Consider the following 144179-nt stretch of genomic DNA (forward strand, 5'->3'; position numbering starts at 1 on the left):
TTTTACCAGGAAACCACTTCCTACCTAGAAGAGGATTGAAAAGAAGCCAATTGTTTGAGTAGCACGATGACATGGCCTCTCTCCCTCTCTCTGTCTATCTCTGCCTCTCTCTCTCACACACACCAGTACCTACTCAAGAACATCACTGTTTCATTACTTCAAGCTCAATGTCACGCAGGTTAAACACGATTACAAAACATCTCAGACTCCGTGATTATATTGATATATTGACTGACCAGATGTATAATGAGAACCATTCAATAGAGGGCTTGTGTGACATTATTGTTTCCACATCCACCCCCACAAGGATGGAAAGGACTTGTCCTAATAGGACAACACCATCTGTGTTGGGAAGCAGCCCACTCCAGAGCCAGGGAGAATGGTCAGCAAATCTCAGGGTCCTAAAAAGGGAACAAATTCTCAGCATTGGTTACTATTTATACTGAATCCATGCTACCTGGAGAAAGTGCACTGTGTTGAAAGGAAGAAAAGCCATGCCACCCTATGAGGACCTGTAAATCATTTGACCCACGGCCAAGAACATTCCTGGGAAGATGTCCAACTCTGTTCCTTAGGGAAATTATTCATTGTCTTCTAATTTTTTTTACTGAGGTGTAATTGATAATGATGCTGGTCAAAGGGCACGAAGTTTCAGTTCTAAGATGAATAAGTTCTGAGGATCTGAAGTCCAGTGGTGACTCGACTTAAAATGCTGTAATGTGTGCTTCAAAGTGGCCAGGAGTGGATGTTAAGGGTTCTCATAATTTTTCAATCTGGGAATAAATATGACTATTGAGAGGGCTGTGCAGTCTCCTGTCTGTGACTTGTCAAACTGTCCAGAAACTAATAAAACCTCAAGTTGTATTGGGCAGGATTTTGCTTTGTCAATATTGCAGTCATGGTAACAGCTACATAAAACTTATTTCAAATTACTCTTTCGATATGTATGTGTTTTTAAATTCCAATGTTAGTTAGCTAGGGGGGGAAAAAACAAATGATTTTTTAACAGCTTTGCTGAAATATAATTCACTCCAACTATTTCAACAAAACATCTTATGTGACCCGCATTACTCTGGAATCGGTTCACGGAGCCACAGCCGCTCTTACTAAATGTGAGGCATCTGGGTAGTTCCTATTTTCACTGTATGAAAGGAAACATGCTGGTCACCTCCCACAAAAGCTGATGTCACCTCCAGGACACCGAGGACTTACAAATCACCCCAAATGTGTCAGCCCGATTAGTAAGAGCACCCTCAGTGTGCTGCTTTGTGACCAGGGGGCCTGCAGCCTGAGCCTGTGGGAATACCCTCCGCCCTCCCTGCCCACCCTGGCCCTTGGGATCAGCCCAGCAGCCCCAGACAGTCTGAGAAGTGCAGGGCCCCGCTCACAGCCACCTCAGCTCACACCTCCTGCTCCAGGGCTTGGCCATACAAGGAAGTCTTCTCCAGCCAGGATGACTAAGCCCTGACCCACCCATGGAGGAGGGGAAAGGGAGCACTGCCTCGCTGTCAGCGCACACCGCGTTTGCTCTGGCATGTCCTTTGGTGACCACTGCCATTCCTCCTCCTGGAACCAATAAAGTGGGACCCAAGGTCTAGGAGAGGAGTGAGCTGTGAACTAATTTCAGCACCTACCCCTTGGCACTGAGGGGCTGAGTCCAGCTCTGTCCAGCCCCCCAGGGACTGCCCTGCCTCTACAGTGCCAAGACAGCCTCTCATCTCTAACTTAACCCTCCAGCTCCTGTAGACTCATACTGAGTCTAAACTTCAAATTCTCAGGGCCCCTCCTTACCCAGAGCCTGCCAGCTCCCTCCCCCTTCTCCCTCCCCCTACTCCCTCCCAGCTCTCTCTCCACCATCCTGCCTCTTCTCCCCCAAGCTCCCCTGACACCCTTCCTGGCTACTCCCCAGCACAGTGCCCACACAAACCTTCCTTTCACCGGGCACACATCCTTCTCTCTCAAGGCCTTTGCTCAGAACGTTTCAGCCCTTACCTGTCCCTCTGTTGACAGGTCACAGCCATTTCTAGAACTGGGCTTTAAACCCCAGGGGACTTAGGTGGATCCCTCCAACATTCTGCCACACTTTGTGTTCATCACCCCCAAGAGGAGAGAGCCTTGCAAACCCAGTGCTGGCCCGGGACCACCAGCAGAGAGACGGTGTCTCAAATGTACAACAGGGGAGTATGTGAGACAGAGGAGGCCAAGGCCCAGAATGGTGGGAGTCCCTGAAGAATGTGTCAGATCCTGGGACACAGGCTGGTCTGTGGCTGGGAGCCTCATGTTCCCTGAAGAAGATGCAGTCTGAGCTCCCACTGCTTGGCCTCACGAAAGCTGAGAATACAAACGAAGCTCATTTAATGTCCTACCTACAGTGTGTGTGCACATGCGTCTACACGTATATAGTAACGAAGAAGACAAGAGCGGTCAGAGAAGAGAGCTCACCCGAACGGGGTTCAGAATTCATAAGCACGATCTGAAATTAGCCATCTCTAGAAAGGATAACAGAAGCAGCAGAAGGAGGGCTCACAGAAAGAAATGGGGACCCATTTGCTAATAAAGTGAAACTATTTCATCAGGACACAGATAACAAGTTGGGAGGATAAACGTGAATCACAAGAGCCTCGTTTATAAAATGGATGTGAAGAATAGAAGCAGAACAGCCAGAGACAGTCACATTCTAGAAAAAGAGCCGCTGCCTTCCCTGTAGCAGAGTCTCCCCAAAATGATCAGGGAGACTCTGGGTGGTTGGCCAGGATCTCTGGGCAGAAGTGGTGAATCATTCCTCACTTTCTCTCTCTCCCTCTCCCTTTCCATCTCTCTCTCCTACTCTCCCTTACCTTCTCCCTCTCCCTCTCACTCTCCATTTCTCACTTTGGTAGAAAACTCCCTTAAGATAATCCAACAACATCCTCTGTGCTCCCTCCATGTATATCAAACTGACCTCTTATCTATGCATCGGTTTCCTATTATTCTGCCACCAGGAAAAGCCCACACTCCCCCTAACAGATCCTGTTGTGTTATTTCTATGATTCCAAATCACTTGAAGAAGAAAAAAAAACCTCTGCAAAACCCATTCACCAAAAAGTGGGAGAATCTTAGCATGTCCTTTGTGTGTGTGTGTGTGTGTGTGTGTGTGTGTGTGTGTGTGTTGGGTGCTAGGAAGCTCAGAGCGGAACCTGAGCTGCATGTAGAAGCCATGCTGACTGTTAGCATACGTGTATATGCTACTCACATTATACTCACATTATACTCACCTGACTTTGGATGTGTCCTTTAACTTTTTGTTTGTTTGACTTTAAAACAAATCTGAGAATAAGTCTATAAAGAAAGTTTCTGAACCCTCCACTGAGGTCAAAACGTTGGCTTGGAGGTGGAAGACCAGTAGCCAGGCAACCTGAGAAGAGAGGGGCGCCTCCTGCTCCAGAACCAGGCGCCAGGGACAAAGGTTTCTATGTGCCGCTCCACAGTCCGGAGCCTTGGAGAGCAGCGTGTTTTAGCCAAAGAGGCCGAGGTCAAGTGAGGGAATGACATAGAAAGGACTTCTTCCTCCCAGGCCTCTGGGCTGGCTGTGAGAGCCATGGGTCGGGTTGGGGAGTTGGAGCTGGAATCTTCCAGATTCTCTTCACGGGAGAATTCAACTGGGTACCCGCAGGGCCGACCCTCCTCCCCATGTCTGCGAGGACTGCGGCCCTTCTGCAGCTGGCTTATTTAATGTTGTTGACAGTATTGAATATTGGCATTTAACTGAATCCGCAATCATTCTCAGAGCTGGACAAATTATCTTCATGTTTCTAGTGACCGATTACATTGTTTCCAGAACAATTTAGCTTCCTTGCTAACAGTAATACTGCTTCAGTCTGTTGCCCGCCTCCTTACCACGTCTAAACTCACATATTTTTATATCAAATGTGAGAATTGATGGTAGAAGCAGAACAGGTAAGAAGTTATTGCTGTACCATCATCACAGAATAAAGAAAGTGGGGACCACAATACTAAGACACTAGAAAGCAGGACACACTTCGAGTGATATTCTAGCTGAAGTATTGGCTGGGGTTTTCCATCTTTGACCAGCAGAACTAGGTTCAAACTCAGGTCTCGACACCAAAATCTTAAGTTTTTTCCCTTACCCACCATTAATTTTGGTGGCGGGGGTGGGGGGTTGTTAACAAACATATATTTCATTTTTTACTACCGACAGACACTTTGCCAACTCAAAGATAAATGAGAACAGCTATCCATGAAGAAGAAAGGAAAAGCAGGCGGGCGTCACCAGTATGGAGAGAGAACACCTGTGAGAACTCTGGTGCTCCCACTGGGCGCTGGTGCCGCCGTCCTGTCTCTGCTCACTGCACAGGAGGCGTGGGTTGAAGGCAGCATTTTCTAGTTTAGCACATTTACTCTTGGATTTTCCTAAATCTAGGGGAGAAGGAGAGGGAGTGGGAGGAAAAGGGGGATGGAAATGTAGCTGGGGTTGCAGATTAGCTCAAAGTTAGCTCCTGATTGGAACCGAGGGAAAATGCCAAGAAGAGAGACAGAGTTTAAGCCTGCAGCCGGTGAAGGACCGAGGCCCTCTGTCCAGCAGCCTGGGGATGAATCCTGCCCACAGCATGAGTGCATGAGGTCCTTCCCTTCCCCTGATGAGTTTCAGACTGTGGGCAGACACTTGTGAGACCCTGAGCAGAGGGTCCAGTGAAGCCCACCTGAATTCCTGATCCCTGGAGTGATTGTTCCTGTGATATGTGTGGGCTGGCATAAGCCACACAAGTTTGCAGGAACTTGTGAGGCCACAATAGAGAATTAAGGTGCATCATGTCCTACTGAGGTGAGCTGCACAGTTAACCGGGCATGCAATTCTGCTCTCTGGTATCAGGGAGTTCTCTTCTAAGGCCAGAGTTAAGGTACCTCCAGTTGAACTATTAAAATGCATGTATTGCAAAAGAAGAAGGAAAGAGAGATGGCTCTGTCTTTCCATGTTAACTGAGATCTCTGTATGTTATTCCCTGAGCTTAGTCAGGGCAGAATGACACATTTCCTATCGGAACCACAACTCTGTGTAATTCGCTTTAAAAAAAATCCTTTGTAAAAACAGTCATAACTTTGGGGGTCTGACAATTCTAAACTTTATTGTTTTTATTTAACTGTAAAATTTTTATACCAAAACAATACTAGTTCATTGGAGGAAAAAACAATTCTTGTAATAAGCAAAAGAAAATAAAAATGTCTAGATTTATTTACACATATATACACACACATATGCATACAAACAGGCCTCCATTATTTCTAACCTTGCCTTTTATTAATGTTTCCTGAACATATCTTCAAGTCAATAGATATTTACCTTTATGACCGAAATAGCTATTGAAAACTGTGTGTATTTTTATCATAATTTGCATCATTTACTGTCATGTTTGAACACTACTTGAGTTCTATCATTTTCTAAATTACAGACAATCCGATGACAAATGACCAGTCCTCTAAATTATAAAAACATTATATTTTAAGAAGATAAAATTCAGTGTACACCAACTTTTCCAAGTGTAGTATGCTTTAGAAAGGGAGGGATGATTCTGGAGCACAAATTCTGGGCTGGGGGCACTGGAGCCCTCTGAGTGGAGGTGCTTAGAGCCTCCTGTCCTTGGAGAGTAAAGGCCACCTGTGTGCCATCATCAAAACACCCAGTGCCCCTTTCAGCATCACTGGCCCTGCTGGGCTCCACCCATCAGCCAGTTGCTCTCAGACTCTGCAATCATCAGAACAGCTGGGAGCTTGTTAAAAATACATATTCCCTGGCAGCACTCCAGGAAACTGGACTTCAGTGGTTCTGGTGGAGCCAGAAAAAAAAATAGGCCAGGTGATTTCCATAATCATAGGGGTACAGGATTCTCCATTAATCCTGGCCTACAGCAGAGATCAGACTTCCAGGCTTGTCCATGGCAGGCATTTATTTTTTCTCTTTTACAATAAAATTTTGATGCTCAGAGACATGAGTGGGAAGATGAGGTGGAGCGTATTTACACAAGCACGCAACCTAAGTCTGTGCACCCCACTCCCCTTCTGCCTGGAGAGGCCCTATAGCAAATAGCTTGATTGTGTTGTTATCACTGGGTTCTCTAGGTCAGTGGTTCTCAACCTTGGCTGCACATTAGAATCACCTGGGAATCTTTTTAAAATCCTGATTTCTGGGCCTCATCCTCCGGAAATTCTGTTTCTTTGTTACTAATGTTGTGTCTGCTCTAGGTGGACAGAAGGGCCTTTCCTAATCTCTTTCCGTCTTGTATCCATTCAACAAACATTTATTGCACACCTAGCAGGCTCAGGTGTTATGCCATCCCCACTGTGACCTGCAGATGAATGGGACCTCATATGAAACTCTTGGGGTCACTGCACCCCAGTACGGTGCCTCCTGAGGCCACGCCCCTGAGGGGTCCGTCTGAGTGTCAGCCGCAGGTAACTGGCAGGAGGTTAATCTCCGCAAAGTGTCAGCTTGTTCATCAATCCCCCTTCACACAAACACACTGGATGCAAGTATCTTAGGTTTGGAACTCCCAGCAGGGCTGAGCGCATCTGGCTGACAGTTCAGGAACTCGGTTTCCTTAGGTAGGAACTTAGGTCTATCTCCACAAGCAGCCTTTCCTCACCTCCTCCCACCCAAGCCGGGCGCTAAGGTCTCCTCTCCAGTCATGTTCCTTCTTGTCCCCCGTGCAGGTGGGCGAGGGTAGGGCGCGCCAGGGCCCTTGGGGGGACAGGGGTCAGGACTTTGTCATCGCCGGCAGCGACGTCTACGTTTGCTCACCAACTAGAGCATCCGTTCCGATTCCTTCCTCTCGACCTGAGGCTGGAGGGGGAAACTGGGGCAGCCGAGGAAACGCGAGGGTTCCCGCGGCTCCGAGCGCCATCTGGCGAGGAATTCTGCAGGAATCAGGGCTCGAGCCTCAACTGGAGTCCTTTCCCTTCCGGACGGTGCTCCCACCCACCAGCGGGGCTCCCCTCAATGAGGTGCTCCCCCCACCTGCAGCGGTCCACCCCAGCCCACCGCCTCCCACCTGCGGTGTTACCAACTCCCGCCCCCCGGAACCTGCGATGCCCCACCCGTCTCGTGATGTCCCTCCCACCGGCTGCGAAACTGTAATGTGCAGCTCTACCCACCTGCAAGGCTCCCACAATTGCAATGGTCCCGCCTACCTATGAGGCTCCTCCCATATGCGGTACGCCCCTTCTCGAAAGGTCCCCACTCACACACCTGGGCTCTTCCGCCTGCGAGGCTCCCGCACCTTCGAAGCCCGCCCACCAATGGCACGCCCCGCCCCGCCCCGCCCCGCCCCGCCCCGCCCCTGCATCTGCATAGCGCCCTGCCGAGCTGTACGCCCCTGCCCGCGGCGCCTCCTCCGCAGGCCCCGCCCGTGTGCCCGCCCCTAGATTCCGATTGGCGCGCGTGGAGTGGGCGGAGCGAGCGGTTCTGAGCGGTGGCACCGCGGGCGGGGTGCACTGGCTGCCTAGCACCCGGCCCAGCACGGTGTCCAGCCTGTTCGCCATGGACCACAACGGTGACCCCTCGGTCCCCAGAGCTTCCTTCCGAAAGTTCCTGGAGCAACTCTCCGGGGCCGGCAAAGCCATCGGCGTGCTGACCAGCGGCGGGGATGCCCAAGGTGCGCTACCACCTCCCCGGGCCGGGGCGGAGGGGGACATCGGGGAGAAGGGATGGAGGTACCAGGGGGAAAATGTGGAGACCCGGGCAAGCGACAGGGGTACGGGGAGAAGAGAGACGTGGGAGAGCAGCCCGGTGCCCGGGAGCCGCAGGGGTACCTTGCGGGGTTGGAGCGGGCCGGGCCGCCTCCAAGTCCCTGCGGGGGCGCGAAGGGAGGGGTATGGCAGCCCAAGCCGTCATCCGGAAGATGAATTAATTTTCCACCTCCACGTTATTTTAAAAATTGAGGCTGGCGACGGGGTCGTCTGGGCCGCCCTTGTAGGTCATCTAAATCCGACTCATAGGGTGGGTCCGGAGGCCCCTGAAGGTGGGTGACAGCGCGGCCACCTCCAATGCCAGGGCTCCCTCCCGCCCTGTGCTGCGGAGGAAACGGCGGTACCCGCAGCGCGGCCAGAGGACTCACGCCCCTATGCGGCGCGGGCGGGGTCCCCACTGTCGATTTCGGAACGCGTCCGGGGTTGCGGGGGTCCCCGGGCGGGGTGGCCAGGCGTCCGGCACACTGCACGTTTACACGGGGAGATTTAAACAAGGGGTTTCCGCCGCTCTAATCGCCTTTCCCCTTCCGGCTGTGACCAAACCGAAAACTAAAATGGGTCACTGGGCCTCCCCGCCAGCCTCTCTTTGGGGGAAGGATTAGGAAGCGGGGACTCCGGGACGTCACCAGCACCGAGCGCGGACTCCAGGCACCCCACCGCCAGCTTGGAGGCGGATTTCAGGGAGATGAGGACAGGAGTCCGAGGCCCGCGGACGCACCAAGAAAATATTTCCATATAATGGGGGAAGGAGTGACACGGCCACGCCCAGGCTGTCGCGCTGGGTGCACGTGGGGGCGCCGGGGTTCCCAGGGAGTGGGTTTTCCAGATCCAGGCAAATCCCTGGGTGGAGCGAGCCAACCGCTAGAAAGTGGATGGGCGTTTTCAGGCGGGTGCGGACCTGGAGCCTGAAGAACCATGCAGGCGGGGACGCGTCCGGTAGCCGGTGTGTGGTTTCTCCCCTCCTCCCCAGCCCCAGATTAAGTTAAAGACTCTGCGGCCTCATTTCCACCTGTTTGGAGGCCACACACAAGGTGGAGGGAGGCTTGGGTTAAGGTTCTGGAGTCCTAGCCGGTGCCCACCCTCCCCGCGACCTTCCCTTTGCCCTTGAGCGGGGCGTGGCTGGCTCGGGTGCTGCCGGTTGGCGCCCTTGGCGCGCGCGTACGTGATGCTTGGCCTGTCGCCGTCCGTGTGCCCTGCGCCCTGGGCCCTAGGCACCTGGCGCGCAGCATCCCCAGAGCGTCGGTGCTAGGCGAGACCCTCCCAGTCCTCTTGAACGTGTCTGTCGCAGCGTCAGTTATCGCCCCCGCCCCACGGGCCCACGCCTTTGCCTCCCAGGGAAGCAGGGCTGTTCTGATTTGATATCTTAGTAAAATGACTCAGGTTTTCAACATTCCAGAGAAAGAAAATGTTGTGATATAGCAGAGGCTGGGACTGAGGAAATGCGGAGCGAAATCAATGACATCGCCCACCTTGCTTAAATGAACAAACACCAGAAAATGTGCCAAGCCGGGTCGTGTGGGGCCCTGGTGGGGCTGAGAGTGGCTTCCCTGTCACAGGCTTCAAAAGCACGTGTGCCTGCAGATGCTAGCACAAATGAGGAAGCATCTTAAATGAATGGCATCCTGCCCCCTCCAAAGAGCATAAAACGTTGGCACAGGAAGGGGAACTGGCCTTAAGCCTCCAGGCTTCAAGGTCAGTGTTTCAAGGTTATTTTATAATTAAGGTGCTATGTCTGTTGAAAATATATATATATCATTCCTTTGAATCCTTGTCTAAAAATTTGCTTAACCACCTGGTAGTTGGCATACAGGCACTCAGGATAATGGTGCAATAGACAGAATCAGCATTTTCTCTGTTACTCATCCTGGCCCTGCCACTTGTGAGCAGCTATAAAAGAGTTCATTCATTCCGTTAGTCCACACCTCTTCTCAATGGAAAGTATACTTTGAAAACAAAAACTCTAAGAGAAGGTTGTTTGGTTGGTGTCCTGTCAGGTTACTAGGAGATGACAGTTCTCACCTCAGCAGGTAGCATCCTCTTTGATGTCCTGATGCTCCCACCTGGCACATTGGGGCTGCCCTACATTCCTGGCAACCCACCGTGGCCCTGCTTGTATGCCCTCCCTCCCCCTTCCAGGCAGAGCTGTGGCGGTTGACTGTTTTTTCTTGGACTTCATGCAAAACGCCAGATGTTCTATTTTGAGTCCATGTTGGATCTGCCTGAGCGTTTGGGAGCATTTCTTTCCGAGAGAGCTCACCGGAGACATGCTCAGAGAGTCTGGTCTTGGCAGCGGCAGATTTACAGACCCTTAGAGTAGGTTATTCCCAGAGATGCTTTGGGCTGCCCACCATTTCCCCACGTTCTCTTGATTCTAAGTTAGATCAGTGTTGGATTTCCTCTGAGATCCAACAGAAGAATTTTTACAGGTCTTATCTCCAGGCCTAATTACAGGGCTCGAAGACATGTGTGTCTTCATTTTGGAGGTGGGGACAAGGACCCACAGTGAGATAACTGACGTAGCTAAGGTTATGCGGCTTTTCAATGGCAGTGGCAGGATTTAAGGTAAGTTTTATGACATCTCAATCTAAATGCTTTCCAGGCCATGGTGCTCTGAAGGGACCTTTCTCAGAAAATGCCTTTCTACAGTGACAGCAACCACTTTAAAATACAGTGAGAGTGGCTGAAGTGAAGTAACACTTGATTCCAAAGTGATGAAATGCTTTTGATTCCCAATGGAATTTGCATTATATAATCTATTAAAGAACAACAACACCATAAATCCCCCATCTATATTCCTGACTCCCTAGCCCCACTCATTAGGGAAGAGTATTTCTAAAGCTAACTATTTTTTTTTTTTCATTACTTGGGTTTCTTCTGTTGTCACAAGGAATCTGCAGACTTAAACTGATTTTTATTTTAACCTAAAATAAGTTCCCATTGCCAAATGGACAGACATAATCATGACTCAGTACCCACCCTCAAGGAAGATTGTGCCACGCACCAAAGGTGACTCATCATCTTAGATAACCAACTGTGGGCTTCCGGAGGGGCTGGTAGGGCTGAGAGTTCTGAGCAATGGAGTGGACCCTAAGGGCAGAGTGAACACCAGGCTGAGTTTCTTTTTGCCTGTGGCAGAGTAAATAGCACTCACATAAATCTAGTCGATGTAAGTCTTCCCATTCATGGTAAGAATAGCTACCATTTAGTGACCATTGCTATGTGGCAGGTGCTAATGCTTCACGTTCTAACTCATCCTCATTTGACACATGAGCAAGGGAGCTGTGAGATGCACGGAGTGTACTTTGTACATCTCAGAAGTTTGAGGTGTCATCTGCTAAGCAGTAGGGCTGCAGTGGAAATGGGGGGGGGGGGCAGACACAGGTGCCATTCCCCAGTGCCTTTCTGGTGCCCAGCGCAAAGGTTGGCAGCTCACTAGGAAGTGTGGACCAATTCCTTCCTCTAGGCATTCCAGTTGTTTTCTTTTCACATGAAGTCATGTCAATTCACTAAATCCCTGCTAATCCAACGCACTCTTTCATCTCCTGAGCAATGTCTGGGGACAGTGAACGCCTGGAGATTTGCAGTCAGAAATGTGAGGTACTGTGGATGGGGCCCAGGCACCTAGTTGGCCTTCACTGACTTGGATTTCTTGAACATTGCTTTGGGGCCCTGCTTGGGGCGGGGGGCGAGGGAGGGGGGCGGGTTCCTTCTGTGCCGGCCCTGAACTGTGCGGGCATTAGAGCTCAGTAAGATGCAAAGGGCAGCTGAGAACAGTGGGCATCCCGCCTCACAGCTCCAGCCCCTTACAATCCTGGAATTCTGTACATTCTGTCCGGGAATCTTTTCTTTTTTTCTTTTTTTAATATATATTTTTATTGATATCAGAGAGGAAGGGAGAGGACAAGAGACATAGAAACATCAATGATGACAGAGAATCATTGATGGGCTGCCTATTGCATGACCCACCCTGGGGATAGAGCCCGCAGCCCAGGCATGCATATGGTCTGACAGGGAACCAAACCCATGACCTCCTGGCTCCTAGTCAACAATGCTCAACCACTGAGCCATGCCGGCCCGGCCTCGGGGGATCTTTTCTGTTTATAGTGTAATAACTTAACGAAAGTGATTGGGTCTAGGAGGCAGAGTGTTAAAATGCTAATGTTAACCTCATGTACACCGTGGGGAGTCGATGCAATTGCAAAGTTGTCTACAGAAGCAAACACAGTTGTGTGACATTTTGTCATCTTCAAAAAGCATGTTTTCCCCCTTGGTTCAAACTTTTATCAGGGAGAATTGGGGCCATTTGAATATGATGCACCCATCCACTGGGCTGTCAGAAGCAATTCTAATTAGAGACATGAAGGTAGGGCAATGCCATTCTAAAGGCAGACATCAGAACACAACATTGTCCATCCACTACGACTGTAATTGTGCTGAGAAGGTGTCTGGCTAAAGAACAGATGGCCATGTGTTAAGGAAGCAGTTGAGTCACTTTTCCAGTTACTCTTTTCACCCAGCTTCCTAGGCTGCTGTGTTTTTATGTGTTACCAAGTGTCTGCCAGCAGGCCCCTTTATCCCATGTGTCTTCCCCCTGATACTTAGCATGTTGGGGATTACAGTCCTTGTCAGGAGGGAAGAGGCGGCCAAGCTGCTGGGGAGCAGTGCCCGGAGCTTCTCTCTGCCAGCAGTGAGATGGGGTCTTCCATTTTTTCATTTGGAAAATGAAAGTGGAGTCACTCAGCTCTTATCTTCTTCCTCCCCTCCCCCTTCCTGTTCCCCTTCTCAGTGAAAGGCTGAAGGCCACAGGAAGACAGGAAGGCCAAGGAGAATGTGCAAAAGAGAAAGGCATGCCACTGCTCTGCCTCTGGCCCTGCTGCCCCGGGGTCCACACCTTCCTCTCTGTCCTTGCCACGGTACAGACTGTGATTTAGAAGGTCTAAGGGACATATGTACTACTATTTGTAATACCTTAAACGATAAAATTTTAAAAAGTAATGTTACCCTAATAAATGGAATAAAAAAAAAAGAAGGTCTAGGGGAGGCCTGAGAATCCACTCTAGTTGCTGGTCCCGCTGGTCAGCTGAGGACACGCTTCAGTCCTGGGTCCACGGGGCGTTTAGGAACCCAGGCAGCTCAGACCCCTCCAGCAGTTTTCTGCAAAAGGTTCTCTGACCTGGAGTTTTACTGGATTGTAATATAGGACCCTGTCTATAGAAAGGTGGAAACGAGTCATCAGTGGGGTCAGAAGTTTCTTTTGCTTAGATCAGGGGTGGGGAATCTTTTTTCCTGCCAAGGGCCATTTGGATATTTATAACATCATTCGTGGGCCATACAAATCATCTACTTAAAAATTAGCCTGCTGTATTTGGTCAAACATTTACTTAACTCACCCCTAATGCCTTGGCGGGGCCAGACCAAATGATTTCTCGGCCCTTATAGGGCCCGTGGGCCGGACATTCCCGACTCCTGGCTTAGATGATGGGGGGAAGGGTGCCCTGGGGTAACCCATGCCACCAATCCTCCCCATCTTTAAGCTCTGCTTTAACATCCCAGGTCTGTTTTCATTTAACTGTTCCACAAATTAGCAATGGCCTCGTAGGTGAGTGCAGACCTCGGCCCTCCTCTCGGGCAGTGGCTGTGTGACCTGGGGGCAGATGAACATGGGAAGGAGGCAGACCTGGGTGAAGCCCTGGTCCTTGGAGCGCCCAGGACAGCCCGTGTCAGGGACCCTCCATCTGACCTGGGCAGTGGCGGCAGAGGCAGCCTGGGGAGGCGGCAGGGGAAGCCTGCAGGGGCTTTCAAGGAAGAGGTCAGAGCCACATGGGCAAGGTTCCTGGGGAGAGGCAGGTGGGGAGGACTTTGGATTTAGCCTGTGTGACCTGGAAGCCACCTGGAGGCACTGGCTGCCTCTCATAGGGGTGTTTTTATGGAGGGGGGGGGCGGGGGGCGGGGGAGAAGAGGCCAAGTTTAGGATCTCAGGAGGAGCAGGATTGGGCCTTGGGTGGAGGGTTTCGGGGTGGGGCTGGGCACCTGGCAGGGCCCCCTCCGCTTGGAGGAGGGGACCAAGGGGCATGGGATGGGTTTGTAAATGGAGGGTCCGGCCTCTGATGGGGCTCCCTTTGCAGCAGGAAGCAATGCAGAGTAGGGGGTGAGCGGAGGTGGAGGCAGATAGGGTTGGTCAAAGGACATTCTTTACAGCAGTGCTTATCTGCTTACCAAGAGGGAACCAGCAAAAACCAGCGAGGAGACAGGCCACGCTGGGTACGTGCAGTGGAACGGTTGCCGCCTTTCAGGAGGCGCTCAGTGCTAATGCACGTGGCAGGACTGACACAGAACTTGCGGCTAAAGGGCAGGTCGGAGCCGCTGAGCAGTGGAAACGGGGCTTGGGCAGAGGCCCCTGTTCTATGTGTGACTCACCACATTAAACAAGATGCAGAAGAAGCAGGTGACGTTAATTTTAAATGAATATTTTAGTCAACCCAATAGTTCAATCCAGAGCCCATATAAAGAGCATTTAGATAGCTCACCTTATTTTTTCCCAGTGACATTCAGGCTCACTCCACAGCGAGGTTCTGGCACAATGTGCTCCTGTTTAGAGGGTCCCTATTGACTGTTTACGTTGGAATATCACGGAGGGGCTGCTGGCCGTGGCCTCACATCTGCAGCCGAGGCTGGGACACAGCGCGGCAGGCACGCTTCCCCCGCCGCTGGCCAGGCCTGGAGCCGCTTTTCCAGATGTCCGCTTGGCTGCCTCCCTCGCTTCTCTGATTCCCCGAAATAGCGCTTCTCCTGGAGGCCCGAGGCCAGCACTAGCTCCTGGCGGACAGTTGCAGCCCCTCTCTGCACCCCACACTCCAGCCCCCCAGCCCTGCTCTGCATTTTATTCTTCCCCTGACCCCCTTCCTCCCGGTGTCATGTGTTTATCCTGTTATTGTTAGCAGCCAGGACCAGCCCCACCAGGGCCAGGAGCTTCCCCTGAATTTCTCAATGACAGAGAGCAGTGCCTGGCCCAGAGAAGACACCCCTTGCATCTTGGGTGCATGGATGGATAGATGTATGTATGGATGGATGGATGGATGGATGGATGAAAACCCCCCAAGAATTTATCTAAGTTTTCTGCAGACTCTGAACACAAGACCCAGCAATTTGGATCGTCCATGATCAGAGACACTCCCAACTTCGTAACTTTGATTCGTGGGGGAGCTAACATCGTTATACAGTTCTCCTTAGGAATTGTTTTCCTGTCAATTACTAAATTATTAAAGGGGGAAATGTGATGGAGAACTCTAGTAGCAATTCAAGTTAAGGTGTGTTTTAAGTTTGTTTTCTAACATATCCCACACCTTTGCTTTGGTATAATGATGAAAGCCATGTGAATTCAGGAAGAAACCAGTAAGAGGGCTGAGCAACCTGACTTTATTTTTCAAAAAAGAGATTAAAGATCAAAATGAATTGGGAAAGGATTATAAGTACTGAGAAATGTGCAGGGAACATGGCTAAATGGGATCCGAAAGGAGATTTCTCATATTCTTCAGATCACATAGGAAATGACAGAATGAATCCCAGTTATTTTATCAGAATCAACATATTCCTTGTTTCTTACAAATTACTTAAAGTTTAAATTTCACCAGAACAGAATCTTAGGAAGCATTTGGAAACCTGGAGTCCACCCTACTCCCTGATTCAAGGAAGAAATCACTTAGTGACTAGCTTACCTACATGATGGTTTAGCAAGAAGCTGTTAATCGGTAATGTCAAGAATAACCAATGGACACAGACAGTAGGGGGCATGTGCGGGGGGCGGGAGTGGGTGGGGAGAATTCAATGGGGGGAAGAGGAGACATATGTAATATTTTCAACAATAATTTAAATTAAAAAAAGAAAACAATCTAACAATCTACTCTTTCTATTTTATCTAAAGTAATTACCACACACTTCCCACTTAACTCCTTCCTAATTTTTTTCAAACTTTATTTTTGGTTCCCATCACAGTATTGTACATCCCCCGAGGACTGGGGTTTAAATTTTTGCAAACGAGGAGGACATTACTTTCCAAATATGAAGATTCTTACTCAGTGACAGGATTGCACTGCCCCATGGAAATGATTGTGAAAGCTGTTTTAATTCCCAGGTCTGGCTACCAAAACCAAAACAAAAGCAGAGTGAATGGACCCGACTGTGTGGAGCTGTTACTGAAAAAGCAGTCTGAGTGCAGAGTGAAAGGCCCCGAACTGTGTGTTCTGAGTGGATGACGCTGAGCCCCAGGACAGTGCTCTGCAAAACAGTGAAACCAGAACCTGGCCCTGCTCACGCAGCAGACTGTCAGACACCAGTGCAGGGGCCGGTGTCGATCCCTGGCTTTTTCTGTGTTCCTCGGTGTTTGTCCTCCAGGGTGTTCCTCGGAAGGCAGCCACCTGGAGGGCCCAGCCCCTGCAGCAGTTTGGGTCCCAGCTGTGCACCCAGTTGAAAAGGAGAGCTGGTAACCGAATGGGCCCCGCACCAAACAACAAAACTGGAAAGGCAGTTTTTTCTTAAAGTTCCCTTTGGTGATTCTAACACAGCACAGCCGTTGCCCTAGGGCAGCGGTTAGGGCAGCGGTTCTCAACCTGTGGGTCGTGACCCCTTTGGCGGTCGAACGACCCTTTCATAGGAGTCGCCTAAGACCATCCTGCATATCAGATATTTACATTACGATTCATAACAGTAGCAACATTACAGTTATGAAGTAGCAACGAAAATAATTTTATGGTTGGGTCACAACATGAGGAAATGTATTTAAAGGGCCAGAAGGTTGAGAACCACTGCCCTAGGGAATTAGGTCATATTTTAAGGTAAAATAAAATGAAGACAAAGGTTTATAGACTAGCTTTGCTTCGCCGTTTATTAAGTTTGCTCATGTGGCTATCAGTTCATCTGCTCAGAGCCCAACCTCCCTGTCTCCCCAGGAGCACCCAGGCCCCTGAGGCTGCCTTGTGCATCAGCCCAGGTGCTGGGGCACTAAGCTCAGTTTTTCCTGCTCTGAGCAGAGGACGCCCCTCAGGTCCAATCAGGAGGCTGCTAGCTCCCAGCTGGGGGAAAGGCCGCTGGTTTTACTAAATCACACGACCTAGGAAGTGAATAAAGCCTGTGAGGCTGGGTGCTACTGCTCAGTGGCAGTTCACCTCCTGGGAGCTTGGTGAGAGGTCGGTGCTCAGGGTCCTCCCCTGCCTGGGAAACCCCTGGGGCCGCTGCAGGAGGAGGGGTGACAGGCCATTTTGCTGTGAGTACAGCTGCACCACAAGAGGCAGGGGCAGACTGAAGCCAAGGAGCTGACGTGAGGATTGTTCAGACCGTGTGGGACAGAGGTCAGCGTTGGGCAGGCTTTTATTGCACAGGGATCTCCCGGGCTCACCTCTGGATCATGTCCCCCTTGTCACAGTTTCACTCTTGCTGTTTCCTATCCACTTCTAAAACCCCCAACTTGTCTTTTATCCCCCTTTTATGAAGGTTTCCCTCCCCCTGCCCCGCCCCCTTGGGAACAAGGGCCTCAGGAAGGGGGTAGTGGGAGTATCAACCTTGCAAATCTCCCCGAGACAAAGCATTAGTGTGGTGTAGCGTTGGGTGGTTAATTTAGCAGTGACAGTGGCCACAGCAGAATACAGGCCTAGACTCAGGGAGCCTGTTGGGAGGGACCCTGAGGGCTTGTTTATCAGGTCAGGTCTAAGGGTTGAGGAGGCTCCATGCACACCTGACCCTGTGAGCAGGGAGATGAGGGCCTAAACCTACACAGGATTCCTTTTTCTCCGCATCCTCTCCAGCACTTGTCGTTTGTTGATTTGTTGATGGTGGCCAATCTGACAGGTGTGAGATGGTACCGCATTGTCGTTTTGATTTGCATCTCTCGGATGATTAGTGACTTTGAGCATGTTTTCATATGTCTCTTGGCCTTCCTTATGTCTTCTTTCGAAAAGTGTCTATTTAGGTCTGTTGCCCACTTTTTGATTGGGTTGTTTATCTTCCTTTAGTTAAGTTGTATAAGTTCCCTGTAAATGTTGGAGATTAAACCCTTATCGGTGATAACATTGGCAAATATGTTCTCCCATGCAGTGGGCCTTCTTGTTGTTTTGTTGATGGTTTCTTTCGCTGTGCAGAAGCTTTTTATTTTGATGTAGTCCCATTTGTTTATTTTCTCTTTAGTTTCCATTGTCCTAGGAGCTATATCGGTGAAGAAATTGCTTCAGCATATGTCTGAGATTTTGCTGGCTATGGATTCCTCTAGCATTTTTATGGTTTCCCATCTTATGTTTAAGTCCTTTATCCATTTTGAGTTTATTTTTGTGTACGGTGGTCTAGTTTCATTTTTTTGCATGTATCTGTTCAATTTTTCCAAAACCATTTATTGAAGAGACTATCTTGACTCCATTGTATGTTCTTGCCTCCTTTGTCAAATATTAATTGAGCATAGTGGTTTGGGTCGATTTCTGGGTTCTCTATTCTATTCCATTGATCTATATATCTGTTCTTGTGCCAGTACCAGGTAGTTTTGAGAACAGTGGCTTTGTAATACAGCTTGATATCTGGTATTGAGATCCCACCTACTTTGTTCTTCTTTCTCAGGATTGTTGCAGCTTTTCGGGGTCTTTTTTATTATAGATGAATTTTTGGAGAGCTTGTTCTAGGTCTTTGAAATATACCGTTGGTATTTTGATGGGGAGTGCATTGAATCTATAGATTGCTTTGGGAAGTATGGACATTTTGATGATGTTGATTCTACCAACCCATGAAGACGATATATTCTTCCATCTGTTTATGTCTTCCTCTATCGCTTTTTTCAGTGTCCTGTAGTTTTCAGAGTGCAGGTCTTTTACCTCCTTAGTTAAGTTTATTCCTAGGTATCTTAATTTTTTTGGTGCGATGGTAAATGGGATTTTTTTTTTAGTCTCTCTTTCTGGAAGTTCACTTTTGGTGTATAGAAATGCCATCGATTTCTTGGCATTAATTTTGTATCCTGCTACATTGCTGAATCCTTGTGCACTGCTGGTGGAAATGCAGACTGGTGCAGCCACTGTGGAGAACAGTATGGAGTTTCCTCAAAACTCCCATTTGACCTAGTGATCCCACTTCTAGGAATATATCCCAAGAAACTAGAAACATCCATCAGAAAGGATATATGCACTCCTATGTTCATAGCAGCACAATTCACCATAGCTAAGATTTGGAAGCTGCCTAAGTGCCCATCAGCAGATGAGTGGATTAAAAAACTGTAGTACATCTACACAAGGGAATACTACGCTGCGGTAAAAAAGAAGGAATCCTTACCATTTGCAACAGCATGGATGGAACTGGAGATTATTATGCTAATCGAAATAAGCCAGTCAGAGAAAGGTAAATATCACATGGTCTCACTCATTTATGGAAAATAATGAACAACATAAACTGATGAACAAAAACAGATCCAGAGACAGAAAAGCATCTTTCAGATGGTCAAACCTCAGAGGGAAGGTAGGGGAGGGTGGGGGTAAGGGGGAGAGATCAACCAAAGGACTTGTATGCGTACATATAAGCCTAACCAATGGACACAGACAACAGGAGGGTGAGGGCATGAGTGGGGGTGTTGGGAGGCAATGGGGAGATAAGGACACATATGTAATACCTTAATCAATAAAATAAAAATTAAATTAAAAAAAAGCATAAATAAATAAATAAATAAACCTACACAGGTGTGAGCAGGGGGCGGGGCATCTCTTTCCTGTCCCAGGTTTATCTTGATCAGGTGTTATTTACAAAATATTGGTTTAATATTTTTTTTCATAAAATGGCATGACTTGTTTTGTATTTAAGGCCACTGATGAAATTTTTTTTACGCTGGTGATGAAATTGTCTATTTTTCACCTCCTCCTCAAATCCCAGACTCCTGGTCCTTTTCAGTACTATTTTCTTTGAATTTAGCAAACTATAAATAAACACCTGCTCCTTCTGTTGTTTTGAACACAAGGAAGGAGTTGCCTGCAGGTTTGTAGGGAATCAAGGCAGCTGGTGGCTGAGCAGAGCTACTCTAATTGAACGTGTGCCAGGCGCTTCTCCAAGGACATAAGGAAGTTCACCTGTGGATGAGCTTGCACATGCCCAGCCCTCTGCCCTACATTTTCCCAAGATCCTGATGCTATCCTGGATACAGTGTGTCAGGCCCATCTTTCATCCAGGAACCTTCTGAGAGGTCACGATTCCCTGTGGTCGCGGCCAGGGCATGCCTGTCTCTTCTCTAACTGCTGTCCTGTCCTTGCCAGGTATGAATGCCGCTGTCCGTGCTGTCGTGCGCATGGGGATCTACACGGGGGCCAAGGTGTACTTCATCTATGAGGTCAGTGTCCCACGGCAGTCGTGCCTTCTCTGGCTCCCAGGTACCTGTGCCTTGCACTCCCCCGGAGCTCTCACACCTGCTGGGATGGGGCCCTGCTGACTGAAACCCAGGGCCAGCAGGGGAGCCCAGTCTAGAGCTGATGGCTGTGGTCAGAGCTTACCTGGGAGGATGTGCTCCCTGGTCCAGATGTGCCTCTATGAGATTTGTGTTGGGGAGCAAGGGGTGGAAGGCATGAAAGTCCATTTTGATGTCAACTGGTCTTGCAAGATTAAGGATCTCAAACTGGTCATATTTGTAGCTCTAATTCCTTATAGAAGTGATATATGTAGAGTCACTTAAAATGGGATTGAATTCAAATAAACATTAAGATAATTGGGATAAATTTTTATAAAATCGCATGACTTGTTTTGTATTTAAGGCCACTGATGAAATTTTTTTTACGCTGGTGATGAAATTGTCACCTCCTCCTTCACGACCGCTTTGATTTTTTCATCCTTAATGTAACGCCCAATTCCTACTGTTTATTTGTTTTCTTCAAACTGAGGCCTCTGAAATCCAGCAGCAGTCCTGGCGATCTAGGGATGGGTGGTGTTTGGGTAGAAGGTGCCAATATAGTTTGGAGCACAGGATTTATTTCAAAAATTACTAGGAAAATGATAATTTATGTTTAGATTTTAAATTTATAAAACATAATAAAGCTTATAAAAAGGAAAGAAGAGAATATATTTTTAAATAACAATTCCTTCAGTATCACTGCTAGTGTTTTATGCTGGTTCTTCCCAGTGTTATATATGGGAGAGACTGGGAGGAAATATGTACATTACTAAAATTACAGCAAAGGAATTTTATATAGTACATTTTCTACCTACCATTGCACTCTATATGCCATGTACATCCCACAACTATTGCTTTAAATGTCTATATAATATTCTATCATGTTGATGTCTCAACATTTACCTGGCCCTTTGTTTACTGGGTCGTTCCTTTGCCAACCACTGGACTATTTGGGCCCCTGCCCATTTCTCAACTATCATAGCAAGATCCATATTAATATGTGAGGCTCTTCTATGCTGTGTATTATTATTGTGATCCCAAGGCACTGAATGGGAAGACACGGCCCTCATGCTGGGTCCCATTGTGTCTCACCAGTAATTTCTGAAGCTTGTCCCAGCCCACTCTGCACCCCCATGCTACCTCCAAAAGTGGTACCAAACCCACTGGTTCTGTGTGTGTGGCCCTCCTCTGACTCACTGGAGTGACCCTTTACCAAAGTCATTTTCTCCTTTTGTGACGTGACTCCCATGGTCTCTGCTCATTGGTCTGAATAACCATTTATCGTTTGCTGCAAAGATGTTTCCTCCCACGCTTTGGTTTGCTGTTCTACATTGTGGTTCTGTGGGTTCGGGGTTGTGTTCAAACGGTGGGTGCCATCAAAGCAGTTCCAGACTATTGTTCTGTCATTTTCCATTTGAATGTGTTGAGGGTCAAATTGCCCTTGTGGATGTCCGTCCAGGCCCTGGCCCGGCAGCCGCTGTCTCCTGTTCACTGATGTGGAATGAGCACATGAGACAGGGCCACGGGCACCACTTTGCCGGCTCCCCTTTCTTTGATGTTTGGGTTTGCACTCAGATGACTGTTCTGCTTCTGCTGAGGAGCGTGCATGCATGGGCCCAGCTTCCTCTGCCCTTTTATTTCATTTTGGGGAGGAGAGGGCATTGCATTCTGCCTTTGAACTGGAGAGAAGACTCCACACCTCCCTGATGGCAATTCCTAACATGTGAACGTGGCTTTAAAAGTCTCTTGGGGGTCGGAGCACCCTCAGGTCAGCTTCTTGTTCTAATTAACAAAATGTTTCAGCTTTGCTGAAGACGAATTTACTTAGACTTGTGGTGTACAGCATGCTTCCCCGGAAACCTTTGATTGCACTGGCTGCTGCTCCTTCAGTGTCTGTGGCCCTCCCCGGTGATGCTGTGGCCGTGCTGAGCCGGAGATCCCTCCCCACAGGACGCACTTGGTCTTCATGATGACTTTGCAGTGTGTGCAGGGAAGGGAAGGAAGTCATTTCAGTTATTTTATGCTTAAAAGAACTGACTTATCCTCCTGGACAGTTTGCTGGGAAGAGAGCTCAAATTCCATATCAAACACCCCCCCAAAAATTTCTGGAGACTTTTTTAATGTTTTTATTGATTTCAAGAGGAAGGGAGAGGGAGACAGGGATAGAAACATTAATGATGAGAGTCATTGATTGGCTGCCTCCTGCATGCCCCCTACTAGGAACTGAGCCTGCAACCCTAGGCATGTGCCCTGACCAGGAATCAACCACTGAGCAACACCGGTCTGGCTGGAGACATTTTGATTGTCCCGTTACGAAGGGTGGAGGCCAGGGATGCTACACAACATCCCACAATGCACAGGACAACCCCAAGAAGGAATTATCTTGCCTAAATGTCAGTAATGCTGAGGTCCAGAAACCTGCATTAAACCAAAGGCCAAATCTGTATTGGTTGTTTTGAATGTTGGTAATTTGATGGGGCTAGAGCTGATGGCTGTGTGCCTGTCCAGTGTTTGAGTACTGGACCTGACAGTCAGATTTTAAGAGTTTTGTTGCGTGTGATTTATTTTTAATATTTTTTTCAATCATAATTGACAGAAAATATTATATTAGTTTCAGGTGTACGACACAGTGGTTAGACATTTATATAACTTGAAAATGATCACCCTGATAAACCTATTGCAAACTGACATGATACATAGTTATTACAATATTATTCCCGGTGCTGTACATGACATCTCTGTGACCATTTTTATAACTGGCAATTTGTACTTCTTAATTCCTTCATCTTTTTCACCCATCTCCCAGTCCTCCTCCTATCCCACAAAACAATCAAAATGTTCTCTGTATCTATGAGTTTGTTTTTTTTTAGCTTGTTCATTTATTTTGATTTTTAGATTCCACATATAAGTCAAATCATATGGTATTTGTCTTTCTCTGTCTGACTTATTTCACTCAGCATAATACCCTCTAGGTTCATCCATGTTGTCATAAATGACAAGATTACAGTCTTTTTTATGGTTGAGTAATATTCATTGTATATATTACAGATTTGTGCATGGGATTCCTCAGCCTGGCCTGTACCCTCTTGCAATCTGGGATCCCTTGGGGGATGTCAGACTGACAGTTTTAGGCGAAACCTGCAATCCGACATCCCCTGAGGGATATAGCAGTGCCGAAGCAGCAGGCAGCCGGGGAGGAGCCCTAGCTGGGGCCAGGCACTGCGCCGCTGCCACTCATCCTGGCCCCACTGTGCCTACCACTGCTGCTTGGTAGTGCTGCCGCAGAGGTGCGAGAGGCTCCTGCTGCCGCAGCTGCACTCACCAACAGTGAGCTGGCTTCTGACTGAGTAGCGCTCCTGCTGTGGGAGCTCACTGGCCACCAGGCCGCAGCTCTATTGAGCGCCTGCCCCCTGCTGGTCAGTGCACATCATAGCAACTGGTCGTTCTGGTTGTTCTGGCCATTCAGTCATAACGATTGCTTAGGCTTTTATATGCATAGATACCACATCTTTTTAATTTTATTTTTTATTGAATTTTGGGGTGACTGGTTACAATCCAGATGGGCAATTCTATAATACATCATCTGTGTAGTATATCTTGTGTTCCCCATCCCAACTCAATTTCCTTCCACCATCATTTTTCCCCCCTGTACCACATCTTTCTTATCCATTTCTCTATCAATAGGCACTTAGGTTCCTTCTATATCTTGGCTATTGTAAATAATGCTACAACTGAACATAGGGGTGCATATATCTTTTTGGGTTAGTGTTTTGGGTTTCTTCATCTAAGTACCCAGAAGTGGAATTGTTGGGTCATACGGTAGTTCTATATTTAACTTTTTGAGGAACCTCCATACTGTTTTCCATAGTGATTGCACCAATTTACATTCCCAATAGTGCACAAGGGTTCCCTTCTCTTCCAATCCTCATCAGCACTTACTGGTTTATTAGTGACTAGAGGTCCAATGCACGAAATTCATGCTAGAGTAGGCCTTCCTTCCCCCAGCTGCCGGCACTGGCTTCCTTCTGGCACCCAGGACCTTGGCTTCCCTCTGGCAGCTGGCAGGCACCTGGAACACAGCTTCCATCTGGCCACTGACAGGCACCTGGGACCCGGGCTTCCCTCGCAGCCCCAGCTTCATCCAGAAAGACATCTGGTCTAATTAGTATATGACACTTCTTTTATTATAGATAGCCATTCTGAAGGTGTTAGGTAGTATGTCATTATAGTTTTCATTTGCATTTTTCTGATGATTAGTGATGTTGAGCATCTTTTCATGGTTATTGGTCATCTGTATGTCCTCTTTGAAGAAGTATCTATTCAAGTCTTCTGCCCATTTCCTAATTGGATTGTTTGTGTTTTGGGTGTTACATTGTATGAATTCCTTATATATTTTTAATATTAGCCCCTTAACTGATGTATCACTGGTGAATATCTTCTTCCATTTAGTAGGTTATCTTTTCATTTTGTTGATGATTTCCTTTGCTCTGCAAAAATTTTGTGATCCCATTTATTTTTTTCTTTTGTTTTCTTTGCCTTGGGAGACATGTGCAAAAAATATTGCTAAGAGCAATGTCAAAGAGTTTACTGCCTTTGTTTTCATCTAGGACATTTTTGTCTAGGAGTTTTATGGTTTTGGGTCTTACATTTAAGTTAATACATTTTGATTTTATAACAATAAACATGACTATAATAGTGTAAGAAAGAAGCCTGTTTTATTTTTTGCATGTATTTGTCTAATTTTCCCAACATCACTTTGTTGTTGTTGGTTGTTAATCCTCATCTGAGGATATTTTTCTATTGATATTTTTAGAGAGAGTGGAAGGGAGGGGAAGAAACAGAGAGAGAGAGAAGCATGGATGTGAGAGAGACACATCAATTGGTTGCCTCCTGCATGTGACCCCACTGGGGTGAGGATAGAGCCTGCAACTGGGGTATGTGACCTTGACCAGAATTGAACCTGATACTCTGACCACTGAGTCAAACCAGCTAGGGCCCAACATCATTTATTGAAGAGACTGTCTTTACCTCATTGTGTAGACTTGCCTTCTTTGTCATGATTAATTGACCACATAGGTGTGGGTTTATTTCTGGGCTCTCTATTCTGCTCCTTTGAGCTACATGTCTGTTTTTATGCCAGTACCATGCTGTTTTCTTTCTTTTTTTTTCTTTACATTGTTTTTTTTATATAATTCTTTATTGCTGAAAGTATTACATATGTCCCCATTTTTCCCCCATTGGCCCTCTCCAGCCTATCCCCCTGCTCTAGGCCTTCAGCACCCTATGGTCTGTGTCCATTGGTTATCCATATATGCATACAAGGTCTTTGATTGATTATCCCCCAGCCACCTACCCTCCCCAACCTTCCCTCTGAGATTCCACACTCTTTCCATGCTTCCATGTCTCTGGATCCACTCTGTTCATCAGTTAATTTTGTTACTTAGATTCCACATAAGACTGTGATCATATGATGCTTGTCTTTCTCTGGCTTATTTCACTTAGCATGGTACTCGCCAGGTCCCATCATGCTTTCTCAAAGGGTAAGAGATTCTTCTTTTTTACTGCTACATAGTATTCCATGGTATAAATGTACTACAGCTTTTTTATCCATTCTTCTACTGATGTGCGTTTGGGCTGTTTCCAGATCTTAACTGTTATAAATTGTGCTGCTATGAACATAGGGTTGCATACATTCTTTCTGTTTGGTGATTCAGGTTTCTTAGGATATATTGCTAGAAGTGGGATCACTGGGTCAAATGGCAGTTTTATATTTAATTTTTTGAGGAAACTCCATACTGTCTTCCACAGTGGCTGCACCAGTCTGCATTCCCACCAGCAGTGTAGTAGGGTTCCCTTTTCTCCATATCTTCGCCAGCACTTGTCATTCCTTGATTTGTTGATGATAGCCACTCTGACAGGTGTGAGGTGATACCTCATTGTCATCCTAATTTGCATCTCTTTGATCATAAGTGACGTTGAGTATTTTTTTTTTCATATGTCTCTTGGCTATCTGTATATCCTCTTTGGAGAAGTGTCTATTTAGGTCCTTTGCCCATTTTTTATGGATTGTTTGTCTTCCTTTTGTTAAGTTGTATGGGTTCCTTATATATTTTGGATATTAACCCTTTATCAGATGTATCATTGCCAAATATGTTCTCCCATACAGTGGGCTCTCTCTTCATTTTGTTGGTGAGTACCATGCTATTTCAATGATTATAACCATGTATAGTTTGCTATCAGGTAGTATGACATGTCCAACTGTGTTTTTCTTTCTCAAGATTGCTCTGGCCATTCAGGGTATTTTGTGGTTCCATATAAATTTTAGGATTATTTCTTCCAGTTCTGTGAATAATGCCATTGGTGTTTTGAATCTGTGGACTGCTTTGGGTAATATGGACATTTTAACAATCTTAATTCTTATCAATGAGTACAGCATTTGCCTCCATTTATTTGTATCTTCTTCAGTTTTCTTCTTCAGTGTCTTATAGTTTAACTAGAGGCCCAGTGCATGAAATTTGTGCATGCGGGGGTCCCCTCAGCCCAGCCTGCACCCTTTCGCAATCCAGAACATCCCTCTCGCAATTCAGGACCCCTGGATCCTAACTGCTCACCTGCCTGCCTGCCTGATTGCCCCTAACCACCTGCCTGCCTGCCTGATCTCCCCTAACCACTTGCCTGCCTGCCTCATCACTCCTAACCCCTCTGCCTACCTGATGCCCCTAACTGCTTGCCTGCCTGTCTGATCGCCCCTAACCACTCTGGATTCCTGCCTGATTGCCCTTAACTGCCTCTGCCTCGGCCCCTGCCACTGCAGCTTTGTCCAGAAGGATGTCTGGAATGATGTCCAGAAGGTCATTCGACTGTCTGGTCTAATTAGCATATTAGGCTTTTATTATTATAGATGCTTGCTGTTGTTCCAGAGGTCCCATAAACTTTCATTACTTAAAAAATTTTTTGTTCTCTTTGTTCTGATTGGGTGTTTTCCGCTACCTTGTCTTCCAGACCTCTGATTTAGTCCTCTGTTTCATCTAATGTGCTGTAGATTCATTTCAGTATTGTATTCTTCATTTTTGGCTTCTTTATGTAAATTCTCACTGGGCTTATCTACTGCTAAGTTCATTGAGTATCCTTATAACTATGTTAAACTATAACTGGTAGATTGCTTTCCTCAATTTCATTTAGTTTTTTTCTGGAGTTGTGTCCTGTTCTTTCATTTGGGGGATGTTTCTTTGTCTCCTTATTTTGGCTGAGTCCCTGTGTTTGTTTCTTTGTATTAGGTAGAACTGCTACATCTCCCTGTCTTAGCAGAGTGCCCTTATTTAGTAGGTGTTCTGTGGGGCTCAATGGTGCAATCTGTCTGATCACCTGAGCCATGTGCTCCAGGGTGGCCCTTGTGTGGGTTTTGTGTGTAGTTGAGCCTTGATTGCTATGGGCATGTCTGTGTGGCATTGACTTCAGGCAGACTGGCTATTAGGGCTGCCCATGACTACAGTGGATGAGTTGTTGTGCAGGGCCTGACACCACGGAGTGGGAGTCACTTTATCAGGGCTCTCTGTGCTAGCCAAGTCCAACCCTTGTGTGTGTCATTTGTGGAGCTGGTTGGGTGGTGCTCTGATGTGGTCTGAAGCTGGCTACCAGGTGTGTTAGTCCTGGAGCTTCTTAAGAGAGGCTCCAGTGCAGGTTAAGGTCAGCCACCACTTGTACCTGGCTTGGGGCTCTCGGTTAGGAACTACAAAGTCATCTGCGTTTGGTTGTCACTTGTGCTGGGCTTGGAGATATTTGGGAGTTGCTATGCGGTCAACCAAGGCCAACTGACAGTAGTGCTACGATTGAGACTCTTTGGTGGACCTCGTGATATGAGTTGAGGCCAGCCACCAATTGTGCTTGTGGCCTCTTAGCTGAAGCTTTATTCCAGGCCAACACTGGCCACAGCTTATGCCAGGCTTGTTTAGACTGGTTGCCTCTTGTGCTGGGCTTAGAGCTGCTTAGCAAGAGGTACAAGGGCCCCCCTCGACCAGCCACTGCTTGGTTGGGGTTTGTGGACCTTTAAGAGATTTTAGGAAAGTCCATGGTCTGAGTCCAGGAAGGTTGCTTTTGTGGAAAGGCCACTGAAAGAGGTTTTGGTGAGTGTGCAAGGTGGGTGGGGTGCGGCCTCAGGGTGTCACCAGGGTGGGGCTAATGGTGTTAGCTAGGTTACTGAAGAGCTCAGATTTTGTGCCCACCTGCAGCTGAATGGCAGGAGGACTCAACAACACCGGAGAGAGCTGCCTCAACCCCTGCTCCTCCAGCCCTCATCCCGAAGCTAGTGAATTCAGTTCTTCCTGTATGTATCTGGTGTTCTTGGATCTGCTACCGTGCTGGAGCTCAGAGCGGGTGAATATGTGAGCCAGTGAATCTGTGCTCTGGCCCTTTAAGAGGAATGTTTGGGACTCCAGCAGCTCTCTGTCCCACTCAGCCACAATCTCAAATGGTTTTCACAGCCAGAAGTAATGGGACCTCTCTTCCCAGCACTGGAACCCTGGGGCTGGGTCCCCTCACTCCTCAGGGGCCACCTCTGCAGCTGAGATATCCCTCCGATTCTTAATCATACGTGGGTGTGAGACCAGCCTGTTCCGAATCTCCACCCCTCCTACCAGTCTCGACATGGCTTTTTTAAATCCTTAGTTAGAGGCCTTCTGGTAGCTAGACTTTAGGAGGTTATCAATGATGGTTTTTCTATAATTTGGTTGTATTTTGATATGGTCGTGGGAGGAGGTGAGCGCAGCATTTACCTACCCTGCCACCTTGACTGGAAATCTGTTTGTTTTTTATTGGTACTCTGGCTTGTGGTTGTCTGTTTGTGTTCTGGCGATATTTAGATGTTTCCTGACCCGTATCTACCAGACTCCCACATTTCAAAATAAAGGCATTGAGATGGAACACATCATCTGGGGTGCCCATGTCTACAAGCCTTTGAGCTCCTTTGGAGGAGTCGTGACATAGAAAAGCAGTTTGTTCTCTCCATTCTCAACTAGGACAGGAGGGCTGCAGGGTCCACTTCCCTCATAGGTAAAGGGATCTTCCTCCTATGACTTGTGGGGGCCGCATTCTTCAAGTCCTCTCTGCAGGAGGTGTCCTCTGCTTCCTGCCCCTTCCAGCAGGGGGCAGTGAGGAGGCCTGAGTCTGAACAGACCCACCTCCGCTAGGGAAATCCAGGACATTCTACAGTTACTCCATTGGGAAGTTGCCATGGTTCTAATTTTCATACTAACTGTTTTATTGGTAATTGGCACCTTTGATGGAGGGCGTCCCAGGGCGTCCCACTGATTGCAGCGAGTGTGACTTGGCCCTAGGAGTGATCAGGCCTTTGACGTCCTTGGATATGGAGGGGAAAGGGCACAGCTTGCAGATAGAAGCACTTGCACTGGAATCGCCTGTCTAGAGGTGATGCAATGCTTCTCATGACACCCCTCCCCCCACTCTTAGAGAGAGAGAAATTCTAGTGAGCGGAAGGGGTTTCAGTGTCCGCCCTCCCTGGTGGCTCACCCAGTCCCCCCCTCAGACCCACAGGACTTCGCACTGGGGGTCAGTATTATCTCATTGAATTGAAATCGTTTGGGTGTCATCATCTCTCCTTGAGAGATGTAATGAACCTGTATCTGCTATTCTAAAATATGTCTAAATCTGCCAGTTTTTCCCAAGTCATTTGGGCAGCAAACCCCAGTGGCGCTGCGTGCAATCCTTTCTTGCCCACCCTGTGACTGTCCCTCAAATGGGAGGAGGCGACTCCCCTCGAGACAGCGCCAGCCCACACATGCTACACTGTCTGTGGTGCTTAGGGTTCCAGTTCTGGCACATCTGCCACCCCACGAGTTTTGGGATGTGATTATGAACCTACATACACATCCCAGTGTCATGTCAGGGGATAAATTAAGTGAACCTTCTGGCCCTGTTTCCTCATCTGTCCAGTGGAAATCTTATTTACCTTCCTGCGCTTGGAAAGCATTGAGCACAAGCTGGGCAAAGGGGGTGTGGGGCTGCGGGGTGGGGTGTGATGTGTGTGCCTTTGACTCCGTTGGTTTCCTCTGGGCACAGAATCTGGAGGATGAGGGCTCTGATCTGCATTCACTTCTCTAAAATCCCTCTCAGAGCTGCAGCCGTGTCCACACGTTCTGCCGTCTGGGTCCTGCGCTAACGGACAGGGTGGCCTTCTACACCACACGCGCTATTGGCATTTGTAGGGGATGATGGGAGGGTGGGGGTGGGTGTCATGAAGGACAGGCTGCTTGCGCAGCAGTCGCCAACCTTTCGGGTCTCAGGGATCACCAGTGGTCGGCGGACCACCGGTTGGCAACTGCTGCTCCAAAGGTTTCCTTAAACCAGCGGTCGCCAACCTTTTGACCTCACGGACCACCTCACTGGTGGTCTGTGACCACTGGTTGGCGACCTCTGACTTAGAGCATCCCTGCCTCTGCCCTGAGGAGCCAGGACTACCCCCCCGCAACCCCAATCCCACAGTCAGGAATGTCTATAGACACACAGGTGTCCCTCCTGAGCCAACTCTTCCTCCTGGGGGCCACTGTCCAGATCTATTTGGGTTCAAATTTAGATGTTTTGTTTTATTTTTTAAAACATCATTCAGTAACTTATCCAACATATTTATCCATTTATAGTCCAATATTTTGTTTGTTTTGTGTTGTTGTTTTGTAATCCTCCCTTACCCAAGGATATGTTCATTGATTTTAGATAGAGGAAGAGAGAGAGAGAGAGAGAGAGAGAGAGAAAGAGAAAGAGAGAAACATCGATCTGTTGCCTCCCATACATGCCCCGACCAGGGATCGAACCCGCAACCTTTTTGTGTGCAGGACAATGCTCCAACCAACTGAGCCACCTGGGCAGGACCATTTATGGCCTAGTTTTTAAGTCTAGCTAGAGTTTTTAAAGTGACCCACACACCAAAACAATCAGCATTAATTATTGAAATGAAGGGGTTGGGGTTTTCTCCTTGAGCAGAAAATGTGTGGAAAGTGTATCAATCCAAAAACACGGGTGTTTCTGCTGAAGGTCTGGCACCGATTTGTTCTATCTGGCTGGGCGAGCGGTGAATCTGGGGCAGCACTACGTGTGCTGCCTGCCGAGCCCTTGGGCACCCTTCAGGGACCGGTGGGGTGGGGTGCAGTTAAGCCGATCTTTCCACTTACTGAGCCAGTTGTTAATTTTTTGTTTACCTTTGAGGCTAAGACATTTTCCCCTTAGAAACGTGCAAGTAAGTGCCTTTACCTAATTGGCAACAGCGAGGGCAAGCACATCACATGTCTTTGCAGAAGACTGCACTGGGGAGGCCTGCCCTGGGCTTGGGAGGACAGACAGACAAGGCGGGGGAGCCCTAAGTGACCTGCTGGCGCTGTCTTGTGATTTAGTGTAATACATGGGTTCAGAATTCCATTGGCTAATGGTGCTTCTGCAGACTTGGGAAATCATTATCATTGCAGCTCTTCAGATGTGACTCCCGGGAAAGCCTTCCCTCTGAAATACCTGGACAGCTGGGCGCTCAGGGAAGGCGCTGGTGAGTGTCAGAGGCCTCGCCTGCCCCTGTCCTCCCAAAATTGACGAGAGGTTGGGAACAGTGCCCATCACTGTCCTCAGCCGCTCCTCTTGGTGTTAAAAAGGAGGCGTTCTACCTGTGAGAGAGTCAGAATTCCCCATTGTTGAAGAAGAAGGGCATTGGGACAGCCTCAGGAGCCAGCCGTCTGGCTTTCCCAGGCTGGCTCAGGGTCCCACTCAGCGAGTGGCTTTCTTACTGGGGCTCTCTGCAGACTGGTTTTCTTTTTCTCCCCCTCCCTCTCCCCTCCCTCCTCCCTATCTCCTTCCCTCTCCCTCTCCCCTTCCCTTCCTCCCTCCCTTCCTTGCAAGCTTGAATAACCACATGTAATCCAAGCTGCACTGGGCTGGGACTCTGAGCTGGGACTCAGATACGATGGCCTGACTTACACACTAATAAATAAGTTTTAATTGTCAGTTACTAGATTGGCATCATTTCCCCCTTCCTAACAGAAACCCTCTCTCCGCCATGGGGCTCATTATTTCTCTTCGCAGATATGATGTGCCACCTGCTGTCAGTTTTTATTTTTATTTTTAATCCTCGCCCGAGAATATGTTTTTATTGATTTTAGAGAGAGAGGAAGGGAGAGGGAGAGAGAGAAAGATCCATGTGAGAGAGAAATATCTATTGGCTGCCTCCCATATGCACTCACAATCTGGATATGTGCCCTGACCGAGAACCAAACCCACGACCTTTCAGTGTACGGGATGATGCTCCAACCAACCTAGCCACACTGGCCAGGGCTTCAGTCCCAGTTTTTAAAGTGAGAAATGTTATGTTGTGTCCAAACAAAACAACAGCAACACGAAAATCCTCCACCTTTTCCTAGGAGGGCAGCGCAGGGAGACCTGTCGGCCACCCCTCCCCATGGGGGTTGGAGATCTGGTTCCACCTGTGCCTTGGACCCTGTGGGCAGGGATGGGTGCTTATGTTCCCCAAAGGGACCAAGAACCGGTTAGAATGTCAGGGTTGACGTCCTTTTCTCACCCCTCCTGTCACCACCACCTCTCCCAATGGTTCTCTGAAGGCCAACCAAGGGAGGTGACCAGAATCGCACGTCTCCTCTCCTGGAGGGCTTACACATAACTGTTTCTGCATTTTAACTTCCTTAAAGGGAAAGCTACTCACCCACGAAATGTCTGTCTAAAAATAGTCACAGAGATGCTCCACTGTCCAGTTCACTGTCTCTCTGGTAGCTGATGGGCGGATGTTCATGCTAAACTCCTCCCGTCCCCTGCCATGCAGGTGCATTCCAAGGTTGGTTGAGTTTCTTAAGCTAATGCATGAAAGGCAGGTGACCTCGGTCCCTGCACTACCTCCCTTTCCACGGGAACCTTGGCTGGTGCTGAGGAACAATGAGCAATAACGAGGACAGTGCTAGCTCCCAGCTAGATGCTTCCTGTGGGGCCTGTGACGTGGTCCTCACGCCATCAGCACGGTGCTCTTGACTTCAGACTATATCGAGTGACTGCCAACATTTAGTGTTCAAATCTCAGCGTGGTCATCTCCATGCCCCTCCCCCCCTACCCCCCACCTTGGCCCACCTACCCCGCTGCTATCACCATGGGCTGATTAAATGCTTGACTGTGAGGTGACAAGCTCTCTCTGCTCTAGAGACTGGGGACTGGCTCCGTCCTGCTGTGGCTTTCAGTTTGTGACTTGCTTGGAATTGTGCATGTTAGCTGTAGCTTCAAGAAATCCAGGAATGCTGGGAGGATCAATAAGTCGTGTCGGTTTATTCCCGGGATTCCACAAGCCCAGGGATCAGACTTACAATGACCCGTGGTGTTCTGACATGTTTGAAGATTTTTGAGTTGATTAATCTTGCCAAGGACAAATCCAAAGGCTACACAGGCATTTTCCCTGAAGTCATGAAATCAATGAGCGTAGTTCGCTGGACCAGAGCGTTCGTGCCTTAGAACCTGATGGGGTCCGCAGGCTCTGGATGGGGGGAGAGAAAATGCATGATCGGAGATTCTGCACATGAGTTTCCTGTGGCAAAGTGAACTCATAATCCCTAAACTTGGAAATCATTGACCTGGAGAACCTTGGCCACCTCGTTTTCAGGCACACCTCGTTGTGCGCAGTGGCATTTACTGCATCTGCCACTTGAGAATGGTTCAGAGCCCACCCCTCCAACTGCTTGCTCTCAAGTTCTGTAAGTGAAATGCTGCAATTTACTAAGGAATAAACCAGGGAAACCTTACCCTTAGAGGAAACAAAAATATGTGTTTCCTTGGAAGCAGCAAAACCCCTGGAGAAGTCTCTGAGTGCTGGTGAGGACAATATCTAGAAAATACTTGTGGTGGTTGGAGTGTTTGCCATTTAAACAGTGAGTTGTTGCCTGAAGGACGCAGGGAATCCAATATGTAGAAAGCACCACAGAGGTGACAAGATGTGGACACCTAGAACAGACGCATCCTGAAAGAAAAAGCCTACTGTGCATAGCACAAGGCTGCAGTTTCCCTTGGGTCTTCAATTTGAAAAACACACACAGATCTCTTATAAGAGAACTAACTAGAAGCCCAACTCAGCCCCGCCCACCGGCACGTGCCTCGATGTGCACGCAGCCGGTCTTTGGTCGTTATGGCATCACGACCATTGGGTTTTTATTATATAGATGCCACCCACAGATGGACTAGCTCTTACTGTTTTAGAATGGATTTGACAGATGTCTACAAACAAGTCAAATTGAACACAGTGTGGTCAAATGAGTCCACGTAAACCATTCTGTGTTACATCTGGCTAAGGGGCTCTTGGGTTCATCCTGTGAATGAGGACCAACAAGAAAAGTAGTGTTACTTTAGCTCAATATCTAAGCATGGCTTTAACATTTTTATGGTTTTGTTTTTCTTATGTGAGTCATAGAACTGGCTCTGAAGGCAGTTCTTCCACAGGAGAATTTTAGAAAATGCCTTAGGCTCTGGCAGTATTGGAGCCAGTAGTCAGCCTCTTGAGGAGGTCACTAGGAGAGACTTAACCTGGGCGTGTAAAGGGTGGCACATTTGTGTAAAATCAGTCTTCCTCACTTAATAACAGCTTCCTCCTAAAAGGCTGCCCCAAACCAAGGTTGGTGGCTGTTTTTCAAATGTTATGTGAGTTTAATTCTCTGCCACTTGAAGAATGAGTCATTCCCTACAACTTGGCCCATGTGTACAGGAAGGCGGGAGCTGGGAATGCAATCATCATGAAATCCTCCTAATTCTTCTGCATCGCTTGCTTTACCATATGTGTCTCTGCCACACGAAATAATCACTTATGTCTGGAGAAAATTTTACTTTCCAAAATACATGTTATGGTTTGTGAAACTGCTTTCCATGTTCCAACTCTGGAAACAAAGGATCTCTAAATGTTTTGATTGAGTCAGGATTTCCGTTCTGAGGCATTAGGGCACCTACTAAAGGGTCAGATCCTATGTGGTGTCTGACGGGGTATTGTAGGAATAATCTGGAAGATGAATCCATCAGCGACATCTGTGTCTTCCCTGTAGGCGATGCTGCAGCCGGACGGCTCCCTTGCCTTACCTGTTTAGTTACCTAATGCATGAACACACAGAAACTGCTGCCGCGGCCATTGGTGTGGGCTGGGAGGTCTCCACTCTCTTCCCTGTCAGAGCCTGTGATCAGTGCAGTCAGTTGGTTTTCCCTTCCTGCTCTGCCCAGGACGGTCTGGTTGAGGCCTGCTGTTCTGGCCTAACTAATGGTAGTGCTTTTTTTCCCTGCAGGTTTGGACGATAAAACATCATCTCTCTCTGTAGGGCTTGTTTCAGCACAGGGCTGAGCATCTGAAACTTGGCCCTGGGCCACAGGCCTGCTCACATGCACCTCCCTGCCTCTGGAGCTTCATAGCACTGAGACCAGATCTCAGCACTGCCCCCAAGGGCAGACTCTCCCTAATGGTCTCCAGCCTCAGAGTGGCATGCTGTGCAGTGTCTCAGTGACAGGCACTGTGTTTGGGAGTGCAGGGGTGCCAGAAACAAGTCAAATGGCAACCCTAAGACTAATCTCCCTTTCTCTCTTTCTCATCTATCTCACCTATTATCTACCTACTAGAGGCCTGGTGCATGGATTTGTGCACCGGTGGGGTCCCTTGGCCTGGCCTGTGGGGATCGGGCCAAAACTGGCTCTTTGACATCCCCCGAGGGGTGCTGGATTGTGAGAGGGTGGTTCTTGGGTGATGCACCCCGGAATAGGGCCCCCTCCTCTCTGGTTCCGAGTGTGTCACCCAAGAACTGCAGCTGCCAAGTCACTGCAGCTCAGCAGCTCCTGTGTCGAGCGTCTGCCCCCTGGTGGTCAGTGCACATCATAGTTAGCAGTTGGAGCGTCTGCCCCCTGGTGGTCAGTGCGCATCATAGCTACCGGTTGGACGGTCAAGCAGTTGGACAGTTGCTTAGGCTTTTATAGTATATACTAGAGGCCCGGTGCACAAAAATTTGTGCACTGGGGGGGGTGGTGAGGGAGGGGGGTCCCTCAGCCCGGCCTGTGCCCTCTCGCAGTCTGGGACCCCTCAGGAGATAACGACCTGCTGGCTTAGGCCTGCTCGCGGGTGGCACAGGGCACACCCAATCCCTAGATTCAGCCTCTGGTCAGGCTCAGAGCAGGGCCGATTCGGGAGTTGGGGCGCCGCCCCCTGTCATGCACAGAGCAGGGCGGATCGGGAGGTTGCGATGCCAACCTCAGTCACGCTTAGGGTAGGGCCGATTGGGGGGTTGGGGCACTGCCCCCTGTCACACTCAAGGCAGGGTCGATGGGGAGGTTGCGGCACCACCCCCTGTCACGCACAGAGCAGGGCCAATCAGGGGGTTGGGGTACTGCTCCCTGTCACTCACAGAGCAGGGCCGATCAGGGGGTTGGGGCGCTGCCTCCTGTCACTCACAGAGCAGGGCCCATCAGGGGGGTTGGGGCTCCGTACCCTGTCACACACAGAGCAGGGTCGATCAGGGGATTAGGGAGCTCCCCCCTGTCACGCACAGAGCAGGGCCGATCAGGGGGTTGAGGATCTCCCCCCTGTCACTCACAGAGCAGGACCGATAGGGGAGTTGGGGCACCGCCCCCTGTCACACACAGAGCAGGGCGGATCAGGAGGTTGGGGCGCTGCACCCTGTCACGCTCAGGGCAGGGCCAATGGGGAGGTTATGGCTCTCCCCCGTCACACACAGAGCAGGACCCGTGGGGGGGGGGGGGTTGGGGTGCCACACCCTGTCACACACAGAGCAGGGCCGATCAGGGGGTTGGGGTGCCGCACCCTGTCACACACAGAGCAGGGCCCGTGGGAGGGGTGGTGCTTGGGGCACCGCACCCTGTCACACACAGAGCAGGGCTGATCAGGGGGTTGGGGCGCCTTCCCCTGTCACACACAGAGCCGCAGGGCGATCAGGGGGTTTGGGCGCTGCCCCCTGTCATGCTGATCCCGGTGCCGGGAGGCATATATTACCCTTTTACTATATAGAATAGAGGCCTGATGCATGGGTGGGGGCCGGCTGGTTTGCCCTGAAGGGTGTCCTGGATCAGGGTGGGGGTCCCCACTGGGGTGCCTAGCCAGGCTGGCTGAGGGGCTGAGGGCCGTTTTCTGGTTGGCAGGTGACTAAAGCTCCCAACCGCTCCTTTTTTTCTTTTTTTTTTTTTTATTCTGGGCCAGCTTTAGCTCTGAGGCCTCACTGCTGAAAACATTGATACAATGTTGCGGTCCGGCTGGCTGAACCTGGCTGAATGAAAGCCGGTTTCTGGGGTTTTGTTTAGCTTCTTATTTGCAACATAGTACATAGTTGCTTAGAGTTGCAGCTGAGAGGCCGGCAAGTGAGGCGGGGAATGTTGGAGTCCGCAGTCACTGGAGCAAGCAAGCCTCGCTGCTGGCTTCAGTGCATGGCTGCTGGCCGCCATCTTGGCTGACAGTTAATTTGCATAAGGATATGCTGATTAGCCAATGGGAAGGGTAGCGGTTGTACGCTAATTACCATGTTTCTCTTTTATTAGTGTAGATATATAGATCACCACCTGTCATCTGTTTATTATCTATTCATCCATCATCTATCTGTCACCTGGCTATCTGTCCATCATCTATTCATCATTCATCTATCAACCATCTATTATCTACCTATCTACCTACCTACTTATCTATCCATCTATGTATCGATATATTCATCTGCTATCTATTGTTAATATCCTGTGAAATAAGATCCTTGGGGATAACTCAGGAGGAGGAGGGAGCTTGGTTTTGCCTATGATCCTGGAGCCGGGGGTGCTGTGGGCCTGGTGCAGCCTCTGTCCCTGAGGTCGCTCACACACCAGGGAGCAGATTAAATAGTGGCTTTGATAAGTGTTCCCCTCCCGGAGGGAGCCTGGATCCAGTCACTCTCTTGCTTATCACCCCGCTGTCCTCAGTGACAGCCACACTGGCTCCATACTTTAAATGGAATAGGCTAAAACTGCACGCTGTGAGGCTTACACAGCAGGGAGATGGGAACAGAGAGATGGAAGGGGTCCTTAAAGTGACTGAGGTGTGCTTGGAATAAATTACATGGCTTCCCCATGCAGACAGAGGGAGGTTGTGGCCACCTGAACCAGCTGTCCTGGAGGCTGAGGACAGCAGGGCAAGCAGAGGCCAGGGGCCAGGGCCTCAGTGACCACAACCTGCAGAGACACTCTAAGGTAGTGGTTCTCAACCTTCCTAATGCTGCGACCCTTTAATACAGTTTCTCATGTTGTGGTGACCCCCAATTTCATTGTTACAAATTGAACATAATTAAAGCATAGTGATTAATAAAAAAAACAATATGAAATTATATATGTGTTTTCCGATGGTCTTAGGCGACCCCTGTGAAAGGGTCGTTCAACCCCCAAAGGGGTGGCGACCCACAGGTTGAGAACCACTGCTCTAAGGCAAATCTGCTCTCCACTTCTCTTAGTTCTGTGTCATCTCATGTTGGGTTTCCCTCTCCTGTTTGTCTCATATGTGACTCAAACACTAGACTGTGCACATGTGTATTTACATATTAAAATATATTTATGTTATATAGGATATAATATATCATCTATACTAATAATAGCCTAGGTGGTTGTCACACCCTGATGCCATGAGGCCCTCACGCCATCACATGATGGCTGTGTGCGCAGAGGAGGCAGGGCCCAGCAGAGGGTCCCCGCCACCTTGCGCCACGGAGGCAGGTCCTGGCAGAGAGTCCCTGCCGCCTTGCATGGAGGAGGTGGGTCCCGGCGGCTGCTCTGCGCAGCTTCCGCCAGGGTTCCCATGGCCCTGCATGCTCTGCAGATGCGGGACCCCCAGCTCTGGCCTACCTCTTTAGGGCTATCCATTGAGGAGCCCTGGATGGGTATGTGGGGCCTACCTCTTTGGGGCAATCGATCATGGGGCTCCAGCACTGTGAGAGGGCACAGGCCAGGCTGGGGGTGCCCCCCCCAAGTGCACGAATTTCATGTACCCGGCCAATAGTTATCTAATAATATGTCATAATGCATAGTTATAATATACATTAATAATTATCTACTTATATAAAAACCCTGGGTGTAACATCACAGCCAGAAGCATGACCAACCAGAAGGAAGTCAGTCCTGCAGGGGTCGTCTTGGAAACGGCTACGCCCTCCCCCAGCTGTTTCCTGAAGGGTGAAGTTTCAGGCAGGAACCTGCCCTCAGGGCAAGGTTTCAGGCAGGAACCCAACCTCGGAGCAGAGCGTGGAAGTGAAATGATTTGTAATGGATCTATTATTGAAGCTACCTTTGGAAATACTATATCTATAGATCAGTGGCTCTCAACCTTGGCTGCACATTAGAATCACCTGGGAATCTTTTTAAAATCCTGATTTCTGGGTCTCATCCTCCGGAAATTCTACTTCATTGTTACTAATGTTGTGGCCCCACCCCATAACAAACAATTTCCGGAGGGTGAGGCCCAGGAATCCGGATTTTAAAAAGATTCCCAGGTGATTCTAATGTGCAGCCAAGGTTGAGAACCACTGCTATAGATAATATTAAAAATATATTTAAACGTGCAATTCTTTGTCCAAAAAATGAGCATGTTCAAAAATTAAATGAAGAAAATTTGGGCCATAACCAGTTTGGCTCAGTGGATAGAGCGTCGGCCTGCAGACTGAAGGGTCCCGGGTCAAGGGCATGTACCTTGGTTGCGGGCACATCTCCAGTGGGGAGTGTGCAGGAGGCAGCTGATCGATGTTTCTCTCTCATTGATGTTTCTAACTCTCTATCTCTCTCCCTTTCTCTCTGTAAAAAATCAATAAAATATATTTTTTTAAAAAAAAGAAAATTTGGATATACTCGATAGAGATTTTCACACATATTTGAGTGATGATTCCATTGATTCCACAGATGATGCTGAAAAGAAAAATTTTCCCATTGAATTTCTTAATAGTATTACTCCTTCGGGAATGCCGTGTCATAAATTCAAATAGAAAGTGGGTGCAATCATCATGCTATTGAGAAATCTCAATAGTAAATGGGGTCTTTGTAATGGTACCAGATTTGTTATCAAAAGATTATGACCTAACATTATCGAAGCTGAAGTATTAACAGGATCTGCAGAGGGAGAGGTTGTTCTGATTCCAAGAATTAATTTGTCCCCATCTGACACTGGCCTCCCATTTAAATTGATTCGATGACCATTTCCCGTGATGCCAGTATTTATGATGACTTTTAATAAATCACAACGACAAACCCTAGACAAAGTAGACATATTCCTACCTAAACCCGTTTTCGCACATGGTCAGTTATATGTTGCTTTCTCTTGAGTTTGAAGAGCATGTGACGTTACAGTTAAAGTTCTAAATACTTTATCACAAGGGAAATTAATCAAGCACTCTGAAAGTGTTTTCACTCTTAATGTGGTGTACAGGGAGATATTAGAATAAGTTTAATCACTTTATCAGTCATTGTTTGCATCACTGTTTTTATATCATGTTTTTGTTGTTTTCATATCATGTTTTTGTTGTTTTTATATCATGTTTTTGTCATTTTTATATCATGCCTCTGTTGTTATATCCTTTTGTTACTGTTTATTAATAAATCTATATATTATTTTCATATACATTTTACTAATTTCCTTTCATTTCTCACACTTCTATTATAGAGAAAGGGCAAATAGCAATATTAAAATATCTCCTCTAATTAATTCCCTTTTTTTAAAAAAAATATATTTTATTGATTTTTTACAGAGAGGAAGGGAGAGGGATAGAGAGTTAGAAACATCAATGAGAGAGAAACATCGATCAGCTGCCTCCTGCACACTCCCCACTGGGGATGTGCCCGCAACCAAGGTACACACCCTTGGCTGGAATTGAACCTGGGACCCTTGAGTCTGCAGGCCGATGCTCTAGCCACTGAGCCAAACCAGTTAGGGCAATTAATTCCCTTTTAATATGCACAAATTTCGTGCACCGGGCTACTAGTCCTCTATAATAAAAGCCCAGCAACCATAACAGTGGAACAACCAGAATGACCAGTCGACTAGTTGCTATGATGTGCACTGATCACCAGGGGCCAGAAGCTCAATGCAGGAGGAGGGGAGGGCTCAGTGAGGCCTGGAGGTGCACGCTATGGCCCAGGGATCCCAGGAACCGCAAACCCAGAGCTTGCTTTCCAATAAAAAAATAAATTGTAAAAAACAAAAAACAAACAAACTACTGACACCACCAACCACCCTGGGAAGAACAGCTCCAGGAGGGAAAGATCTCCCCAGGCCCCACCCAGCCTGGCTGGCACACTGCGAGCTGACAGGGACTCACTAGTGATGTGCAGGAAGCGCGGTCCCTCCCACTCCAAAGCCAGTCGCACCAACAGTTGCTCCCAGTCCAGCTCCATGGCAGATGCAGTGCTTCCAGGCAGCCTCAGCTCCAACTTCCTGCCCGCCCCTTCCTATACTACATGCACTTGGGGGCATGGCTTTGGCCTCCCTGGCCAATAACGCCGCATCACAGCCACCAGGGCTGGCTGGACATTGATTTGGCCACTGACTGACATCCATGTGCAGTTAGTTACACTGTGTTTACATTTGTAGGGAAGCAGGGCAGCCCACTCCTGCCGCCTGCCTCACCTTTTAGGCTAAGAAAGGCCCGTTGATCTCTGTGCTTCTCCTTCCATTCAGAATTGAAACTTCTTGGGGATGAATGATCCCAGCGATGGCCCTCAACACATGCTCAGTGTCACTGACACAGACATTCCGAGTCATTACAGCCTGTTCCTCAGCCTGCAGTGCCTTTCTCCACACACTGCCACTCCTCACCTGTCACCCTCTGAGGACCACCTTATGTTATCCTATCTAAAATGTGAGCAAGATGTCAAATGCCCCCCTGTCAATAGCTCCCTTGCCCCACCTTCCTTCCTCTAAAAACCTTGCATTTTAAAAATATATATTTGATTGATTTCAGAGAGGGAAATAGAGATAGAAACATCAATGATGATGGAGAATCATTGATTGGCTGCCTCCTGCATGTTCCAAACTGTGGATCTAAACCTCCCCTAGCCCCTCCTCCCTATCCCTCCCTGGCCAGCGGGTCCTGGTGGCAGTGTGGCACCAAGGGAAGGAGGAGGGGGGGAGGCGGGGAACTATGGGATGGCGGGGTGCCGAGGGTAGTGTTGGTGTCTGGCGTCTGTTCCTTCTGCACCTGGCCTGGTGACCATCATCTCCTGTCCCAACCCTGCTGGGGCCTTTGGGCTCCAATTGGCCTGGCCCTGATTGGCCCTGATCACCCACCAGGCCTAGGGACCCCATTATTCATGAATTTCGTGCACCCGGCCTCTAGTACATTATAATTACATTACATATGCATAATTAATAAACATAATTATATATTTTATACTGTATAACATATATATAAATACATATACATGCATGTGCATAATCTAGTGTTATAACATATAGTATTTCATCATATAAATATATGCTAATATGAAATGTTACATAATATATTCATTATATTATTTACAGATATTTTACATTTATAAGTATATAAATTAATCAGCAAGATGCCTTCACTATTGATTAATTTATGCACAAGGCTCTATACTCAATGGGCATTTCATTATTAAAAATCTTTATTCCTTTTTCATTTCCTCTTGGCCTTCACTAGGTAGGGGACCTGAATTCACAATGATAATCTATTATGATAAGCCCTACTAAAAGGTTAAGAACCAGTCCTTTTGAGGGTAAACGCCCTGGAAAGTGAGTCACCTAGACAAAGATGCAAATGAGCATTTCTACATTTCTTGATCTTATATATTCTCTGGGTAAAAGAGAGATGCGTTTAGAATTGAAAGGTGATTATTTTGGGGTTCCAGGCAAAAGTGAGCACTTATATGCTGATTTACTCACAGTCCCTACCGTGTAGTAAGATGTCACTAATGGGAAGGAAGAAGACTGAATTAAGCTGTGCTTATCAGTCGTATTTTATATATAGCAAAAGCAGCATGGGTGTGCCTGGGCAGGCGGGGGCCGTGACAGGAGTGTTTTCAGGAATGCCATGTGATTGACACCACGTTTGTGTTAAGTGACAAACAGTTTTGGTAAGTCCCTTTTCAATCTCTCAGACACCATTAGGCAACAGGCAAACCTCATATTCCCCACAGTGCCCTGGATGAGGCTGGACCGACATTCCTACTCTTAGAGATTAAATTCAAGGGGCTTTCCCACTACTGATGACCGTGAGTGACACTTGTATGGACGGTCTGCAAATGCTGGGCTCCTAGGCACTTACCTTCATTTTCACTGGTATTCACATTTCATGTAGTTTAGGATCAATTAATACTGCAACAATATTTACCCCATTTTTAAAAGGTTTCATTCTCTCCCCCAGGGCTACCAAGGCATGGTGGACGGAGGCAACAACATCGTGGAAGCGAACTGGGAGAGCGTCTCCAGCATCCTGCAAGTGGTAGGTGCAGGGTCCCATAGACTGCTTCTCTCTGTAAGGGAGTCCCTCCCTGAGTTTGGAGCCTTTGGTCCTTATACTCCTTTCAGACTTAAAACAGATCAGCGTGCTGCCTGGCGGCAGGGAAGAAGACACTCTTAATGTGTCACTTAAATTTTGTAAAAACACTTCCCATCATGCAAATGGAGGAAATATCCCTGCAATAAAAAATTTATGCACGGTAGCTAGCATTCCTCATGGTACTGGGAGCAGATTTGGGGTTTGTACACCAGATTCGTGTTGAGGCAGCTTTGATTTGTTGGTGCTGTGTGTTTAGTGGTGAATACCTGTGCCTGTTGGGTTTTCTCGATAAAACCCAACATCAGGGTATCACAGCCTGGGAGAGACCCCAGCCAGCAGCTCTGAGAGCCCTGGGTTTATTTATTTATTTATTTATTTTTAATTTTTATTGATTTCAGAGAGGAAAGGAGAGGGAAAGAGAGATAGAAATATCAGTGATGAGAGAGAATCATTGATGAGCTGCCTCCTGCATGCCCCACACTGAGGATCAAGCTCGCAACCCAGGCATCTGCCCTGACCATGAATCGAACCACGACCTCCTGGCTCATAGGTCAGTGCTCAGCCTCTGAGCCACCTGGGCCGGGTGGGCCATGAGTTTAGAGGGCAGGCGGCGCCCTGCCCTGGCCTGCTCCAGATGGAGTAGATTTCTTTGGTGTGCCCAAACATGAGGTCATCACCACTTCAGGCAAAGAAACAGCTGCTTACTTTTAATGTAAAAGGCGCCTGCCCAGCTATTTTATGCTTATACTTAATTATACCTAATACATTTCCAGAACACTGTGTAGCTTAGCAAAGGCCCCACACAGCTGAGAAATGGAGAGCCCACGTGGCGAGAATAAACTCATGAAGCACTACTGTGGGTTTACCTTTGTAGCATATGTATTCATCTGTGACTCCTGTTGAGTACTTTTTTAAAAGTATATTTTTATTAATTTCAGAGAGGAAGGAAGAGGGAGAGAGAGAGAGATAGAAACACCAATGATGAGAAGGAATCATTGATTGGCTGCCTCCTGCCTGCCCCCCAATGGGGATTGAGCCCACAACCCAGGCATGTGCCCTGACTGGGAATTAAACTGTGACCTCTTGGTTCATAGGTCAGTGCTCAACCACTGAGCCACACCAGCTGGGCCTGTTGAGTACTTTTATAATAGAAGGAATAAAATGCATATACTGCCTGTGAAGTTGCTAGCGCATGGATAAAATGGGTGAATGGGTGAATGGATAAAAAAATTATGGGAAAATATATGAATATTATTTAGTCATATAACAGAAGGAACTCCTGCAATATGGGACACAGTGGATGGATCTTGAGGGCATTATGTTAAATCAGTAAGACAGAGAAGGACAAATACTGTATCATCTCATTGATATGTAGAATCTAAACTCATAGAAGCAAAGAATAAATTGGTGTTTGTCAGGGGCTGGGGCACGGGGATATGGTAAGATGATGGCCAAAGGGTAGATGAATACGTTATAAGATGAATATGTGCTGGCATATCAGCACAGCATGGTGATTATCCTATATAATAATAGGCTAATATGAAAATAGACCCAACGGCAGAATGACCGGTTGCTATGACACACACTGATCACCAGGGGGCAGATGCTCAATGCAGGAGCTGCCCCCTGGTGGTAACGGCTGGTGAGTGCAGCAGTGGTGGTGGAAACCTCTTCCACCTCCACAGCAGTGCTAAGGATGTTCAACTGGGGATCAGGTCTAAGCCATCAGAGATCCCTGAAGGGCTCACAGACTTTGAGAGGGTGCAGGCCGGGCTGAGGCCCCCCTGCCAGTGCACAAATTTCGTGCACCGGGCCTCTAGTAGTTACTAATTCTGTATTGTATACTTGAAATTTGTTAAGACAATAGATCTTAAGTGTTCTTACAGCACACACACAAAAGGTTACTATATGAGGTGAGGGGTGTGTTAATTTATTTGATTGTGGTAGTTATTTCACAGTGTGTACATATATTAAATCATCATGTCACATACTTTAAACAAGTTCACAATGCTGTGTTATACACTTGAAAGTTGCTAAGAGAGTGAATCTTAAAAGTTCTCACCACAAAAAAGAAAGGCAGTTATGCAGACTGATAGATGTATACACCAGTCTTGTGGTAATCATTTCACAGTACATGCACATATCACCTCAGTACATTGTGCACCGTCAGCTGACATCATGTTTGGGATATGATAGCAGGGTGTACGTTTTAATACCCATCACAGAGCCATACGTCTGCACGTACACCTTTACCTGTTTCTCCTGGAAAGAGACAGGAGGAAAGTTTGGAACCCATCAACACTTAGGTCGAGTGATATTTGCAAAAAATCAGGACAGTGTTGTTTGAATTCCAGACAGTGAGCTGTGTGTGCAGGGAGCATTTCCTTTCTCCTGTTGTGATTGTGCAGAAGACAAGAGACACGGGGTGGCTGTGGGGTGTGTGTGTGTGTGTGTGTGCATGCTGGCTACTTCTCTGCATCTCAGCCAATCCTGGTTTCATCCCTGTGGCCCTGGCTGTATTATCTCCACACCGTCTATCAGCTGCTGACTTAACTTCCAGTTGTTAGAAATCACATGACCCTCTAATTGCTCTTGGTCAGATCAAAATTCAGAAAAGCAGCTTACCTTTGCTCTGTGCCCTGCACCTGCCACCCCGGCGCCCTGTGCTGTGCCAAGTCATAACGCCCGCCCGTCACACTGACGGTCACGCAGGACCACTGCTGAGGAGGGAGCTCTGTGAAGTGAGGGTGCACTTGAAGGTTTGCATGCAAATTCCAGTTTTATATGTGCTTCCCGGATACATGTCAGGGAGCCCTGCATTTTTCTAACTGCAGCTAGGAATTCTTCATTTATGAAGCCCCAAGTGGGAAAGCTCACAACTGATCTCTCTGGAAATGGGATGGCCCAGCTTCAGTGTTTGTTTGGTTTTGTGTGTGTGTGTGTGTGTGTGTGTGTGTGTGTGTGCGCTTTAATATTTAGCCTTTAAGAAGGGCTGAGGCTGGAGATGTAGTTGGAAATAACTCTCTTTGGTGCCCAGGTTGCTCTTTTGCCTGTGTGTATGGTGAGCTCTGAGTAATGGAGGGGAGCCTGTGGCCTGGGCCTCCGACTCAACGCTCTCTGACCGAGGCTGATGGCAGCGCTGGGCTGCCTTAGGCTCCGGGTGTTGGGGGAGCTCAGGGTCTGGCTGCCCCACTGCACAGCCTCCGGATGGCTGTCGTCACCTTGCAAACTCTTGTCTGCATGTTTAGCTGACATTGCTCCTTGTTTCCAGACCCTACTTGGCTCCCCCTGGGCATGGAGCCAATGTCTCTATCCACTGAATTCCAGAAGGAGCTAAAAATGGAGGAACGACAAACTCTCACAGCAGACCGCCTGTGGGAAGTCCTGTGTCTGCATCAGCACTCCCATGTGCCGATCTGCCCAGCTTTCTGCACAGTTGTTAGGAGACAGATTAAATTAACTGGGATTTCGTTTCTTTTTCAGGGCGGGACCATTATTGGTAGCGCCCGGTGCAAAGCCTTCCGTACCCGGGAAGGCCGTCTGAAAGCTGCCCACAACCTGGTGCAGCTGGGCATCACCAACCTGTGTGTAATCGGCGGGGACGGCAGCCTCACCGGGGCCAACATCTTCCGCGGGGAGTGGAGCACGCTGCTGGAGGAGCTGGCCCGAGATGGTGAGTCGCCGCGCTGCTCTCCGGGGTTTGCTGCCTGTTCCGTCCTCCCTGGCCTGCAGAGAGCTTTGCCTCATACCTGCTGCCTGTCTGACTGTCCCAGAGGTATTGGTGGTGTCAGACCTTAGTCACCGCCTCAGAATTCAAATTGGACCTCAAATAATAACCATAACTTATTCCCCTGTACTGTGGTAACAGTGTTGTTACATAATTGCAATTTAATACAAAATATGAGCAGGGAGTCTTATTGCTGGAGCCAGTAGCAGGGGCCTCCCCGCACCTCCTGTCCACCACACCTGGGCTGACGCAGGCTCGGGGTGATACGGAAGAGGAACAGCCACCCAGGTCCCTGCCTGAGCTGCCCCAGTTTCGATCACTCTGACTGGGTGTAGGCACATCTGCTCACTGTGTCGGAGCGCGAAGTAGACATGACCAACTGGTGGGCTAGCTCCCCAGGGGCCTCTAAGAAATCAATGTAATGGTTATATAATATCCTTCACCACTTAATTCTGTGATTGTGATATTTCCTTATAAAGAGCCATGCTGTTCCTGGCATTACCAGGCAGACGTCAGTTTACCCACTGACTGCAGCGTGCGACCCCTCCCTTCGAGTTTAGCAGCCCCATGCTCTCATCCGCAACAGCTCCCAGCTTGTCCGCGCCTCCCTGTTGTCTGGCATGGATTTCCGTGAGGGTATAGGATTAGGTCATGGAGAGTTTAAAAAAAAACCAATCAAACCAATAAATGGACAACGCATTTCGAGTCGTGGGTTTCTGTCCCCCTGGCCGACCTGTCTCCCAGTGATGGAGCATGTGGCTGTGTCCTTGCAGGCAAGATCAGCAAGGAGGATGTGCAGAAGCACGGGCACCTCAACATTGTGGGCATGGTGGGCTCCATCGACAATGACTTCTGCGGGACAGACATGACCATCGGCACTGACTCGGCTTTGCACCGCATCATTGAAGTCGTTGATGCCATCATGACAACAGCCCAGAGGTAGACAGAGGTGCCGGTGGGTGGGCAGGTGGCACCGGGCACGCCGCCGGGCCCTCGTGCTGGCTCTGGGAGGGTGCACAGAGGGTGTTCTGGTGCAGCTCTTGTCACTTGAGTGTTAGAAATGGTGCAAGAAAATTGTTCTCAGGTTCACTTTTTCAGTTCTATGACGTTACTTCCCTCCCTCCCCGATTATAGAAGAAAAGTATGTTCATTGGAGAGAATTTAGAAGACAAAAATCATCATTGTCTTAAGTCCTGCCGTGTTCTCAGGCAGGAATCGCGGGAAGTAAAAGTGTGGGTGCATGTCGCCCCAGTCCTTGTTAGAGACGTGGGGAGGCATCCCGTCCCCCATGTTCCTTTTCTAGCCTCACGCACCCAGGTGTGGATGAAGCTGTAAAATGTGGAACTGGAAAGGGGCTGCCCGAGCCCCTTTACTCACAAAAGTTTAAAAGACTCTTGCAGTAGCTTTTGCTTCTGTAGAAAACAGGTCCTGTTTTGGAGGCTGGGGCGCCTGCCATAGCTACAGAGCAGCCTTGCTGTGTGCGTGGCTGACAGCGCTTGTCTCCCTGTGTCCCAGCTCTTCCCAGCCGTGGTGAGTTCACGTCTCCTTTCTCTTTTCCAGCCACCAGAGGACCTTCGTTCTCGAGGTTATGGGGAGACACTGCGGGTACGTATGTGCAGACATGGTCCAGGTGGAAGGACCTCACACCCCTGGAGAGCCCTGCACCCCATGCCAATGCCCTGGGAGGGGTTCCCCAGGCTCGGCGCTCTGTCTGCCCTGGGCCCTGGACCCCCAAGCTCTGGGTGCCCAGTGGCAGCCTGACTGCATCCTGGTTATTTCCATGCAGGTACCTCGCCTTGGTGAGCGCCTTGGCCTGTGGGGCGGACTGGGTGTTCCTCCCGGAATCCCCGCCGGAAGAGGGTTGGCAGGAGACGATGTGCGTCAAGCTGTCAGAGGTAACTCGCTCTCTGCTTCCGGGCGCTGGCCGTGCCCTGTGAGCATCTTTAGGGTTTTCAGTTTGGGAGGGTTTAGACAGGTGGGAACAGTCGGATTCTAGGGTGAATCGAAGCTGGGTGCAGGGCAGCGGCAGGCAGTGGCTGTCCACAGGGGTCTGCATCCCAGGGCTGCAGAGTGAGGCGGTAGAGAAAAGCGACAACCATTCCGTTTTCCATGCAAAGCATCGGTTAGCTCTCACGGAGGAGGTGCTGTGAGGTAGCAGCTACTGAAAGGTACTGGCTTTGGGGGGAAACCTGTTTCCTGTTTGATCTCTACCGATCGATAGGAAGACCTGTGTTCTCACTCTGATCTGAATGTCCCTCCACACTGGCCTGGGCTACGATGCGTCTCTCAGCTGGTGTCCCCTCTGTGCGGGGCCTGGGGTGAGGTTGGCGCACCGCTCTGAAGCCGACACTATAGATCACTCCTGTAAGGCACATCTCCCCCTGAGGCACGTGAGGTCTCACGTAAAACACCAGCTTTCAGGACGGAAACCCCAGTGTGGGGAGTTGCCCACGCTCTGTTTTTACAACCCTTATTGCTGGTCTACAGGTAACGAATGTGAGCCGATGGCACAGGCTCAGTGCAGTTGTATACAGCAGGAACCTCAGCACTGCCCGCACTGAGGACACGTGCAACAACGTCGCTGTCACCTTCAGGGTGGCAGATTCAAAGACAGGAATTCACAGAAAATACCAAGTTAACTTTGCTGACCTAAAGCCCTGGGAGGAACTGTCAGCCACGCTGCACCTTGGCTTCGAAGAGCCGGGCCCCTGTATGAGGTTGGAGCTCTTAGCCGTGACTGCAGGGAGTGTTCAGAGTTCAAACACTAGCAAGGAAGTGACATATGAGCTCATCATTTCTGGGTCTGGTTGGTGGTGGTACTCTCCGCCAACCAGCTGGTGCTGGGGGCTACGCGGCTGGCTGCAGGAGAGGAGGGTGGCCCGCCCGGACGGGTACATCTGTGTGCCGCAGAGGGTACCCGTGTCATCACCACCGCACGGGACATTGCGGGCATCCTGTCTGGGGAGCACAGTCAAAGATCAACCAGAAAAGCCTCCAGCCTGGGGCCACCTGGGTGCCAGAAGCTCTGGTGGCATCACTAAATCTCAAGCCCCTGCCCCCTCCTGCACCTACTCACCCAGAGCACCTCTTCTGCCCTCCCCGTGTCCTTAGTGAACGGAGCGTGTGACATTAGCTGACTGTTTCTACCTCTTGGCCAGTTCAATCAGGGCAAACTGGCCCTGGTTTGGTTAAGAGCGTTTAGGCATTAGAGGGTTTTAATGTCTGTTTCCTTAGAACCGGGCCCGGAAGAAAAGGCTGAATATCATCATTGTGTCCGAAGGAGCAATCGACACCCAAAATAAACCGATTACCTCGGAGCAAATCAAGGAGGTGAGTGTGTCCGTCTCCCCACCGCTCCTCCTCCGCCCGCCTGCCTGCAAATGGGAGATGCTGGCACGCTGGCAGGGGGTCTGGCATGATGCATTATTATTCTGAAATGTTTTTTGTTTTTTTCTGATAGTAAAAACTATTTTCATAATGACTCAGAGCTTTAGTGGCATGAGGCTCACACAGCTCCGGCTTCTGCAGAGCCAGTGCTGCTGGATACTGTTGGGACTATCCCCCAGGGGCCAGAGCTCGCCCAGGAGAGGGGGCAGTGGAGAAGGTGAGCATGGAGGGTCCCGTTCTGGGCCCAGCCACTCAGAGAGCCAGGAGGGTCAGTTCCCAGCAGCACACCCTGTCTGTCCCCTTCTCTCTTTGGGAGCATCCGCTGAGCATGTTCTTAGAGAAAGCCGGATGGTGGACAGGAGTCACCGCCCCTCCCTGCCTGCAGAGGGGCTGACACTGCAGTGCTGCTGCCACAGGGCCCTGCCTCGGGTGCTGGCTCGTCAGGCCTGTGACCTGTGATGGGATGGGCCGGGCTCCCCGGTTATGGGGACAACTGGGCACGTTCTGGACATCCCAGGGGCACAGACAGGCTCTGGTTGAAGCTGCCCATCAGGGCAAAGGATATTGTCAACTTGGTTTCTCAGTTTTGCCTTCTCTATTCCGGTGCCAGCTGTGCACCTAAATCTTAAAATACTGAGAGTTGGCTGTGAAAAATATCAGCCAACATTTCTTAGTGTTAATGGCGAATGGCCCCCGATGTTAGACTTTGGTCTTTGAGTTTTGGCTAAGAAAGAATTCAGACAGAGAAAGACAAGTATGACATGTTCTCACTCATATGTGGAATCTAATGGACAAAATAGATCCAGAGACATGGAAGCATAGAACAGCCTGTCAAATCTCAGAGGGAAGGCGGGGGTGGGGGTGGGGGTGGGAGAGATTAACCAGGGAATTTAAATGCATATATTCATAATCCATGGACACAGACAATTGTGTGGTCAAGGCTTGGGGGTGGTGTGCAGGAGAGTTGGAGGGGGTCAATGGGAAAAAAATTACATCTATAATAATTTTTAAAATTAAAGATAAACTTGAAAGAAAGAATTTAGAGCCAAGACTCAAATATAAGCAAAAGTTTATTTAGAAAGTCACAGCAGTAGAAGAGGTGAGCCTGCTGGGCTGTGTGGGCTCAGGAAACAAGTTACAGAGGCAAAAGAAAGGCCTTGGAGCTTAGGAGAAAACAGGCAAAGAAGTCGCACAAGCTGAGGAAGAAGGGAGTGAGGAAAAGGTGCTCAGGCCGTGCTGCTTTCCCGGGCCTGGAGCTGAAGCGCAGCTGAGGCCCAGATGTCACCTCTGGTTTGACCCAAACTCTGTCTCTGTGGTCAGCAGACCCGAGGCTTTGTTCCTCAGATTAGTTGATGCGGGTCATTGTCCTGAGGCTTAGTGCTTTAGGAGTGGTTGTGCAAGGGCTTATCAGGATGTCCCATGAGTCTCTTCTCCCGCCCCTTGTGCCTCCTCTAAGAGGCTCTCCGACCAGCTCAGCGACCCTATGCTAGGGGAGGAAAGGTTGCCCTGGGGGCGAGGCCCATCCCATAGCTGCCTGCTGCTAGGCAGCCCTGGGTGACCTTCCTTACCTGGCTTGTCGTTCCTGCTCTGCTCATGCCTGTCTAACTGCATGCTATCACAGGAAGTCATCTGGAAAGTGAGAGCAAAGCCTTTGCTTTCCCACTTAATTGAAGTGGAGACTGAACCATGAAACTCACAGAGCGAGCCCAAGCCCGTTATGTTTACAGAGGAGTGCGTGAGGCCCAGCGGGTAGTGGCCTGTCCCTGCCTCTCAGATGTGTGCACAGGGGTCCCACCTGAGGGGACACCTCCACTTATTGGGTCGTGCTTTTCAAAGACACTGCAAATGTCGGGCGATTCAGGAAATGTTGACATTTCTACAAAGTATTAATCATGCTTTCAACACAAGCTGTAGAAACTTTATTTAAAAAAAAAAAAATCATGTTATTTATGTTTATTTGCAAGGTAGGAGAAATAAAAATTCTATTTAAAAAATTAAAGCATTATTTAGAAGCATTTTCAGCTAGCCATTAGCCTAAGCATTCCTTCAAGAACCAAACTTTAGGAATTAGAACATTTCTCCAGTAGATGTGAAGAAAGAACAGAAAATTACTTCCCAGCTCCGGCCCATCTTCTAGTGGGAGCCCATCTGCCCGCACCTGTTCTGTGTCCCCTGATGGAGATATTTCCTGCAGCTGGTGGTGAAGCAGCTGGGATACGACACCCGCGTGACCATCCTCGGACACGTGCAGAGAGGCGGGACGCCCTCGGCCTTTGACAGGATTTTGGTAAGTGAGGGTGGAAGCTGTCAGGCCTGTTCCCAAGGAAAGGGGCATTTCTGGGAGCACCAGAGACAGGTAGCTGCTCCCTGGCACCATCTGGTAAAAGCATCTGCCTGCAGCACGGGGCGACCTGTCTCCAAGACCCTCCAGGCCTTGTTGTCATTGGGAGACTCAGACCAGAACAGTTCCCAGGCCCCAGTCACCCAGAAGCTAGGAGACCCCACCCACATGGACAGTGGAGGGTGGGTGACAGGGACTCTAGGACCAAACCCAGGCTGTGGGAGGTGGCATTCACATGCAGGTTTCTAGAAACAGAACCAGGGACAGCAGATCCCAGAGTCCAGATCCTGGGTTGTTAATCTTCACTGTTCTTTACACCACAGACTCTCCCCTCCCCTCCCCTCCCCACCAGTTCTGAGTGGAGACTAAATCTCTCTGTTGGAAGAGGGTTAAGCAGGAAGGACTTGGGTACCTAACTACTCAGTCCCAGAGAACAGAAAGGCAGCTGAGGTGGATGTGTTTAGGACACAGTGGGGCTGTCTGAACCATAGGGGACAGGGGCCCATGGATGCCCCTGCCTGGAGCATCGAGGGGTCTCTGGTGAGAACGCTGCCTCGGCGGGTGGTGGGCCTTCTCTGACTCTCATGAATGTCACTTACAGGCCAGCCGCATGGGGGTGGAGGCCGTGGTCGCCCTCCTGCAAGCCACGCCAGAGACCCCGGCCTGCGTGGTGTCGCTGAACGGGAACCAGGCCGTGCGCCTGCCCCTGATGGAGTGCGTGCAGATGGTGAGCTGGGGAAGGGGCGTGCAGGCACAGCAGGCACCTTGTTCCTGGTCTGTGGCTGCCAAGTGCAGGGGAGTTAGATGACCTTCACCAGGACGTGCGGCGCTGCCCTGTGGGCGTGGCAGCCGGCTCCATATCACCCAGACTGGTTGCTTGTCTCGATTCTGCGCATTAGACTGCACTTATTTTAGGGGAGGTTACGCTGTCAGGAAGATTGTACTGGGAGGGCCCTTGAGAGTGTCTGGGAGGAATCTGGGGGTGGGGGGGGGCGGGGCTGCCCAGGGCCTCCTTAGCCCCTCAGATTTCGGCTGCTCCTTCCATCCTGTTCTCAAGGACGTTGAGTTTGTGGGGTGACCCTGGCCTGGCTAATTCAGGGGGCATTCCTCCAGGCCCAGGCTGTAATTCCCCACCTGAGTCCACGAGGGGAGGTGGCAGTGAGGTGCATTAGAAACTGTTCTTATCTTTCATTTCTCAAAGTCTGTTGATGACTGTCATCCTACCTGGTCTTTTCCAGCAGCTCTGAAGTACATGCATGTGATAACATACAGAGGGGTGATTATGTAATGCAGTCACGGGGCTTGTTGGAAGTTACCTTAGACATGTCATTTCAAAGCCTGTGGGAGGGAATTAAGCTGTGTGTCTATGTTTGTTATGTATGTATGTGTCCAAAGGTATTTTTTGTTTAAGCATATGTATGTCTATATGTGTTTGCATGCATGTCTCTGTGTGTGCATGCATATGTATTTTTGTCTTAAGCATGTGTGTCTGGATATGTTTGTGTGTGAGTGTGTTCATATGTATACATGAGTGCGTGAGCATGTGTGTTTGTATGTGAGGGTGTTCGTGTGTGTGTACATGTATTTGCGTGCATGTCTGTGAGAGAGTGAGATAATGCTTCTGTCCCTTCAGAGATAAACATGTAGGTACAATCTGGCTTGTCCTCCAAATGACCCTACATTACGGTAAACTAGCCAGATGGCTCACAAAAGCCACAGTGAGCCCTTCATTGGCACCTGCTATGTGCCAGGTGTTTTCTTAAGAGCCTGGTGTGTTTTATAAAATGATTTTTTAAATTGATTTTCAGAGAGAGAGAGAAACATGAATGTGAGAGAGAAATATGGATCCAATCCGTTGCCTCCCGCACATGACCTGCCTGGGGATCGAACCCACACCTTTGGGTGTATGGGAGGAGGCTCCAACTGAGCCACAGCGGCCAGGGCAAATCTGGCATGTTCTATAGCCACAGATGACACTAGAGGTAGCGGGTGTTCTCCTTATTGTACAGATGGGGAAACCAAATAAATAACTTACCCGAGATCCTCGGGTTGAAGGTCCTCCTTGGGTGTGTCGTCTGCACGCCTTTCCCTTTGCCTGCGGAGACCCCATCCGGGTCCCCAGCTCCCAGGTCCTGTTGACTTTTTCCTTCCCAGAATCCACCTGCGAATTTGTCAGGACCTTGTGTGAGAGATGTATTTCCTTCTGCCTCTGCTCTCGTAGAGTGAAATCCCGAAGATCTCAGGACCTCTGCCTGGGGTGGCCGGCAGTGCCCACTCCTCCTCCTCAATGACGTGGCCTGAGCTAGTGGCCCCGGTGTCTCCCTCACAGCCGGGCGGTGCCAGGCCAGCTGGGCCCACTGTGGATCCGCCCCAGGCTGCTGGTCCTCGGAGGCGGGACGTGAGGGGGACGAGGTGGAGGCACCGAGCTGGGCAACAGGCTGCACCGAGTCCTGACCCTGCTCTCTTCCTCTTTCGTCTCTTTCAAGACCCAGGGCGTCCAGAAGGCGATGGATGAGAGGAGATTCAGCAATGCCGTGCAGCTCCGAGGAAGGTGACTCTGAGGGGACTCTGTCCTGGAACATGTGCTGTTGGCCTGGCCCTTCCTTAGGCTGGGAAGTTACCCGCTCAGAAGGCCTGTGGATTATTCATTCAGAAGGCCCCGCGAGGTGTGCTTGTCTGGTCCCACTGTGAGAAGGCAGGATGAAGATGGCGAGCAGGCGCCATTGCTATTCACCCAGGTTGAGGGCCTGGGCGAATAGTTAGAGGGGGAAGGTTTATTTCGTTGTTTATTTTGGGCAGGGGGTCATCCGAATGTAATGAGATTCAGATAGGAAGTAGCAAGTGGGTAGAGTGTTGGCAAAGAAACCTGAGAAGCACTGGACGCCTTTGTCCCTTAGCCCAGTTACACGATGTATATGCCCCACATACCGTGTCCGTCCCCCCACCAAGGGCAGCAGGACCCAGGTACCCCCAAGGGACAGGACAGCATTTGCAGACTGCCTGCTCCCTGCACCACTGTTCTCTGCGCCCTCCTTCCCTGCACCTTCTAAAGTTGTTTCAACAGAGTCATTCTCTTCTAGGAGCTTTGAGGGCAACCTCAACATCTACAAGCAGCTCGCCATCAAGAAGCCAGACTCCCAGATCACCAAGGTGGGTGATGACTGCCTGCCGGCTCCCAGGGGCGTTCCTGATGGTTCCCGCTGACCCGGGGCCCCTGCCACCTCCCTGCACTTGGCCGGCCACTCCTGGCACCTGGTGCTTGGCAGGGCCCCCTCCCAGGGGTGCATGGAGCAGTGACACAGCTGTGACGGGTGCCACATGCCCCCTGTCTTACAGAGTGGCTTCAACGTGGCCGTCATCAACGTGGGTGCGCCGGCTGCCGGGATGAATGCGGCCGTGCGCTCGGCTGTGCGGGTTGGCATCTCAGAAGGACACAAGATGTTTGCCGTCTACGATGGCTTCGAGGGCTTTGCCAGAGGCCAGGTGGGTCCCTCCGGAGGTGCCCAGTGGAGGAATGTCTTCGATGGGAAAGTCATGGGCAAGTGGGGGACCTCGGGCCCCACCAGGAACACAGCAACTGTGTGTGTGTGTTTAAATATGATTTTATTGACTTTAGAGAGAGAGGAAGGGAGAGGGAGAGAGAGACAGGTGCCTCCCGCACCTGTCCTGACCAGGGGTCAAACCCACAACCTTTCGGTGCACAGGATGGCACTCAAACAACTGAGCCACAGCAGCCAGGGCACAGTACCTGCTTTTTTAAGGAGAACTTCTGCTCTAGGGTCTCATCCTAAGGAAGGGTCTTTCTACTCCTGTGAGACTGACATGTGCTCGCCGGTGTAGGTCTCACAGTAAATCTGAGATATTGTCCCCATTTTCCTTGTGAGAAAACTGGACAGAGACAGTACCTTGACTGCAGTTGCACTCTCAGCTCGGTGCATCCTGTCCACAGGGTTAGTTCACCTGGTCACTTGGTGACTATTTACTGAGTTCTCATGCTGTGGAATTAAGTTTGTGAAGAAAGCAGACAAAACCACTGCTTCCGTGGAGCTTTCATCTTAGGGAGGGAGGTGAAGGTAAGTGAAAATAGACTGTGCAAGTGTAGAGCAGGTGAGGAAGTGCTAGAGGGGCCACACAGAGGGGCTGGGTGAGCCCTGGGGCAGGGGTGGGCATGTCTGCAGCTGGGAGGGGTCTCAGATGAAGGGCTGAGCAGGTGCTGTCCCAGGCAGGCAGGACAGTGCAAAGGCCTGAGGGGCTCAGAGGTGGGAGGGGCTAGTGGGATGCAGCAGGAGAGCAGGTTGGGGTGAGGTGGGGAGGAGACGGGCCAGGTCCTTCATATGGCTTTTATTCTGAGAAGACAGGTTTTGAGCAGGAGCCTGGCACATACAGACTGTGGGGCAGAAGTGGGAAGTGGGAGACTAGTTGTGAGGCTTCCACTGTAACCCAGGCAGGAGGTGTGGGGGGCGTGGTCCAGTCCGGCCACAGTGGTGTCCATGAGACTCTTCTAGGGTCTTGGGTGCATTTTGAAGGCAGAGCCAGTAGAATTTGGTCCCTAAATATGCACAGGGGTGAAAAAGGAGGTGAGAATGAACCTGTTTCTCGCCTGAGTTGCAGCTGATGGACGCGAGGAAATGTAAGAGGCGCTGAGATGTTCAGTGTGTGTCTGGTGGGCATCCCTGGGAGGTGGCCAGTGAGCAGACAGAGGTCATGGTCCAGGTCTTCAAGAAGCTCGGGCTAAAGATGCGTGTTGGGGACACTGGAATACAGGTGGTGCTTAAAGTAATGTCATGGAGAGGGTGTGAGAGGAAAGGGTTTTGCTGTTGAGAGGAGAGAGGAGAGACCTAGCCCAGGAGATGGGCGTGGGGAGGGAGGGTGCACACACCCAGCTGGCATCATCTATCCTTCTGGTTTTTTAAAATTTTTCATTAAATAATTTTTTTAAAAATTTATGTCAATTAAAAAACACAATCCTGTTCATTTTTCCTTTAATTCCCAATGGTAGAATTTGGCCAACTAAAGTGTCAATCTATTCTATTGGTGGAAACGAAGCTGCGGGATGTCCCGTGGGCAGGAGGGCTGCCGCAGCCGATGGCTCTGTGTGACTCCCTCGGCATCACGATGGACGCCTACAGACAGGCAGCTCGCCCGGAGGTGCCGACCTCTGAGGTGTTTGTAAAACTTGTAATCCCCTTCCTTTCTCACTTGAGCCATCTCATTCCCTGTTTGCATCTTAGATCAAAGAAATCGGCTGGTCGGATGTTGGAGGCTGGACCGGACAAGGCGGCTCCATTCTTGGGACAAAACGGTAATTTCCCTCCTTGATTTGGACCTGCTTTTAGGAGGAAGAAAGGGCCCCGTTCTAGAGGAGGAGCTGGGGCCCGTGCTGGGAAGGCTCCGCAGCCTGGCCCCGCCCAGGAGGCCCCAGCGGTTAGGGCTGGGGCTGGGACCCACCCTCGAGAAGAGACCCTGTGCTCCCAAGTCTCTCCTGGGCCCGGGGAGAGGAAGCCGGTGGCCGGCAGGGATCCACCTCAGTGGAGGTGATGATGATGAGGGACATCACTGAGGTGCAGGGACCGTGTGTGTAAACCACGGTCAGAGCAGGTGGACAGTGGCTTAGTGCCTGGGCACAGAGCTGAGTGGCACCCACACTGGAGGCCAGTCCCAACATGTTTCTGAATCAGTAAGCCTCTGTTTCATAGCTGCTGGGAGAATATGCATTTTAACCAGGCACCGTTTGCTTCATGTGCCGTCCCGGCAAAGCTCTGGGTGAGCTGGCAGCCCCTCCTGACGATGCTTCGAGAGCTTTATCTTAGATGCTGGGAGGACCCTTGCCGTGACACGCGCCTGCTGGGTGCCCTGACTGCCCAGGCCTGGAAGTGTTTGCCATGCAGCTTCTTCTTAGTCTACCTACAGCACCGGCACGGTGTCCTCCGGGCTGCAAAATGGAATGGCTGGGCCGGTGTTGGGGGGCTCTTGGGAAGAGTCTATCATTTGTCTGACTTGGTTGTGTGTGAAACAAGTGATAAACAGGAGCGCAAATATGAGTGGGTGTGACTTTAAAGGAGATGAGGTTGAACAAAGTATAAAACTGGAAGTTTCCCTTTAAATGAAATTTGTTGTGAATATTTGCAAATTATTAGGGTTTGTTTTGTTTTTTTTCTCATGAGGCTGCAGAATTCTTTTGAGGTGAAATACCTGGAAAGCTGGGAAGCTTCTCCCTGTTTTCTTTTGAAAATACACTCCTTAGGGACTTGCTCCCTGGCCACCCCTGCCATGGGTTGCTCCCCCAAGAGGTTGCCCCCCAGCCACAGGGAGGAGGGAGCCGGCTCCCACTGCAGGTGTCTCCCAGCGCTACCCGGAGCCGGGGCAGGCGGCCCTCAGGGTGCTGGCGGTGCTTGGTCCACCCTGTGAGCCTGTCTGGCCTCATCTCTCCTGATCTGTTTTCAGGATCCTCCCCGGAAAGTACTTGGAAGACATTGCTGCACAGATGCGCACCCACAGCATCAACGCGCTGCTCATCATCGGTGGGTTTGAGGTACGTCACTGGCTCCATTCCCGGTTGGCTCTTCCACCCGTAGGCTTGAGTGGTGGCCCATGCCGGCTCCACCAAGCTCCCCACCAACCGGGACCTTAGCGCCCCAGGCCCAACTGCCACTGGACAACTGTGAGGCAGCGCATAGCAGGTGGTGGGACTCACCCAGTGGGAGGCGACCCTGGCTCTTCCACCCGTAGGCTTGAGTGGTGGCCCATGCCGGCTCCACCAAGCTCCCCACCAACCGGGACCTTAGCGCCCCAGGCCCAACTGCCACTGGACAACTGTGAGGCAGCGCATAGCAGGTGGTGGGACTCACCCAGTGGGAGGCGACCCTGACTCCATGATGGGCCCATCTGTCCTGTGAGTTCTGGTCCCTTCCAGGTCAACAGGAATGAGTCTCTCCCCTGAGTTTGCAGTCCATGGCCATTCAGAGAGGAAGGAGGTTATGTGGCCAGCTCATTTGTTTTATCCCATATTGGACTGTAGGCCTTAATTTTTTCTCCTTTTTAAAAAATAGATTTTCATTCATTTCAGAGAGGAAGGGAGATATGATAAGAGAGAATCATTGATCGGCTGCCTCCTGCACACCCCACCTGGGCATGTGCCCTGACCTGGAATTGAACGGTGACCTCCTGGTTCACAGGTCGACGCTCAACCACTGAGCCATGCCAGTCGGCATTTTTTTTTTTTCTATTCAACCAAGATCAGTCCCGTGATAACCTTATGGCTTCCTTTCAAGAAAATGCAAGAGTCTCAGCTACCGAGACACTTGCCAATGAGAGACTTGGTCTTACGTCTACATGACGACATCGCCTGGGCCCCTTGGTGCTTAAAGAACTGCTTGTCCCTGTCGTGACCTTCATGTGTTTCCACGTTGACTTGCTAGTGGTCCTATCGGTGCCCCACTTCTGCCCGCCCCCCAACTGTGCACTCTTGTCCCACAGGGCTACCTGGGGCTGCTGGAACTGTCAGCCGCCCGGGAGAAGCACGAGGAGTTCTGTGTCCCCATGGTCATGGTTCCCGCCACCGTGTCCAACAACGTGCCGGGGTCTGATTTCAGCATCGGTGCCGACACCGCTCTGAACACCATCACTGACGTAAGTCTGTGTGGCAGCAAAGCAGGTGCGTGGGCCCTCGCCGAGGGCACTGACCGAGGGTGCCTCGCCCGTTTTTATCTACCAGTGCACTAGAGACGCGAGCAGGGTCAGGGGCGTTGGTTTGTTTCCAGAAAAGTATTTTTTAAAAATCTGACCCTCTCTGATCCAGCTCCCAAAGATCTGTACCACGTCTTTCCCCTGTGCTGCGCCGGCACCGTGTCCCTGCGGGACAGCATGGCAGCTCCGGCAGTTGGCTGCAGTGCTTTGTGATTTGGACAATCATTCAAATTAGTTTTGTGGGGGTTTTTGGCTGAGCCCCATTTACTTCCAGCCTCTGTCACCTAGCTGTGATGAGTCTGGGTCCGATGGCCCTGCTTTGATGTTTGAGGACAGAACCTGAGCGAAATATTTTGTAATTTTATTCATTGACCTGAACCCCTCTTTGGTGTTCATTATACTTTTATCTGAGCCCGTCAGCATCATTCTCCACATCGTAGATTGGGGGTGTTAAGTTACATCTATAGAATATTGGTGCTATTTAAGGTTTTTGTTTTGTTTTGTTTTGTTTTGTTAAATGGCAATAACGTAGAAATGTATCCTTATTATTGTATTTGCAAGCCACACTTGGGAAATCCCATGTGAGTTTGCAGATCAGCATCTAACATAGAAAGCTTTTTAAAAAAAAAAAAAATTCAGTGCCTACGTTTTTTCAGTAAATTCTGAAGTTTAGTTTTCCTTCTGAGACCTAGGTCTTGTGAATGATTTTCTAAGATTTTTTTCCCCCTTAAACCCATGGCATCCGTTTTGTTTCTAGTGCTGGTAAATAAAAAGAAATGCTTTTAAAATAAAATTCACTGGTAAGTAATGCTTACTGCTTGTCTGAGAGCTTCCTAAACTTACTGCGATCTTTTTACTAAAAAGCCCCGCCGTGTGTCGCCGTGTCCCCGTGCTGGAGGCCCGCGCTGTGTGCGCCCCTAACTGCTTGCTGGCCCTGCTCCTGCTGCCTGTGACTCCCTGCTGCTTCCCCTGCTCCGACTAGTCCTCTCCTCACGGATCTCCCAGCTGTGAATCGCAAGGTCCTGTCTGTCCCCACGTGAACTCCACCGTTGCTTGTAGCGCTCTTTTCCCTGCCTCTGTTGGATTTTGAATCTGATTATGCTGAGCTTGTAGTTGAAGCAACTGGAATTAATTTTTCCTAACTGTTACCTAATCAGAACCCTGGTGGTCGGGGGTGGTGGGGTGTGGGGAGTGTGGGGTGTGGGGTGGGTGGGGTTTGACCAGCGTCTCTGCCGGTCCTGCCAAGCCTGGCCTCTGTTCCTTGTGGTATTTGATACCCACTTTAGGCACCCCCACAGGACTCTTCGGCTTCGTAATTCCAGGCTCCTTTGCTACAAAGAATCCCCCGCCACCGCCCCCCCCCCCCCGCCGCCCCAGATTATGAGGAAGTCTTACATGTATGTTGTTGAAAATGTGGAACCAGCCGTAGCCGGTTTGGCTCAGAGGATAGAGTGTCAGTCTGTGGACTGAAGGGTCCCGGTGTCAATTCCAATCATGGGCACATATCTAGGTTGTAGGCTCGATCCCCGGCCTTGGTGACGGGCCAGGCCGCCTTTGCCAGGTGAGCCAAGTGGTCTCGGTGGTGCCACGGTTCTGGTTCTGGTTAGTGATCTGGGACAATGGGAAGTCAGGATGCCCCCTCGTGGGCCCGCTCAGGGTACCCTGGGGCTGTACGGACCAAGGTATGGGCACAGTGTGTAGAAACTGCTGTTTCTTCCAGAGCGCTGTTTGTTAAAGCCAAAATGAGGTTGAATCCTTCTCAGGAGGTTTGGATTCAGGCCCAGAATGCCAAAGGTGCTCAAGGTGAGAAACCCAGAGGGCCTCAGGGTATCAGCTGTTGTGTCTCTGCATATTGAGTCATCGTCCTCACAGCCATTCTCTCTTGCCAGCACTTAGCTCACAGGTGCGCCGCGGGAACCTGCTCTCAGTGCACTTACCCATCAGAAAGGGGCCAAGTGTCCAGGCCAGAGCTGTGGCTTCGGGCTTTTCAATGGGTGCTGTCCACCCCCAGAGCCAGACACTGTTCAGCCAGAACCGAGTGCCGTGTGCTGAGCTCCGTGTAGCCCCTCAGGCCGCGGAGGCAGCACAGTCACAGCCCTGCTGACAGCCGGAATTGTGAGGGAAGAGATCCAGGCTTGTTTCCCTATAAATCCATCCAGTCTCTTTTCTCGGAGTAGACAGCTCCAGTGTCTGGGATCACTTCATCCCATTGTCACATGTCTCCCCCCGGACCCTGAGGCAACACAGGGAGGAGGGGGTGATGACAGAGGACCTGTCAGGCAGGTGAGTGACCCCCTCACCTTCCTCTTGGCTCCCTGGACTAAACCGCCGCAGGCCCACCATCCACTCACTCCCAGGCCACAGGTGACTCATTTCAGAGAACCATGGGACAGCAGGGTCCCGGCCTGCCTCCCACATGGCGTTCCTGCTGTGTGCACTGGCCGCACGAGGGGGATAAATAGCGACCATACAAGGGGCTGTTGGCCCACACATGTCCACCAAACGCTGGCTGTGTTGGAGCTCCGTGGACGCGGGGATGGTAGACAGTGGACCTATGTAGTAATGAACTGCTTTGTCTAACACAGGAGGCAGGTGATCCAAATCTGCATGTCCCCAAGAACAGCTGGCTTTTTCGACATCAGAGCCAAACACTTTCTCCTTGGGGTCCCAGAGTGACCTGGGGCTCGGGCTCCTCCATGCTGCTTGTGTAAGCACTGCAAAGGGCCATGCGGGGGCGGTCCCCCCTGCACAGAGCAGAGGACAGGACATGGCCATGTGGTGGCCACCTCACTGATGGGGGTCATTTGCAGAGTTCTAACGGGCAGGGCCTCGCCCCACTCCCTTCGGGAAGTCCCCAGACTGGCCAGGCCCTAATTGGTTTGCCTCCCCTTGGAGATGCCTAGAAAGGCCAGCTGTTCGCCCGCCACTAACCCCAACACCGCTTCAGCCCTGCTTTGCTGCCTCCTGCTTGCGTCTGTGCTGGGCAGTGAGCACCCTGCCAAGGCCAGCACCCCACACCCCCTGCACTGGTGGTCCCAGTGCCAAGGCCTGTGCCCGGCCCCGTCAGGTTGCCCTGCGCCTGCACAGCACTGGCCGCAGTTCTCTCCCCACTAACACGCACAAGGAGCTCACCCGCCTGCGCATGGCAGGTGAGGCGCCCGCCGCCTGCTGGCGCCCTCACTGCTGCTTCAGGCTTCCCAGAGCTCCATCACGTTCTCACAGGCACGGGGCAGTCACCAGGAGTTCTGCATCCCCATTTGCATCCTGCCTGCCACCATCAGCAACAGTGTCCCAGGCACAGACCTGAGCCTGGCCTGTGACACTGCCCTGGACTCGCTGGTGGAGGTAAGGACTCCGCTGGGGCTGCTTCCCGGATGCCCTCCTCCCCGGGAGCACTGCCGCCGGGATGAACTCAAGTGGAAACTGAGAGGGGAGACCTGGCCAGCTTCCCGAATGAAGGAGCCGCATTTATGGTCACTCCCTTTTGTTCCATTAGTGGGAGGTTATGTCACACTTTCCATGACAGGGCAGTTTTCCCACCTTCATCTCTGTAGATGCTCTGGCACCCCAGGTCCTTCCCTGGGATGATGCCCCTTCCCGAGCTCCAACACGCCCGGTGCCCACTCAGTGTCAGGCCCTGCTCACTGTCAGATGTGCGCGGCTGTGAGTGGGCACAAGGCCTCTGCTGTGGGCATGACCCCCCCGCCCCCCCCAAGGAGAGGAAAGCGGCCAAGCAGGGCCGTGACGGTGACCGCCTGGCAGTGGCACCGACACCTCCTCCAAACCATCACGTCTCGTGAAAGCCCTGACTCCATTTCAGGGCCCCGCTGAGTGGCACAGCCCCTCTGAGGCCGAATGAGGATGCGGGGAGAGGGCAGGAAGGGCTGGCATTAGGCCCACTCCCCGGAGTTTCTTGCTCTCGAACTGATGGGCACGTCTGAGCTTCTTGCTCCTTTTCTCACAAAGCTGTGGCGGGAGGTGGGCTTGCCCTCAGCCTCCAGCAGGGGGATGGCCTCGATCCCAAGCCAGAAGCTCCAATGGGCCTTGCAGTTGCTGCTTTCAGGTAAAATTCTCTCATAGACAGACCCTTAGAGCAGTCACTGGCCACCCTTGGAGAAGCCACTGGGTGCTGGTGGCTGCAGGTGCCCCCTTCACGCCTCTGCGGGCACCGTCAGCATCTCCCGCTGCCATCCCACTTCTGCCCTCAGCTGCACCTGCATGTCACCCAGCTTTGCCACTGGTGTGCGCTTTGCGGGGGGAACCCTCCTGGCCCTGGCCTGCCTGGTCTGGACCCCAAGTCCAGCCTACGCTCCTCCTCCTGGGAGCCCAAGTCATGGGAGGACACCTCCTAGCCCGTTAATGGGACAGGACTGACAAATCCACAGAGTCCTTTCTATCTTGCACCATTCCAAGTGCCACTTTATCCTTTCACATTCGACTTGCATTTTTATAAGTCCGGTGTGGCGCAATGTTAGCAGCATTGGACCTGTCACATGGGGTTTTTCCTCCAGTGGGACAGGACCCAAAGATTTCTCTCGGAGAATCGTCTGTCAGCCACTGGAGGGGGTCAAGGTTCAACAGAGGCTGGAGGGGCTGGTGGAGCTGGTGGGACGTCCGGGCCAGGCGGGGGCATCTGCCCTCCCTGATTTCTTCCTCTCACCCAGAGCCAGCCCCTCCCCACCACGTGCCACCCCCTCACTTGTCAGGACTGCTTTTAGTAACTGAATGAGACTGGCTGGAATACCGCACTATTTTTAGAAGAAAGGAATTTGGACCCTCAGACACAACCAGGGTGATGCAGAGGGAGGAGTTAGGAATGGCGTGCCTAAGTGGAGGGTGCTGGCCAGCGGCCACTGCTGACACCTGTGGCTCACAGACAGCGAGGTCTTGGCTCACGGCCCGGGCCACTAGGGTGCCTGACCTTTGCGGGGTTGGTGCAGAGATGCACATGTTCCTACTGGCCTCACAGGGGAGCCGCTTTGTGGGCATGTTCTTCTGCCAGTCAGTGGCTGTAACCTGCTCCCAGCATCGGTGACAAGGATCTCCGCCTTAGGAGGCCTGCAGGGACCCCGCAACTCTGCACCTGCGGGGGGTGGGGGCGGCGGGGAACCTGGGCATCTGCCCATGTGTGCAGCCCTGTTCCATCCCAGCCCCCAGGATTCTTCTGAGACAGACTGTGCAGGGCAGTGTAAGTGCTGGGTGCTGCCTCAGAGCCCAAGCGAGCACCGCGAGAGCACCCTCGGGTTCCGCCCTGGCCCTGGCCCTGGCCCTGGCCCTGGCCTTGCAGCAGGCGGGCCTTCAGGGGCCTGTCTGGTCCATCTCCCGCCTGCGTCAGACAAGAATTGCCCTCACTGGTGCTCTCTCCTCCTCCCATCGCAGCTCCTAGAGATAACAAAGCATGTGCTGCCTCTGGAATAATTAATTACTGTAATTAATTATTAGGGGAAGGTGAGGTTCCACCTAAGGAACTGACAGCCTAGTGAGGAGTGACAGCAACTGGCCCCGTGTGTGGAAATCAGAATGCTCTCACAGGTGACACAAAATACTCACGTGAAATGTCCGAGTCGATATACTTTTGTGTACAAACCTCCTCTTCTTGCCCCCAAAGATTCGTGACACCTGGTCTCAGGCCCACCACTCCCCAGCCCCCTGTGATTTCCCTGGAGATGCAGGATGGTTTAGTCCCAGGAGTCCGTGCCACAGCCTCCACTGGCTGATGGATGGGTGGGATGCTTTGATTCCAGTCACGGCCAGATATGGACGGAGCCCCAATTGTGTCCCAGGCAGATGAGCCCAGCCTGTGACCAGTGAGGGAGACAGCCCAGGTCAAATGATTATACGGAAGGTGCAGGAGGTGGGCTGAGGCGGCGTTTGTGAAGAAAGGCAGGAGTGTCGGGGAGCCTGCCTGGGAGCTGTCTCGTCCTGGCGGTCAGGCGGTTTTCCTGAGGGATGACACTCACGTCTGGGTCACATTGATAAGGCAGGAAGGGGCCGACGCCGGCTCCTTTGCTGCCAGATGACCGAGAGGATTTCACTGGGCTGAGGCCAAGGTGTTGGCAGGCGTGCACCCTCCGTCGGCTCTGGGAGAACCTGTTCTACTCTTCTGGCTCCTAGAGCTGCCCTTGTTGCGAGCGTGGCCTGTGATCCCTTCTCATTTGGGAGGCCTGCAGGCAGCATCTTGCTTCAGTGTGACCTGACCTGTCCCTGGTCAGCCCTCCCTCTGCGTACCTGGGGGCCATTATCCAGCCCACCACGGGCAGTGTGTGTGAGGGCCCCGGAGCAGGACAGCGCTGGAGTGGGCTGCCCCGGGGGGTCTGTAGGAAGGCTTTGAAATACTTGAGGAAGAAGGTGATGTGACTCAATGCTGGGGAAGGCAAGGGTTGCATCAGAGCGTTTCATAGATGAAACTGGTTAGTGGCTTGGTAGGTTTGAGAAGAGAGGACAGCAACCTGGTGGCAGCGTGTGGGTTTCTCTGTGTCCTGAAGAGGGTGATGGCTGACATTTCCTTAGGAGACCTGCCATCCATGTGTCTGGAAGATTCGTGGGGCCTTTGTCTAAGAGCCACCGTCTACCTCAGTAGAGGTGCCCTGGCATAGGTTGAGGGTGATCAAACCCAAAGGTAATGGGGGAGGGGGGCTTCTATTTCTTTATTTTAATTTTTTTATTGATTTTTAAAGAGAGAGGGAGAGAGAGGGACAGAGAGAGAAATATTGATGAGAGAGAAATATCATCGATCGGCTGCCTCCTGCACGCCCCCTATCGGGGATCAAGCCCGCAATCTGGGCACGTGCCCTGACTGGGAATTGAACCAGCGACCTTTTGGTTCATGGGTCGACCTCAACCACTGAACCACACCGGCCAGGCTTGGGGAGCCTTTTAGAAGAAAACCAAACAGAACTTCCTAGTGACTGAGGCCAAGACCGAGGCCGGCCGTGTCTGCCCCTGTGTGGCAGACACTCAGGACCTGCCGGGCTCTTGGCCGCTCCCGTCCCAGCACCGGCCGGCCACGTGCTGGAATGACCCGTCCTTCTCTGTGTCCAGACGTGCGACCGCATCAAGCAGTCCGCCAGCGGGACTAAGCGCCGCGTGTTCATCATCGAGACCATGGGAGGCTACTGCGGCTACCTGGCTAACATGGGGGCCCTGGCGGCCGGTGCGGACGCCGCCTACATCTTCGAAGAGCCCTTCGACATCCGAGACCTGCAGGTACGCGGTGTGCTTGTCTCCGAGTCCTTCAGTGCTGCCTTTTTTGTTGTTGTTGTTTTTATTTATTTATTTTTTTATTGATTTCAGAGAGGAAGGGAGAGGGAGAGAGAGATAGAAACATCAATGATGAGAGAGAATCATTGATCGGCTGCCTCCTGTACGCCCCACACTGGGTATCAAGCCCACAACCTAGGCATGTGCCTTGACCAAGAATCAATCCTTGACCAGGAATCAATTCTGGTTCACAGATTGATGCTCAACCACTGAGCCACTCCCCAACCCTGTTGTTTAGATGGTGCGATACACCAGGTCATAGGCACTTACAGCGACCTACCCCCACCCCGTCCCCCGACCCCTCGCCCCAATCCAGGTTGTGTGCAGATGCACTGACTCTGTGCTAGAGCTCTATGGGCAGTGACAGCATGAGCTCATGGGTCAGGCGGCTTCCACTCACCCAGGATTGCGCAGTTCCCTCCACTGAGCAGCCGCTGTTTCTGTAGCCATTTGACAAGGGCAGCTAGTGCTTCCCAGGATGAGCACTGGGCTCCCGAGGCTTCCGGTGCCTGTGGTCCAAGTGTGGGAAGGTCGCAGTGGTTAACCCCCTTCCTGGAGCCCAGTGGCCACAGGACAAGCAGCTCTGTCCACTAAAATGTGGGATTTAATGAAGGAACGCGTGGCGCCTCCTGCCCTGTGTGGGACACAGCAGTGGGCTCAATGCACTTGGTGGGCACTGCCAACTATAAACAAAATGGGAACCAGACTTACCTCCTGCCCTTCCCTGCAGCTCACTTCCTTGTTTTTTTCATTAACCGATTTTATTTTAGAGCAGTTTTCAGTTCACATTAGAGATTTCCCATATATACACAGGGCAGCCTGCTCACCCAGCACCCCTGCCAGAGTAGGACTGATGATGGAGTCGAGGGACCCACACTGACATGCCATCAGCACCCCACAGTCCCAATAGGGTTGTCATGAGGGCTCACTCGGGTGTCCCTGCTGCTTTTAAATGGTCACATCGCGATGGCTATTCTTCCAAATGGATAAGGGTCTCCCAGGGCTCCCAGCTTTTAGTGGAGGCTGGTGGGGCAAGCACAAGTTAGTTTGGTCGCTCAGCCCAGGCATGGTTGGAGGTCAGCCTGTTCAGGACAGGCATTGATCAGTAAACACAGCTGAAATACACAAAAGCACAAATAAAACAACTTTGTAAAAGCTATGATTTTGTTACTTTTGTACCGAATAAATCAAGTAGAGAGATACTTGATGTTTTTACTTATCTGTGATTTTTCTTAAATCTTGACCTATGAATTTCTCTTCAACATTGAATTAAACATTTATACTTCACACACCTGCCTAAAGATAGTGCCTCACCATCCCATGCCATCGCTCTAGGCACAAAGTAGGTGCTAACAAATGTAGTGATGAATGGGATTTGCTTGTATGTATATTATCTCATTTTTTGCATTTTTTTTTTTCTCTCAAGATACAGTATTCCTTTCCTTAGGGAATTTGTGCACAAGTTTGAGTCTAGAAAAATTTCTCTTGGCCTGGAAATGCTCGCTAGGCAACCATATGTATGAGATTCTATATAAAGTGAGGTGACAGATATTTTCCTCCAAGATAAAAAATATTGTCACGAAAATAGGTAAGAAGCAATAAAATAAATTTATAAGCTTAGGCAAGGACACAGAATATACGGATTAAGGTTTTAGGATGGAAACCTATTTTGGAAAGTGTTTCCCATGGAAGCTGAGCTCCACCCCCTACATATGCCCAATAACATGACCTTGTTTGTAATCTTCACCGCAGGGCTTGTCACTACCTGATGTATTTTCCGAGATCAGACGAGATCGGGCGTGTTCAGGGTGGTATGGCCGTAGACTACCTGATGTATTTTCTGTTGTGCTCGCCACCAAAATGTCAGCTCAGAGCAGCTGCTATGTTCAGCAGTTAGGGTTGCACGGTGCCTGGCACACAGTAGGTGCTTAGTAGGTTTCCCGTGTGACTAATGTAGCACTCTTTCCTAGTCCAATGTGGAGCACCTGACAGAGAAGATGAAGACCTGCATTCAGAGGGGCCTTGTGGTCAGGTAACAGATCTCAATTCTCATCTAAGACCTGGCTTCTCAGAAATCACCCACTTTGCCATCTGAAATGGGGGGGGCCCTGCTTCTCCACCACCATCCTGGGTCCTGCTGGGAGGACGCAGCGGAGATGCTGGGCTTGTGCGAAAAACTTGCATATACTCAAATGAGTGGAGGGTAATCTTTAAAAATTCATTTTTGCTTTGTAATTACTTGAACTACACCACTGATATTTATAAGAGAAGAAAATGTGTGCAGTCATGCACGGGATCAGGACTGAGGTGGCTGTAACGTCCTCTCAGTGCCCGCGGGGCAGGCGCCCCCCCAGCCCTGAGCCCCTGCTTCCCGTTTCAGAAACGAGAACTGCAACGAGAACTACACCACCGACTTCATCTACCAGCTCTACTCAGAGGAGGGCAAAGGGGTGTTCGACTGTAGGAAGAACGTGCTGGGCCACATGCAGCAGGTAGGGCCGGCACCCCATCCCTCACGAGTGGCCCCAGTCCCGCAAAACAGCAAGGGGAGCTGTTAGTCATGTGACTTCCTTTTAGATGGATGATTAAAAACATCTGAACCATGTTCCAGTTCCAGTTAGAAGTCATACCAGATATCACCAGCTTTAGGAATTCCGTTGTGAAATTTGGGTAGATGGTCATCTTAAGGAAATGGTCAACTTTCATATAGGAATATCAATTAACTGGAAAACCTTATTCAAAGTATCTCATTCAATATTGGGCAAAAATAAGCATCCAAATAGGAACATCAGACAAGTGATACTTATTTGAGATTTGCACGGAATCAGAGCGAGGTGGAAAGAACCCCGGACGCGCTCTGTAAGTGCTCCGGATGACAAGCAGGGTGGGTTGGAAGCACAGGCCCCGCCTCCTGACCGCACACCTGTCCTTGTCCCATCACCATTGACCCCTCCTGTGTCCTAGGAACTTCTAACTTTGGGCCCATTGTTCACATTCGTGGGTCCCTGAATCTCCTGAATCTATGACGCAATGCTAGGCAGGTGTGTATTTTGTGAAAGGAAACTGGGACCCCCTTCCGCATCCCAAAATAAGGTTAAGGAATCCTGAAAGAATATTTAAAATGATGCCGACCCGAAGGTGACGAGAGTGCTGTGGTACTTGCCTCACAGGCTCAGCCTCGTGGGCAGCAGTCATGGGCTTGCTTTTGTCTGGTCCCAACTATGCACAAGGAGGTAAAATTTAACAAAACAAACCTTCAAAGCCCATATTTACAAACGTGATGTGAACTTTGTTGAATAGTAATTTATTTCTACTTCATTTTTTAAAGTAAACAGCCAAGAAGGTGTGGTTGTTTAATTAACATGTAACTAACCACCCACAGGGAGGAGCGCCTTCCCCATTTGACAGAAACTTTGGAACCAAAATCTCCGCCCGGGCCATGCAGTGGATCACCGGGAAGCTGAAGGAGGCACAAGGAAAAGGTGCTGAGTGGCGGGGTGGCCTGTGCACATGACGCTTTCACTCTTACCAGACTCCATGGCTGCTAGATACGACATTCACGGTTATAATTAGGTGTAAATGTGATGGATACGAAATGCTTTACTCCCGCTGATTAGAGATGGGAGGCATCGGTCATCAGTGACACTCTTCTTAGTAAAATTGCTGTTCACATGTGGGCTCCTCTGCAAGACCCTCCGATGTGATCTCTCCTTGTTTTCTCCCTTTGCCACCTGGACCACTTTGGACTGGCCCTGAAGATACTTTCAGATTTTCTTCTTGACTCATTCACGACTCCTTTTTAGAGCAGGCAAGGAAGGAGCAGAGATATCCAGACTGTTTTCCCGTCCACCGAAGTGTGTGCCGCTCCCATACTCCACCCTCCCCGCCCCTCAGCATAACGTCGGATGTGTAACCATCCCGCCACTTCCTTCAGAGTTCACTGTCTGATCAAACCTTCCAGGGTGTTATTAGTCCCACTTTGAGTAGGGAATGCCTTCAATACTTTGGGACTACAAATTCTTAGTAACATTTAACTGAAGTCATTCATTCTTCCTGCTATTTATTGCTTGCTCTTGGATACTCTGTTCACTACATACTTTTCAATCATGAAAGGATCTTACACACTTTTTGCATCATATGGCATGGTCATTTAAGTCTTAAATGCATTTCCTAGTGTTAAGCCCACTTTGCCTTCCTGGGGAACAACCCCCCAGCCCCAGCTGGTCTGGGTTTTTGCTTTGGCCATTTCCTGGTCATCCTGTCCGTCAGGTGCTAGGTCAAGCTTGTCCTAACTTTCTCAGTCGGGGGGTTCCTCCCAGAAATAATTTGTAAGATGTTTTCATTTTTCAATGTTAATAAACTCCAGACACCTCCATCAAAGGTTCTGTAGCTTTCTCTGTAGGGCAGGGGAGGCTGACCTGCTCAATTTCTTTACTGTTTATATAGAATTATCTGTGTTTGTTTGCTCATTTTTGTCAATCTTTTTTTCATGTTTGTTTCTTGCATCCCTTTTGTAAGTTACGTCCTCTACGTACTTTTCAAGTTCATGTAAATTTTCAAAAACTTTGCCATGAAGATTTTCATCATGTCCTCTTTTGTTTTTGATGCTTTGTAGCCCTTCTGGTCCCATCACTGCAGGATTAGTTATTGTGCTGGTACCTGTAAGTCCCTCCCCTCCGTTTTCTTGACCAATCTTCCCAGATCTGTGTGTTTAAGTGTATTTCCAGTGTTTGACTTATGCAAACACAGAGATGTAAAGTTTCAAACTAAATTCAGTCTTCCAAGAACTGGCTTTGACTTTTTTTCTACTAATATTTTTTACATTAACTTCTACTTTTATATTTCATCCCATAAAAATAAACCTGGATTTATTTTCTTCTTTTCACTGTCATCTAAGGAAGCTTATCTCATCAATTCCCAGCTACTCACAGTACGTGCAGTCATGAGTGTACTTTCTTACTAGCATGGCCCTGAACCCCTGTTGCAGTTTAAGCCAATCTTCCCAGCCCAGTACTTGGTGAGCTATGCATTCACCCCTTACTCCCCATGGGGTGTCTCACTGCCAAGCACAGCGAACAGCTCCTCTCAGGGCTAATGTGGAGCGAGGGTGCCCCATCATCTCTGCCTCTTTCCCCGAATCTTGACTGGGACTCACAGGGTTTTCTCCGCCCACCTCGTCACAGCCCCAGGGATCCTGGGAGTCTGGCTTCTGCCCAGGGAGGATGTGAGAAGTCCCAATTCTTCAATCTCCTCACAGGATTCTGCTCCCTCCCGTCAGCAAACCTTCTCTGGCCACTTTGCTGGCCTCACAGGCCATTTCACCTGACCTTCCCACACAACCAAGCAGCCATTCTCAGGTCACTTTCTGTCCTTTATAGGAAGAAAGTTTGTAAACGATGATTCCGTCTGTGTGCTGGGAATATGCCAAAGAAACCTTCTTTTCCAGCCTGTGGCAGAGCTGAAGGAGAAGACAGACTTTGAGTAAGTAAACCTTACTGCAGGAGAAGGAATGGGGACAAGAGTCAAGGACAGAGGGACGCCACCGTCACAGTCCCTGTTCTCACCCCTGCCCCTCTCATCTGCAGGCACAGAATTCCCAAAGAGCAGTGGTGGCTGAAGCTGCGGCCCCTCATGAAGATCCTGGCCAAGTACAAGGCCAGCTATGAGGTCTCTGACATGAGCCAGTTGGAGCACGTTCACACCGGCCCCGAGGAGCCTGCAGCCATCTAGGCGCCACTGCCCGCCAGCGATTCCTCGGACTTCCTGTTTACCGCCCATTTTTGTAACACGTATGTTATTTATCAGCACTTTATGTGAGTACTGTGGACGTTAATCCCCAATCACACAGCACCGCCCTGTACCTTTCACATCCCCATTGGATCCTAAGCCTCCAGTGAGTTGTCTGCTGTGTCACACACCGTCTCCTGCTTTACCATATGCATTCCCAGTGGAATTAAACATTTGGCTAAAACTCAGACCACGGTACTAAGTGCCTTTGATTTTTTTTCAGTAGGTATTTAAACCTCAGGATCTGGGGGCAGCTACCAAAGGTTCACAGGCAGTTTCGTGGGCTGGTACTAGTCATGTATTTTTATAGGGATCAGTGAAGTAGGCTGCACAAAGCCGTCACAAAGGGAAAGGCAATGCTGTGACACACAGACCTGGGACATGGCAGGTGTGCAGAGAAGGCCCAGACCAGGACCCCAGGGGAGGTGACCAACTCCGGCCACACGGGCTCCTTTAAAACCACCACGAACACGTGCGTCGGGAAGAAGGTGAGCTTCCACACTCGACCTCAGTCCTAGCTGTGCACTGAGGAGGGTAAGACATGTCACCTAGTGTCTGGAGGGAAAAGCATTTCTGTCTCTTCTCCAGCCTCTGCTCTCGTCTGGGGTGAGAGGAACCAGCCTGTCCACCAGCCGTGTGGGAAGGAGTTGTGCACATCAGAGAAGGCAGCTGATAAGAAATACGGAAAGACCACGCAAAAGAGCCAGTGTCCTAATAAAGCGAGTCACACAAATTCTGGGCTCCCCAGTGCACATAAAAGTTATGTTTACACTACACTGTAGTCTACTAGGTGTGCGAGAGCAGTATGTCTAACTAAATGTGCAAACCTTAACTAAAAAATACTTGATTGCTTAAAAATGCTAAGGATCATCCAGGCCTGCTGGAAAGGGCGTGGACAGCCCTGCTGGGCGCAGTGGCCACTGAACTCGTCTGTGGAACGCGCAGCGCATCACCTGCGCAACACAGAAGGCGCTCTGCCGGTGGCCGAGTTTAGGACGTGAGGATTAAATGAGAAGTTCACTTTCTGTCTGAAAAAAGTAAAGTGAGCAACAGATGAGACAGAGCCCTTCAGTAAAGACAAAATGGGAACAAGTTAATGCTTATTAACACCAAACACACCAGCTCGCGAAAGGGATCCCATCAGGCTGCCTTGCTGAGGGTGTGTCTGTCCAGAATTTTCCCCAGGTCCTTGGTGTGACCACACTTTTTTATAAACGATGTTGGCATACCTTTGTTCACTTATTCATTTCACTCATTTTTTTTATTAGAGGTCCTAAGAGCTACTTAGCAAAATGTCATTTAAAATGACTAAAGCACAGGTAGGTCAGAGTTGCCTTTTATTTTAAGTATTTAAATAAATGTTCTATCATTATCAGAAAGTCTTACAACAGTTGTGCATCTGTTACACAACTTAATACATGATTATTACATGATTATTTCCATTCTTCATGATCACCCACTTTAAGATAGAAGAGTTTGGGGATGACCTGACAGGCAAGTACATACATACCTTTGGCAAAATTTTAAGATTAATAAATGAGGAAGATACTTGGGAAAAACCTTCCAAATTAAACTTGGCTCGGTTTGCTTCTCTGGGGCCTGTGAGCCACGTTAGCCGCGTCCCGAGCACAGCCGCAGCTCCTTGTCATCTGATGATCCAGGACGGGTCCTTGGCGATCTTCGTGTTCTCTGGTCCCAGCAGAGCCAGCCCGTGGGTGCTCCTCCCGACACCGAGGTACCTGAAAAGGCGGGGGTCAGGACTGTTTCCACATCAGCCGCCCGCAGGTTCACACTTCAGGACACGTGACCGTACTCACTTGTTGCTCACGTCAATGAGACCGTCGCGGTGGACGGCAAAGAGCTGTTCCCTGTGCGCTTGCTTCAGCTCATCTGAGAGGCCGTATAGGAAGTGGTCCAGCCCTGAAGGAACACAGGTGACTGGGGAAGCTGGCAGGGACAGCATGCGGCGGCTGACCGTTCCACAGACCCTGCTCCTAGGTGGCTGACCCTGACCCAGGCCCCTTTGGGGAAGAGGATGGAGATGAGTGAGGGCCGAGTCAGGATGGTCTCTGCCCCTGCCCAGGGCACTGGCAGTCACTGAAGCTCTGAGATGGTGAAATGCGACCCCTTTCAAGCAGCCAACCGAGATGCTCATTCTCAAGGTGGACACTGGCGTGTCACAAAGGAGGTGGCGGCGGGAGGTTAGGTGAGATGGGTACACATCTCGGGAACTCAGCCTGGAGTTGTCTGGTCGCACCATCCATCCAGGTGCTTGTGTTTTCTACTCCACGTACCTTTGTCCGAAGGAGCCACAGGAGCGTCCACAGCAGAGAACACGGAGAGCTTGGCCTCGTCAATGTCCTGCTGTGAGAACTTCCCAGACTTGGCCCAGTCCACAGCCTTCACAAAAGACTGGAGTGTTTCTGTGGAACGTGGATCCCTGGGAGACCCGAACAGTTAGTTACTCACGTTTACCACAAAAAAATAAGCAATAATCACATGCTGACTTCACAGCTTCAACACTTTATAGCTATTAACTTTATGCTTAGTCCAAAAATCAACACTCTGGAAATTTAAACCTGGCCACAGGCCATCTGACCCTCTCCCTGCCCTTAAAGATGGGGTTTGTTCACCCAGCCTCACACCAGGTTATTTAATGCACCCACTGCGACTTACTTGGGAGGAAACGTCAGACTGAATGAAAGACTCATGGAGAAACTCGAAGAAAGGTTAAATGAAAACGCTCCTTTCCAAAGGACGCACTCAGAATAGCTGAATAATCACCCAATCTGGGCCAATCCTGGAGCCCCGGCACCGTCTCAGTGGAAAGGGCTGCAGAGGCCTTTGCCCAATACTACGGACTACAGGGGCCAGGAGACGGGGGCCTTAGGTGGTGGTTTCTGTGCTGCAGCTCCCAGCCCGGCCACTAGGAAATGTTCAGAAGTTGCAGCAGTCAGGGGTAAAGAGTAGTGCCTCAGAGGCACAAAGAGTCCTTTCCCTAGAACATTAGGATGCGTGTCTTCAGGCAGAGAAAGTTAAATGGGCAAATGCAGTCAGTGGAGCCAGGAGCCCAGCCTCTACAATTCCATCAGCCAGAACACTGCTCAGGTCACCTTCTACTGAAATATGCTTGTCACCAAAGTGCCAGGATTCATTTAAGGCACAAAGTTTCCTGTTCCTTCCTGCTATCCCTAAAACCGAAAGGACAGTGCTGGGTGTGGTTAAGTGCCGAAGAGGTGGGGAAAGTGGGAACAATTGTTTCTAACGCTCACCCCACTGAGGTATGATACTGATGATTTTGAGCCAGTGACTGTCAGTGACATGACATTGTGTCCACATGTATGAGATGGTCAGAGAAAAGCTCACCTATATGAATAAAAGGTGAATATTCCATTATGACTGAGTTTAGCGCCTCCACCGTAGGCACCACCTTTTTCTCGAATTTCTGTGTGCAAGAATTTTGCAGTCATCAAACGTGCCAGGATCTTCAGACTGAAATAAATGATTAAGAATGCAAATTAAAAACATGGCTGGCAAGGAAGTAATTTTTAAAAATGTCAAGTGTATAATTAGGTGAAGACAAAAATAAAGCAGTGGCTTAAATGACGGGTGGCAGTGGACACACCTTCCCACACACTTCTAGCTCCCTCTTAACCTCTTCCCACCCACAGGGAGCATGTTAAAGCTGCAGCCACAACTTGGACCCCCACATCAGTGTTGAGTGTGTGCATGCGCACATGGAAGGCTCTTGACTAACTTTCAACAGGCATCTTCCCTAGGGTTTCCCTTGGTTGGAGTGTGCATTTTCTATGTTCCCACTAACTGCCAGTATGAATGCTAACAGCTGATGCCCTGGAAGGAAAAGGATGATCTGGAAAGCACCTTCCCAGGGCACAGTGAGCGGGGCCACACCGTGACTGCCATCCGCATGAGTCCAGGAGGCCCTGCTCTGTGTGAGCACTCGGCCCAGCAGGGGACACAGCCTGGTGAGAAGCTGAAGGGAGAAGCGTGTTCCTAAAGATGGGGCAGGATGGCTGTGCCGTCCTCACGGGCGGGCTCCACTCTGCCCACAGGGGTTTGCCCTCCACGTGTTTTTCTTTAGAAACTTCTATTACTTCTATGTTACCTAATGAACACACATTCACTATTGGAAAATTATAAAATACAAAAAGAGGCAAAAGAGATCAATAATCCCACTACCCACAGATACCTCTTGTAACATTTTCATGGTCTCACTACATCTTTCTAGTCATCGAAATGCACATTCCCACCCTGATGGCCTAGCATACAGAGCATGCCCCTTTCCTACAGATACGGAAATAAACGGACAGAAACGCTGAGCAATGTGACTCATTTTCTCTGTGCACTTCTGGAGCCTGGGCAGCCGCTTGTTTCTGAGTCTCTCGGACCCACCACGTTTCCCTCCCCGACTCTCCTCCTTGGAGTCATGATTTCCTTGCCCTCCTCGTTTGTACCTGGCATGGTCAGGGTGCGTGTAGGGGGCAGTTCTGACACATTCACCGACGTAGTTCACGGGGAACGGAAGCAGGAAGTGTGTCTTCATCTGGCAGGGCGTGAAAGTGGGCTCCTGCGGAGGGAAGGGAAGGCCCGGTCAGGCTGCGTCATGGGGAGTGGCCCATGGGTGCTTCCCGTACAGGTGCCACCTGGACTTCTGAATGTCCTACTTCCTGTGGGCATCACCAGCCACGGTCTCATCTGAGAGCAAGGCACTGACGATCACAACACGCCACACAGCCACAATGAAACAGCTCGTTCTACGTCATTTCTGTCGGTCACCGACTGTGCGAGCTTTCCTTTCCTTTCCATTTCTCTCCAGGAACAGTCAGTTGCCCTCTCTGTGATGAGCCAAACCCAATGCCCAGATCACCAAGCTGTGTGTGCGGGCAGGACACCACTGCCCAGTTGGTGAATTAACACTGACTCGGCAGTCAAGTTAAAATAGAGGCATGGTGATGAGACCATGTGGAGGCACAGAGGTCTTCATGGGCACCAGGACGAGAGACAGGAGTCCCTGGTCCTGCGTTCCAGCAGTGAGGGACTGACTGGCAACCTGGAATGGGCCGCCAGCCTATCCAGAGTCGAACTGGGCTGGCTGGTTCTGAAATGACAGGGCTGTGTTCACTTACTGTGATCATCTTTCTGACGACTTGGCATCCACTAACGTGTGCGCTTCCTCCACATCCGTTAGGCACAGCTTTCTGAAAGTGGTTCCAAGAGAAATGAGAAAAATCCTAAACTCACTTCAAATAGCTAAGATGATACATTCCAGAAAACTCATAGAGCTAATAACAAGTGTTAGGGCGCATTTGCTTTGGTGTTTTCAACAACGTTTTAACTACATAGATTTCTATGGATTTTCAGATGGTCTGGGAGCTGAGGCACCAAACCCCTTCAGCTGGGACTCTGAGAGGCAGGGGGGCAGGTCCATTGGGGGATGAGGATCACATGGACATAACCAAGGGGAAAGCGAAAGTTCATCCTCTGTAGAATGTGCATATTGTCAGCCTTGTGCGTGAGGAGTGAGGCTTCTCTGCTGACCCAGGTGAGCGAGATTAGAGCCACTCTGGAAGTTAATCACATGCCTAGCGCTTACTAGATGTGATTACCAGCAGGGGTTCTCAACCTGTGGGTCGAGACCCCTTTGGCGATAGAACTACACTTTCACAGGGGTCACCTAAGACCATCCTGCATATCAGATATTTACATTACGATTCATAACAGTAGCAACATTACAGTTATGAAGTAGCAACGAAAATAATTTTATGGTTGGGTCACAACATGAGGAACTGTATTTAAAGGGCCAGAAGGTTGAGAACCACTGACAGACGGCCTACAGTGCATTGCTGAGTCGGGGGAAAGCCTCTAGCTGCAGCCGGAACGGCCTCCTCAGGGCACCATTTTTGGCTGTTCTTACAAGAGCATATCTCAGAACCCAGTGTCCTGCCTCATCGGGAGAGTGTGCCCAAGCGCTCCAGAGACAATAGGAGCACAGGGCACAAGGCCAAATTAGAGGGTTTGAACTCACTTCTAACTGGGTCAGCCCTGGGCCGCACCCAACCTGGTCTCATCAGCAATGCGGACGCCAGCGCCCGCACACAGGACAGTCTGGCACCCGTCCTTCCCTGGGAGGGCTCTCACCTCCACCACGTGTGGGCGCACCGGCTTCCGCTCCTTCTTGCTTCGCCCCACGCTTCTGAGGAAGTCTCCCACTGCTCGTTCCGTCTGAGATAGCTGCTGCGGGGTCGCATTCACTGCACATCTGTTTAAAAAATCACGTATGAACAGGAAACCCTTACTACATCTAGTATAAATAACAATAAAAAGGAGATAATATATTGTTTTTGTATAAAACAATGCTCAAAAATATTAAAAAGAAACAGTAGCCAAATATGGAAATATCACAGTTTGATACTTCACCACAATGCTTTCAAGTAATCAGAAAGCCTGTCTTATCTTTCAATGGCTTACAGCTAATACCGTTGTCAAGATGAAAGACAGCGTTTCTGACTCTAAATATTGTTTCCCTGAAGCTGCCAACACCTTCACACTTACACTATCATAGACTGGAACTGCAATTCCTGTCTAGAAGGGAAGTCAACAGTTTGCAGGTGTAAACTGGTCATTAAACTAGGAAATTGTAAGTTGCCACCTATTCTCTCAAAAATGTATTTTTATATAATCCTTCCAAATTCTACAGAATCACAGATAATACTATGAGTTATTGGAACTATACAGTAAATTGACAGTGTATTTTTCTTTTTTTGGCCCTGAATCCTAAATTTATTTCAGTTAAATTACACACCATTATAGTAATTAACTATATTCCAGGCACTATACTGACTGCAATGCATTCTTTTCTTTTTTGCCATAAATCTTCAAAGTATTGTTTTATGGAGGAGGAAACAGAAGGTACAAGTGGTTAGCTGCCTAAGGCACTATGGGTACAAGCGTCCGTGCTGGCCCGAAACTGTCAGTCAGTTCTGCCCAGGGCAGGCCCCTCACCAAGCTTAGGCTCCCCTCCTGCCACCCAGATGGTCTGGGGAAACCTGCTGGCGAGTCCAAGAAACTGACGGGGAAGGTCCTGGGACTCCCCACGTAGAGCTACAATCTAACCTACATCCGTGTCACTGATAACACAACATGTCAATCATTTTTACATTCTGCTCACGCTCACAAACCTGTGGGCTTCGGGCCAACTGTATGTGGACGGCTCTGCTCCTAGGTGTTTTCCTAAACTATCGTGTCATAATTAATCTCACAAGAACTTTGCATTTTTACTCTGGTCTTGAGCAAGCTAACTGCACTGGGTCTCACGTACGGCTCATTTACAGAACACGTGCTGTTTACTTTTAGGAGCAATACGACTAAATATTTGCAGTAAATCCACCTCACAGTTCTAGGATGAAATTTTCCCATATGAAATTTCTTAATTAGAACACTGAAGTCTAGAATCAATTCTATAACCTACACCTTCACTTGAAGAGCATCTCCACGCTACACTCAATGAAACTGGATGCATCATTACTATCTTTGCTCAGGACAAACCACAAACCCCTACCTCATATTGTTGCAGTTTAATAAATGCTTCTTGATGCGCGGGAGCTTTCTCAGGATGGGGCTGATGTCTGTCATTTCTGCGATTCTCTTCATCAACCTCACCTAAGCCAAAGGAACCAGCACATAGAGCAGACACCCCGAGCAGAGCAGGGAGCTACTGGGGCAGAGCAGGAACCAGACACTCCTCCCTAGTCTGGAAACCAGACAGATGCCCCGATAGGGGAACCATGATGCTGTGACTGTGCCAGATGCACCTGCCTGCCTTGGGGAGGGGTGGGAATGGGGGGAAGAGAGAGGAGGGTAGTTTCTCCTGAAATTTGGTCAGTTAGAGAGTTAGCTTTTCTGAGATATAAATAATTTAGTACCAGGTAATTTTATTAACTCTGCAAGACCTGGCTAACCCGGAATACCCAATGGTCCCCTCTGCATATCACCTGGTCCATCCCATTGAAGGTCTCCTGCAGGTCCCCTGCGGGCGTCAGGGTCCTGCTGGCTCTGATGGATGCATAGAGGTGCCCCGAGTCTGGAACTCCATTGGACAGCTCTTGAGCAGTCATCTTAACCAACACTTTGAAGTGTTGTTCTTCCTCAAAGCACGGGCTATGGACAGGAAGAGTATGCTAAGTTTCTGGAGCCCCCTCAGTTCCCATTCAATAGCATGGAGAATGAGTAAGTTTTTAGACAATGTACATATCCTGAGAAATTTTACAAGTCCATAGGAATTACAAGTGGAATTAGGCTCTGAAATCAAGCCACCAGAGAGTAAAACCTCCCTTTAGCACACTTCAGACCAGCCCTGTGATATGGCCACAGCATTAACATATCTGCAAATCAAGTTACCTGTTAAATATTTCACTCCACAGGTGCATCATGTCTGGTAGGTTTCTCTCAAGGCAGAAAGATGAAAAAAATACACCCTAAATCAGGAAAGAAAATAAATTATTTAAAAGAAAAAAATAGACACCAGAGAAACCAACCTTTGAACACCCTGTGATGGAGAAACAAATGTTACCTGCTCGTAGGTGTCCAGGTGGGAGTCGTCGGGGAGCACGTGGGGAGACGCGGTCATCCCACCCGTCTTCAGCTCTATCTGCTGAGCCTGCTCCCTGTAGTCGAGGACTCCACAGCCCAGCCTGTGAACAGCAGGGAGTTCCCTAATCACCAATGTGATCTCGGCCCCATCACCTTGAATTATGAGCTCGGCTCAATCCAAGGTCCACGCCTGTACAAACTTCTTACACCTCAAATGTACACGCAGGCTGAGTCGTCACGGGCCCTCTCCCCAGGAGAAGCCGGGTCTCCTGTTCAGGGGGTCACTCAGCACTGTCCAGTCCACCAGACACCCGCTATCCAGCACTAACGTAAAATGCTGAGCTGCGCTCCCAGTGCTAGGCTTTCAAATGTTCACTGTGTCTTCCCTACTCTGTTCTTCCAAAACATCCAACAGACTATCTGTTCAAATACTTGGTAGTGTTGGGGGTGAAATTTAAAAACTAAGCCTTTTTGCATTTTTAAGAAAAGCTGAGGTCATCACTACACTGATGTTGCTTTTGGTAGAAACATTCTAACTGCTGTTCTTACTGAGAGAAGTAATTTAAGCCAAGCGACACTGTGAGGTTTTTCTAAAATGACCCCAGCCATAAAAGGACAAAGAGATGGAACCATATTTTTTAAAAGGGCAGGGAACTGTGCAGTCACTCTGCAGTGCATTTAGCTCCTGTGCATATAGGACACAGGGCCCAGCCATTTACTGCGGTGATTTCCCTTCGAAGCCTCTACGTACCTGGATTATAGGAAAGGAACCCAGCTGACAGCTCCCATCACCTCCCGCTCAGCCTGCCCCCTCAACCTCCGAGAGCCAGCAGAGGAACAGGGACACAGGACAGACATCACGCGCACACACACTGTGCACACCAGCCCATCAGAGGCCACGCGCACTGTGCACACCAGCCCATCAGAGGCCGCACCGCACTGTGCACACCAGCAGTGCTATGCCCATCTATGCTCTCAAATCTGCTCAGGCATCTGCTCACCCAGGATGACAGGACCACAAAACCAGCGCAGACAAGGGCATACGGCATGGCGGCTCAAGGACATCCCAGGCCCACATGTCAGACTTAATTACTTACATTTTCTGATGCAAAACCATCATTCTTTTCACAATCTTAAAGAGCTTAGTTGCTGAGGTAGATATTTTGAAAATTTCACTTATACTCAAGGCTTATAAATATTTAGTGTGCTATATTTTAGTAAGGAAATGTGATTTTCATAAGAAAAATCTCAACAAATATTGTACCCTTTATATACTGTAACAATGCTATGGATTATGAAAAACAAATGATTCACTAAAAAATAGATTATGAATGCATTGAAACAAAACGAACACAGAGAATATCCACCAATGAGATATACAAGCGTGTGCTGAGTGTGCAAACGTGTCTTACTTAGTGAGGACGCTGCAGAAGAGCGGCACGTAGGGCCGGAGCTCCTCGGGCAGGGTGTTGAGGCTGGAGAAGGCCCGGAAGTAGACCACGCCATTGGTGGGCTGGGCGCAGTATTGCACGGGGACATCTCCAGCTGCAGAAAGAGGCGTTTAACTTCCAAATTTTTACCATTACACTTGCAATCATGCAGTCAGTTATTTTTTAAATGGTAGTGCTTTTCAAGGGTGGAGGTTTAAAATTTATATCAGCAAAGAAATACTACTCATTTGCTGTAATTTAGACAAATTTCCCTATTGTACTTTTATATGGTAAAATTTAAACCGTCTTTAATACTAAAGAGCTCCTTGCTTTTTGAAGAATCAGGAGAGAGAAGCAGTGTGCTTTGGGTCAACAAATGCCCTGGCATTCAAGCTGGACCCTGCTGGCCTCTGTGCGCCTCACCTCCTTACTCAGAGTGGATTGTCATTCCTGCAATACAGACCCCACTCTTCACCCAGCCCAGATGCCTCTCATCCTAACAAGTCCCTCCCCAGGACCTGATGGCCCCACCATGAAGCCCCCGGCATCCCCGGTCCCAAGTTCCCCAGGGGGACGTTCTGTGTTCTCTTTCCACATCCCTAGCACAGTGCCCTAAACCAGCAGAGGAACTAAGGTACTCACTGGTGACTGACCTGTCCCCACCAATTCTGATAATAATCACTTAATGACTTTCAGTGATAAACACAAACTGTGGGGGATTAGATCAGTGGGATGTTAACCCGCTTTCCAGAAGACAGGGTCTCCTTTGCATGTGCACGCACATGCACACAAAAACTCAGACGTGGTAAACAGGACAGGCCCCGTTACAAACAGAGGGCCAGTGACAGACGCTTCACAGAAGTCAACGTGATACTCAAACGCTCTACACTCCTACACTGGTGGAGACAAGTCAAAGTGCAAGGCTGCCGTTAGAATTCCTTCAGGACAGAGCAATGAAGTCATGTCTTGCCACGTGGAAGCTGAATATCCACTCCAACAGGGAACGTTGTGCCAGAGAGGCCTCTGTGCTTCCAACCAGAAGCTGCTGACAGACCAGGGAGGAAACTCCAGGATGAAACTCGAGATGCCAGGGGCCTGCAACTCCTGTTGGCTCCCCACACCTTGACACAAGGCGCTGTGTGGCGTTTCCCGTCCCTCCACACTAGGCTGTCCCCTTGCCTAGACTGCAGGCTGAGCTGGAGAGGGTAATGGTGGGGACTCAAAGGCTGCCTGAGCCCTTTAAGACCTGCATCTAATGCAGCACAGCATCACTCACACTCTCCTGACTCCAGAGGCTGGGAACAGAGCCCACCACCCCCACTGGGAGGCAAGGACAGCCCCCTCCTGGGTAGAGAAGTCTGTCGTCACTGAGCGGTAACAGCACCCAGGGAAGCATCAAGAGCAGGACTACAAAGTCATAGGGGTGCTCCCATGGTTCACATGGCCCGAGCACCATGCCGGCCAGAGCCCACTGACCTGCCAGGGCCACCGCCAGCTCAGTGAACGGGATTCTGGGCTCAATGTCTGACACCTTCAGCGCCGGCAGACACGAGGCATCCTGAGTTTTGCTTTGCTGAGTCTGTAATTCTAAACCTAGGGGGGAAGAAGGGGGGGAAATGTATGAACATTTAGGAAGATAATAACCGAAAGATCTTCTGTAATTCATCTCTTCTGTCGCTAACTTGCACCCACCCATGCTGAGTGCTGGGGTGTGAGCACTGCCAGGCCAAAGTGAAGCAGAAGCATAAGCAATGCAGGTGGCTCTTCCCTAATCCTCACTCTCAATGACCTAGAGCAGCGATTTTCAACCTTGTTCATCTCATGGCACACATAAACTAATTACTAAAATTCTGCAGCATGCAAAATTTTTTGCTCATCTGATAAAAAAAAAAATAGGTATAATTTCAATTGATTCACACCAAACAGCTATTGTTGTGTTGGTTGTCACTTTTTTATTTGACAACCTAAGGGAAAAGAGGTCAGTGCCCCTGACTAAACAGTCAGGTATTGCATGTGTGTGCTAAAAATTCTTGTGGCACACGGGTTGAAAATCGCTGCTCTAAAGGAACAATTGTGCTGGTGGGGGTGGGACTTTGCTCAGACAGGTCCCTGACTCCCAGGTTTTATGCTAGATAGAGGGACTGAACTCATTTTTAGAGCTTTCAAACTATTGTCCCATCACATACACTTTCCCAACTATAAACATGCTCAAAACACATGCTCTGGGCCTGTCTGCCACTAGTCTGATTGGAGGGAAAGGCTCCCCTTCCCCATTCTGCACAGACCACTGACTGTCAGGAGGGAACCAAAGGGCTCCTTGCATGACCAAGGACAGAGCGGAGTAGTGCACGTGTGAACAGCCCGCACAATCTGTCAAACACACACTGCATCATGTCACAAGATAACTGATCCCCTGTTGTCGCTGAGCTGCCCTGACCTCCAGGTCCACCTCCCTGAAGTTCCCAGAGAGCCAGTGACCACAAAACTGGCCCCTGACAGAGGTGGGTTTCTGGACAGCTTGTTACAGGCTCTGCTGGGGTTGGGTCCCAGGTCCAAGCACGGGCTGACCCACCTCCGCTCGCAGGCCCGTCCTCAGCTCATCCCACAGCACCAGGGGGATGTGGCTCCATGCACCTTACACTCAAACCTCTTGGATATCCAAGGCCCTCCTCACCTGCTTTGTCACCCCCACCCCAATCAACCAAGTCACCCAACCCCTTGACTCTCAGTCATTCTCTATTTCTATACATTTGGCCTGGAGGTCTTTTGCCTCTTTGCCTGTCAGTCCTGGAAACAGTTCAAAGGCCCACCTCCCTTGTCCTCTGAAACACCCACTGCTCCTTTCTGAATGCACAGAAACCGTTGGCATCGTCTCATCCGCTCCCAGGTGAACTCCCTCCCAATGGAAGGAGCTACAGCCCTTCACAGTACTTAATATGTTACATTATAGACTCCCAAACTGGAAGGTTATTTAGAGTTTTAAATCAGATAATTTCCCATTCCCATTTTCCCTTGGTGCTTATCTTTAGACTGGACTTTGCTTCCTCACACTGAACTACACATGTAAGACTAACTGAGATGAAATAACCACTAAATGCACTAGCACTGTGTCCTACTTAATGAACGCTGCAGTGATCTGTAAAATAAAAGTACACTTTTGTAATACGGGCCCCCATTCGTTCACACACAGGTGTGCACTAGAGTAACTATTTCCTAAAAACAGCACACACCTCCACGGCCAGGCCAGGAATCTGATCACTCAGGGAGTGTATGTTCTGTTGCTTAGGCATGCATTACCTTCTGTACAAATGGCCTTAAGTAAAAATGGAAGATGTTTGTTTCCATATCTTGGCTATTGTAAATAATGCTTTCAATATAGGGGTGCATATGTCTTTACAAATTAATGTTTCATTTTCTTTGGATAAATACCCAGAAAACTACTGCTGGATCACATGACAGATCTGTTCTTAATCTTTTAAGGAACCTCCATACTGTTTTCCATTGTGGCTTCACCGATTTAATTGCCATTTGTGACAGCATGGATGTATTGGAGAGCATTATGCTAAGAGAAGTAAGTCAGAGAAAAACAAAAACCATATGATTTCACTCATATGTGGAATATAAAACAAGAAAGCAACAAACTAACACACACAAAAAACAAACAAAGAAACACTCATAGACACAGACAATACAACAGTGGTTACCAAGGAAAGGAGTGTGAGAAGACGAAGTGGGTAAGTGGTCAAACACACTGTAATGAATGGAAACTAGACATTTGGTGATGAGCACAAATACATAGAGTGCATAGATGTCAAATTATAATGGTGCATATCTGAAATTTATATAATCTTATTTACAGCAAAAACAAACAAAAAACCCACCAACAGTACAATGGAAAATGGGTGGGAACTCAATCAAACTAAAAACATTTTGCGCAGCAAAAGAAACTATCAACTAAATGAAAAAGCAACATATGGAATGGGAGAAAATATTTGTAAATCATATATCTGTTAAGAATTTTACATCCAAAATATAAAGAATTCATAAAATTCAATAGCAAAAGATGGGCAGAGGACTTGAATAGACATTTTTCTAAAGAGCATGAACAGATGAGATGGCCAACAGACATGAAAAGATGCTCAACATCACTAATCATCAGGGAATTGCAAATAAAAACCACAGTAAGATGCCATATTATATCCATTAGGATAACTGCTATTAAAAAAAACCTAGAAAATAATCTGTGCTGGTGAGGATATCTCGTGCCCCATTGGTGGGATTGTAAATTGGTACAGCCACAATAGAAAATAGTATAGAGGTTCCTCAAAAATTAAAAACAGAACTATTGTATGAGCCAGCAATTCACTTCTGGGTATTCATTTGAAGAAAATAAAAACACTAATTCTACAAGAAATATACATCCTTATTTTCATTGCAGCATTCTTTATAACAGCCAAGGTATGAAAGCAATCTAAGTGTCTATCCATGGAAAATGGATAAAGATGTGAGAAATATATACAACAGAATATTGCTTGGCCATCTATAACGGGGGTCCTCAAACTACGGCCCACGGGCCACATGCAAATACAAATATTGTATTTGTTCCCATTTTGTTTTTTTACTTCAAAATAAGATATGTGCAGTGTGCATAGGAATTTGTTCATACTTTTTTTAAAACTATAGTCCGGCCCTCCAATGGTCTGAGGGAGAGTGAACTGGCCCCCTGTTTAAAAAGTTTGAGGACCCCTGATCTATAATAATAAAAGTGTAATATGCAAATCAACCGAACGACCGAACAGCAGAACGACCATCCAGACGACCTTCCGGACAACCATGCTATGACATGCACTGGTGCCAGACCAGCCAAAGCGGGTGTGATGCAATTGGTGGGGGGGCTCCCCCATCGCCCCACGATCGTCCCAAAGAGGGAGGCCCAGGCTACCTGGCCAGCAGCGCTGCAGTGGGTGGGCAGGGCATCCCTCTGTTGGGTGGTCAATCGCCCTGCAGAGGGAGGCTCAGGCTACCCAGCTGGCGGTGCTGCAGCAGGTGGGCAGGGCCCCTCTCTGCGGAGCCATCAATCGCAGAGCCATCGATTCCGGAGCCCCATGATCAATTGCCCTGCAAAGGGAGGCCCAGGCCACTGGCCAGCAATGCTATGGTGGGTGTGCGGGGCTGGCCAGCGATCGCCCCGCAGAGGGAAGCCAGGGCCAGCCACGCAATCGCACCCCACACCTGTCTCCCACAGAGGGAGGCAACCGGTGGCAGGGGAGAGGGGGAGCAGCACCACAGTGGCAGCAGTGGGGTTGGGGCCAGCTGCAGGCAGCCAGGCGAAGGAAAGCCCTGATAGGCCCTGATCACCGGCCAGGCCTAGGGACCCTAACCAAGGGGTCCCAGATTGCGAGAGGGTGCAGGCTGGGCTGAGGGACACCCTCCACCATGCACAAATTTTGTGCACCGGGCATCTAGTAAAAGAATGAAATGTGCCATTTCTGACAGCATGGGTGGGCCTAGAGGGTATTATGCTAAGTGAAATAAGTCAGAGAAAGACAAATACCATATTTCACTTTTATGTGGATCTAAAAAAGCGAAATAAAATAGAAACAAACTCATAGGTACAGAGAAAGTTTGATAGTCATCAGATAGGAGGGGGACTGGGGCAATGGAAGAAAAAGGTATTAAAAAGTACCAATTGCCAGTTATAAAAACGGTCACTAGGATGTAAAGTACAGTGTAGGGAATACAGTCAATACTGTCATAACTGCATGGTGCCTGGTGGATACTAGATATATCACTTTGAAAGGTATATAAATGTCTAACTACTCTGTTAGACTCCTGAAACTAATAGAGTTAACTGTAATAGAAAAATAAATTTAAAAAATAATTTTAAAAAATTATTAATGAAAATAAGATATATATATATATAATTGGATATCATTCACCCATAAACAAAGAAAAAAGAAATCCTTTCACTTGTAACAACACAAATGAAACAAGGGCATTATTTTAAATGAATAAGTCAGAGAAAAACAAATACCATATGATCTCAGTTATATGTGGAATAAAAAATACAGATACAAAGAAAACCAAGCTCATAGATACAGAAAACAGATTGGTGGTTGCCAGAGGTAGGGGTGGGAGGTAGAAAATGAGTGAAAGGGGTCAAAGGTACAAACTTCTGGTTATAAAATAAATAAGACATGAGATGTATAACATGGTGACTAAAGTTAGTAACACTATATTGCATATTTTAAAGTTACTGAGTAAATCTTAAAAGTTCTCATCACAAGAAAGAAAATCTATATCTATGTACGGTGGCAAATGTTAACTAGATTTACTGTGATCATCATAATACATACATATAGCAAATGATTTTGTTGTACACCCAAGATTAGTATATCAAATAGACCTCAATTATAAAAACAAAAAAAGGATAGATGGAACTTGTCAACTGGCACTCACAAAAGTTTGTGTTTATTATTCAATTAGCATGTTAAATTTATGGGAAGATCTAAAATAGCCGTATGTCTAAAGAATTCAGACATAAAGAATAATAGGTTGCATGTTGACACTAATTTTGCCTTTACTAGATTAAATCGCCTCAAACTTAGCTTGATTAAAATAGGGGTGTTGTATTTCTGTGTGTACTACATGTATATTTTAATGAGACTTTATCAATACATAATTTACACATGTTGAAATTCACAATTTAAAAGATACAATTCAGTAAGTTTTGACAAATGAACCACCACATCATGATACAGAACATTTCTAGCACCCAGGAAGTGCCCTCTTCGCTCACTGCAGGCTATTCCCAGCCCCCACTCTGGCCTCAACTGCCTTCTGTCGCTGTCCTTTTGCCATTTCTAGAGTTTCATTAAATGTCCTCACTCAGTAGGTATTCTTTGTGCTTGGCTAATTAATTTTCCTTAACAAAGGCTTGAGATTCACCAATAATGAGTGTGTTCCTCTTTATGACCCAGGAGTATTGCATTTTATGGACAAAGTATGTTGGTGGAGATGTGAGTTATTTCCAGTTTTGTGTGGACACACACTTCATTTCTTCTAAGTAAACAAGAGTAGGACCACTGGGATTCCCAGTAAGTATATGTTCGGTGCTGTAAGAAATTCTACAACTTTGTCTTCACTGCACCTGCACCACACAGACCCGAGTGTGCCTTCACCACAGCTCACGCCTTTCCCCATCACTGAGACAAGACCCGCCTCCTCTGATCTCACAGCTCACACCGTCCACAGTGCTGGGTGGCAGTTCACTACACACTGCAACACAACACACAGGACGGGGCATGTTATAGCACCTGATAAACAGAAGTTTTTATAAAATATGTGAAGTGAATACACCTTCTAAAGCTGCCTCATTTCCACCACTCTTGCCTTTCCTGCCCAACGACAGGGGGCGAATTTACTGAGAACAGCGTCCATCCTATCAGGCCTGAACCCATAACACCCAATGCAGAACTTCGCAGGTGCCCAACAAATACCTGGTGGTCGAAATAAGACTTGCCTGCAACTATATCCTCAGTAAGAAGTTCACCAGGGTTGGGCAAAGGCTAAGAAACGACCAGGAACAAAATTGAGAGTCTGACCTTTGTCATAGATCTGCTGCTTGTCCTCCTTGGAAAGAGCGCTGACCTTTTGTTGCAGTTTTTCTGTTTCCATTTGTGCTTGTTTCTCAGAATACTTTTCATCTGGCTTCATTGATAATGTCAACTTATGCTGATTATTCTGCAACAACATCCACAGCAACAAAAGAGCCAAATTAAAACAAGATGTCACTAAAGCCGGACATGCTAAACCAGCCCCTCTGCCTATGTGCTCTTGGTCCCGAGTCCCACGTTCCATTTCAAATAGTGAGAACAGCACTCATCCAAAGATTGTCTTGGAGAGAGTATGTGAGCCAGATAAAATTCTTGCAATCATACCTGCTTTGTAGAAATTACATAATTCATATATGCTGTTACTACTATTATTAGTGTGATTATTGTTATGATGTTGCAACTAGATGTATTAATTCTCAACATTTTCTTTACATCTTGGTTGTAGAAGGAAACTGTTTACACTTTCTAATATAAATTTTTAACTTCAGTCTACATTGAAGACAATTAGAAAAAATTTAATTTTTATCTAGTCCTCATTATACTATTAATCTCTCAAAGGCTGAATCTTTATTCAACATATTATAAATTATGAAGACAAAATAGACATCAGCTTAATGTAAAAATGTTAGGTGACTTAATGTGTTTCCTTGTTTATTTCAACAACTGAAAGCACTAGCACACAAAATGCTCATGTGTATGTAACACTACAGAGAAGTGGGAGAATTAAAAAAAACTTTTATGCAAAATAAATTATAATAACTTAGAGAGATCGAAGGTCAAATGACCAAATCATGCCCCATGACCAAAACAATGGCACCTAGTACAGAGGTCAGCCTTCACGACAGCCCCCATCATGGTCAGGGTCTCGCTAGAAGTTCTACCATATTGACAACTATCTACCAGGGAATTTACAACAAGCAGAAATGCCCAGAAATCTACAGAAATAAGGAGCAAGCATCAAAAGAATCCTTTATAAAAATAACCAGAATATTCACACATGTAGGTGACTTGTTCTCATATTCTGTATGTTCTATTAACAAATGTGCATATGTTTTGTTAATGCATACACATACAAATACTCATACATAAAAACATAACACATAGTCAAATCACATCCGAATCTGGAAAACCGAGTTTTTAAGTTAATATGAGCATTTAAAATTCTGATTAATAATTAAGAAATCATGTCACCTATTTATTAACAGAAATTGATTTACATAATGTAGATTATATTCGCAATGTTCCTTTCATTATAAAATTCAACTTCAAAATTATAGACTTAAATTCTCTAATTTTCTTACCTTAAAATATTGTTTCACTTTCTCTTGCAAAAACTTTGGATTGTCCTTAAGGCACTGCCTGAACTGAGCCACCTGACTTCCCAGCTTCAGGAGCTCCACAGGGTCCCCATCGTGGTTCCAGCAGGAAGCTATGTACTGGAGCAGAGGTTTAAATCCACAAAGCACATTACACAGTGAACTCCACATCAGCTCAGTAAATATCAAAGGCAGGGCATTTTATTAAAATCTGTTTCTATGTTTAAAAAATACCACAGATGACTAATTATACTGAAAATTAAGTCATTCTTTGATTAAAAGAAGAAAAAATTAATTTTAAACCTTTTTGTCCCTAATAAAATAAGAAAAAACACAGGTTTAAAACTATTTTTAGAAAATATAATTACCAACAGATCAATACTTATTATCAATTCCTTTAAAGTGGTCTGTGTAAATCTATTTTACATATAAACATAAGATACAAAAAAAAGCCAATTGAGCAACCTAGTAAAAAGACAAACTAAATTAAAAGTAAAGTTATATCAGATGCAAAATAGCATAACTTTCAAGGTTCAAGGAAAAGTTTCTATGAATTGCAATTATACAGTATTTTTAAGAACCACTAATTCCAAAAGTAACAAAAAAAAAAAAAAGAAAAACTTTTTGAGAAATTACACACAGAGGTCAGGGCGAGTCCAAAGCTGACAGACTGATGCTTCATTTGTATTTCAATTTTATGAAGTAAAGCTTCAATTCGATCATCTTCAAATCCTTTCCTAAAGAAACATTGAAAACGGAGATGTTGAAAGAAATGTTTCTTAATACAAAGCTGCAATAATCAAAACAGCATGGTATTGGCAGAAAAACAGACATACAGCCCAATGGAACAGAACTGAGAGGCCAGAAATAGACCCACATGTATATGGGCAATTAATTTTTGACAAAGGAGCCAAAAATACACAATGGAGAAAGAAAAGCCTCTTTGATAAACTGTGCTGGGAAAATTAGAAAGCCACATGTAAAAGAATAAAACTAGACTGCTATCTGACACCATATACAAAAATTAACTCAAAATGGATTAAAGACCTAAATATAAGACATGAAACAATAAAATACATAGCAGACCCCTAGCTGGTTTGGCTCAGTGGATAGAGCACTGGCCTGCGGACTGAAGGGTCCCCGCTTCAATTCTGGTCAAGGGCACATACCTTGGTTGTAGGCTCCCAGCCCTGGTCAGGGGTATGCAGGAGGCAACCAATCGATGTGTCCCTCTCACATTGGTGTTTCTCTCTGTCTCTCCCTCTCCCTTCCTCTCTCTCTAATAATCAATGGAAAAAATATCCTTGGGTGAGAATTAAAAACAAATCAATAAAATAATAAAATACATAGCAGAAAACAGAGGTACTAAACATATAGACCTTAGTGTCAGAGAGGACTTTATGAACTTGACCCCAAGGCAAGGAAAGTAAAAATAAAAATAAATGAATGAGATTGTATCAAACTAAAAAGCTTCTGTACTGTAAGAAACCATCAACAGATCAAAAGGCAACCAACTGAATGGGAGAAGATATTTGCAAAACAATACCTTCAATAAAGGGCTAATACTCAAAATATATAAAAGAATTCATACAACTACACACACACACACACACACACACACACACACACACACACACAAGTCAATCCAATTAAAATATGGGCAGAGGGACCTGATCAGACACTTTTCCCAAGAAGACATACAGCTCTGCCCATGTTCATAGGTTGAGCATTAACCTATGAACCAGGAGGTCATGGTTCAATTCCCAGTCAGGGCACATGCCTGGGTTCGATCCCCAATAGGAGGTGTGCAGGAGGCAACTGGATCAATGATTCTCTCTCATCACTGGTGTATCTATCTCTCTCTCCCTCTCCCTTCCTCTCTGAAATAAAAACATTTAAAAAATAATAATAATAAGTCAGAAGGAAAAGGACAAGAACCATATGATTTCACTCAAATGGAGGATATAAAATAAAAAGCAACAAAGGAACAAACAAACTCATAGACACAGATAACAGTGTGGTGGTTACCAGAGGAGAAGGTGGGTAGGGAGAGGATGAATAGGATAAAGGGGGTCAAATACATGGTGACGAGAGGAGATTAACTTTGGGTGATGAGGTCACCACCAAGAAAGCAAAAAGACAAGCTGTATGATGGGAGAAAATATTTGCAAACCAGGTTATCTGATAAGGGCCTTGAATACAGAACATTTAAATAACTTTCACAATCATAGAATTAAAAAACACATAACCCAATTAAAAAACGGATCAAGAATTTGAATACACATCATTCCTAAGAAGATACACAGTGGCCAGTAAGCAAATGAAAAGATGTTCAACATCACTTATCATTAGGGAAGTGCAAATCAAGACTACTTCAGCCCTAGCCAATTTCACTCAGTAGTTAGAGCATCAGCCTATGGACTGAAGGGTCATGGGTTTGATTCTGGCCAAGGGCACGTACCTCGATTGCAGGCTTGATCCCTGGCCCTGGTCCAGGTGCATGAGGGAGGTAACCAACTGATATATCTCTCTCACATCAATGTTTCTCTCTCTGTCTCTCCCTGTCCCTTCCACTCTCTCTAAAAATCAATGGAAAAAAAATAACCTCAGTTGAGGATTAACCAAAAAAAAAAAAGAGACTATTTCAAATCCACCAGGATGGATATAATAATCATAAACCAGAAAATTAGTGGAAGATCTGTAAGAATTTGATTATCCTAAACATTAGACAATTTGGAGCTCTCATAAATTTTGGGTGGGGTTTAACTTGGTGCAGTGACTTTGCAAAACCATTTGATTTAAAAATTCTTCAAAAAATTAAATATAGAGGTACCACTTGACCCAGAAATTCCACTCTGGGTTATCTAGCCAAGAGAAAAGAGAACATGTCTCCACACAAAAGCTTATACATACTAGTAAATGTTCATAGCAGCATTATTCATCCAAGCCTCCAAAAATAGTGGAAACCACCCCAATGCCTATGAAGTGGTGAATGGGTAAACAATGTGGTATGTAACACATGGAATATTATTTAGTAATAAAAATGATTGAAGTACTAAAACAAATGTTTTTGCAACAAGAGAGCAGAGATAATATTTAAGCAACTAAATGTGAGGTTTTGTAGAGATGGCCAATAATGGAGAAGGCTGGACCTTGCTGTAAAGTATTTAGGAACTGAGAAGGCTAGCAAATTGGTGCAGAGGGTCATACGTACATGATGACATCGTCAATGGTCCTGTCGATTATGTCTCGGACCATCTGAACGTCCTTCTCGGCGATCCCCTGCAGGCCCACACTGAAGTAGGCCTCCCGTGTGTAGCCATTGTATCTAGAATAGGAAAGGTGATCATGCATTACAGTCCATATGGCTTCCATCACTCACTCACCATGCACTTCTTCATTTCAAGATCAAATACACTGCAGAACAGAGCTAAGAACATTAAACTCCCAAGTCCTCCAGGACAAAGCAATGAAAGCCGTATCCTCACATACCTGTTTCTCAGACATAATTGATCACAGTGACAACACATCTTTTTAACATTTCTAAACATCACTACAACTTAAACTTTAGAGTTATGGCAAGATAAACCTAAAAATAGAGAACTGCTCAGTTTTACAAAACCTTAAGATTTCTAACAATATTTAACAACCTGACTTTTAAAATAGATACCAGTATGCCATTCTGAGATCTTTAAAAAGCTGCCTTTTTCCAGATACCCCCTGTAGGGAACATAAGTTAACACACTGTGGATGGATCACGAGAATTCTCGATTCACATTACAAAGTATTTTACAAAGTATCATACTTTAAAAAGATATTAGCTTGTAAGAACATGTAATAAATAACTTCAAAATGCAATGGGTATTTAATTTTAAACTGTGCCTTTAACATTTATGTAAAATGTTTTTGTACTCGTTCAATAGAAACTTATCTGATCACTGGGTAAAGCTAGCAATAAACCACTGGTATACAATGTGTTAGCTTGTACTGGATCCGTACTCTAGTGAACAGTTCTGTGCTGGGGCAGGAGGGGCCATCCTGTGACTGTGGGATGTGAAGCATACTACCTCCATGGCCCCACCCACCACATGGTAATAACCTTCCCTCCTCAGTTGTGACAAAAAAAAATGTGTCACATTGTCAAATGTCAAAACTGCCCCCAATAGCAACCAATGATCTCATCTGAAGATAAATCTTACCCAACATCAGGAGAAAAGTCTGTGCCGAGTCCAGATTCAATTAAGGCTTTGTAGAAGGGGGAGTTGGGCCCGCCGATCAAGAGTGAAGACAGAAGGTTTAATGTGAAGGCTTCAAATGTGTCAGTGATCCTTCATTTTAAGAGGGACGTGGGCGAGGGGTTGAAGAGAAAAAGAGAAAACCATTGTCCCTTATGTTTTCAAAATCATTATAATCAGTACTACATTTACACTTTTTTCCAAAGAAGTTGAAGTTCTAGTAGAAATTCTCGCATTCCAACCTCTATTTTAATAGTTATATCAGCAAAAGAGAGTAATTATACTAGGACTTTTTTGGGAGTCCAAACCATAGAGTCAGTTTAGCTGCATACTGAATGCTACTGCAGGAGTGTGTGCAAGCACTCTGACATAGTACTACTTCAATTCGAACCGCACTGTCACGCTACATGGCAGACAAGACACTGGGGAGATGGGGCAACTCTGTCAGCCTTGAAGCTTCTGAGGGCAGACAACCCTGACGGGTGGAGTGAGGCAGGGTTCCTTGCTGCCCACACCCTTCAGCAGCATTCACAGTGCTCTTCTCACACTCAGCCACCCGTGACCCCAATGGTAACGACTTCTGTTCTGAGCCCGTTTTTTTTCTCTAGAATTGAGCTTTAAAATGCAGTGAGGAAGAAGTTACTTTCCTTCAGAACAGCTACTCAGAGATTTCCCCTCAAACTATTCTAGACATTGTCAGAAACCCCACTGACATCCAAGACCTACCTGCTGTAACCCTGAACCCTAACCACCCAACCATTCATTCCTGACTGGAGAACTAAATCTGACCCTGCTCACCTGCGTCTCCTACTTCCACATGGATACTTACTCTGGTAAGAGGAAGCTGACACTGACGGTTGTTTGTTTAGAGGAACTTGCGGCCATTGAGTCCGGAGCACAGGTGATCTGAAATTCCCTCTGTAAAACCATGAAGTAGGCACAGCACGTGAATGAATGGGTTTAAACTAGTATAGATTACCTAGAGGAATAAAATGGTCCAAGAGATGCTTTTCATTAAATTAACTTTGTTTTAAAACAAAAACAGTAACTTGTATGCATGCATATTAGCATAACCAATGGACACAGACACTGGGGCAGTGGGAGCTTGCCCTCGGGGGTGGGAATGGTGCGGGGGGTGGAGGGGTGGTGGGGAGCATCAATCAGGGAAAAAGGAGAAAAACTTTAGACAAAAAAAAAAATACAGCAAATACTCAATTTTGCAAACCTCAACTTAATGGACTTCAGACTTAACCCACAAAATTACAGGTCTGCATGTCATGTGAAAATTAACACCCAGTTGATTTTAAAATGCTTTTAACCAAGACTTGCTTATAGGTAATTAAATTAACAGGTTATTTTTTGTTATTAATTCACTGTTATTTTTAACAAATTTTAGCGAATAGGCCATATGTTGGAAAAAACACTGTACTAATTTCGCTGACATAAATACTACATGTCTACAACTATAGTCTACATAATTAAATTCAAGAGCCACTGCTTCTAAATTTTCGGGAAAGGATTAGCACGTGATCACACTGCTTCATGCTCATGGTGAGTCTTTCTGCAGCAGTTTTAATTCATGTGGCAGATGTTCTGATGTACACTAAGCCACGCCCCAACCGTTTACTTGAGATGACAGGTGAATGTTTGCATTTACTAGACCTATTCAGTATAAATTTAAAATGATAGTAATACATATAGAAAACTTTTCTATGAAATTAAACTTTTCATACATACTTAATTTTAATAACACAAATGTGTCCACATAAGTAAAATCAGGTAAACTAATTAATTTGCCAATTTTTTAAGGTATGCATTTGGAAAACCTACCTTATTATATAACGGACTTTCAGCTTTAATGGACACCCCTGGCCTGAATTAGTCTGTTATAATGAGGCTTTACTGTAACCTTCTTTAGGTTTGAGAAGAGCTCACAACCACATTTTAAATCTCGTTATCAACACACAATTGGAGTCTTTGTCTCCACATACTAACAGGCTGGTAAAACACTGATTATCCTCTGGGCGGCACTCACCGGCTTATCCCAAGGCTTCTGAGGCGGCACGGTGGTTCGTGGCTCAATTTTCTGAAATTTACTCAGAGCCTCTTCATGAATTTGTTCCAGATGCTGTTCTAGCGGAAAATTACCATAAGTAAAGAACCTAAAAATTTGAGAGAATATATTAGACTATTTTAGTTTAAATGATTAGAAATCAGCACAGATGGCCTTTTTATATACATACACACATACACATATATTAGCTAACAAGAGGCTTCAAAGTGGAAATGAACTCTATAGAGGAACACTTTTTTTTTACACTTAGTTTAACGATAAACACCAAACAGACGCTTTTGCTCTTTTTATAAATAGGTGGTTCAAACCAAACAAAAGTTGTACAGGAAGAATTAAATGTAAATTTGGCAATAACTGCTCTTCATTTTAAATCTACTCTAACGGTGATACAAAAACCAAATCAGTTTTATGTTAAACTACTTTGTGACCTTGGCTACAGTAACACAATAATCCATGTAAGACTGAAAGATAAAGAGTTTCACAAAGTTCAATTTTAGGCTACAAATTTCAGATTACACATGTTTTGAAACCAACACATTTATTCAGCCAGGGGGAAAGGGTTATAATCATAGAGTTGATCTTCTTCTTTAATATAATGTCGGTTACGGTTAAAATTTTGGGAATGAGCCCTAGCTGGTTTGGCTCAATGGATAGAGCATCGACCTGCGGACCAAAGGGTCCTGGGTTCAATTCCGGTCCAGGGCACATATCTTAGTTGCAGGCTCCTCCCTGGCACTGGCCCTGGTCGGGGTGCATGCAGGAGGCAACCAATTGATGTGTTTCTCTTACACTGATGTTCCTCTCTGTCTTCCCTCTCTCTGAAAGATCAATGGAAAAATATCCTCAGGTGAGGATTAACAAAAATAAATAAATAAATAAATAAACATTTGGGGAATGAGTATCTAAAAGATCCTTAAAAAATTTCCACTCAAACAGTAGCGCCGTGCAGACACGAGTCTATAAATGTCTGATCCCATGAGTCACAGGCCACTTTGGGAAATGACTAGCTGCACACCTGGAGCAGGAAGAGCCTGGGTTTGGGTAGGAGGACAGAAAACAAAGTTACTGAAGACTGAAACTGTCCAACAGGATGAGCTTGAGGGAGCTCCCTTGGGCCATACTTGGGACATGTGAACATAAAAAGATTAATTAAAAAATCCATGTGATCTCACACCTCAGATATACACATATATAAAAATATGTGTATGAGTATAATGATATTAAAAAATAAAACAAACCAAACAAGGCTAGAAAGAAAAGGGTATCTTTATTGGAAGAGCAACTGCCGCCATGCCTCTCCCCAAAACTGGACAGCCAAGAGAAACCAGCACCCTGCCTTTCCCCTCAGAATCCTGTCTTCAGGGTAACCCACAGCCCTGCGGACAGGGAAAGCTCTTCTGTACAGAAGCCCAGCTAATTCATGTGGAATTATTATTGAGAAAGCTTTACTAACTCTACAGAAGGAACTGCTCCAGGCAACAATCGTCAATGAATATGAGAACATGCACAGGTGGATGAGGAACTCAATGTCCACAAGGTGCTGGTTACCACCCCAGCCTACGCCTTGGTCTGGCAGGAACCAGCTTTACAGTGGGTATCGCTGTCACCGTGGGAACCCGCAACCAGCTGCAGTTTCCCCCTGTGTAAGCAGGTCTGAGACATCTGGATGCAGCAGGGATGCAGGCATCAACTATGAAGGTAACCGAGTCTTTGAAGCCAAGTCCCCTTTGGGAAACACAGGAACACACCCACCAATGCCACAGAAAGGCAATCAGACACTCAGAAAGTTTTTAGAAAACCCCACTGGCATAAGTTTTGAGAAAATCCAGAGGCAACCTGCCTACTTTTTTCAGTTTCAATGAAAACAGAGGGGACACCATCCTACACAAAGGGTACTAAAAAGACATAATGATGGTGAAAGGCAATTTGTGGGCCTCACTTAGGTCACAAATTTGGGGGACAACTGGAAAGTCTGAATTTGTGGTAGGTGGCTTTGAGCAAGTCTTTTATTTTCTTAAATGTGATAATGGTATTATCTCATGTAAGAAAATATCTTTATATTTTAGGCTCAATAATCCACGTATTGAGGGTAAACCCTCATATTTGTAGTTCCCTTTATTAGCGTTTAATTTTTAGTGATCTCTGAAATAAGCAATTTATCAAAAAATAAGTATCCAAGGTTTAATAACTGCCACCGCCATTCCTGGGGCACTGTTGGGACTGAGGCATGAAGCTATGGGCACCTGTCACTCCGCCCTATGAGGAGGGTGGGCCCAGGCCCTCCTCCAGGAGGTGGGTAACCACCATGTTGGGCTGCAAGAGTGTCACTGCAGACCTTTAGACTGAGTGTCCAAGTAAATGAGAAGGCAATTTATGAGTGAAGAATCTTGTCTCAATTTACTTGGCTCTTATGCAAACATTTCCCTGATAAATGTGAGAGAAGCTTATCACTGTGTAAGAAAAAGCAAGTCAACTCATAGTCCAACACCATCCAACCTTAAAAACAAAACGTCACCTGGCATTACTGGGGTGATAATGCGTAGCATGGAACTGTTTAAGCTGCTCCCACGTGAGGTCTGGGATGCACAATGGGTCACCACCAGAGATCACCGCATACGTGTGGTCAGGAAGGAGGCGGTTCAGAAGGTGCTGTGAGAATATCCTCTCGTTATCTGTCTTCAAATTAAAAAAAATACACATATATGTAGCATAGTACACACATTATTACAACACAGCAAGTTAACCACATCCTGGGAGCATGTACCTATAACACCTCCCGAGTAAAACCGTCCCAATGGTAAACAAGGGTGTCCACACATAGTGTTTAACAAAGCACCCGGTTCACTCATGATCTGCGCGCAGGACCCAGGGACTGCTCTCTTGGGAGAGAGGGTGCATCCACTTTGCAGTAGACCCTGGGTGATGAACCACACAGGGGAGGCTGTGGGAAAGATGTCCTGGGCTCCCTCTGCCCACGAGGTGTATGGACGTTCCCATGGATATCCAGAGGGAAAGCAGTCATCCTAACTTGAGTTTTAACATGTTTGAAAGAAATGATCCCCAAACCGAGAACTGAAGTTAAGATACAGCCGCCAGCCAGCAAGGGAAAGGGAGCAGCACAGATCACACAAGCCATACCACAGGTCAAGGCAGGTCTCCAAAGTCAGGGGCTAGGACAGAGGGTCTCAAACTGTCTGGCCTCAGACCCTTCATTCTCCCAAACATTAGCGAGGTCCCCAAAGAGCTTCTGATGATTTGAGTTTCTTGATCATGTTAGAGGTGTGTGTATATAATTTTTCTACATTAGAAATTAAAACTGAAAACTATTTAATCATTAACTTAACCCACAAATACATGTTAACCAGTATGTTTTAAAAAATACTTTTCATACAAAACAAAAATCTGTTCAGAAAAATGACTGTTTTACATATTTTACAAATCTCTTTAAAGTCCAGCTTCATGGAAGGGAGCTGGCGTCTCTACTTGCTTCTGTGCTGACATCACACACCGTGCACCATGGTCTCGGGGAATTTCCTGCATGCTCGGCAGGAATGAGGTGGAAAAGATGTCTTACTTCTGTCATGAAAATATTACTTTCTCACAGACCTCCTGCAGATCATATACGGGGTCCCCAGATCACAGAACTGCTCGTCTGGAAGAGCGAGTTCTAGGGTGACCGGGAGCCTGGCCCTTCATTGTTCCGCCAGCTAATAAACCTCACACAATGAAACTATTAAATGACATAACAGGATGTTGATTATTTTCCAAACCTACTTATATTTCAATATTTTACAGAGTACGATGCTGTTAATACAATATAGAAAGGAAAAAACTCACAAACGCTCCCTTCATCTCATTGAAGACAACCCCCTTGAAGACCAAGGCTGTCTGGGGGTCACTCGGGTTCTCATGTTCCAGTCGCCATCCCTCCTGCCAGAAATCGAGTTCTCGCAAGCAGGGGAAGAAGGCCGCATCCAAATACACGGACAGGAGATTCCGGAAGTCTTTGGGGTTTTGTGTGGAAAACGGGTACAGAGTATAGTCACTAGCTGAAAACAAAAGGGAAGATTTTAAAACATCAGGAACGATGGTCCAGCACCAGTTACCTCACAGGCCTAGCAAGGCAGCCCACTGAATTTGCTCTTTAACTGCACTTGTAACAGCACTTCTGTGCACACTGCCAGCCTGTTGACTCTCCTATTTCTCCAAAATAAAACTCAAAACACCACAGCAATCAACATAACATAATGCTACAAATGCCAAAGTTCATAGCAATATTCTCCAAAGGAAACAGTTTTGACCTTTTCCAGAAAAACCTCACATGCCTTTTTCCTAAAACTCTAGTTTTGTTTTGTTTTTAAAATCCTCACAGGAGGAGGATTTTTTTTTTTTAATTGATTTCATAGAGAGAAAGGGAAAGAAATATCAATTGGTTGCCTCCCGTACTCACACCAACCAGGGACTAAACTTGCAACCTAGGTATGTGCCCTGACCGGGAATTGAACCTGCAACCTCTTGGTGTATGGGACAGCACTCCAAGCAACTGAGTCACCCATTCAGGGCCAAAAATCCAGTTTTTCTAATCCAATCATAATGTGGCTTTCCTAAAGGATTAAATTTCTAACATCTTTCAACTAGACCTGAGAATAAGTTTATTCTTGTCTCCAGGGCCCAACTACCCTCCTTTATCTTAGAAACAGACCCAACCGCAGTCTCAGGCCAAGATGTTAGTCTTACCTGTGAAGGCATTCATAAAAGTGGACAGTGACCTGTTCAACATTTTGAAGAAAGGATCTCTGCACGGGTACTTCTGAGAGCCGCACAGGACCGTATGCTCAAGAACGTGTGGGACCCCAGTACTGTCCATGGGAGTGGTGCGGAACTGAACGCTACAGCCAGAAAAGAGCCACCATGTTAGTTCACACCGTCCAATAGCTTACAAATGTGCCATTACCCTGGATTACTGGAATTCATCATTCTAACATGGTAATCTCTAAAAAAAATGTTTGCAGACTCTATATATAAAAGCTTAAACGACCGTTCAACTGGTAGCTATGATGTGCACTGACCACCAGGCGGCAGATGCTCCAACCGGTAGGTTAGCTTGCTGCTGGGGTCCAGCCGATTGGGACTGGGCGAGATGGGCCGGATACACCCTGGAGCCCTCCCTGGTCCCTCCCCGACCACGATCGTGCACCAGTGTGGTCCCTCAGCCTGTCCTGTGCCCTCTCACAATCCAGGACCCCTAAGGGGACGTTGGAGAGCCACAGAACAGGCCAAGGGACCCCACCAGTGCATGAATCCATGCACCCGGCCTCTAGTAATGTATATAATCACTGACTGCAAATGTAAACTCTACTGTACATAGCTGAGAATATAGTCATTTAATCTTTTCCTTATATTTTCAGGGCACTGTCAGTATCATTTCTTTAAACCATGGTGATGCTCTAAGACAGTAGTTCTCAACCTCCCTAATGCCGCGACCCTTTAACACAGTTCCTCATGTTGTGGTGACCCCCAATTTCATTGTTACAAATTGAACATAATTAAAGCATAGTGATTAATCACAAAAACAATATGTAATTATATATGTGTTTTCCGATGGTCTTAGGCAACCTCTGTGAAAGGGTCATTCGACCCCCAAAGGGGTCACGACCCACAGGTTGAGAACCGCTGCTCTAGGGAGAAATGTTTAAGAATGTGTTCTCAAGGTGCCCACTCACCTGAACAGGTTATTCGTGTCTTCTCGGGCCAGGTGCAAGTACCTGGCTCCTGTGCCGTCATGGCTGAGCTTTACGGCGGTCAGGAACAGTTCCGGGACAGACGTTACCTGAATCAACAACAAGAACATGAGGCCAAACTCAACTGGAAAGGCATTCTGAATGGTTACCTTAAATCCACTGAGGGACCTGGCTGGAGGCACATCAGGCACCACCTGTCCCAACCCCAAATCTTGCCGATGAGGAAAGAAAGAGCTAGGCTGACAATCATACATACACATCTCTCCTTTTAGAATGCTTACTACACCTTAAGCTTATACAGTGATGAATGTCAATTATTTCTCAATAAAACTGGGGGGAAAACCTTGAAAAATAAAAGAATCCAAATAAGGTGTCATTACCAATCCTAATCCCTTTGCATGGCCTTTAGGGCTCACCCTGTCATGCTTCACCGTTCTAGGACCCTGCCTTGGGAGAGCCCCACATCACTGGCTCTACGAATGTGGCCCTACAGACAGATGGTGACTTTCCTTCTGAACTTACCCGCCCCCTTCTATATAAACACCCCCTTCTCCAGGAACCTTGCCTTCTCCTTCCACCATGCAGCTCCCCTCCCCTCCTGCCTTCCTTTGGCTCTCTGCACTTCCACCATGACATTCATCCCACTATGCCTATATTACCCCTGAAGGGGTCCTCTAGAATGTGAGCTGTTTGCCTTTGTGCATGTCAGCATGTCAAGCACAGCAGGAAGCCAACAGCCAGCCAATCATGTGAAACACATATTTCTCAATTACTGCATTAAAGGGGAAAAAAAGCAGAAGTTTAAATAACACAAGAACAAAATTAAAATCCTTTTTAACATAACTTAAGTAAAGATAGGAACATAATCTTTTTCCCATAATTCTGAAACCCACATTGCTCAAAAACAGAAAGTTTTTGCATAACGTTGCAGCAAACATATTTGATGATAAAACGACCTGAATGAATGTGGGTCATTCAGAGTCTTTGTGTATCACTCTCAGTGTGGACTGCCAGGTTAGAAACATTAATGAGTTTGGTTTACTTTCTAAAATCAGAAGGAGTTCAGGGATAGGATCAGGGACCTGTTCTTCGGAAGTACTTTCATTGCAGACTCCACACACACTGAACACCTACTGTGAAGCAGGAGGAAGCCAGGGCATGGAAGAAAAATGAAAACAAATCCAGGGTCCACTCGAAGGCCCTCATAAGCTCCATTAAAGAGGTCAGGACAGGCCTTACCTGGCTCACGGTGAATCCATGGATCTTCTCTCCGACTTGGTACTGCAGCGCCCTCTCGCAGGCTTTCGTACTATTCCACCTCCATGCTCTGGGATGGGCACTGCTACAGTTAAGGAAAGTCATCAAAGTTAGAAGATTTGCAGGAAAATTGGGCTCACAGAGTTCAGCCACATAATGAAAATACTGTCATATGACTAAGATAATGCCAAGAAAAATTAAACCTTGAATCTTCCAAACACATTCCAGAAAACTAATTTCTAGCAAAGTTCCTTCAATTTTTAATAATCTTTTATCTCAACTCAACTAAAGCTTCATAACATCAACTAATAATTAAACATTGAAAACCGGTTTGAGTTAGTGGATAGAGCATCAGCCCTCAGACTGAAGTAACCTGGGCTCGGTCTTCGGCCCTAGGTTGGGGCGTGTGCAGGAGGCAACCAATCAGTGTGTCGCACATCCATGTTTCTCTGTGTCTCTCCCGCTTCCCTTCCACTTCTAAAAACCAATGAATTTGGATTAACAAAACAAACAAAAGAAAATCTTTATTTGTACAGGTATATAAATAACTATAATGCAATTCTGACACCGATTTCCCTGAGTTGTATATATATAAAATCTCATGTCAAAATGCTTTTTCCATCACAGTATCTCAATAAACTCAAACTACAATGAAGTCCCAAGACACACCCACCAAATGGTGAAAACTAAGAAGTCTAGTAACACCAAAAGCTCTCTCACTGCTCCTGGGAGTGAAAACAGCAACAGTGACTAGGAACAGCATTTGGCATCACTTAGCTAGTAGTTCATGCGCCCTGACATGCAGGTATCCCCTGCTTTTCAAAGTTCACCTTCTGCCACTTCACTTTAGGAGACCTACATCACTATCTGTTTCAATAACCAAAAGAAATCCCAAAGGGATCTTCTCTTTTACAAAAAAAGGCTGAAATATGAAATAGCATCCTGTGTTTGTTTTGCAGGAGCCACTACAGAGGCAGCGCGCACCCAGAGCAGGGAGCGTGGTCCCATCAAGCTCCTTCCCTGGGAAGCACAAGCAGCCTCTCAGCATCTCGCCACCAGAGCTTTGAGCTGTATCTGTGAGCGTCTATACTGAATCTCACTTATTGTGTGCAGTCTGCCTTTTACTATGTGTTAGTGTTATTTTATGGGCTCATTGGTATAATTTGGCAGGTTATTTGGGGGGTTCGGGACCACTCAAAAATGTTCTATATGAATTAATGGTAATTGCTTTTTGCTTTATGTCATTTCAGCATAGGAGAGGTTTCACAGGAAGTGCCTGCTTTAGGACCGTGGGGGAACCTGCAGATGTCCTGGAAACCTGTCCTGGGGCACCAGCACACATGTACAACAAGGCTGGCACCAACAGAGGGTGGATAAACTGTGCACTGTTCAATCAATAAACTCAGCCATCAGAACAGACTACAGCTACATGTAACAGAAATGTGGGTCGAGTAACCCTGAACCAAAAAACTAAAAATACAAATTCAAAGGATAAACAGTGTTCTCCTAAGCAGGTATTGTTCAAACAGGTTAACACTGTATTGTAGGAATGTTATATACCAGTAGATGGTAAAACTATAAAGGAAAGCAAGGAGATAATTTCTGTAAACCAGGAGAGAAATTACATCTAAGAGGGAGGGAGGGTTATGACAGATTAGGGGTAACCTTAAACTGGGTAATGGGGACATAACTTATTTTTAAATAAAAGTTCTCTCAACTATATTGTGTGTTTTATGGGATTTCCTACGTTAACATATCTCACAAAAATATTTCTTTTAAAGATATGTACAGAAAAGAAACAAAAACTCAGGCAATATCATGGAGATATTATAATCAGCCAACATTTTCCTTATTGATTTGGCAAATTCTAGAGTTGTGGGATACTTTAAAAAGTTATCTATCATCAAGAACCCAACCACAAAAAGCAAAACAGCCGACTGTATGACTGTCAGGGGCAACATGGGCTCTCCCCCCCGCTGTACACCTTCTGGTCCGACTACACAGATGACATTGCTCCAAGACCACGAGGGCACCCCAACACATACTCCCCTATTTCTTCACCTAGGCTCACAGTACCATAAATTGAACAAGGTTTTGTGAGTGATCATGAAACTAAACTTAGCTTAGTAAAATGTTACATTTTACAAACTCATCGGACATGGCACTCATTCAAGGTTGAAAACCAAATGTAATGTTTTTCCATAAATAGAGTCATTTTAAAAAGTTCTAATCCTGGAGGCTACAATGTTATTAAAAGGCAGCAGCTTAAATTTAAGTACTTCCTGTGGAAGCCTCGGGTCTCTTAAAGACTCTAGGCCAGTGATGGCGAACCTATGACACGCGAACGCATTTTTTTGGTTGATTTTTCTTTGTTAAATGGCATTTAAATATATAAAATAAATATCAAAAATGTAAGTCTTTGTTTTACTATGGTTGCAAAGATCAAAAAATTTCTATATGTGACACGGCACCAGAGTTAAGTTAGGGTTTTTCAAAATGCTGACACGCTGAGCTCAAAAGGTTCGCCATCACTGCTCTAGGCCAACAGCAAAAAAGGGGGGCAAACATGTTAACGAGACCCATAAACTGCCACTTTTATCACACATTAAAACCCGCATCAATGACCACCTTCACTTCAAACACCTTGACAACCTGCACTCAGGGCCACCCACTCAGAGGTCCCAAAGGAAAGGGGGTCACAGGACAGCTCCCTGGGCCTGGCCCTGCTTTACTCCACACTAACCTCGCTGCCATCACCCCAAACCTGGTTCCTGGACAGGAACTCCCTTCCTTGGGGTGGGTGGGGGCGGTTGCTGGGCAGGGGAAGCCATGGGAGGGGGCACGCACTCCCATCAGGAGGAACTAAGGATCTGTCACTCAGGCTCTGAAAGGGTTTTCAGGCTGGGGGAACCCCAGAGGAGGGGTCTGAAGGTACTGGGGCCCACAGGGAGGAGTCCAGGAGTACTAGGGCCCACCGTGAGGGGTCTCGGGGTACAAAAGCCCCAGGAGAGGGCTCTAAAAATACAGGAGCCCCGTTAAGGGTCTAAGGGTACCGGAGCCTCAGGAGCGGGATTTGGGGGTACAGGAGCCCCCAAGAGAGGGGTCTTAGAAGTCCAGGAGCCCCAGGCGAGTGGTCTCGGGTAGAGGACCCGGGGTGAGCGAGTCTCAGGATATGGGAGCCACCGATGAGGAGTCTTGAGATATGGCTCGGACAGGGGTTTCAGGGTGTGAGAGCCCCAAGCGAGATACCTCGGGGTACTGGAACCCCGAGGGGTCTAGGAGTCCAGGAGCCCCAGGAGAGGGGTTTGGGGGTACAAAAGCTACAGAAGAGAGTTCTCGGGGTACAGAGCCCTGGACAAGAGGCCTTGACGTACGGGAGCCCCTGGCGTGGGCGTCTAGGAGTCTGAGAGGCCCAGGCCAGTGGGTCTAGGGGTCCAAGAGGCCCAGGCGAAGGGGTTTAGGGGTCCAAGAGGCCCAAGCGAAGGGGTCTAGGAGTCCTGGAACCCCAGAAGAGGGGGATGGGGAAGCAGGAGCCCCAGAAGAGGAGTTTGGGGTACTGGAGCCGACGGCGAGGAGTTTCGGGGGGGCGGGAGTCTCCAAAGCAGAGAGCTGTGAGGCGGCACCTTCTGCCCGAGGAGACCCTGAAGCCTCCAGCCACCTCCCCGCCGCCAGGCCCCCGTCCGCCGCCCGCCCCTCTCCCCACCTCCCCTCCTTCCACCGCCCGCTCCGCGTCTCACCAGCGGCTCAGCCGCAGCGCCAGAGGGACCCGCCTGCTGCAGCGCCACATGGCGTGAGTGTGACCAGCGCAGGGTCAGCGGGGACCCACTTATCCCGACGCACTGTGCCAGCCGTGATCCCATTGGTTGGCGCCTATGGCGACGCCCTCTCCAATAGGCCGGCGAGGAAAAGGGCGGGCTCCTGCTGCGACGGGGCGGGACTCTGGACCCTGGGAGGCAACTCGCACGAGGTGGGCGGGGCATCCACGGCCAGAGGATTGCAGAACCTCAGGCTACGTGGGAGGGGGCGGGGCCGGACCGCGGAGCCCGGGGGCGAATGTGCTGGGGGCGGGGCGTCGGGGCACAGCGAGGGGCGGGGCTGAATGAGCTGCAAGGGGCTCACCCGAGGAGGGGCGGGGCCGGCGAGGGGCTGCGCTGTGCAGATGAGGAGCTGGGATTGATCTGGTGCGGGGCGGGTCTCAGGAGCTGAGGGGCAAGCCCCATGGTCTTGTGTGTCTGGGAAGACAACACACAGGACTTCTAAGACTTCACAGTTCCCACGGGCCCTTCTTGAGCCCTCGGAGAGGCTTAAGGAGGGCAGAGCATGAGTGGATGGGCCCGCACTGCGCGGTGGGCTCCCAGGGGCATCTGAGATGAACCACAACTGGGCACTGCGTGGGTGGGTGGAGCTGGGAAGAACCCATGTCTGAGTTCCGCTCTCAGAGCTTTGGCCTCCTCTCTGTCTCCCTCATTTCTTCCCCTGGCCCACTAACGCAAACGGACTCAAACTCTCTGCCCCTTCTTCCAGGCGCTAAAGAAAGAAGGCTAAGTAGCCAAGTGCGATCAGTCTCAACATATGAAAGCTTTGGCAGCAATGTAGAGAGGTCCATACCGTGATGAAAAGCCACCAAAAGTTTACCAAAAGCTGTCCACAGGGCAGCGGATTCTGCAGTTAACCAAATATCCATTAAGACAGTGGTTCTCAACCTTCTGGCCCTTTAAATACAGTTCCTCATGTTGTGACCCAACCATAAAATTATTTTTGTTGCTATTTCATAACTGTAATGTTGCTACTGTTATGAACCGTAATGTAAATATTTGATATGCAGGATGGTCTTAGGCGACCCCTGTGAAAGGGTCATTCGACCGCCAAAGGGGTCACAACCCACAGATTGAGAATCGCTGTACTAAGAGGACAACTCAACTGCACCAGAACAAACAACAGTGAGGATGAGAAGCTACTGACACAAACACACTCCTTGCATATACCTTAATTTTAGTGAGCATTCTGGTGATTATTGTTCCTGACTCACCACAGCAGTTCTGTGATCTTGGGGAGACTGTTGGGTATTATTAACCCTACAGAGATTGTGCAGGAAACGGAGGCACTGGGTGGGAGGTTGAAGTGTTTTGATCTATCTGAAGAATAGATGCTGTTAGATCCAGTAATTGCCACGTACTAGGATGTTCCCACAGGATACAACCTCACTGATGGCTGGCCTACACATACACACACACAAAATAAAAATGTATAAATAATTATTGTGAGCAGCACCCAACATGTAGTCTCAATTTATATTAAGATAAATAATTGCAATGTGAAATGAAAAATTGTCTATGCAATATCCTATGTTACAAAAACATATCCCGTGTTATAATGAAACTCATTGCTTCAAGAAGATTAGCAAGTGAGCATTGGTCAGAATAGATTGTGACTGGGACTTAGAAAGGCAATCAAATGAATATTGGAATGTTACAGATTGAATTGTGTCTCCCCAGAAAGATATGTTAGAGCCCTAATCCCTACAACCTCCCAATAGAGCTTCATTTGGAAATAGGGTCTCTACAGAGGTCATCAGATTAAAATGAGGTCATTAAGATGGGCTCTAATCTGATATGACCCGTGTCTTTATAAAGAGGGGCTATTTGGACACATTGAACAAGAAAGTAAAGCTGCATCTACATGCCAAAGCACACCATGGATTTCTGGCAACACCAGAAGCTGGGGGAGAGGCATGAACAGATTCCCCCATAGCCTCAGAAGGAACCAATCTGTCAACATCTTCATCTCGACTTTCTGTCTTCCAGAGCCATGACATAGTAAATTTCACTTGTTCTAAGCCATCCACTTTGTGGTATTTACTTATACAAAGATGTGGCATTTTAATGCACACTTTAAATACATGTACTCTTAAAAAAAAAAAAAAAGAATAGATTTTTATGGATTTTTTACAGAGAGGAAGGAAGAAGGATAGAGAGTTAGAAACATCGGTGAGAAACATCGATCAGCTGCCTCCTGCATGCCCCCCACTGGGGATTGAGCCTGCAACCAAGGTACAAGCCCTCGACCAGAATCAAACCCGGGACTTTTCAGTCTGTGGCCCGACGCTCTATCCACTGAGCCAAACTGGTCAGGGCAATACATGTACTCTTTCAACAGAAATTTCACTTCATGAAAATTACCCTACAGTAATATTCTCACAAAGGCACAATGAGGTATAAAGATGTTTCCAACAGCATTTTTAGTTACAACAAATACTGAACAATATAGCCTGGCCAGGTGGCTCCGTTGGTTGGAGTGTCATCCCATACACCAAAAAGTTGTAGGTTTAATTCCAGGTCAGGGCACATACCTAGGTTGTGGGTTTGATCCCTAATCAGAGTGCATACAAGAGGCAACTGATCAATGTTTCTCTCTCCCTCTCTCTCTCTCTCTCTCTCTCTCTCTCTCTCCCTCTCCCTTCTTTTCTCTCTGAAAATCAACTTAAAACAACAACAGCCCACAAACATATCTTTGGGTGAGAATTTAAAACAAAACAAAACCTAACAACATAAAATTCTATCAAAGAGGAGTTTTCTTAGATAAAACATAACACATTCATATAACTAAATACTATTCAGACAGTAAAAAATAGTGCTATACATATATATTTTTATCACAAGGAAAAGGAAGCCAAAAGCAAGATGAAGCTCTCATATGAGTGGGGAAAATATACTCCCATTTGAGTGGAAAGAGTCAAAATGAGATTTTAATGATAAATCTAACATAACACTTTAATGAAATACATTTAGGAAGAACTAAATAAATGGCAATACATTCTATGTTCATAGGTAGGAAACCCAGTATGACAAAGATGTCATCTGTTGCCCCAAGATGCAATGCAATTCCAATAACAATCCCCACAGATTAGGAGCTCAAAGTGATCCTACAATACACTTGGTGGAGAAGAGTCAAGAGCAGGCAAACGAATTTTAAGAAGGACAATGTGGGAAACTTATTTTAGTAGAAATTAAGAAAAATCTTATTATTCAGGACCTTTAGACTTATTAAGTCTAAAAACTACAACAAAATAAGACAGTGTGTATTAGCACAGAGAGAGGGGTAAAGAGGCTAAAGGAATATAGAGAAAACCAGGAATAGACACCTAGAACTGGAACAGAATCTATGAGTTTTGTAATTATATGGGGGGGGAGGCGGGGGATTAAATCACTACTTCAAATCCCTCTGCACCTACCCGGAGGCCATAGTGGTACTGTATTTCTTTTAAAGACTTTAAGATTTACTTTTCTCATTTGTGCTTTTAATACACATGGTTTTAATTTTGTTCTGCTTCATGTAATAGAAAAGCCTCAAGATTGAAATGGCCTTAGAACAACTCATTAAGTTCGACCCTCCAACTTATGGCACAATGTTAGGGTTGGAGTTGAAGCAGAGAAAGGACCTCCACCCACACATCATCCATAGCATGTATTTGCTGATGCCTGAAAAACTTCAGCAGATAGAATTGCGCTCCAAAGAGCAAAATGCTTGAAATGCAAATACTCATTTTCTTAAATTTATGTTGAGAGTGAATGACTTTTATTGAATAATGTTGTAAAGGAAAACTATTGACTGGGAAATGAGATAGCAAGCATCACAGGATATGGGAAAAGGGTATTGTCACCAGGGGGAAATGATAAAATGAAGAAGGGAAAAATAAAACCCGGAAACTCCCAAAGACAATAGTTATTTGCTTTAAATGTTTCTTACCTAAGGCTAGCCATTACTCAAATTCTAAACATTGTGTGTGGTTCAGACATTTTAACAGCAACTCAAATGCTACCTTTTCCTTGTGAATGACTTGATAGCTGGTGTAACTAATCCACAGCCCACTCACCTGGTTACAATACAGAACTATTGTGTTTGACCTTGTATTTTCTCTGTAGTCTTGGATTACAGCATTCATGTGACAATTCATTTTATAACACTTGTGACTGTTTATACTTTTGCCACTGGTTTCTAAGGTAGGACTGCTATGTGCTCAGAATCACTTTGTTTGGACATGTATGTATAGGCTCCCAGGACACACTACCTAGTTTGCTGCTGCTGAGCTTTGCATAAAAGTTTAGAAACTAGCTCTTCATGCAGAGATTAAAGACATGGTGCTGACGTTCATGGAACCCTTGGTCTATCATAGGTTACAGAAAAGTACATGGAAAATTACTGCGCCATCTAATGTGGTGCTCTAGGGGAGCACCAAGGCAAAGATCCCGTCACAAAATGATGGCTCAGCGAAGACTTCCCTGGAGAAGGAGTCGAACGAGACTTTACAAAATGCTGAATTAATAACAGTGTGCCACGTCTGTATTCATCTCCTGTTGATGCTAGAACAAATTACCATGACTTTCATGGGTTAAAACAATGCAGGTTAATTCTCTTACAGTTCTGCAGGTCAGAAGTCCCACTCAGGTCTCACTGGGCTAAAATAAGGCATCAGCAAGGGTGTGCTTCCCTTGAAAGCTCAAGAGAGAAAACGTCCTCTGCCTTTTCCAGCTTCCAGAGGACACACACACATTCATTGGCTTGTGGCCTCTTTCTCCATCTTTCTTTTGTCCTCCATCCAGTCTTCCTCCCAATGCCATATTTCTGGGCCTCTTGCTTCCCTACTTAATGACTCTTTTAACTACAGTGGGCCCACCCAAATACTTCAGCCTGATCCCCTTACTTTAGAGTCATCTTATTGGCAACCTTAATTCCATCTGCTATCTTAATTCCTTCTTACCTTAGTTGCAGGTTCCAGGGATGAGGATATGGACATATTTTGGGTCATTATGTTGTCTATCATAATGTTAAAATAAATCTCCTTCCTGTATCATGAAATCCCAGAGGAGTCTTTTAAAATGAAATATTTACTTGATAAAATTAATGTCTGACTAATCTGTTGTTGATATGTTAGTATAAAATTGTCAGGTTTATAGTCTAGCTTTTCCCCTGAGTGTTTTTCTTTAGTTTCATTTACTGGTCAAAAATCATTATCTCACAGAATAAATGTGAACTTTTATTGTCAACTGTTTGTTGGTCTTTTCGGTAAAATATTCTAAAATATTCTAGTTTACTTGTATGAAGGAGGAATTTTAACATGCCAGAAACAGAAGGAAATGAATATTATAATCGAATTTTAAGGCATTGCTTTTTGGAGCTTTGAAACAAATACCTGTCAGTTAGAGAAAAATTAAATGGATACATATCAGAGGACAGAGGAAAGGAAAAAATACTCATCATGGCATTTACACAGCCTTGTTATGCATTATTGTTTGTGGCAGTGAAATAAATATTCATTAGCAAAATGTCTTTTTAGTGGAGACAAGCCAGAAGCAATAGCATACTTACACAGCATAAAGCTCAAGGGGGGGAAAGCTGTTTTTGTTACTTTTCAATTGACTCTTTTTTAACTTCATAGAACATATTATTAAAGTAGATTCATTTCTATAATCATTAAAATTACTCTTTTGTTGATAACATTGTTAGAAAATATAAACTATTTAGCATAGTGTCTTTTAGATAGTAAGAACTGAATAAATGGTACTTTAAAAGCTTTAAAGCCCAGCCCTGGCCGGGTGGCTCAGTTGGTTGGATTGTAGTCCCATACACCAAAAAGGTTGTGGGTTTGATTCCCAGTCAGGCACATACCTAGGGTGCAGGTTCAATCCCTGGTTGGGGCACCTACAGGAGACAAGTGATCCATGTTTCTCTTTCACATCAATGTTTCTCTCTCTCTCTATCCCCCTCCCTCCCTCCCTTCCTCTCTCGCTAAAATCAATTAAAAACATATCTTGGGATGAGGATTTTTTAAAAAGCTTAAAAACACATATTACCAATTACAACCATTATGATGATAACTAGAGGCCCAGTGCATGAAATTCATACACTGGGGAGGGGGGTCCCTCAGCCCGGCCTGCACCCTCTCACCAGCCGTGAGCCCTGTCTTTCTGTGTAGTTGTCTGTAGGCCAACTGCTCTCTTCCTTCTCATTTAGAGTGAGCAGCATGTGAGAGCAGAGAGTACTGTCGTAGGACACAGAGGGCTGCCCGGAGCTGAGGGGAGTGGCCGGGCCCACGGGGTGAGAGGTGGACACAGAGGACGCTATCTCACCCAATTGTGGGGTGGGCTGGCCGGCCTTCATCTGCCTGACCCACCCAGGGAGGGACTGAGCATGGTGTCTGCCTCTCCATTCTCCATCCTTCCATCTGTGACAGCTGTCACCCTTGCCAGGCCTCCCCTAAAGTGAGTTCAGCTCAATCCCTGAACATAAAAGGGCACGGGGAGGCAGGAGAGGGCTCCACTCCAGTGCCCCCTGATTCCCAGCGACAGGACCTGATCTCAGGACGGTGGCCACAGCTACAGAACATAGATCTGTTTCAAGAAAAGTTGGGAATGCAGACTTTCATATGAGCCCCTATTCCAAAAGTTGACAATTTATTCACATTGTAGCAAAGGCGGGTAACGTAAGTGGGTAAAGTCAGGGCCAAGCCGGACCATTTCCTCATCTAATCCCTCTGAGGCATGTGCACAGAACCAAGTCTCTGCTCTTCGCAGGACACTTCCAGGGTTTTTTTAAAGCCTAAAGGGCAGTAGTCTGTCTCCATTCTTGTTCTTTGGGATTTTTTCATCATTGGATAAAAGGATACGTACATTGGGGCAATCCTCTTGAGATACAATATTCCAGTTGCACCCATGTGATGACAACAGCACCCCTCAGAGGGAGGGAGCTGACAGATGGGGAGCAGGGAATTCTGAAAACCAAAGCGATGACAGAGATGCTAAGCCTTTCCTTCACGTGTCTGACACCCTTCCTCAGGCTGCCTGCAGGACCTACCACTTGATGTCCTGGCAGGCTGCCCTGGGCCCTGCTAGGTGGTGTGCAGGGCCACCTGGGCCCAAGGGGAGTTGTCCCCACTCCCCCAGCCACTCCTGGTACAGCTCCCACACATGGGCGCTGGTCTCCTCGGGCCACACCGGGATGGCAGCGTAGATGCCTTCCATCTGCCGCATCAGTGCCCTGTCTGCACACCTGCCATCCGCCTGGGCCTGGCCCCTGCTGCTTAGGCATGCCCGGCGCAGGCCAGGACCTCCACGAAGTGGCAGGGGAACTTGCCCCTCTACAGCTTCAGGACCACTTCTGGATGTTCCGAAAGCTGTAAGCAGCCTCAAAGCATAACAGAACCTCTCTGTCCCTTTCAAGGGTGACCTCCTGGAAGTCTTTGTTCCTCAGGGTGCGGTAGGTGAGCACCCCCACATCTTCACTGAACAGCTCCTTGGCCGTGTGCCTGAAGATGTGCGCCAGGTACCTGTTGGAGCTGGCACCCTCGTGGAGCCTCACCTCCTTCTCCTTCATGTCTCCAAACAGAGTGTCCACGGCGGCGTCATTCGAGGCGAGGTCACTTTGCTCCATTATCCAGACAATTGCACCTGAGGTTAACACGCAGTCAGCCCCTGGGAACTATGTAAAGCTGTGGGAACATCTTCTCAAAGGGCCTCCAGTTTCTTGTCATAACACGGGGCCACAGTGACGTGGAAACTCTTGTCTGGGGACAGGTTCTGCTGGATGGCGAAGTAATCCTTCACCAGAGAGCCCATGATCTGCTGGGGAGACGGCCTGCAGAGGTGGGGGTGATGGGTTGACCCAGCACGTGCTCTGCATATCAGACCCAGCCGGGCAGGCAGAGGTCAGCATGGGTAGCCGGGCTCTTCCTCACGGTGCTGGCAGTACTGACGCACAAATGCCTTCTGACTCTCCAGGATGCTGAAGTCCGCAGCTAACTTTATGTGAAAGACAGTGCACCCAAGGCTTTTAAGGAAGCCGCAGTGCCTTCTGGATGCATCAGTGTCACTGAGGCTGAATTTAGCAACAAAATAAGGCAGAGACTGAGGACACACAGACACTGCCAGCACCTTGTGCTGTGAGGTATCACATTTCTTATTAAGGTTCAGAACACGGAAGAAGTCCTTGGTGTTCTGTTGAGAAACTTGGACTCCTTCCTCTGCGGTCACACAACTGTCACACGCCAGGCAGTCACTCAGAAATATCTTGGCATCGGCCAACTTATGGAATTCTCCCTTCTCTCCGTTCTCCTGAGCCGGACTCCGGACGTTGACTGCGGCATTCTCTTGGTCATCAGTTTTTGTTTTTTTTACTACATTCCTTCCATGTGCAGTGCTCACACTTCATCTGGAGCGGGGTGGGCGGGGGCCCAGCTCAAGTGACCTGGAGGAAGCACAGGGAGAGCAGTCACCACTGGTCACCCCTGGCGCTGCTGGCGGTATCTTTTCTTCCTTGTGGGGTGTCTAGGGAGGAGAAGCAGCCACAGTGCCCAAGACCAAATTCCAGGAGGTCGGCAGCACTGTTGGGATCATGCCAGCGGCGCTGGTCCATTGGTGCCTGGCCTGTCCTCTGGAGATTGAACCTGCAGGAATACTAAGGGGGCCAGTCTCCAGTTCTGCCCCATCTCCACCACTGATTGATTGGAGTCTGAGGGCTGGGAGGAGGGACCAAGTGGTCTGCCTTCCGCCCGCCTGCTCACCAGTGGCTGCTGCCATGGATTCATCAGAGCCTGAGGGAACCCGGTTCCCCCATTAGCCATGCCCTGATCAATGGAGCCTGCTGTTTGGTCATCTATCTGGTCATTTAGGTCGTGACGGCCCCTGGCTTTTTATATATTAGGATTGTTACCCTAATAATCTAACTTACTCCAAACAGATTTCTTACAGGTTCTACTGGTTAGTAAAGAAATCACTGTAAAATACATATAAACAGACACAGCCATTTATAATCAGTTGTTTCTTCATATTTTTCATAAACGATAAAATAGTTTCTTTCCTTGGAAATATTTACATTTAAAATGTATATTTTAGAGGTAGTTTTAATTAACCCAAAGGAATGAATTACTGCAGCCTTCCCAGGACATATAGTTAGCCCTTTAAACCTCTTATCAAAACCTGCTTTCCTTTGTAAAATGAGCAGGGCTAATGATCATAGAACTCACCCCAACTAATTTTGCTAAAAGGAAAGGAGTAATGTGTCTGAAGTGCTTACCAAAGTGCCCACAAATAGCTCTCATAATAATGTTTTATTTGTTACCCTGCTCAGAGTCTTTTGTGATCATCCCTTCTTCTAGTATTTTAGGTTCTCTAAAGGGTGTCCACTCCATGAGGGTCTTTACCAAGGCTTTGGAATTATTTTCTGCGGCTTTGGTGATGATGTTAGCATACAGAGAGTATATTTAGAAAATTACCCAGATTCAATAAATTGCTTCCCACTAGGAATACATATGTAGCCCATGTAATGATCTCCACTAAATGGGTCTCCATGCTCGTTGCTGTGTATTTATTTATTCATTTGTATTAGATTATCTAACCATTGACTTGATATACCTCAGGTTTTTCTCTTTTTCAAAATCAATTTTATATAAATGATTTAAATGGAGTCTGGCTTTTAAAAGAGATCATGGATATTCAAATTCTTATAATATTACTAGAGGCCCAGTGCACAAAAATTTGTGCACTCAGGGGGTCCCTCAAAATGGCCTGTGCCCTCTCGCAGTCTGGGACCTCTCGGGGGATGCCCACCTGCTGGCTTAGGCCCACTTCCCAGGGGATTGGGCCTAAGCTGGCAGTCAGACATCCCTCTGGCAGCCTGGGAGCCCTTGGGGGATGTCCACTTACCAGTGGGGAGCAGGCCTAAGCTGCAGTCGGACATCCTTAGCGCTGCTGAGGAGGTGGGAGAGGCTCATGCCAAGACCTCTGTGCTGGCAGTCGTCAACCTGACTTGTGGATGAGCAGAGCTCCCCCTGTGGGAGCACACTGACCACCAGGGGCATCTCCTGCATTGAGCATCTGCCCCCTGTTGGTCAGTGTGTGTCATAGTGACCAGTCATTCCCAGTGGTTCTGCTGTTAAGGTCAATTTGCATATTACCCTTTTATTATATAGGATAAAGAGAAATATGAAAACCAATATTCAGAGAAAGTATGTGTGTTTTTGATGAACCTGTTGAGCTATCTTGGTTGTCATTACAAATGATTTGGACCAACTAATTGTTATCAAATTAATTGCCCTGGATCTTCTAAATAAATTCCAACAGAATTCCTTGATTGCATTGTAAAAACAGCCTCCAAATCAGTATGCCATAGGTTTATAGATCTTGGAAAACCTGATTAGGATTCCATTGCTTCTCTGTGATCAGTCGTCATGTGTAATGAGACTGGATTTAACAATTTTGATTTATTTTCATTCAGTAGGTCTGGTCTCTGATTTAGAAATGGACCTCTGAACCAATGGTTGTCCCTTCACAGGTGGCCTCAGGTCTGTGACAGGATTTGACGCTAAAGGCTCCACCCAAAGGTTATTAATTGGTAGTTATTAAGCGAGCCTAGCAGAAGCCTTCTCCCAATAATTATATTGAAAACCTAAGTCTAAGCTAGCAGGAAGTAAGAAAAAGTGTGTCAGAATATACTGAGGAGCTGAATTCTATTAATACAGAGTTGAGACCTGGACTATAACACAACTGACTTTCATGCACTCTGGCCCTTGTATGATTTTTTAAAAAATGTCTCTGATTTTCAATTTCTTTATTGCCTCTCACACATGCTCACGATGGACCCCTCCTCACTTGGTCCAATGGGAGTAACTCTAATCCTTTTGATCAACATAAACAAACTGAACCAACTATCAAAGTCCGCACTGAGTCAGTCAAGGGCAAAAGGAGCTATCTTCATTTTGGATGAAAGTGTTGCAGTTTTTTTCAAAATAAAGGCAATACAAATCATTAATTCTTTCTCCTTTATTAAATTTTTATATACCTCTAATAATAAATGTTTAGCCTAATCTATACTAATATAAGCCTAGGTGGCGTCACGCCCTCACTTCCTCACAAGATGGCCGCCACAAGATGGCCATCACAAGATGGCCACATGCACAACAGAGGCGGGCCCTGGCGGCCACTCCACACAATGAGGCCTGGGGGTCCCGCAGTTCTGCGTGGCACAGAGGAGGCCGGTCCCGGCATCTCAGCGGAGGAGGCGGGTCTCGCAGGGGAGGGCAGTTGGGGGTGATTGGGCCAGCAGGGTTGCAGTTAGGCATCAATCAGGCCGGTAGGGGAGTAGTTAGGGGGCAATCAGGCTGGCAGGCAGAAGCAGTTAGAGGCAATCAGGCAGGCAGGCAGGTGAGTGGTTAGGAACCAGCAGTCCCAGATTGTGAGAGGGATGTCCGACTGCCAGTTTAGGCAGTCGGACATTCCCTGAGGGGTCCCAGATTAGAGAGGGTGCAGGCCAGCTGAGGGTGCACCCCCCCCCCCCGCATGAATTTTGTGCACCAGGCCTCTAGTGTTTTATAAAAACATAGATGGCAGGTCTATATGGATGATGATCATATATTATCTGGTTCCTTACATTCAGTATCACTTTATTTTCCATGAATATTGACTATGATATACTGTCTCTTTTATGAAGAGATATTTTGTCACATTTCAATGCTGAATGTTTATACATCCCATGGGATAGTTGATAAACGTTTATATAAAATCTAATATAGGCAATCTAACACTAATAGATGTATAATTTGAAATATTTTAGCAAAGCATTTAATATGGAAAAGTATTCTGTGAACCATAAATTTCTCTCAGTTCCCTAAAAACTAAGCTGTTCCATGAACAGCATGTGTGTGGTTTGTGATTTCACAGGTAAACTCTTCTCTCTCAGGTTTTTGGCAAGCATTTTCTAAGTGTCAATTGAATGTTGACAAGGTACAAAACAAGGTCATGGACATAATTCCAATATTGAGTTGTTGTTGTCAGTGGCAGCACAGTGTGCTTCCACAAGCACCAGGTACCTGGTTCAATTCCACGTCCTGCTCCTGCCAAGCTGTGTGGCTTTAGGAAATGCACATGCCCTCTCTGGGCTTCAATTCCTTTTCTGAAAAATTAAGAGATTCATGCAGGCTTCTAAGGTCCCTTTCTGTTCCACCATTCTGTTTTTCTAGGAATTTATTGTGCAGCCATGATTAGACTGGGGGAGAACCCCAACTTAAAAACAAGCACTATTCTTACCTTTGAAACCTTTGCAGGAAATGAGCCATGCATCCCTCTGACCTCCATCTCTCCTGAAGCTGCTTTAATCTGGTTTACCATCAGACACAACACAAATTCTGTTGAGAAACAGACTCGGTGGATATATTGTACAAATATATTTCATACATTATTATTTGTGTATTCTGTATTATTTTAAAATCCTGAAAATAATAATTTTGTTCCCTGATAATATTCCCTCATTCCATGACCCAGGAAAACTATTCCCTTGCATTACTTTTCACAAATTTTTATCACATCTATATGTCATCCTAAAATATATGTATTTCTTATTTTGGTTGATTTTAACATTATTTTTTATGATGATATCATTTAAAATGGTATAACATGGTAGATAAATGTTGGGAAATTGCCCTCTCCAAGGAATATTATATTACTAAGACTTATTCACTTGGTTAGCTGTCCAAGTCAAACCAGTGGTGGCATTATTGGGTCAAATGAATATGAATGAGAAACATGCCTATTAGAATCAGTTAAATGTAGTAGTTGGAGACTTTTCCAGTCATATATTAGAAATTTCAGCCATTGATAGTAAGCCAGGGACAGAGTTTAATTTATCATAGACACAATGAAATGAATAACAATAGTTTCTGTAGAACTATTACATCAGTGAATTTTCTCATTGTTCTCAGTTACATCTCAAATTTTCTTAAAGGTGCAAAATAATGCCTACTCTTCAGTCATTTTATTCCTTTCACTGATAAAATGATCCCCTTCCCAAGAGAGCTGATTTCGCAAACCCTCTAATTTGATTTTCAGCAACAATGTGAATGGACACAGCCACTAGATGGCACCTTTCCCTTTAATGTCCACATTGTCCTTGGCAAGGATTCTGCTTTGAGTAAATCTGTCCTTTAGGTGGTTTGTTTATTTTTACTGAAATTGCTTTCATGACAGCTATTCAAACTTACAACCACATCATGGTGCTTGGCTGGGATTTTATTTTTCAATATATTTTTATTAATTTCAGAAAGAAAGGGAGAGGGAGAGAAGATAAAAACAGCAACGATGAGAGAGAATCATTGATTGGCTGCCTCCTGCACACTCCCTACTGAGAATTGAGCAGGCAACCCGGGCACGTGCCCTGCCCAGGAATCAAACCGTGATCTCCTGGTTCATAGGTAGATGCTCAATCACTGAGCCACACCGGCCAGGCTGGTTGGCTTTTGAAAAGGGTGAGTGAAACAAAGTAATTGTCCCTGAAAATAAATGAAAAGTGACAGGGGGGCTGAAACTTGTGTTGAGCTTTCTTGTTTGACCTTCTCCAATAGTTAATAAACTAAACATGCAGAGCCCGTGTTTCATGACGGAGAAACCTGGACCTGAGGTCTGAAGGGAAAACCCACTTGCTCCTGTGCCGGGGTTCTTGTTGCAGCATCTAGAAGGGTTCAGGAAATCTGGAGAAGGCTGTGCGTAGATTAAATAGGAGTCCAGAGATGAAATATAATTGTGAAAGGCATTTGGGGGTCAGAGGAGCTTAGCTTAAAGGAAACTAAGATCTAAGTTCTAAATTCTAAGTTCTCCTCATCTCAGGACCCCATGCTTTTTATTAACACAATTTGTCCTGAGGCAAGGCAGATATATATATATATATATATATATATACTTCAAAGGGTATACACAAGCATTGTCAGAACAGGGGAATTAGCCTATGGCTGTTCAGGTGTTTGACCAGTAGAAGGCAATAACATGTAGATTAAGATGCCCTGAGCTGTCTGGCAGCAAGCAATCATCCCTTTTCAGGTTTGGGGAAATGCCACCAGCCATTCCCAGATTCAGCCCTGCTGTCATGCTGGAATTGCTTTCCGGCACTCCTGTCCCTCCCAGGATGCATCTTCCCCACTCATGATGCAGATAGAGCAGCGGTTCTCAACCTGTGGGTCGCGACCCCTTTGGGGGGTCGAACGACCCTTTCACAGGGGTTGCCTAAGACCATCGGAAAACACATATATAATTACATATTGTTTTTGTGATTAATCACTATGCTTTAATTATGTTCAATTTGTAACAATGAAAACACATCCTGCATATCAGATATCTACATTACGATTTATAACAGTAGCAAAATTACAGTTATGAAGTAGCAACGAAAATAATTTTATGGTTGGGGGTCAACACAACATGAGGAACTGTGTTAAAGGGTCGCGGCATCAGGAAGGTTGAGAACCACTGAGATAGACGTTGTCTGTTCCCACGCCTAGGCCTGGCGGCCAGAGCAGTTCACCCCTCCTGTGGCAGGAACCAACAATGACTCAAGCCAAGTCAGTAGAAACTCATTTTTCTAGTACTGTTTTGGGGAGACTCTAACAAAAGATACTTCATTCTTCACTCTGGGAAAGAGAACGGCCTCTGGCTCCCTCAGTGAAGCTGCCTCGACTACGTTCTTTGCAAACGTGCATTTAGCTGGGGCCTGAGCAGCTTCTATTCTTGGTTTTTACAGTTTTACTGTTTTAAGCCAGTTTCTTTTTTAAAACCCTCTCCTGAGGATATGTTTATATTGATTTTAGAATGAGAGGAAGGAAGAGGGAGAAAGAGAAACATTAATGTGAGAGAAACATCGATCAGTTGCCTCCTGTACGTGCCCCGACCAGATATCGAACCCACCAGATATCAAACCTGCAACTTGGGTGTGTGCCCTGAATGGGAATTGAATCCTCAACCCTTTGCTACATGGGATGACACTCCAACGAACTGAACCACACTGGCCAGGGCAAGCCAATTTCTTTTAAAGGCAGCCCAAGCTCCTGGGGATTCAAAGTCAAAATCAATTTGTTGATTTTCTGACTACTTTCTTGCTGAAATTTTGAACAAACAATTTTGTTCTTGGAAATGCTACCCCTTCTCATCCTTTACTCAAGTTCTCAAGGTCCCTGGTGTGTCCTGGGTAACAGAACAGGTGTGAATGTGCAGTGCTCCCTCTCACCACCCTGGCAGCTTTGTATCCCATGAAGCATGAGGGGGAGCCGGAGAGATGAGAGTAGAGAGGTAGAGAAATGTCCTTTGCATGTGGAGGAGCTTGTTTTCTGGGCCTCGGATCTTTATCTCATTAGCTCTTGGTTTTGGTCATCTGACTGACACCTGAAAGCTACCACCTGCATTCTGACTTTTTGGTGACAGCCTAGAGTCTTCAAAATAACTTTATAGGTAGGTCAACATAATTGCCAAGCACACTTGGCCCAGAATAATCTTTTTCCAGACAGCCATGCCTGACTCCTTCACTTTTGTCAGGATTTTCCTGACCTGCAGTGCATCCCTGGACACCCTGGAGATATCGCCATTCTAAGCCCTCGCCCTGCTCTGCTATTTTGTTGTTCGTTTCATCTGGGCTTTCAGCAAGAAAGAAAGAAAGGTGTGGGAAAAGATAGAATCAGAGATTGAAGGCACAGTGGTTTGTTTTAGTCCCATATTTCCTGGGGAGGCCCTAGCAAGTTTCCCTCTAACCCCTAACTCCCTGAGAATCCAGTAGCTCTGATAGGTCTTGCACCCCAAGGCCTCCAACAGATGTCCCTAGGCTTTCCAGAAAAATGACACTAGGTGGCAGCAGAGGCCCAGCTAACTGGCTGCTGTCCAGGGTGCCGGCAGGAAAATGCTGGGAAAAATCTCAGGTGAGACTTCTGTGATCCTAAGAAGACTAACTTGTGCTGGGTCCTCCTTCAGGATGAAGGTTAATTCTTCATACTCTTCCAGGAAATAGTGGGAAGAGATGTTTCTAGGAAGGCTGGAAGCAACTGTGGCTCAGGATTTCCCCTAGGACCTTCTCAAAAGTGAGGTGATTTCAGAGGCATTCTCCTGTTTGGGGATTTCTTAGAGTTGAGTCATGATGACTCCCAAGGCTTATCAGGGACAAAGATCTGTGTTAGGGGGTCACTGGAGTTAGGAAGGGAGTAGAGGGCCTTCAGAATGAGCTCATTCTCCCATCATCACGACTGGGGCAAATCCCACTGTCCTTTCAATTGTTTGATTATTTGACACAGACTCACCTCATAAAGTTGCCTCCAGTTGTCACAATTCCCCAAGGATACTTAGAACTACAGTTCCCACTGTGTGTGCAATCAAATATTTATTTGAGAATGTGAAAATCCAGTTAACTGGATATCTGTGGGCTATTGATATAAATCAAGCTTTAGTTTCTTCTTATTATTTTTTTAAATTAAACTTATTGGGATTATATAGATTTTGATTAATATGATTATAAAGGTTTCAAGTATACATTTCTATGATACATGATCTGCATATTGCATTATGTGCCCATCACCCAAAGTCAAATAATCTTCCAGCCCCCTTTACCCCTGACTACCCTTTTCCCTCTGCTAACCACCCTACTGAATTCAGTGTCTGTGAGTTTTTGTTAGTTCATTTGTTATCACATTTCCCTGCTTATTCTTTGGCATGTAAATGTGATCTAAAGTTCAGTTGCCTCTTTGCTACATGGGAATGGAATAACCAGTTTTTCAGTTGAAAAGCTGAGGGCCAAGCTGGGCTCCAAGAAGACTGGTTTTATCATGTAAATCATTACCTTTGAGGTGGTTGGTGGTCTCAGTCAGTTTATAACAAAATACCTCCCGTGAGGAGGGGTGGTGCATTAAACAACAGACATTTACTACTCACAGTTCTGGAGGCTGCAGTCCAGGCTCAGGGTGCCAGAAGGGCCAGGTTCTTGATGAGGACCCATTTCCTGGTTTACAGATGGCAGCCTTCTCGCCATGTCCTCACCTGGAGGAGAAAGAGAGCACTGGTGTCTCTTCTTAGAAGGGCACTAACCCCATCATGGGAGCTCCGCCTTCAGGACCTCATCACCTGACAAAGGCCCCCACCTCCTAACACCATCAATTCGGGGTTAGGGCTTCAATACGTGGATTTTGTAAGGACACAAGCATTCAGCCTAAGGCACTGGTGAACACTGAAGGGTTGTGTTATGGGCTGAATTACATCCCCCCCTTCCCCTGAAAATTCATATGTTGAAGCCCTAACCCCCAATGTGGCTGCACTAAGAGATGAGGCCTTTAAGGAAGTGACTAAGGTAAAATGAAGTCATAAGTTAGGGCCCTGATCCCACAGGACTAGTGTCCTCATAAGAGGAGATCAGTACACAAACACAGGCAGGAAATACAGACGTAAATAAGCCAGTTTCTGGTGTACAGGAGCTTTCATTCCAGCAGGGAGGGGGGAGGGCTTTGTAAAATGAGATGGTAACTGAGAATCTGACTGAGGCCACATTAGAGAGGTGTGCGAAGTGCTTGGGAGGCCAGAGAAGGTTGCGATTGACTTGGAGAAAGTCTCAAGGCTGAGACTCCTACAAAAAGCACTGATGGTAATGGACTTTCGAGCTATGCTGATTGCTTATTCCAGCAGTGACAGCTAGCCACCCCTCCACAAGGACCACACCCATCCTGTTCCACAGGTGACCTGTGGAGACCACAGCAGAGCAGTGACTGCACAGCGCACTGCCTTCCCCAGGCTGCCCCAGGCCTGAGCACAGTCCTCACTGTGGTCCTCATTCGGCTGCCACAGGACAAACTGTCAAGCGAGTGCAGTTAAAATATCTGATGGGGAAGCACAGATGAACCTACATATTATTTTTGAAAATGTTTGCCATGAAATCTGAAATGCAATAATGTTTGCTCTTCCGAGGACTCCGGGTAAACAGCCCGAGTGACTATCTGGACACTCGCAGACAATGACAGGTCACTGATGGGAAATGGTGACACAGGTGAGCCTGGGTGACACACATTCAGACTCTGGTGCAGCTCAGCTCTCTGTTCTCAAAGGCTCATCAACTGCTTCTCAGAAGGTTGTGAGTTTTTTTTTCTTGAACTCCTGTCCCCTGGGTAGACTTTATTTCATGGAATGCCACCAAAAAGTTTGTGAAACAAATAGATGCAAGAGCTGAATACCTCTTGGGTTTCTCCCTTTTTGGAAAGTGACATTCACCAGCTTTCCATGCTAAGTACAGGAATGAGGATGTTTCTCTCAGGTAATAACAATGGGGTAGCTGGGAACCTTGACTGCAGTACAGACCTCGAGAAGATACAACCGGGGTGCGGGGGGAGGTAATACGATCGTCAGGCATGATTAACGTGATGAATGAGGAAGGCCATCCTCAGAGGCCAGGCCAGTCCCTTGACAAAACCTCCAGGAAGTCAGCTGATTATCTGTCCAATTTTCTCTCTGCTAAGAGATGATTTTATCTACTCTGCCAGGCCACAAAAAGAACACGAAGAAACCAAACACAGCAAAAAAAAAACACAAAAAACCCAGATGCTGAAATAGATGTAGTTTGTTCAGTTTTATTAAAAACAAATATTTTGCTAACTGAAGCTGCAGAATTAAACACCTTTCTTAAAAACATGCAAAGTCCTAATTGCTATAAGGATCCAAGTAAGTAAACATTGTGCTAGAATATTATTTTTATAGCTTCTTTCTTAGGTTAGAAAATGCTTTGAAACCCCAGCTGGTTAATGATTCAGTTTTCTGCCCACAATCTTGTCTCCCAACCTGAGGGTATCTTAAGGACGTAAATAGAAGACCTAACACTCTGTGGTCACGAAGAAGATTCAGCAGCAGAAAGCAGAACAAATTCTTCCAGGATCCCTGCACCCTCAGACAGGAGCTGCACAGTAGCTGGCAGCCCCGGGGGCACTTTCCCTGGGACGCCTACCTGCTCCCGCCCCCCGTGCAATGATTGCGGCCAGCAGAGCGTAGTCTCCAGCAGCCACCGCCATGTTTCAATAGCTGTGCATGGCTCACGGCTGTAATTCTCCACAGCAGGTGGTTCTAACACCTCCCAGGCAATGGTGGAAATGAGGGTTAATTAGTGGGTAGCAACCAGCTAACTGTTTATTGTAATCCACTGTCAGTCCACAAAAAACTATTGAGCAAAAATTTTCCTTAAGTTTTGTAGGGGTTTGGAATTTATTTACTCAATTTATTTCAACATGGAAATTTAAAAAACCGTTCAAACTTCAGTGGACTTTGAACTTCCTAAAGTTAGCTGCATGTGTTTATATTTACATTTTTCTTTTTTTAAAAAAAGGCCAAATAGCTTTAATCACAGTCAAAAATCAGTGCTCTCAGGCCCGGCCAGAGTGGCTCAGTGGTTGTGGTTCGATTCCCAGTCATGGCACATGCCTGGGTGGCGGCTCAATCTCCACTGTGGGGTGTGAAGGCACCAGCTAATGGATGGTTCTCTCTCATCATTGATGTTTCTATCTCTCTCTCTGAAATCACTAAACATATATTTGTTAAAAATCAGTGCTCTCGGGACTCACCAGGACCCTAGCAGAGATAACTAGCATGGCAGCAGCCGAGTGGTGTCCTAGCCTCCGGTTGCTGAGGTCCGGGAAGGTGTTCTGTTAGAACTGCTTCCTCCTCGGTTTTGGAAACCCTGCTGCCTTCCTGCACAGGGCAGTGAAGAGCTGTCCCAAGGACCCCGGGCATGTCTCCAGTGGAAGAGGATGAGCGCTTTCCCCAAGTGGACCCCTTCAATGGAATCCCAGTGCAGGGAGGTGCCCAGTCATTCCTCCCGAAGACAGAGGCTGATTGGCTTGTCAGCGCTTTCGAGTCTGGATGTCTAATGAAAATATCATTAAAGCAGAAGAGGGCATATTAAAATTCCTTTGAAAGAAAACAGGAGTATTCAAGCCAAAGGTAAATGAGGGCATTGAACGAAGTGTTTAATAGATTCCAAATCAACCAGGAAACCACAGCTACGTGACCTCCATGTGAATCATACACAGCTATAGAAGCCGTTCTTTACACCATGTACTGCACATGGGATCACACAGCTCCCACCCTGTGTTTTGCTTTGAACACCTTGGTCACATTCTCCAGACAGCGACACACCTGGCCTCATGTGAGAGTAAGAAGGTGGGTTGCTCTGTATTCACTTCTGCCCCTTGATGCTGTACATCCTTCCCATTGTTGACTGTTTGCTATGGGGGCACCATTCAGCTTCAGGATTCACCATAAAATGCAGCTCTCAGGTCAGCCCGCAACAGAAAACACTGTCAAGCCTTATGGTCAAGATTAGGCATCGCTTCTGAAGGCAAGGCTCACCTCCTCCGTGTTCATAGTGCCCCAGTTAACAGGACCGAATTCTCAAGTTGAGATCGGGTCTCTGCGTTCTAGCAAAACCTTCCATGTGGTCTCATCAGGCCAGTTCTGTCAACAACACACAATAAAACCATGAACGAGGCCCCTGCAACGTGTCAAACTGGTTGAACATGAGGCTGAATCTCAAAGCTTCAAACCTTTGAAGCTACCTCAAAATCCTGAATATTTTCTTTTAGAATTAACAGCATTGCTCTCAATTGCTTGCAGGTATGGGACAACCTTGGTGAACATATTCATCAATTCATTTGTTTTCTGGGCAACTGCACCCTTCAAGCATCTGATTATGTCCTGCTGCCCTTCCCAGCCATGCCCAGGCCCACAATACTTCTTCACCCCCTGAATTACTTGGCCCAGCTCTGTTCTCTTGTGGATGACAGAAGGCTACTCTGAGACATCCATCCATGGAAATGTGATTTTCTATAATAATAAAAGCATAATATGCAAATCGACCAAACGGCCGAACAGCAGAACGACCATCCAGACGACCTTCCGGACGACCTTCCCGAGGAAGTTGGGGCTGCGAGGGCTGAGCCCCTTGCACAAATTTTGTGCATTGGTCCTCTAGTAGTGATATAATTAGCTACTGGGTGCTCTACAGGCTGGGCCCACACCAAGCACGCAGTAACATTTATTTTGACAAGGGCCTCTTTTGCACCCACTTTACCCAGCAAGGGCAGTTCAGGTTCTCTGAAAGGCTGGTGGAGACGATGGAGAGGTCTCACTCGACAGATCTTCCATGTGACATGCAAAGTGACAACTCTATCCATGCTTCCTCTTCTTTCTTTCTTTCTTTCTTTCTTTCTTTCTTTCTTTCTTTCTTTCGTTCATTTTGTTTTATTGCTTAAAGTATTACAAAGAGTATTACTTATGTCTCCTTTTTTTCCCCCTTTGATCTTCCCCCAGCCTCCCCTACCCCCCAGTGTCTTGTGACCATTGGTTATGCTTATATTCATGCATACAAGTTCTTTGGTTGATCTCTTACCCGCCTCCCTCCCCAATCCTCCTCAGCCTTCCCCCTGTAGTTTGACAGTGTGTTCGATGCTGCTCTGCCTCTGTATCTATTTTTGTTCATCAGTTTATAATGGTCTTTATTATCCATAAATGAGTGAGATCATGTGGTATTTTTCTTTCATTGACTGGATTATTTCACTTAGCATAGTGCTCTCCAGTTCTATCCATGCTGTTGCAAATGGTCTTTTTCCTCTTCTTAAAGAATACCTTTCAGCATTTCATATAATCCTGGTTTGGTGGTGATGAACTCCTTTAGCTTTTTCTCATCTGTGAAGCTCTTTATCTGACCTTAAATTCTGAATGATAGCTTTGCTGGGTAAAGTAATCTTGGTTGTAGGTTCTTGCTATTCATCAATTTGAATATTTCTTGCCACTCCCTTCTGGCCTGCATAGTTTCTGTTGAGAAATTAGCTGACAGTTGTATGGGTACTCCCTTGTAGGTAACTGACTGTTTTTCTCTTGCTGCTTTTAAGATTCTCTCTTTGTCTTTTGCTCTTGGCATTTTAATTATGATATGTCTTGGTGTGGTCCTCTTTGGATTCCTCTTGTTTGGGGTTCTCTGTGCTTCCTGGACTTGTAAATCTATTTCTTTCACCAGGTAGGGGAAGTTTTCTGTCATTATTTCTTCAAATAGGTTTTCAATATCTTGCTCTCTCTCTTCTTCTGGCACCCCTATAATTCGGATGTTGGTATGTTTGAAGTTGTCCCAGAGGATCCTTATGCTATCTTCATATTTTTGGATTCTTTTTTCTTTTCTGGTTGGGTATTTTTTGCTTCTTCGTATTTCAAATCTTTGACTTGATTCTTGTGATCCTCTAGTCTGCTATTGGATCTCTGTATGATATTCTTTATTTCAGTCAGTGTATGCTTAATTTCTAGTTGGTCCTTTTTCATATCCTTGAGGGTCTCACTAAATTTATTGGCGGTTTCTAGAAAATTCTTGAAAAACCTTATAAGTGTGGTTTTGAACTCTATATCCAGCAGTTTGCTTTCCTCCATTTCTGTCATTTGTGATCTGTTTCTTTGTCTCCGCATTTTGGCTGCTTCCCTGTGTTGATAGAGTGGCTTTGTGTGCTAGGTGTCCTATAGGGCTCAGTGGCTTAGCATCCCCAATTACCTGAGGTGGACACTCTTGGTGCACCCCTTTGTGGGCTGTGTGCACAGTCTTGTTGTAGTTAAGCCTTGATTATTGTAAATATCACTGGGAGGAATTGACCTCCAGGCCAATTGGCTGTGAGAATCAGCTGTGTCTATGGTGGGAAAACTTCTGTGCTGGAGACACCCTTCTGGGGCAAGACTTGCTTCAGTGGGACTTTGGTGCTCACTGAGTCTGCCCTCTGAGTGTGTCCCTTATGGATTTGAAGAGTTGTAATCCGGATGGTCCCACTCTGACCACTGGGTACACTGGCTCTTGGATCTCTAATGAGGTGCTAATTTAGCCTCTGCCTGAGGCTACCTAGCAGGAGCTATGGAGAGATCTGCAGATTCCTCTTCTTTGTTTGGGGTTTGGAGGTGCCCAGATGAGGCCCACCTATGAAGCAATGCAAGCTGCTGTGGGGCCTTGGGCCTTCTTTTGGATGTTCTGGGTCTCTCTGACCCAGCTGCAGTTTGTTAGGTAATTTTAGATTGCAAAGGGCCAGGCCATTCATATGCAAAAGCCTCTGCACACAGCTTGGGTGGGGCAGGGTCTCAGGGAATCAACAGGGTGGAGCAAACAGCTATGGCTGATCCTTAGCCTTGCCCTAAGAGGTCTCGGGTCTCAGTGTCTCTCGGTAATTGCTGTAAGCACCTCTGAGGGAAAGCCGTCCTTGAGTTCCGCCCGATGCCAGTCAATCCAGTTTCTCCCTGTATGAGTCTGGGTCCCCAGAGACTCGCCAGGAACTGGAGTTCAGAGCAGTTGGGAGCCTGAGACTCCCTCCCGATTGAAAAAGACAACAGTGTCCTCAGTAGCCAGCCCTTTCATGCACGTCTCCGTACCTCTGCACTTTACTTCCACACCTCCTCTGAGTCTCAGTGTGCTTTTCTCTTTCCTTCTAGTTGTAGAATTTCCACTCAGCCAGCCTTCCTGTGGTTCTGGATGATGTCTGTTTTGTCTTTTAGTTGTATTTTTGAAGTGGTTGTGCAAGGCAGCAATTTCAGTTGTTTACCTATGCCGCCATCTTGGTTTCTCCTGTTTCCTCTTCTTTAATGCACACATGTATGGGTGTCATGGAGGGAGTGGAGGGCTCTGGTCTCAATGAAGCTGTTTATAAACAAGTAATTACCTTTCTAGAAATAATTCTATTCAAAACACATTAAGAAAATATACAGTCTACATAGAGTTTTCTCGCTGGATTGCCAACATTATAAATGGACACCCCAATTGTCTTGTGATTTAAAAGTCAGAATCAGTATTACATAAGTTAAATAAAGTTGAGAATCAAATGAGTATATTCTAGAAACTCTTTTTTTAAAAAAATTCCTCACCCAAGGACATGCTTAGAGACAGGGAGAGAGAGAGAGAGAAGATAGAAACATTGAACGAATGCCTTCAGTCGCATCCTAGGTATATGCCCTGACTGGGAATGGAGCCAGCAACCTTTCAGTGCACAGGATGACACTCAACCAACTGAGCCATACAGGCTGGGCTAGAAACTCTTATGATGCATGTTTTTAAAAGATAATCAAACAGAGTCACCAGGAAAAACCTTTGATCTCAGATACGCCACTTTTTGGCCTCCAAAGTATATTATTTTCTTCTGATTGTGTCAATTAAAGAAGATTACCTTTAATAACATAAAATAGAGATATTTTTGGTCCCATTAAGTTGTAGTTCAAGCTTTCCTTAAGCACTAAATATAAAAAAAAATCCTCAGCATTGCTTATGATGAGGGGTACACACCCCAGCCCCACAAATTCCTGCGGTGATTATATCATTATAAAAAATATTTTGGACCCCTGTGCCACAGTCCAAAGACACCTAGATATGAGTTTGGTATATGAGAATACAATTGAGAACACTGCTTCTTCAATCAGATGAAAAAATTGGTAAACATTTACATGCCTATTTGTGGCACGGTGCCACCAAAGAACAGTCTCTTAGCTCCATAAATTTGCGGAACTTTTGAGAGCAGTATCCCACTGAGGTGTCAGAGAATGGGATGGCCAAGGTGGAGGAGAAGAGGTCAAAAAGGTAAGTTGAGGACAGTCTATGTCCTGAAGGCTAGTTGAGGAGTTTGACACAAGAAATATGAGAACATGTGCCTCCCAGGGGACAACCATGCTTTGCCTTAATGAAAAGCTGTGGTGCCCTTCACGAGCCTTGCTGAGTGCAGCATTTATGGTCTCGCTGGGGTCTTTTGTGTGATACTGCATTTAACCTGCACAAACACCAACACATAGCGTCTCTGTGGATGCTTCCCACTTTACTAACTGGGAAAACTGAGGCTGTGAGACCTCTCAGATACCTCGGCGTCCACGCAGATTGTTGGAGACAGAGTGAGAAACAAAGGGAGGAGATTCTGAATGCTGGTGGGCCTGGGGCCTGGGCGGTGGGAGGTGACTGAGCCAGGGGTTCCTCTATTGCCCCGACCTTTCAGTCTTGCACATCAGAGCACAGATGGAATGGAGGGGCTCCCCAGAGTACACATGGCGCCTGAGTGGACAGCTAAGAGATACTGCATCGGGGCTGTACTTTTTACTTCCTTCACTTTCCAGATGATTAACTTCATTTTAAATTTCAGTGAGTCATGGCCATCTCCAGCAGAGCCAAGCTGACGTGGGCCACCTAACCTCTCCTTTTTCTTCTCAAAAATGCTTGTAAAAACCTACATGTGATCAGAGAGAAGAGCCATTTGGGGAGGGGTAAGTGGAACAGAATTAAAATCTAATGAGCAGCCAAGTGCATAGGCCAAAAAGGGATGTAAATTAGGCTGAGTTTGGTCATTTTAAACCAACTCCCCAGACTCATCCTTCATCCCAGAGCTGGGCTGCAGGTTCTGGCGTCATAAAGCAGGGTTTCAGCTGTCTCCCTCTGACATGTTTATGGGTTCCTGGGGCGCTGTCCTCCGGGGTATTTCAAAGCCCTGCTCAGCTGTCCTCATAGCAAAGCCAAGGGCTGGATTTCTCTGAAAATGAAGCAACACTAACATGACCTTCATCGCTGTGAGTTAAGGCCTATCCAGAGCTGGCCACATCAAAATGTGGGCCCCTCATTTTGGCAGGGTCCTGTTATTGCTGAGGTCAAAGCCGGAGGCTGGCCCTATTCTCTAGGCACCGGGTCCGTGAAGCAGAGCAGACACCTCTGGCCTGCTTGCCACATGGATTCCCAACCCCCTTTGCTTTCCCTTTCAGTTTGCATCTGTGGACAGGGCTGTCCACACCTGCAGGGGAACTGCATGTGGGACATCCTGGGTTTTGTGCTAACAACTTTGTTATATTTACAGTCTTCCTGGGGGTACAGTATAAAGAAGGTCATAACATCATAAAATAGCAAAGAACTCGGGGATGCAGTCCCACCTTTGTTTTGGTGAAGGAGGACCCGGGGCTGCAAAAGGATAACTGACATCAGAACCACACAGCCCGTGGGACAGCAGGAGCCTCCTCCCAGGGAACTGGGGCTGTGTCTTATTCACTAACTTTTTTTTTTTTTTTCAATTCTCACCCGAGGATATTTTTCCATTGATTTTGAGAGAGAATGGAAGAGAGAGGGAAAGACAGAAATATCAATATGAGAGAAACGCATCAATTGGTTGCCTCCTGCACATGCCCTGACCAATCAAGGCTTTATCCACTGAGCCAAATAGACTAGGGCTTATTCACTTATTTTTAATTCTGATAATACACATAACATAACATTTACCACCTGAGTCATGTTTAATTGTACCTCAGTGGTGTTAGCCCTTCGCATTGTTGTCAGCACCATTCAGACGTTTCCCTCACCTCAAACTGAACTCTTCCCCCATGAAACTATAACTCCTCACTCTCCCCAACTCCCAGCCCTGGCAACCACCGCTCTACTTTCTCTATGTCTTCCAGGTTCATCCATGTTGTAGTGTATGTTATAGTTTCCTCTCTTTGTAAGGCTCATTACTATGCCATCATGTGTTTATACATTTTGTTTATTCATTCATCTACGATAGACAGTGAGTTGTTTCCACATTTTTGCTGTTGTGAACAATGCTACTATGAACAAGTATCTGTCCAAGTCCCTGCATTTTTTTTTAGTATCATCATTTATTCAGTCAGCCTCATTGTGGTTGGTAATTTGATTGCTTCTTTTTTTCACAGTTTGAACCAAGATGTTCACCGGTCTTTTCTGGGCTCTGTCAGTGAACCCTGCCAGATCCCTGAAGCTAGACCATCTCCTCTGGTTCCTGCTTTTGATTATTTAGAGTCTTGTTTATTTTTGCATGCCTAACACTGAGCAAAGTTACCAACATAAACACAAAGTCAACTTTTGTCGCATGATATATGAATAAGTTAATGTCCTATAATAGCTGGTCTTTTTTTATCTCTTAAAAACAAAACAAAACAAAACAAAACAAGATGCTGTCTCCACTTTAAGACAGCAGAATAAAGACATCTGTGTGTTTTTTCCCCTGCATAATGTTATCCCCAGAGAATAAGAAGAACAAAAGCCAGACAGCAAACCCTATCTTCCATGAAGCTTATACTATAACCATGAACAATGGAGCACGTGCAAGAGCATTGAATGCAGGGAGGATCAGTGGGAAACTGAATGACCCAGAGAGAGGTGCCCCTGAGAGGCAGCAGGCCCTAAGTTTTCTCATGTGATGCTGCAATTTCAGGGCGGAGAGGGGGGTCTCTGTTCGGAAGAGTGGGATCTGATGTGAGGGAGCTGCAGAAATTTCCATCAGCACCACCCAGGAACAGGAGATACTGCACAGACAAACAAATAACTGCACTTTTTGAGAGTTCACTGTGTGTCAGACATTATGCTAAGCACTGTAGATGAGACTTTCACAAATGACCGCTGTAGCGAGATCAGGGGGACAAAGGCTTCTGACTGTGAGCAGCACACAACCCTTATCTTCTATTAGTTGGGGAGAAGTAATGATTAAAATAATGCACACACATACATACACAGGCACATACTTGCATGCATACATATACATGCACACATGTACACATGAACATGCAAACTTAGATGCATGCATGCACACATGTACACACATGCATGCATACACACACAAAGCTGAGTCACAGGGAGCTTCATTTTGAACCGTGGGAAACTGCGACCTGGTCCCATCTGTATCTTGCATAAATAGCTGGACTTTTGTTGAAATATTAATTTAATAAGAAAAAAAGCATGGTATCTATTAAAGATTATATAAGAAAAAAGGAGGAAAGAAAGAAAAAAAAAGACAAAACACACCCAGCTATGAAGTAAATAGAAATAGGCCAATGGTATTCCAACCAACTTGATGAAATAATCTCTTTTAGAAAGGCTACTGCAGCGACACAGAACTCCAAATAATGGAAACCGAAAGAATAATGGTTCTTATATAATTAACATGAGATGATTAATTAATTAGATTTTATTAACCATCTAGCATATGCTCACCCTACTGATTTTCCTCATTATAAACAGACTTAAAAATGATATTCAGTCAAAAATAAAGGTTATGGTGGGTTAAAAATACACTGCCTTTTATTCCATGGGTTTCTGGATAACATCAATTCAGTATGACCCCTGAAGCATAGCCCTTAGTATTCCAGACAGCCTGCTGCTGATTGTCCATTTGTGTGAGCGGGCCTCGCTGCCAGAGGTCATATATGGTAGGATGGCCAGCAATGATTACAGAAAGTCATCCTGCAGAAGCATCAATTGTTTAAAGAAGAAAATTGGCTGAAGTAATTCTTTCCAACTAGACAGTTCTACCCTATTTCTTTTTTTTCCTGTAGAAAAGAAACACTTTATTGTATAATTTTATAGATAACTATAGATTATTCAGAGCTATAGAACATTTTCACATTTTCCCTTTGCATCTTCTAACCATGCCATTGCCAAAAAATGAAATACTCTGGTTTTGGTTGCCTATCATAGTGATTTTCAGTTTTTTAAACACTCTATTTTATAGCAAAACTAGGGGCCCAGTGCACGAATTCATGCACCTTGAAAGGAACTGTGGGCTGTGAGGCTGCAGTGGGCACAGGGGCGCATCTCAGCCCATCCTCTGCAGCCCCTCCCACCATGGCCCCTGGTCCCCTGTCTGCTGGCAGCCCCGCTCCTGCCACCACCACTCCCATGTGCTGATGGCACAAGTAGGGCCGGCACCAGCAGCAGATGTGAGCAGGGCTGGCACCTTCAGCAGGTGCAAGTGGTAGCTGCTGCCCTGATTGCCCCTCAGGAGTAGGGGGAGGTGGAGAAGCCCTCAGGGGCAATCAGGGCCAGCAGCCGCCACTCACACCCACTGAAGGTGCTAAGCGACTGGGACCAGTGCTGGGGGCCGGCAGCGGGTGCGAGAGGGGCCATTGCCAGCAGCGGGTGTAAGAGGTGGCTGTCTGGCCCAATCATCCCTCAGGAGCAGGGGGAGGTGGAGAAGCCTTGAGTGGTGATCAGGGCCAGCAGCTGCTGCTCACACCTGCTGACAGTGCTGAGCGATCGGGGCCAGTGCTGGGCGCCAGCAGCAGGTGCAGGCACCGGGCAGGACTGCAGTGCGCAGAAGCAAAGAATTTTCAGTAACCACCAGAAGCTTGCCCTGATGATGGCGACCAGTACCCTGCCTTGGTCTGGCACCACCACTCACCTGCTACACCATCCCACTGCAGCCAATGCCCGCCATGTTCCACACACATCCCCTGGTGGTCAGCACACATCATAGTGACCGTTTGTTCGGTTGTTCTGTCATTTGGTCTATTTGCATATTAGGGTATTATATATATACTAGAGGCCCGGTGCACAAAAATTTGTGCACTCGGGGGGGAGGGAGGGTCCCTCAGCCCGGCCTGTCCCATCTTGCAGTCTGGGACCCCTCGGGAGATAACTACCTGCTGGCTTAGGCCTGCTCCCGGGTGGCAGAGGGCAGGCCCAATTCTTAGGTGCAGCCCCTGGTTGGGCTCAGAGCAGGGCCGATTGGGGAGTTGGGGCGCTGCCCCCTGTCATGCACAGAGCAGGGCAGATTGGGAGGTTGCGATGCCACCCTCAGTCACGCTCAGGGTAGGGCCGATTGGGGGGTTGGGGCACCGCCCCCTGTCACACTCAAGGCAGGGTCGATGGGGAGGTTGAGGCACCACCCCCTGTCACACACAGAGCAGGGCCCATCAGGGGGGTTGGGGAGCTCCCCCCTGTCACACACAGAGCAGGGCCAATAGGGGAGTTGGGGCACCGCCCTCTGTCACCCACAGAGCAGGGCCGATCAGGGGGTTGGGGGGCCACCACTCTCACACTCAGGGCAGGGCCGATGGGGAGGTTATGGCTCTACCCCATCACACACAGAGCAGGGCCCATGGGGGGGGGCAGTTGGGGCGCCGCACCCTGTCACACACAGAGCCGCAGGGTGATCAGGGGGTTAGGGAGCTCCCCCCTATCAGACACAGAGCAGGACTGATCAGGGCGTTGGGGCGCCTTCCCCTGTCACGAACAGAGCAAGGAGGATAGGGAGGTTGTGGCCCCACCCCCCGTCACACACAGAGCCGCAGGGCGATCAGGGATTTGGGCACTGCCCCCTGTCACACTGATCCCGGTGCCGGGAGGCCTCACGGCTCTGCTGATCCCGGTGCTGGGAGGCATATTACCCTTTTACTATATAGGATAGAGGCCTGGTGCACTGGTGGGGGGTGGCTGGTTTGCCCTGAAGGGTGTCCTGGATCAGGGTGGGAGTCCCCACTGGGGTGCCTGGCCAGCCTGGATGAGGGGATGATGGCTGTTTGCAGCTGGTCACACACCCTTCAGGGTGAGGGTCCCCACTGGGGTGCCTGGCCAGTCTGGATGAGGGGCTGAGGGCTGTTTTCAGGCTGGTGGGTGACTGAAGCTCCCAACCGCTCCTTTTTTTCTTTTTCTTTTTATTCTGGGCCAAGGCCTCTGCTGCTGAAAGCAGGTATCTGGTTTGTTTCGGTTCTATAATCGAAACACTGTATCATCTCCAGCTCTGAGATCCCGGCTGAAAGCTGGTTTCTGGGGTTTTGTTTAGCTTCTATATTTGTTACAATGTTTCAAACTGCCAGCTCAGAGGCCGGCAAGGCAGACTCGTTGGAGTCCTCCTTCACTGAAGCAAGCAAGCCTCATGTTCACTTCCAGCTGCCTGGCTGCCGGCTGCCATCTTGGCTGGCAGTTAATTTGCATATTGCCCTGATTAGCCAATGGGAAGGGTAGCGGTCGTATGCTAATTACCATGTTTCTCTTTTATTAGATAGGATAGATTTAGAGGAAGGTACAGAGATTTCCCATCCATCTCTGCTCCCACACATATACAGCCTCCCCCACGATCAACATTTACACCAGATAGATCATTTTGCAATTGATGATCCTACACTGACTCATCCACATCATCACCCAGAGGCCATGTTTTACATTAGGGTCACTCTTGGTGTCAAACATTCTCTGGGTTTGGACAATTGTATAATGACTTATACCACCATTATAGTATAATACAGAGTATTTTTTCTGCCCTAAAAATCTTCTGTGCTTTGCCTATGCACCTCTCTTCCATGTCTCTATTTTTGTCTGTTAATGTAGATTTTAAAAAATCATGAGGCATCTTATTTTTACCAAGAATTTTGACCATATCTAGGATAATAGCTATAGCTCAATGACAGAACACATATAACAACTCAGGGGCCTTTTGACTCAATAAATTTAAAATAAGGTACACATGTCCTGGCCGATGTGGCTCAGTTGGAGCATCATCCTTTATACCAAACGGCTGCAAGTTCCATCCCTGGTCAGGGCATATATGGAAGGCAACCAATCAACATTCTCTCTCTTACATTGATGTTTCTCTCTCTCTCTCTCTCTCTCTCTCTCTCTCTCTCTCTCTCCCACACACACACACACACACCTTCTCTACAATCAGTAAGCATATCCTTGATTGAGCATTAAAATAAATAAATAAAAAATAAAACAAGCTATTCACATACAAACTTCAGTTAGTGGGACTGAACATATTTATGTAGATTATTCAACGCTCAGTGTATTACTGAAATGATCGTTGAATTTGATTCATCTCACCAGGATTATTATTTGAATCTTACTTCATGTAGCTTCTACCTGTGTACAATGAAAAACAACGCAGAGGTTTGACTGACCAGCAGCGGCAAACAGCAGTGATCCCATACACCACACCCTTGTGCTATTTACACAGGAGAAATAACAGGGCAATTGTGGTGGTCAGACTGAAAGCATAACTCAGCTGAGGATTTGCTGGTGCCATGAGCCAGAGGACAGTCCATATTTTTAAATCCAGTCTGGAGACTGAATTCCAGCCTCCTTTGCCCTCTGAGTCACAGTCATTTCAATACTCCAGATGGAGGAAAACGGCCTTCTGACTACAGTGAGAACATTTACCTGATCTTCACCACCAGGGAAAATCGCTGTCATGGCAAAACAGGCTTTCATGTAGAATTCTATTGGTTTAAGAATATGGGGTCTATCCATCTGACCCTATTGTCTTGGATTTATTAAAACAATAAATTATTAAAATACATTAATTCAGATTCCAATCACATTAATGTTTCATCAGCCCTTCATTAATAATAGCACATTATATGAATTGCAAATTATAAGAAATGAAGTTAATCATGAATTGACAAATTTTCTCTACAAAGTAGCTTCCAGAAACTTAATCAATTCCAATTCATACATTCACTTGTCAACTATTTCTTTGGGTGTCAATCACAGTATGAGATGTTGTGGATACTTATCAAAGAGGTGTGAGATGAACAAAAAGGAAGAATTAACATTGTTAAAATGTCCATACAACCCAAAGCAATCTGCAGATTCAATGTAAATCCTATCAAAATACCAATGGCATTTTCCACAGAGCTAGAACAAATAATCCTACAATGTATATAGAACCACAAAAGATCCCAAAAAGCCAAAGCAGTCTTAAGGAAAAAAAATAAAGTTGGAGGTATCATGCTACTTGACATCAAAATATACTACAAAGCCATAGTAATCAAAGAAGCATAGGACTGGCTTAAAAACAGATCAATGAAACAGAATAGAGAACCCAGAATTATATCCATGCCTATCTGCTCAATTAATATATGAAAAAGGAGACAAGAATATACAACTGGAGTAAAGACAGTTGCTTCAATAAGTAGTGTTTGGGAAACTGGAAAATACGTGCAATAAAATAAAATCAGAACACCCTCTTACACCATGTACAAGAATAAACTCAAAATGAATTAAATATTTAAGTGTCAGACCTGAAACCATAAAACTCCTAGAAAAAAACTTAGGCAGTAAACTCTTTGCTCTTAGTTTTTGGATATGTCTCCTTGGGCAAGGGAAACAAAAGAAAAAAAAAATGAACAAATAGGACTACATCAAACTAAAGAGTTTTTGAACAGCAAAAGAAACCATCATCAAAACAAAAAGACAACCTGCTGAATGGAAGAAGATATTTGCCAATGATATATGCAAAAAAGGGTTAATATCCAAAATTTATAAAGATCTCATACAACTCAACACCAAAAAAACCCAAAAAAAACAACACACAAAAAAACAAAACAAAACAAAAAACAATCCAATTTAAAAATGATCAGAGGACCTGAATACAGATTTCTTCAAAGAGGACAAACAGATGGCCAGGAGACATGAAAAGATGCTCAATGTCACTAACCAAAGAAAGATACAAATTAAAACCACAATGAGATATCACCTCACACCTGTCAGAAGGTTATCATCATAAATCAACAAACAACAAGTGTTGGCAAGGATGTGGAGAAAAGGTAACCCTTGTGCATCTTGGTGGGAATGCAAACTGGTACATCCAGTATGGAAAACAGTATGGAGGTTCCTAAGAAAAAGTAAAAATGGAACTGTCTTACAACTCAGCAATTCTACTCCTGGATATTTATTTGGAGAAATACAAAACACTAATTTGAAAAGATATATGTACCCCTATGTCTATTGCAACTTTTTTTTACAATAGTCAAGATATAGATGCAACCTAGATGTCCCTCAATAGATGATTGGATAAAGGAGACACAGTACATATCTATAATAATAAAAGTATAGTATGCTAATTAGACCAGACATCCTTCTGAATGAAGCCAGGGCTGCAGCCACTGTGGCTGCTAGGGACAGATCCACGCAGCCACCATGGCTGTGAAGGCCTACTTTTGCATGAATTTCATGCATCAGGCTTCTAGTCTATATATATAAAAGTCTAAGCGAATGTTACAACTGGATGACAGGCCGGTAGCAATGACACGCACTGACCACCAGGGGGCAGATGCCCAATGCAGAAGCTGCCTCCTGGTGGTCAGTGCGTTCCCACAGCCAACCTCCCACAGTCCCTACCTCTGGCCTGCGGCCCTGATAGGCCCCCATTGCCAGCCAGGCGGAGGGACTCCACTCATGCACGAATTCATGCATCAGGCCTCTAGTATATAATAAAATATTACTCAGCAATAAAGAGAATGAAATCTTGCCATTCGTGACAACATGGATGGAACTAGAGGGTATTATGCTAAGTGAAGAAAGTCCGACAAAGAAAGACAAATACTATATGATTTTACTTATATGTGGAATCTAAAAACAAAATAAATACACAAAACAGAAACAAACTCATAGATACAGAGAACACATTGATTGTCGCGAGATGGGAGGGGGTTTGGGGGGATGAGTGAAAAGGGGA

At 47.2% G+C, this 144179-nt stretch overlaps 2 protein-coding genes and 1 pseudogene across 2 annotated transcripts; 1 reads left to right on the forward strand and 2 right to left on the reverse strand.

Annotated features, from left to right (window-relative positions):
- Positions 1-7489: 7489 nt before the first annotated feature.
- PFKP (phosphofructokinase, platelet) lies at positions 7490-74044 on the forward strand. Its single transcript, XM_070391160.1, has 22 exons — positions 7490-7646; positions 20007-20080; positions 43534-43611; positions 47152-47341; positions 48169-48334; positions 48956-49000; positions 49182-49290; positions 50630-50725; positions 52977-53069; positions 53725-53850; positions 55610-55674; positions 56204-56273; positions 56460-56606; positions 58355-58425; positions 59568-59655; positions 60600-60752; positions 67851-68015; positions 70040-70101; positions 70450-70561; positions 71452-71551; positions 73448-73550; positions 73655-74044. Exons 1-22 carry the CDS (start codon positions 7532-7534, stop codon positions 73797-73799), a joined length of 2373 nt encoding a protein of 790 aa, XP_070247261.1. The 5' UTR covers positions 7490-7531; the 3' UTR covers positions 73800-74044.
- Positions 74045-75157: 1113 nt separating this feature from the next.
- On the reverse strand, positions 75158-109962 carry PITRM1 (pitrilysin metallopeptidase 1). The gene is made up of 26 exons (XM_070391146.1): positions 109873-109962; positions 106118-106220; positions 104861-104967; positions 103875-104026; positions 102975-103186; positions 101653-101813; positions 99099-99225; positions 97893-97981; positions 97028-97156; positions 96043-96156; positions 93469-93565; positions 92814-92948; positions 91501-91639; positions 85373-85489; positions 83879-84011; positions 82447-82567; positions 82275-82351; positions 81869-82034; positions 81436-81536; positions 80016-80136; positions 79004-79075; positions 78332-78444; positions 77223-77348; positions 76151-76296; positions 75674-75776; positions 75158-75595 (listed from the first exon to the last, which is right to left on the reverse strand). Exons 1-26 carry the CDS (start codon positions 109920-109922, stop codon positions 75502-75504), a joined length of 3105 nt encoding a protein of 1034 aa, XP_070247247.1. The 5' UTR covers positions 109923-109962; the 3' UTR covers positions 75158-75501.
- A 7058-nt stretch (positions 109963-117020) lies between these two features.
- On the reverse strand, positions 117021-118339 carry LOC138992413 (nuclear prelamin A recognition factor pseudogene; annotated as a pseudogene).
- Between the last annotated feature and the right edge of the window lie 25840 nt (positions 118340-144179).

This window comes from Myotis yumanensis, unplaced genomic scaffold (genome assembly GCF_028538775.1).
Source record: "Myotis yumanensis isolate MYYU_CA2020_CCGP unplaced genomic scaffold, mMyoYum1.0.hap1 SCAF_1, whole genome shotgun sequence".
In the NCBI taxonomy this organism is placed as follows: Eukaryota; Metazoa; Chordata; class Mammalia; order Chiroptera; family Vespertilionidae; genus Myotis; species Myotis yumanensis.

Excerpts from the sequence above, each read along its gene's own strand:
- PITRM1 (XM_070391146.1), bottom strand. The coding sequence starts at position 109,922 with ATGTGGCGCTGCAGCAGGCGGGTCCCTCTGGCGCTGCGGCTGAGCCGC. Across the intron at positions 106,221-109,872 it reads GCGCTGCGGCTGAGCCGCTG|CAGTGCCCATCCCAGAGCAT; the intron begins GTGAGACGCGGA and ends CCTTAACTGTAG. Across the intron at positions 76,297-77,222 it reads TTCACCTTTTATTCATATAG|GGATCCACGTTCCACAGAAA; the intron begins GTGAGCTTTTCT and ends CGGGTCTCCCAG.
- PFKP (XM_070391160.1), top strand. The coding sequence starts at position 7,532 with ATGGACCACAACGGTGACCCCTCGGTCCCCAGAGCTTCCTTCCGAAAG. Across the intron at positions 43,612-47,151 it reads TCTCCAGCATCCTGCAAGTG|GGCGGGACCATTATTGGTAG; the intron begins GTAGGTGCAGGG and ends TTTCTTTTTCAG. Across the intron at positions 58,426-59,567 it reads TCCATTCTTGGGACAAAACG|GATCCTCCCCGGAAAGTACT; the intron begins GTAATTTCCCTC and ends ATCTGTTTTCAG.